We start from the raw sequence: 118,334 nt of genomic DNA, 5'->3' as shown, positions 1-118,334 counted from the left end.
TTCTTGTGGGTTATGGATCTGGCATTGTCACTGCAATGTCTCAGGTCACTGCTGTGGTACCAATTAGATCTCTGGCCTGGGAACTTCTGCATGCCTCAGGAGTAGCCAAAAAAAGCAAAAAACAAAAAAGCAAATACAGGTTTCTGGGTGCCACTCTAGAGTTTCTGTATCTCCAGCTGAGGCCTAAGAAATTGCATGTTAAAGAACTCCTCTGGGGAATGCTAACGTGACTGGTAGAACCTGCTGCATAATTTTTGGGTCCCAGTACAAAATGCAAATCTGGGACCCCACAACGAAAAAATTTCAAGATAGTGATAGCAGAGCATTAAACCAAAAGTGGGGTGTTTCCTGGTGGCTCAGCAGGCTAAGGATCCAGCATTGTCATTGCAGTAGCTCAGGTCACTGCTGTGGCACAAGTTCAATGCCTGTCCCAGGAACTTCACCTGCCCAAGCCGCAGCCAAAAAAACAAAACAATAAACCAAGAGGAGGGTCCTCTGTGGTTCTTTAGATTACACACCCATGAACACAGCCCTGGCTGCTGGTCTAGTGACACATTTTGAGAACCAGTGGTTTAGACTTCCTACTTAACTAACCTAGGACTGCCTCCAGATAGGAATAATAATAATGTTGCCTCCTTTCTTCCAGAACTTACAAGGGATTTCTGTATCTCTAGGCTGGCCCCACAGAAGTCCACAAGGGCTGAGTTTCTCCCCAGGATGTGGATGTTGAAGACAAACGGATGCTTGAGAATTTCAAGGAGACATATGTAGAGCTTCTGGACAAGACACGTTCTCTAAGAAGCAAGAACGTAGCAAATGTTTCAGGTGTTAGACTGTGTGGATAGGGGACCTTTAGTCTATTTACAGGCTTTTTTTTTTCCCCTGACCCGAGGGGCCTTTGCTCCAAAGCTCCTCATTAGCCAAATTGTTCTCTCTTCACTCCAACGCTACAGCAGAAGGAAGGAAACTACTGGCTTGCTAATTCCCAGGGGGGCGGGGTGGGGGTGGGGGGCAGATAAGCATGCAGCCTTTCCTTTCTCCCCCCTCTCCGTTAGATTGCAAAGTCTGGGGGAATCAAGATGCCCAAGAGCAGTGAGAGACAGCCACCCTCCACCAAGTACCACTTGATTTCCCGGGAGGCAATTTCCCCAACATCAGTCAGTCCTGATTGTCTCCGTGATTGTTGCTGATTTGAAAGTGACTCTTCATTGGTTCTTACCGTCGCAGGAAGGGGAATTCCTTCTAGGGCTCTTGTCTAAAACTCGGAAATGGGAGTTCCCATGTGGCTCAGCAGATTAAGAACACCACTAGTAACCAAGAGGATGCAGGTTTGGGATTTTCTGTTGTGGCACAGTGGAAATGAATTGGATTAGTATCCGTGAGGACGCAGGTTCAATCCCTGACCTCACTCAGTGGGTCAAGGAGCTGTGGTGTAGGTCGCAGACACAGCTTGGATCCTGCGTTACTGTGGCTGTGTCATAGGCCGGCAGCTGCAGCTATGATTTAACCCCTAGCCTGGGACCTTCCATATGCTACAGGTGTGGCCCTAAAAAGAAAAAAAAAAATAAAAATTTTTTAATTAAAAAAAAATTCCCCCGTGGCAGAGCAGGTTAAGGAAACAGCATTGTCCTTGCAGCTACTCAAGTTGCTGCTGTGGCCAGGGCTTGATCCCTGGCTCATGAACTTCCAAATAGCAGGAGAGTGCCTCCCCCCTCCCCGCCAAAAGCCACTTCCAACCTTAGTAAGGCATGGCTTTATTAAAAGGGACTTATTACAACAGGAAGAAACAGAGAAGAGTGTTATGCCTCAGGGAAGGAATGGAGGAACAAAGCTTTAATTTGCGGAGACCAGTGGCTGGGAGGGAGGGAGGTAGGAGCTTGTTAAAACTGCTTTGTGGGCGTGGCTAGGGTGACTTTAAGGGGTGCGGGGGTAGAGTGGTGAGGGTGGTGGGTGGGGTGGGGGCGGGAGTAGGGGAGTGTCAGGAAACTTAACAAACTGCGTTTCAATGACAGGGGAGTTGCTACTGTGGCACAGCAGTAAAGAACCCAACTAGTATCCTTGAGGATGAAGGTTCTATCCCTGGCCTCACTCTGGGTTAAGGATCCGCATTGCTGTGGCTTTGGTGTAGCCCAGAAGCTGTAGCTCCAATTCAACCCCTAGCCTGGGAACTTCCTCATACCTGTGGGTTCAGTCCTAAAAAGCAAAAAAAAAAAAAAAAAGACTTCAATAACAGGAAAGTCGAGGCAGGAAATGTTGGTTGGTTGTCAGACACATGGGGGAAGGGTGGGAATCTGAGCCTAAAAGAGTTATGGTGCCAGAATTTCTCATAAATAAAGGATTTCGCTGCCCTAGTCAATCCAGACTACATTAAGCACAAGTTTTATCAGCCTTGTCAAGGTCTCAGCTGGAACATTAGCTCCCCAAAGAGTGCCTGGGCTCAACTGCTACCGGTCATTCATTATCTCATTACCATTTGATTTTTCTTCCAGCATTTACCATCTACAAAACTTTCTTACTTATGTAGTGGCTGTGGCGTAGGCCAGCAGCTACAGCTCCTATTCAACCCCTAGCCTGGGAACCTCCATGTGCCTCGGGTTTTTCTGTGTCTGTGTTGTGTTGTTTCATTTACATTCCTGGTATTTAGTGCATTGTATACAGTAAGTACTCAATAAACATTTGTTCAATGGATGAATGATAATTACCCTGTAAAACTATGCAACAGTTTAGACATCCATAAACAGCAAACCACTCTGAAAACTTCTGTAGACAGTGGACCCTCAGGTGGGTAGATCCGCAAATGTCTGAATCCGCAGATGCGGAACCCGTGGGGAATCCGAATGCTGAATGTACTACACCATTTTACATAAAGGACTTGAACCTCCCAGGTTTTGGTGTGAGGGTCGGGGGTTGGGGGGTGGGGGCTGGGGGAATAGTGTGGTCCTGGAACTAATCTTCTGCAGATACAGGAGGTGACAGAATTTGTATCTTTACAATGAAAATGATATAAGGTGAACAGGGCATATTCTTGGTTATCAATAATCCTGTATAAAGTTCACCTTGCGAATCTAGTCTAGGAGAACTGGGTGTGTCTTTTAATCTTGTCGGGCTTTCAATTGTATCCTAGATAAAAGTCGGTGACCTTGTGCATTTCTTCTGAGGAAGGCTTGCTGCAGCTGAGAAGCGTGTGAACCTCAGTCTGGCCCAAGCGCTTAAGTTGCTGGTCTGTGGATTTCCGCCTCTTTTGGTGAGTAAGGAATAAGAATTTGTGGCAGGGGGCTCCCCCACTGCCCTTAGCTTTGTAATTTTTTCTTTGTTTTTTGGGGGTCGCACCCATGGCATATGGAGGTTCCCAGCCTAGGGGTCAAATCAGAGCTGTAGCTGCCACAGCAACACCAGATCCAAACAGAGTGTGTGACCTACACCGCAGCTCATCACAACACCAGATCGGTAACCCACTGGGCGAGGCCAGGGATTAAAGCCAAGTCCTCGTGGATACTAGTTGGGTTCATTACCACCGAGCCACAACGGGAATTCCTGTAAGATAATTTTTAACTTGCAGAATATTTTCCTTGACTGTGGGCATCTGGAGGCATTTTGAGGGTGAGGTATCTTGTGAACTGAAATTTTTGTTATTTATGTTGGGTAAGTGTCAAAAAATGCACAACGTGAGAGTTTTGAGTTAAGTTTTGGGGGGCCAAATGAGGACTATAGCCCAGGAGACAGGCTCAGATAGTTCTGAGAAACTGCTCCCAAGAGGTGGGGGTGGGGGGGTCAGTATATGTGATTTTATTGCAGTCAAGCATGCATTTTGGCAGAACGTTGCTGGAGGTTGCTAAGTACAAGGACCAGATGTCTCAGATATGAGAAGATGCAAGAAATTGGGCTCATAAAATCTCTTGAAAATATCTAGCTATCCGAAGGCCTGTTCTGCCAGTTTTTCCCAGAGCACAGAGCACTCATTCCTGATCTCCACCCTCATTTCCTTTCAGTGACTAGTGACTTCATTCTTGCAGAGGTAGCCAAGGGAGATAACTGATAATTTTTCATCCATGTAAGTTTTGTTCACAGGGTGTCAGGATGGGCAATTTATTACCTTTTAATCATGAGTTCTAATGTTAATGTCAGCTTTTTCAAGTGAGCTCAGCTAACATGACAACCTCCAACACTTGAAAGTCAAAAGATTCTAAAAAAAGTGATGCAAATTTCATTAAGGTACTACCTAAATTGGGAGTTCCCATCATGGCTCAGTGGAAACAAATCTGACTAGTATCCATGACGACGCAGGTTCAATACCAGGCCCTCGCTCAGTGGGGTAAGGATTCAGTGTTGCCGTGACCTGTGGTGTAGGTAGCAGACACAGCTCGGATCTGGTATTGATGTGGCTGTGGCTGTGGCTGGCAGCTACAGCTCCGCTTCGACCCCTACCTGGGAAACTCCATATGCTGTGGGTGCAGCCCTAAAAAGACAAAAAAAAAGGTACTGCCTAAATTAAGAGTTCAACTGACTCTACATTGCGGAAGTTTTGACCTTATTGTGCTGTGTTAATTAAATATTTATCCTCCCCATAACCAGATACAACCTAAGGAAGGCAAATTAGGTATCAACTTTGGTTTCATTTTTCTTAATTGACTTAATTTTTAATTTTTTTTTAATTAGTTGACTTAACAATGTTGTATTAGTTTCAGGTGTACAGCAAAGTGAATCAGTTATACATACATATCCTTTTTTTCCCATACAGGTTATTATAAACTATTTTTAAAAATTTTTTATAATACTTGATTTAAAGTGATTAGATATATTTCCTTGGGTATTACGGCAGAGTCTCATTGCTTATCCATTGCAAATACAATAGCTGCTTATCCATTTCAAACACTATACTCCAAACTCCCAGTCCCTCCCCCTCCTTCTTGGCAACCACAAGTCTGTTCTCCATGTCCATGAGTTTTTTCTTTTCTGTAGATAGGTTCATTTGTGCCATATATTAGATTCCAGATATATATGATATCATATAGCATTTGTCTTTCTCTTTCTGACTTCACTTAGTATAAGAATCTCCATGTTGCATCAATGTTGCTGCAAATGGCATTATTTTGTTCTTTTTTTATAGCTGAGTAGTAGTATTCCATTATATATATGTACCCCATCTTAATTCATTCATCTGTTGATGGACATTTAGATTGTTTCTATGTCTTGGCTATTGTGAATAGTGCTGCAATGAACATAGGGGTGTATGTATCTTTTGGGTTTTTTTTTTTTTTTTTTTGCTGTTTAGGGTCACACCCTCGGCATGTGGAGGTTCCCAGGCTATCGGTCTAAAAAGAGCCACAGCTGTCAGCCTACACCACAGCCACAGCAACGCCAGATCCAAGCTACATCTGTGACCTACACCACACACAGCTCATGGCAACACCAGATCCTTAACCCACTGATTGAGGCCAGGGATCAAACCTGCAACCTCATGTTTCCTAGTCGGATTCATTTCCCCTGCACCACGACGGGAACTCCACATGTATCTTTTTTGTTTTTTTTTTTTTGTTTTTTTTTTTTTGTCTTTTTGCCATTTCTTGGGCCGCTCCCGCAGCATATGGAGGTTCCCAGGCTAGGGGTCTAATCGGAGCTGTAGCCACCAGCCTATGCCACAGCCACAGCAACGCAGGATCCGAGCCTCGCCTGCAACCTACACCACAGGTCACAGCAACACCGGATCCTTAACCCACTGAGCCAGGCTAGGGATTGAACCCACAACCTCATGGTTCCTAGTCGGATTCGTTAACCACCGAGCCACGATGGGAACTCCCACAAATACTTATTACACGCCTACATGGAGCTTGTTACTGTTTGCTCAGTTCCATGGGTACAATGGCAAACAAAATCTATAAGGGTTAGATCCCCTGGAGTTTACAGTTCACCGATTAAGCCTAGTTGTAAATGACAGCTAATTGAGTTATTTTTTATTTTTTATTACAGTTGATTTATAACGTTCTGTCAATTTCTGCTGTACAGCAAAATGACCCACTCATACATATATAAACATTGCTTTTCTCACATTCTCCTCCATCATGTTCCATCGAAAGTGACTAGAGTTATTTTATTTTATTTATTTTTTGCTTTTTAGGGGCGCTTCTGTGGCATATGGATGGTCCCAGGCTAGGGGTCCAATCGGAGAGAAAAGATTAAGCATTAGTAGTGGGGTTTAGGAATGAGTGATGGTAATCTAGGCTTTTGATAGCTGCAAAGTAAAACAAAAGCATGTCTTGGGGAAGACCTAGAAGGTGGAAACATACTCATTAATTTCTTCACCCAGCTGTACTCTTTACCATGTGGCTAGTAATGTGCTAGTGACAGGTTATTGGGTTTTAATAGGAAAAGGCCACTCCCCACAAAAAGAAAGTTTTTTAAAAAAAGAAAGAGTTCCCATTGTGGGTTAAGGATATGGTGTTGCCATGAGCTGTGGTGTAGGTCACAGACGCAGCTCAGATCCTGCATTGCTGTGGTTGTGGTGTAGGCCAGCGGCTGCAGCTCTGATTGAACCCCTAGCCTGGGAACTTCCACATACTGTGTGTGCAGCCTTAAAAAAAAGAAAAGAAAAGAAAAGAAAAAGGTGATTTCAAGGGAATGGCATTTAAATGGGCAGAAAAATAGCAAAGGAAGAACTATCCACATGTGGAAGGGGATGGAGGGAGAGTTTAGTAGTTGGGATTTTCTCTGGAGAGACCACCATTAAATAAATAAATCATTGGATTTGGGTGGAGAGAAGGATGAGGCTTGGATTAGTCTGAGTATCAATTTCTGTTGTATAGTAGGGTATAGAAGTCTATAACGGAATTTTTTTTTTTTTTTTTAAGGGCCTCACCTGCATCATATGGCATTTCCCAGGCTAGGGGTCGAATCAGAGCTGCAGCTGCCGGCCTCTACCACAGCCACAGCAATGCCAGATCCGAACCATGTCTGCGACCTACACCAAAGCTTGGCAGCAGTCGGATCCTTAATCCTCTGAGCAAGGCCAGGAATCAAACCTTCATCCTCTTGGATACTAGTCGGATTTGTTATCTCAGAGCCACATGGGAACTCCTATTTTGTTCTTTTGTAATGGCTTAGTAGTATTCCACTGTATAAATGTAGCACATCTCAATCCATTCATCTGTGAATGTACATTTAGGTTGTTTTCATGTCCTGGCTATGTGAACAGTGCTGCAATGAACATAGGGGTGCATGTATCTTTTTGAATTATTGTTTTGTTTGGATACATACCCAGGAGTGGGAGTGCTGGATCTAAAAGTAATTCTACTTTTAGTAGAATCATGGCTGTGGTGCAGGCCAGCAGCTGCAGCTCGACCCCTCACCTGGGAACTTCCATATGCTGCAGGTGTAGCCCTAAAAAGAAAAAGAAAAAAAGGGATGCAAAAAAAATAAAAATACATTTTTTTTAAAAAAAAAGGATTTTTCTGAGCATCCAACTAAGTCAAAGACAGAAAAGTATCCAGTGCCTTGCCAGTCTTGGCAGAGCAGTGTCAGTGAAGTGGGGAGAGATGGAAATCAGGTTGGAGTGTATTCAGGGAAGTGAGGAACGGGAGGAATGTGAGGGGAGACTATTTCAAGAAGTTTGATGGTGAAAAGGAAGAGAGATTGATTGAGCAATAACTGGAGGGCTAAGTGGGACCCGAGGCATGAGTTGTTTCAAGAAGGGAGGTAGTTGATTATGTTTCAATGTTAAATGTATGAGCATAGTGGAGTCAAAGTGGATGGTGATGGCAAAGAACAAAGGAATAATTAATAAAGCAAGGTTTCTGAGAGAGTAGGAAGTGATTAAACCAGACCAGCTCTTTTTTTTTTTTTTCCTGGTCTTTTTGCCTTTTCTAGGGCCGCTCCCACGGCATATGGAGGGTTCCTGGGCTAGGGGTCTAATCGGAGCCAACACCAGAGCCACAGGCATGCGGGATCTGAGCCACGTTGCGACCTACACCACAGCTCACAGCAACACCGGATCTTAACACACTGAGCAAGGCCAGGGATCAAACCTGCCACCTCATGGTTCCTAGTCGGATTCGGATTCGGATTCGTTAACCACTTTGCCACGACAGGAACTCCAGACCAGTTGTTCTTAATGGGGGCAATTTTGCCCCCTAGGGGACTTTTGGCAATACTCCTTTCACAACTAGAGAAGATGCTGCTGACATCTAGTGGGTAGAGTCTTAGGATGCTGCTAAGCACCCTGCAATGCAGGTACCCTCACAACAACAAAGTATCCAGCACCAAAAGTCAGCAGTGCCAAAGATAGGAAACCTGGCATAGCAAAATGGGAGATACTGATATTTTTTGTTTCGTTTTGTTTTTTAGGGCTGTACCTGCGGCATATGGAAGCTCCCAGGCTAGGGGTTGAATCGGAGCTGCAGCTGCCGGCTTACATTACAGCCCCAGTAACATAGACTCCAAGCCGCATCTGCGAACTACTCAACAGTTCATGGCAACACTGGATCCTTAACCCACTGAATGAGGCCAGGGATCAAACCTGCATCCTCATGGACATTAGTTGGGTTCATTCCCTCTGAGCCATGACAGGAACTCTGGAGATATTGACTAGATTAGAAAGCCGGCATTTCATTTTCAAAGTGAAAGAATCCATGATGCTGGGGAGCTACTTTTGAATTAGTGGCAAGAAGATGAGAAATCCTTCTCATCTTTTTACAAATTCTCTGCAAAGTGAGATGTAAGATCATTTGTTATTGAAGAGGCAAAGTTAAGACCTTGGAGGAACTGTGAAAAGGTCTTTGGATAACTAAGAGATTAAATTTCCTGTTGGGCTTTTCCTTTAGTGTTGAGGATCCATTTAGAGTATGTGGCCTTGGAGTTCCTCTGTGGTTCACTGGTTAGAGACCTAGTGTTGTCACTGCTGTGGCTCAGGTTTGATCCCTGAACTGGGATCTTCCACATGCCACAGGCTCATCCAAAAAGAGAAACATATAGAGTATGTGGCCTCAAACTTTTAGTGCTTCCTATATAACTGATTAGATAAGAATTACCCAGCAGGATAGACAGTTGATTGGAATTATCCAAGGCAGGCATTATAATAGGACAGAGAGGAATTTGAATTTTGGAAATTATATTATTGGAGTGATAGGACATTTCATGTGCAGTGTCAAGGAAATGAGGATTGTAAATAGCAATACAGGATGGATGAATAGCTTGGACTCTTCTGTGAGGTAGGAGAGAAGTTTCAACATAGGCTAAAAAGTGAGCAAGGTGGAAGCATAGCTACTATTGTTCAGAAAGTTGGGGTGTCTGGCTTTTTGCCTTGGATAGGGCAAGAGTCTCAGGTGATGATATGTTCAAGGTATGTGGTTGGGATGCAGACATCATGGATGTTTGCTAGTTGTACCCAAGAACATGGAATCATCTTCAATCTGAGCAGGGATGGGAGTTAAAATGAAGAATGGGAGTCAGGTATCAGTGACTTTTATGGCTCAGGTCTCTATGCTGGTGCTAATTCAGGTGAGAAGCCAGTGAAGTGCCTCAGGGGAGATGGGGATTTTGATAAGTGGTGAGTCACATGGTTTGATAATGGGGAGCACTTACAATAGAGATGGGGAAGGTCAGGAATACCCACCATATTGTTTTGAGGTTGTACATGACATGCAAAACAAAGACCCAGAGACAGCTTGAATTTTGAAGGAGCACATGCGGCATGCATTAGGATGGATTTGTCCGAAGTACAGAGGAGAAACAGAAGCTTGTGAATTCTCTTATTAATATTTCTTTATTTCAGAGCCCTGCCTGGAGTGGACCACAGAAGCAAGAAGAGCATCTCGGTTCTCCTGATTGCTCTCTGAACGTATCTACTACCTAACGACTTGCAAAATGGCAGCCTCACATCTGTCCACTATTTTGGGTACGTTCCTAGGGTAGATTCACTTCTCCAGAATTATGTGGACTCTGTACCTTAGAGTAGGCATAAAAGAAGGGACCTGAGTATCTACAGAGGACTGTGAAGAAGGGGCTGAAATGAGAGGTGGTGGGTATGGAGCTCTGTGAACTCTCAGAGCCCCTAAATTTGCCCATGTCTGATTCAGTGCCCTTGGGGATCTTGGGGGAAGGGAATATGTGCATGGTGGGGAGAGGGAAGAAAATTTAGGGGTGGGAGTTCCCGTCGTGGCTCTGCGGTTAACAAATCTGACTAGGAACCATGAGGTTTCAGGTTCGATCCCTGGCCTTGCTCAGTGGGTTAAGGATCTGGCATTGCTGTGAGCTGTGGTGTAGGTCACAGACACGGCTCAGATTATACGTTGCTGTGACTGTGGCATAGGCTGGCAGCAACAGCTCCAATTCAACCCCTAGCCTGGGAACCTCCATGTGCCCCAGGTGCAGCCCTAGAAAAGAAAAAAAAAAAATTTAGAGGTGGCATTTCCTTATCCCATCCATTTATTTTATGAAGCTGGGAAAGATAAAACTCAACCTTTGTGAATTTCAGTTTCCTAAGAAAATTGAGACTATAAATCCATTTCTCATGAGTATCAAAGCACCCTATTTTCTTTTTTTTTAATCAAAATATAGTCAATTTGCAATGTTGTATTAGTTTCTGGTGTACAGCAAACTGATTCAGTTATACACATATACATATTCTTTTCCCTTATGGTTTATTACAGGATATTGAATATATTGTTATCTATTTTATATGCATTAGTCTTTATCTGCTAATCTGAAACTCCTAATTTGTCTCTTGCCTACCCCCTTTCCACTTTAATAATCAAAAGTTTATTTTCTATGTGAGTCTGTTTCTGTTTCATAAATAAGTTCGTTTGTCAATTCTATTTTTTTTTTTTATGGCTGCATCTGCAGCATATGGAAATTCCTGTGCCAGAGTTTGTTTTTGGTGGTGGTGGTGGTGGTTTTTTTTTTTTTGGTCTTTTTAGGGCCACGCTCACAGCATGTGGAAGTTCCCATGCTGGGGGTCTAACTGGAGCTGCAGCTACTGGCGTATGCCACAGCAACACAGGATCCAAGCCTCGTCTATAACTACATCACAGCTCGAAGCAACACCAGATCCCTAATCCACTGAGCAGGGCCAGGGATCGAACCCACATCCTCATGGATACTAGCTGGTTTTGCTACTGCTGAGCCACAATGGGAACTCCCACTGGGCCAAGGATTAAATCCAAGTCACAGCAACAACCCACGCCACAGCTGCAACAATGCTGGAGTCTTTAAGGCACTGCTTGCACTGGGCTGGGGATCAAACCTGCACCTCTGCGGCAGCCCAAGCTGCTATGGTCAGATTCTCTATTCACTGTGCCATGGTGGGAACTACATTTGTGTCATATTTTAGGTTCCACATATAAGTAGTACTGGTATTTGTCTTTCTCTAACTTCACTTAGTACAATAATCTCCAGGTCCATCCATGTGCTGCAAATGGCATTATTTCATTCCTTTCTATGGCTGAGTAATAGTCCATTGTATAAAGATACCATATCTTCTTTATCCATTCATCTGTTGATGGACATGTAGGTTGCTTTCATGTCTTGACTGTTGTAAATAGAAAGCACTCTATTTTCCGACTCTGGGTGGAGTGGGTTGCTCTAGCTAATAATGTGTGTGTGTGTGTGTGTGTGTGTGATTCCACATTCAAGGGATGTGGAACAATTTCTAGGCTTGTGAATGTGGCAATAATGTATGTGCCTAGATGCTCATGTCACCCTCTGCTCTAATTCTCCCCATGCTAGACCCTCCTTGTGCTCATGAGGGATTCACAGAGGTGGAAAACTTTCACTTGGGGTTACAGGTAAGTCAAGAATTTCTTTCCTTCTCCTCAAATACATTCTGGTCCCCTGGGGTAAATGCATCTCCTTCTAGTACTATGGAGCCTCATAACTCGACCTGTATTTTGAGGGTCCTGATGATGGTTTAGAAAATTCCAAAAAAATATTCTTCCACCTCACTATTTACAGTTTTTCTCAGGTATACCTTGTGCTTAGTGGTGTTAGTAAAATAAGTAAAAAGTAAAAGAAGGAGGAATTTCCATTGTGGCTCAGCAGGTTAAGAACCTGACTAGTATCCATGAGGATGCACATTTGATCCCTCACCTTGCTCAGTGGGTTAAGGATCCTGGGTTACCATGGCCTGTGTTGTAGGTCACAAATGTGGCTCAGATCCATTGTTGCTGTGGTTGAGGTGTAGGTCAGCAGCTGCCGCTCCAATTCGACCAAGAATGGAGTTCCCATCGTGGTGCCAGGGAAATGATTCCAACTAGGAACCATGAGGTCAGGGGTTTGATCCCTGGCCTTGCTCAGTGGGTTAAGGATCCCGAATTGCCATGAGCTGTGGCTCGGATCTGGTGATGCTGTGGCTGTGGCATAGGCCAGCGGCTGTAGCTCCGATTATACCCCTAGTCTGGGAACCTCCATATGCCATGGGTGCAGCCCTTTAAAAAAAAGACAAAAAGACAATTGGACCAAGAAGGATATATGACTGTCTTAACCTCAAAAAATGTATGGTCACTCTGTGGGAAATGAAACAGTTCTTTCATCTGCAATGCTATTACTCATGACCTTCCCAGGAATACTGGCTGTTGGTTGAGACAGAATGTGTTGTTATTTTAGAACTCAGTAACCTTTGAGGATGTGGCCATAGACTTCACCCAGGAGGAGTGGGCATTGCTGAATTCGTCCCAGAGAAAACTATACAGAAATGTGATGCTGGAGAATTATAGAAACTTGGCTTCACTTGGTAAGGCCATCACATTCCTTTGATTTATTTATTAAGTTTGGGCATGGATTTCTGGGATGAGTAAGACCCTATCACTTCTGATCAGACTATAAGTTTTTGTAGGTTTTTGCTTTTAAGGAAAAGATGAATTGAGATATAATACACATACCATAATTTACCCACTTAAAGTGTACAAAACAATGGGATTTTTTTTTAGTATATTCATAGATTTTTGCAACTATCACCACTGTCTAATTCCAGAGAGCCTACAGAGCATTTCATTCCTCCTGCCTGCAGTAGATTTGCCTATTCTGCACTTCATATTAATGGAATCCTCCCACGTGTGGTCCTTTGTGACTTCTTTCACTTAGCATAATGTTTTCAAGGTCATCTGTGTTGATGGACGTTTGGATTTTTGACACTTTCTATTATGGCATTCATAGTCCAGTTTTTTTGTGTGTGAATATATGTTGCCATTTAGCTTGGGTGTATGCCTAAGAGTGAAATTTCTGGGTCATTTCTTCCTCCTGTATATGTAGGACACTTTCCTATTTCTTTGACTGTTTCATAATTTTTTGTTGAAAAGTGGACATTTAAAAAATTTACCAGCTTTAGTATTGGATCCCTTTATCATCAAGGTTTGTTGTTGCTGTTACTGAACTAAACTCGAGTCTGCTCCTCTGATGCATGGCAAAGCCAATCTATTGACACTGGGTTGTGGTGAAGGAAAGTACAGCATTTATTTCAGGGCACTGAGCAAGGAGTGGGAGAAAAGCCTCAGATCTGCTCCAACTTGGTCTTTGAGCTAGAGGTTTTTTAAAAGAGGAAGAACAAAGAGGCTGGGATTAAAAACAATAGTTTTGTGACATTTACAAATCATAGTCAGGATGTCTCTGGTTTAAGATTCTCTGGCCATGGCCTGAGTTACGGGGTGGGGGGGGCTGTTAGTTCATCTTGCTTTGGAAAAACAACCTGAGTTTGTACATTAATGATGATGTCTATAATAGTAATCTTAGTACATTAATGATGTTATTGACAACAGCAATTTTTGTCATTTGAGTCTGGTTGATTAGTGTTCAGTTAGCACAGACAGTATTGAGGTTAGAGGGGAGGAAAAAGAAAGGGAATAAAGTTTTAGGCAGAGATATTAATCATAAACTTACCAAGGGAACTCAGTTCTAGGGGGATTTGGTTTCATTGCTGGGTTTTCTTTTTTCTTCCTTCCTTCCGTTCTTTCTTAGGGCCACATCTGCAGCATATGGAAGTTCCCAGGCTATGGGTAAAATCGGAGCTGCAGCTGCCAGCCTATGCCATAGCCACAGCAATGCCAGATCTGAGCCGCATCTGCAACCTACACCACAGCTCATGGCAATGCCATATCCTTAACCCACTGAGTGAGGCCAGGGATCAAACCTGCATCCTTGTGGGTACTAGTCAGGTTCTTAATCTGCTGAGCCACAGTTGTACTCTAGCTTTTGTTTTCTTTTTCTTTTGGTCTTTTCTAGGGCCACACTTGCAGCATATGGAGGTTCACAGGCAAGGGGTCTAATTGGGGCTATAGCTGCCAGCCTATACCACAGCCACAGCCACGTGGGATCCGAGCTGCCTCTGAGACCTACACCACAGCTTATGGCAACACCAGATCCTTAACCCACTGAGCGAGGCCAGGGATTGAACCTGCAATCTCATGGTTCCTTGTTGGATTTGTTAATCACTGAGCCACATGGGAACTCCCTAGCTTTTGTTTTCTTATTGGTACTTACTTGTATAGATAAATTCTGGATTCTGTATTTATTCCTTGCAGGTTGCAGCCACGGTTTTCTCCTAGTTTTTTGGTTTTGCTTTGTTCTAAGTACTTATTTAAAAGCCTAAATTCCCAGTAGTCACTATCTGATCATTATAATTTTGTAGTCCACCAATGGTTGGTAAAAAGATTTTCTTAAATGCCTTGGCTGTATCTCTTTCACCCATCTCCCAAGGCAATCCGTGGGAGAAGTCACAGCTTTAAGCTTTAGGCTACTTTCAAGATAGGCTTAGCTTTCACTTCTTGCTTGGACAGGGTCTTAGGGTCAACTGAAGGTGAATGACTTGTGACTTTTTCTTTCCTGGATCTTCCCTGGGTGTGTGCACAGCCTTGCTCATGCACACAAAGTTTAAGATCCCCAGGAACTTGTTGGAGGCTTTCAAAGTTCCATGCAGCTGGAGTTCCCATCATGGTTCAGTGGAAACAAATCTCTGACTACCATCATGAGGAGGCAGGTTCAATCCCTGGCTTCTCTCAGTGGGTTAAGGAACCAGCATGCCATATGCTGTGGTGTAGGTTGCAGATGTGGCTCGGATCCTGTATTGCTGTGGCTGTGGTGTAGGCCAGTGGCTATAGCTCTGATTTGGCCCCCAGCTTGGGAACCTCCATATGCCTCAGGAGCAGCCATACAAAGACAAATAAACTAAACAAAACAAAACCCCACAAAGTTCCATGTGGTTGTCTAGTTCTTTTTTTTTTTTAAATTCCCAGCCAATCTCCTTTTTATCCCAACTGAAATAATAGCCTGCAGATGTTAGCAGCTATTGTTTTGGTAAGCTATTGTTTTGGTAATGCCTTGAGGCTAAGGTTTGTTGTTTTTTTTTTTTCCTGCTAAGCTGAGTTCTGAGCAAAATCAAAATAGTCATAACACCTTGAGGGTAGGGATTTTCTAGGGAGCTTCAAGTTTAGAAAAAAAAATATTGACTGCATTCTGGGGATGATTCTTTTAACAGAGCACCCAAAGACATCAGACCTCTCTGTTGACTGCAAGGCTGCTCCTTTTGGCCACTATCTTGAGGTGGGGGGTGGGGGATAGAAATATCCTTAAATTAAAATGTCACAGATCCTGTTCCCTACAAAGATTCAGTAATTTTTCTTGGATGGACAATTTTCCATTTGTGGCTTTGGTTAATTTTCCATTTGTGGCTTCGAAGTGATTAATGATTAATTCTAGTTTTGTTGGGGGGGTTATTTTCTTTATTTTAAAGTATAGTTGATTTACAGTGTTGTGCCTGATTCTAGTTTTCTCCATCATTGTTGTTTTAGTGGGAAGATGAGTTAACCACAGTTCTCATTCTGTCATTCTGGAAGTTTGATCTCCCAAATGTTTCACTTTTGCTTTCTCTTTTAGAAGTTTGTCACCATTATGCTACCTGTAAAGTCACAATTGCCTATCTTCAAAACCTCTAAGACCAAGTTATTGCCACATTTTGATGACAGTTTTTGTTGTACATAGTTTTTCTATATATCATTGCCTATTATAGGACATCATCTTGGTAAACCTCCTCTTATCACCCAGATGGAGCAGGAGAATGAAATAGGGACAGTAGGGAGGAGAGTTCACCGAGACACATGTTCAGGTGAACAAGAGGCATATACGAATATCTTGCCTATCAGATCTGGTTGGGGTGAGGAAGAAATGACACTATGAAATGTCAATCAAGAAATTTTAAAATATACCTATCTTTTACATTTGAGGAAAAAGGAGAGACCATTAGGTGTGAACTTCCTCATGTAGTTTCAGCTTTTCCTAATCTTTCACTTTTTGCCTACCATTTCATATTTATGCTGTAAAAGGTCTCTCTTGCTCTTTAATATTTACATTTGGAATCATCTGATTCTTCCCATTTTTGCATATGCAGTAATAGCCTGTTAACATAATTTTCAATCATGATATTATCATTCCTTAGTAAATCGCATGAGATACTAAACCATGTAAGTATCATTACTTTCATCATGAATGGATTTTTCTTTCATATTGTCTTCTTAACTCTAAGGTCAATATTTGAAGAGAAATACACATGGGCCTTACTTTTTTTGGTCATCACCATCCACCATTTCATACTCTAGGAATTTGAGGTTATGTTTCCATTTGTTTTAGCTTGGGTTTGGATGTTACCTACTTTTGTTAACATATTATCACCATGTCTTTTCCAAATGTCCCTACTATGTTCAGATGAGATGACTCTCCTTAAAACCAAACAACCACAGCTTAAACAAGGTACTTTGGAGAAATATACACTCAGTGGCAAGAAGGTAAGATTCACATGGGATAAGGTATCTTCACATTAGAAGTTGAGAATTCTATAAGATAGAAAAGGACTAGAGGATAATTTGAGGGATATCATACTCATTTCATAAATAAAAAGCAGGAGATTCTCTATTTATCTATTTATTTATTTATTTTCTTTTTAGGGTCACACCCATGGCATATGGAGATTCCCAGACTAGGGGTTGATTTGGAGCTACAGCTGCTAGCCTATGCCACAGCCACAGCAATGCCAGATCCAAGCAGCATCTGAGACCCACACCACAGATCATGGCAATGCTAGATCCTTAACCCACTGAACAAGGCCAGGGATCGAACCTGCAACCTCATGCTTCCTAGTCGGATTAACTTCTGCTTCACCATGATGGGAACTCTGGAGATTCTCTAAGTATTAATTGGAAGGAAACACATAGCTCTAAAAATGGCTGCAGAGAATCTCCAAAGTAAATATTTTCATAATGGTATTAGATGTTAAATTTTTAAGATATAATCCACTCTAAGGCAAGTTTATGTTAAAACTGTTAGAGAAACTCTAATGCAGCCATCTGGTATAGCAATCAACTTACTCAAACTGATAAACTCAGTCAGAAATTGTACATACTCACTAAGAAAATGTGAAACATTGATATGAATAGTGTTCTAGACATGCCAGAATTTATTTTTTTATCATTAGTTTATTTATTTGTAATTTATATGCCAATGTTGTGATTGCATTATATGTGTTTTACCTCATTTATCACTTATAAAAACCTTGCAAGGCATTATCTATCATTGCCTCTATTTTGTTGATAAGGAAATTGAGACACAGAAAGATAAGTAACTTGCCCAAGTGTTCATGGTTCATTAGAAGCTGAACTCAGTGTCAGTCCCAAGGGTCTGTCCCCCAAGTTAGACCAGCACATGGGCTCTTTCTTTAGGACATCCCAGAATTTATATTGGGGGGAAATTCTTCAACCAATATAATGACCATGATAAATCCTGTGATCAAAACTCATATTTTAATCAATAGGAACAAACTCATGGAGACCATCCTTTTAAATGCAGTGAAGTTGTTGAAGCCTTGAGTGTGAAATATAGAATTTCTCAGAATGAGAACATTTGCCCTGGAAAGAAACCCTATCAATATCGTGACTCTGAAAAAGACCTCGGAGGTTATTTACACCTTCGGTCACATAAGAGAATTCTTCCTGGGGAAAAATCTTATGGATGTAAAAAAGATGAAAATGCCTTCATCAAGAGTTCTTACTTAACTGTTCAGGAGAGACAACATACAAGAGAGAAATCCTATGAATGCAGTGACTGTGGGGAAATCTTAAATTCAATCTCATGCCTGAAGAAGCATGAAAAAACTTACATTGGAGAGAAGTCTTTTAAGTGTGGTCAGTGTGGTAAAGTATTACAGAACCGCTCATCCATTAAGTTGCACATGAGAACCCACACTGGAGAAAAACCATTTAAGTGTTATCAATGTGGGAAAGCCTACAGCTCAAACTCTTACCTTACACGTCACAAGAGAATTCATACTGGGGAGAAGCCCTATGGGTGCCATGACTGCGGAAAAACCTTCAGAGATAGCTCACTTCTCAGACAACATTCGGAGACTCATTCAAGAGAAAAACCCTATAAATGTAATCAATGCAACAAAACCTTCAGTAGAAGCTCTAGGCTTACCATACACCAGACAACACATACTGGAGAGAAACCTTTTACATGTAATGACTGTGGGAAGACCTTCAGTATCCTCCCATATTTTCAAAGACATAAGAGAATTCACACTGGAGAGAAATCCATTAAATGTAGCCACTGTGGAAAAGCACTAAGTAGTCAGGCATCTCTTAAGACACACCTCCGGATTCATACCGGAGAGAAACCTTACAAGTGTGATCAATGTGGGAAAACTTTTAGATTGAGCTGTAACCTTACCACACACAAGAAAATTCATACCGGAGAGAAACCCTGTAAGTGTAATGACTGTGGAAAAGCATTCAGAGATCGCTCATGCCTTAAAGAACATGTGCGAATTCACACTGGAGAAAAACCCTTTACATGTAATCAATGTGGAAGAGCCTTCAGAGTGAAGTCTTTCCTCGTTTTACACAAAAAAGTTCACTTTAAAATGAAACATGAATGTAAGGAATGTGGGAAAGTCTTCCATGGTGTCTTATCTTACAGGAAACATATGAAAAACCATACCAGGGACAAGAAAACTTATAAGTGCAATGAGTGTGGAAGGGCTTTCAGCAGGCGTGTGTCCCTTACTATACACATGAGAACTCACACTGGGGAGAAACCCTATGAGTGTAATGAATGTGGAAAATCCTTCAGTGTAAAGTGTAATCTCACTGTGCACAAAAGAGTACATACTGGAGAAAAACCCTATAAATGCAGTATATGTGGACAAGATTTCAGTAAACCCTTATCCCTTTGGCGTCATGAAAGAATTCATGCCCAGTAAATACCCTTTTAGTGAGATCCATGTAAATCAGCTTTCAGTGAACTCTCAGTCTTTAAGACATACAATGAAATGCTAATGGAAAAGAACTGGTTTTGAGGAATGTGAGAAAGACTCTGAATAATTCACATGTGGACGAGAATCCCAAGTTGTTTAATGACTGTGAGAAAACTTTTATTCAATTATTATCCCTTAGAGAATACATGACAACATTGAAGGGAAAATGTTTTAATCTTTAGTATCTTCAAGAATGATTACTTGAGAAAAATAAACACCTAATGTTTTAAGTCACCATGTTTTCAATGTGGTGTGTGTGTGTGTGAGAGAGAGAGAGAGACCACTAAAGGAAGTCAGTTTTCTTTGCTTTGTTGCTTCTTAGGGCTGCACCTGCAGCATATGGAAGTTCTAGGCTAGGGGCTGAATTAGAGCTACAGATGCTGGCCTAGATCATAGCCACACCAGATCAGAGCTGCATCTATCATCTATACTGCAGCTCACCACAGTATCGAATCCTTAATCCATTGAGCGAGGCCAGGAATGGAACTTGCATCCTCATGGATACTAGTCAGGTTCTTAACCTCCTAAGCCACAACAGGAACTCCATGGATGGTCAGGTTTTAGAAATTTTTATTTTATTATTTATTTATTTTTCTTTTTAATGGCTATACTTGAAGCATATGGGAATTCCAAGGCCAGGGGTCAAATTGGAGCTGCAGCTGCTGCCCACGCTACAGCCATGGCAACACCAGATCCAAGCTGCATCTGAGATCTATGCCATAGCTTGCAGTGTTGGATCCTTAACCCACAGACTGAAGCCAAGGATCTAAACCCGCATCCTCACATACACTACATCAGGTTCTCAGTCCACTGAACCACAATTGCTACTCCATAAATTTTTATATATGGTAACAAAATTTTTTAAATTATTTGGTTCAGGAATGTAGTGTTTGTTTTTGCTTTTTAGAGCCAAACCTGCAGCATATGAAGGCTCCCAGGCTAGGGGTCAAATTGGAGCTGTAGCTGCTGGTCTATGCCACAGCCATAGCAATGCAGGATCCAAGTCGAGTTCATGACAACACTGGATCCCTCATCCACTGAGCAAAGCCAGGGATCGAACCCACATCCTCATGGATTTTAGTTGGTTTCCTTTCCACTGAGCCACAACGGAAACTCCACGGGATGAGTGTTTAACAGATAGGGCTCTTCAGTCATGCTTACAAATCATCTATGTATTTATACACTTCATGTCTTCTAACCTATCATTTCCTGCACAAGGTCTATAAAGAATCTTCCCATGAAGATTGCAGATGGTCAAATCCTTCTTGGAATTCTGAACTTTTTATAACTCATAGTGTTTACATTTAACCCGGACAAGAATGTACAATCCCATGAATTTTTATGAGGTAGAACACCTCTATATTAACTACTGAACACTTTGGTCAACATATAGGATATTATTGTCACCTGAGAATCATTCTTTAATGTTCTTTCCATTACTAATTACCCTGACTCCTGCCATGAGAATGTAAGTACCCTACAGAATCATGTATTTTTAATTCTTTTTTTTATTGAAATATGGTTGATTTACAATGTAATGTTAGTTTCTGGTGTTCAGCAAAGTGATTCAAATATATATATATAGTTATAGTTATATGTATATATGTATATACTTTTCCATGTTCTTTTCTGTTATAGTCTACTATATGACAGTGTAGCTCCTTGTGCTATATAACAGGACCTTGTTTATCTATTTTATATATAGTAGTTTGTATCTGCTAATCCCAAACTCCTACATTATCCTTCCCTGCACCCGCTTTCCCCTGGAGTAATCATAAATTTGTTTTCTATGTCTGTGAGTCTGTTTCTGTTTCCTAAACACATTCATTTATGTCATATTTTATGAAGAAATCTATCTTTAAGACAACTAATTGAGGTATAACCTATATACCATAAAGGTCATCCATTTAAAGTATAAAATTCAGTAGTTTTTAGTATATTTAAGGTTATTTGCACTCTTGTACCTGATATTGTATGTTAGCATTTGTGACTGACTTCTGCTTAACATATTTTTGAGATTCATTTTGCTGTCCCATCCAGTTTATTTCATTGTTGCATAGTTTTCCATATAATGAATATGCACACCTTATCATTCAATTGTTTTGAACATTTTATGTTTTTAGCTGGGCTCTGTTACAAATAGTTCTGCCATGAGCATCTTGTACATGTTTTTTGATTCACAATTGTACAGATTTTCATTGGGTATGTAGTTAGGAGGGCAATTTCTAGGTCATAGGGAATGCATATGGTCCTATTTATTAAAAAGCTACCCAATAATTTTCCAAATGGTTGCACCAATTTACATTCCCACTCTTGCCAATATTGTCATTTTCATTTTGGCCATTTTGATGAGTATGTTGTGCCATATTTTGATTTTTAAAATTTTCAAAACATTTATATTGAACTACATTTATATTTACAGAAAAGTTGAAACAATAGTACAAGGAGTTGCTATATATTCCTCAGGGTTTCCCAATATTAATGCAATCAGTTTATCAGTCGCTTCCTTTATGATTAGTGCTTTTTTTGTGATTTCTTTAAGATTGTTGGTTTATGTCTATTTTTTTTCTTTCTTCATCTTTTTTTTTTTTTTTTTGGCAACACCCACGGCGTGCAGAATTTCCCCGGCCAGGGATTGAACCCAAGCTATGGCAGTGACAATGCCGGATCTTCAACCCATTGAACCCCCAGGGAACCCCCGGTTTATGTCTATTTTTCAGGCAACCACCAAAAGCTTACCCAAGTAAATTTGTTCCCTTGCTACCTCTTTCCTATAATAGTTCTAACTTCATTCCTGTAGGAACTTTAATTAAGAAAGGAGAAAATTTCCATAAGTGACGTGGTGAAAATGATCCCATGTTACGTTCCCTGCATCCCTGAGTCTCTGTCCCTTTGGGAATTTAATATCACTCTGGCTTTCTAGTCCTTTAGTGATAGCCTATGGTTCAGAGCAGCTGGGAATTGTTCTAAGCAATTTGGTTCAGAGCAGGCTTGGAATTTCCTTAGGGTTAGACCCCAGAATCCAAGAATGTGATGCCTTGGAGGTGAGAGGAAAGATGTGGGAAGAAAATGATATATACCTATCTGTCCTCTCAGGGTCAGGAAGTCAGCTATGCAGGAGTTCTCCCTTCCAGGATCTGTGTTCCTTAGGGATTTGAGCTGCTTTTGGGGTAAAAATGACAGTACACATTGGACTAATGAGGAGCTTGGGAAATTGAGCCCCCAGGGCCACTGAGACTGCGAATAGTCTAATGTGACCTCTCTACTCAACAGCCCTACTCAGGTCAGGGAACAGCACACCTGTGACTTCTGATATGCTCCCTCTTACCTAGGAACCAGTTGCTTCACTTGGTCCATCTGCCCTTCCTAGGGGACAGATTTCCCACCTCCATCTTTCAATATCCAGAGGAAAGGTGAATGAGTATGTTGACTGCTCTAAGGTAATATCAAGTGCCCAATAAATGTGATGAGAAATTGAACAGCTAATTTTTCTTAACAGCCCAACTGGAGGACACCCAAGAGTTAAGATAAAATTCAATGGGATAAGTAAAATTACCAGGTTTTTTTTTTCTTTTTAGGGCCACATCCACAGCATATGGAGGTTCCCAGGCTAGGGGTCGATTTGGAGCTAGAGCTGCTGGCCTTCACCACAGCCACAGCAGCATCAGATCCAAGCCGCGTCTGCAACCTACACCACAGCTCACAGCAACACCGGGTCCTTAACCCATTGACCGAGGCCAGGGATAGAACCTGAAACCTCATGGTTCCTAGTCGGATTCGTTTTCCGCTGTGCCGGGAACTCCCAGTTTTTGAACTTCTTGATATCCAATTTGCAATCAGCTTTCATCATTTCTTACTCATACTCTGTCTTCTAAATTCCAGGGACCCCTTCCCCACCTGAGTATGAATTAGCCCTTTCAGAAATCTGGCAGATGTTCTGCAAATACTGTGGTTTCCCTCCTTTCTCTTTCTTTCTTTCTTTCTTTCTTTTCTTTCTTTCTTTCTTTCTTCCTTCCTTCCTTTCTTCCTTTCTTCCTTTCTTCCTTTCTTTCTTTTTTTTTTTTGACAGTGAGTGGGACTGGAGTGGGGTAAATTTGGCTTCTCAACTTTCCCACTCTTAGTTCTAGATTTCATACTTAGAGAAGTCAAGTCTTGTCCTACTCTCTTACTTGTGAGGACTCTGGGAGAGGAGGTTGAAACCCATTAGTCTAGCCTTTTGTCTTTGAAAACCCTCAAATAAAACATAACTATATACATATATAGGCTGCATCCATGGCATATGGAAGTTTCTGGGCCAGGGATGAAATCTGAGCCACAGCTGTGACCCAAGCTGCTACAGCAGATCCTTAACCCACTGTGCCACAGGAGGGACTCCTACAAAATATTTTAAAACATCAGAACAGGAGTTCCCGTCGTGGCACAGCAGAAACGAACCCGACTAGGAACCATGAGGCTGTGGGTTCAACCCCTGGCCTCGCTCAGTGGATTAAGGATCCGGCATTGCCGTGAGCTGTGGTGTAGGTTGCAGATATGGCTCGGATCATACCTTGCTGTGGCTGTGGCATAGGCCAGTGGCTACAGCTCCGATTAGACCCCTAGCCTGGGAATCTCCATGTACCTCAGGTGTGGCCCTAAAAGACAAAATAAATAAATAAATAAATAAATAAATAAATTAAATAAATAAATAAAACATCAGAACAGCACAGTGAACAGTGAAATATTCACATAATCATCTTCCAGCATTAATGCTGACCTTTTGCCATGTTAGCTTCAGACACTTTTAAAAAATAATGAAATGTTACATGAACATATAACATCCTCTTTATTATTCCCTGCCTTCCCTTCCCAGAGACTACTTGGTGGGTATTTGTCATGCTTAGTTTAACGCTATTATATATAGATGTATCTCCATAGGTACTTCTCTACTATAGGGGAAAAAATTGTAACAAACCCAAATGCTCATTGATGTGAGAGCATATAGTAAATTAATGAACCAAGTCTGCTTATGTCAATATTGAGGAGTTCCCATTGTGGCTCAGCAGGTTAAGAACCCAACATATTGTCCATGAGGATGTGGGTTTGATCCCTGGCCTCGTTCATTGGGTTAAGAATCTGGCATTATAGTAAGCTGTAGATGCAGCTCACATCCAGTGTTGCTGTGGCTGTGGTGTAGGCAGCTCCAATTCAACCCATAGAACTTTCATATGCTGCAGGTGTGGCTGTAAAAAGAAAAACATATTGATAGGAGTTCCCATTGTGGCTCAGCAGAAACAAATCTGACTAGGAACGTGAGGTTTCGGGTTGGATCCCTGGCCTTGCTCATTGGGTTAAGGATCCTGTGTTGCTGTGTGCTGTAGTGTAGGTCGCAGATGCAGCTTGGATCTGATGTTGCTATGGCCATAGCTGTAGATCTGATTCAACCCCTAGCCTGAGAACATCCATATGCCCCAAGTTTGGACCTAGAAGAAAGCAAAGAAACCTGATAAATATAGGGATGAGTGCTACACCAAAAACAAAGTTGATGAATAACTGCATTTGTAATATGTATAACAAAGACAAACATGTAATATATTATGTTACATAAGCATAGAATTTTATGAATCCATCATTACTCATATAGAACACTCCAGGGGAGTGATAGATGCAAAGTTCAGTGTCATGGTTACGCCTTGGAAGGAACAGTCAGTATTGAGATTGTGCAAGAATACACTGGGCCTTCAAGGAAATCTTCATTGTTTTATCTATTAAAAATGAGGCAGCATTTCTCTTGTGGCACAGCAAGTTAAGGATCCAGCATTGTCACTGCAGCATCTTGGGTCACTGCTTTGGCGTCTTGAGTTTGATCCCTGGCCTGGGAACTTCCACATGCCACAGGCATAGCTAAAAAGGAAAAAAATGAAGCAAGTGTGAAATGATACTTGAATTTGAATTTGATCATATTTTCTGGTAGGTTTAAGCCCTTTGTGGTCACTCTTTGTACTTTTCAGGATGCTTGAAATATGATATTATAAAACATCATGAAAATAAAACAAAAGTTGATTTTAAGGGGTATTTATATTTACATAAATGTAAATATATAAATGTCTCTGTATAAATTGCTTTTCTCCTTTACTTTTTTCAGTTTAATTATATACATCTAGAATTAATGTAAATGTTTTGATTTTGAATATAAAAATTAATAGGATGAACATTTAAAAAATTAAGTATGATATAATAGTGTTAACATAGTATAAAACAGTATTGCAATAACAGGGAACATCATGGCTATGCCATAAGTTATGTATATATTCCTATATGGTATTTATTTGGGTGATTTCCTCTATTTCATTACACAAAGAGGGCTCCCAGTGGGAATTTGAGCACACCCTTCCTTTCTCAGCCCTGAGATGTTATTCTTGAGTCGTTTTCCCTCCTTCTTCCCTTCTTCCGCTTTAACCCTGTCTCCCTCTCTTAAGTTCCCTTCTAGGCTTCAGGACTTGTCCTTAGTAAAACCAAAAATGGTTGGAAGATCACTGAAGTGCCCATATGTTGAACACTGTAATTGCTTTTCATCTGTCCATTTCTCATCCCTGTAACACCCTTGTCCTGTCCTTTTTTTGTTTGTTTTTTTGTTTTTTGTTTTGTCTTTTTACCTTTTCGAGGGCCGCTTCCCACGGCATATGGAGGTTCCCAGCCTAGGGGTCGAATTGGAGCTATAGTCACCAGCCTACGCCAGAGCCACAGCAACATGGGATCCAAGCCGCATCTGCAACCTACACCACAGGTCACGGCAACGCCAGATCCTTAGCCCACTGAGCAAGGCCAGGGATCGAACCCACAACCTCATGGTTCCTAGTTGGAGTCCTTAACCACTACACCACAATGGGAACTCCATCCTGTCCATTTTTTAAAAAGCAGTTGCCATTAGAGTTCCTGCCATGGTGCAACAGGATTGGCAGCATCTCTGGAGCACTGGGTCACAGGTTCGATCCCTTGATCCCTGGCCCAGCACAGTGGTTAAGGATCCAGCATTGCCACAGTTCATAGTTTGCAGCAGCCATTTGCATGTGATCCCTGGCCTGGGAACTTCATATGCCGAGGGGTGGCCAAAAAAGAAAAAAAAATTAAAACATAAAAGCAGTTACCATGATAAAAATAGGAAAATTGGATCTGCTCGGAGGGGTTCTGTGTCCCTAAGACACAGAGCCGAGTCACAGTTGGGGGATTAGTGATTGAACCAAGGAGTATCTGAGTTCAAGTCATATCCCAAGAGGGTTGACGTTTTTGTGTTTTTTGCTTACATTTCTCCAGGAAAAGTCAACTCCTTGCTCAGGGCCTCAATCTGTGAAGCAAAGAGCTTGGATTACATGGGTTTAATAGGGATGGAGTAGGCATAGGTAGTTTTAGAAGTCCCAGTAGAGTATCATAGATAGAGAGGGAAATCTAGGGGACTTTGAGAGATCACTGTAAGTTAATAAATTGCTCAAAAAAGCCATCAGAACAAGACAGGCTTGCTTGCCTCGCCTCAGGTCATTGGGTGGGGGATGGGAAGAGGCCTGCATTCAGATTCAGATCAAGGGCAGGAGTTTGAGGACCACCCTTCTGCTGATTTGAATACACAGCTTACTGGATACCAAGGAGGAGCTAGTAGTCCCAGAAAGGAAGAGGCAGTCTTTTCCGACCCCTACTCCCCCTGGATGATAAAACTGTAGCCCACCAGATCCTCTGGCCAGAGGCTTCTTACCTGCCCACTTGCAACTCTCAAGTCCTATCCTAATAAATCTATTTCTTGCCTATCACTTTGTCTCTCACTAAATTCCTTCTGCGCAGAGGCATAAAGAACCTAAACCTCCGTAAGTCCAGACATCGGGTGAGTGCTAATTTAAAATGTGGGTTCAAGTCCCACATTTTGGGTTCTGGCTGGGTGCAGGCTGTTAATGCTGTCTGTTTCAGGTTCACTGTACTAAAGGGACACATATTGTGATTCTATGGTAGATTTGGCTGAGACATCATTGTAGAAATTCCTTTACCTCATTGGTTCATAAGAACAGTAGGCAGATGCTTTGACATTACCAGCACATGCCAGTCCTTTATGCCCAGCCTTTTTTGGAGGGGAGGGGAGTTGGGAGAGGGGCCAGGATCAGTTTCTCAGGAATTCAGATAAACTAGAATGGAGGGAGGAGCTGGTTCAGAATTGGTCCCTGTGGGACTCTTCCAGAAATCAAAGATTACCTGAACTAGGTGCTGAGGTAGCCAAATCAGGAATATTAGGGGGCAGGGTACCATTTGTGGCTTACTCTTTCATTTTCTTTCTTAATAAATGAGATATAATTGACATACAACATTGGATTAGTCTTAGGTATACAATAGAATGATTTGATAGATGTACCTACTGCAAGATGATGATTACCAAATAAATTTAGTTAACATCCAACACCTAATATAAAATTATAATTTTTTCCCCCTTAGGATGAGAACATTTAACATAACATTTTTTTAAATGATCTATGTGGTTTTTAGTGTGATCTGTAATATACAGAAAAGCCAGGGTTAAGGCAAATAAAAATAGAGGAAGAAACCTATGCTACTGGATAAAGAGGAATTAATGTACACTTTCACAAACTGCTCTAAGAAAAGAAAAATGATGGGAGAGAAAGACTCCAATGGGATACGTATGAAAGAAGACGAGGGCAAATGGATCTATCTAGACTATTAATCTATGCACGGAGATTAACTGCAACAACTCCCAGTAATATTTGAATATATATATGTTGTTTGTATGTATGTATATTGTATGTAAAAAAGACAATATAGGGCTGCACCTGTGGCATATGGAAGTTCCCAGACTAAGGGTCCAGTCAGAGCTGCAGTTGCCAGCCTACATCACAGCCATAGCAACACCAGATCCAAGCCACCTCTGTGACCTACACCACAGTTCATGGCAATGCCATATACTTAACCCACTAAGCAAGGCCAGGGATCCACATGTTCATGGATACTAGTCTGATTCATTACCACTGAGCCACAAAAGGAGCTCCGTATTGAAATATCCTTTTTTTTCCCTTCCTTCCTTCCTTCTTTCCTTTCTTTTCTTTTCTCTTCTTCTTTCTTTCTTTTTTTCTTTCTTTCTTTCTTTTTCTTTTTCTTTCTTTCTTTCTTTCTTTTCTTCTTCTTTCCTTCCTTCCTTCTTCTTTCTAGTCTTTTTTCTTTTTGTCATTTGGAATTCCCAGGCTAGGGGTCTAATCAGAGCTCCAGCTGCCGGCCTACACCACAGCCACAGCAATGTCAGATCTGAGCGTCATCTGTGACCTACACTCCAGCTCATGGAAATGCCAGATCCTTAACCCACTGAGCGAGGCTAGGGATCAAATCCGCAACCTCATTGTTCCTAGTAGGATTCGTTTCCGCTGCGCCATGACAGAAACTCCCCTTTCTTTCTTTCTCCTTCCTTCCTTCCTCCCTTTCTTTCTCACTCTTTTTTCTTTCTCTATTTCTTTCTTTCCTTCATTCTTTATACCTTCCTTTCTTTCTTCCTTTTAAACTCCATCCATTGTGTTCAAACACCATTAAGCAGAGAAGATCATGTATATTTGTGTTTTAAATTACCAGGAAAGACGTGTAAGGTAAACCTCTAAAACTAAGTGTCTTATATTCTCTCAAACATAAAGATAATTAGATTGAAGGTTCTGAAGTTTTACTATTTGCATGTACTGTCTCAAACATTTTGGGAGTTCCCATCGTGGCTCAGCAGGTCGAAAGCCCAACATAGTATCCATGAGTATGTGGCTTTGATCCCTGGCCTTGCTCAGTAGGTTAATGATCTGGCATTGCCATAAGCTGCAGCCTAGGTCACAGATGTGGCTCAGATCCAGCATTGCCATAGCTGTGGTATAGACCTGGAGCTGGAGCTCCAAAACATTTTGCATTTGTTATTGTAAGTCCCAACATTACCTTGAAAACATAATTATCCAGTTGTATTTACTCCTACTTCTCTTCCTGGAGCTCCCTGGTGGCCTAGTAGGTTATGGATCTGGCATTGTCACTGCTGTGGCTTGGACACCTAGGTGCAACCAAAAAAAATTTTTTTAATTATTTCCCTTCTATCTCTACTGGCCATTCTGGGGACTTAATTGTTCAGTGGCCTGGATGTCAGGGTGAGCTAATTAAGAGATACTTTCTAGGATTCTGAGGATGGTACATCTAAAAATTATTTTTAATTTTATTTTTAGGGCTGTACCCACAGCATATGGTAGTTCCCAGGCTATGGGTCAAATCGGAGATACAGCTGCTTGCCTGCGCCACAGCCACAGCAACGCAGGATCCTACCTGAGTCTGCAACATACACCACATCTCACAGCAATGCTGGATCCTTAACCCACTGAATGAGGCCAGGGATCAAACCTGAATCCTCATGGATATAAGTCAGGTTCATTACCGCTAAGCCATGATGTGAACTCCTGAAGTTTTGTTTTCTTGTCACCATCTTTCTACCAGACTCATCAACAACATGAAACCAGGAAACCTCTCCAATACTGCAGAATTCCTCCTTCTGGGACTGTCAGAGGATCCAGAACTGCAACCCCTTCTATTTTCCCTCTTCCTCTCTGTATACCTAGTCACTGTGGTAGGTAACCTGCTCATCATCTTGGCCATTATCTATGACTCCCACCTCCACACCCCCATGTACTTCTTCCTCTCTAACCTGTCTTTCGATTGATATCTGTTTCACCACCACCACCCTCCCAAAGATGCTGGTGAATATCCAGACACAGAGCAATGCCATCAGTTACCCAGGATGTCTCACCCAAATCTGCTTTGTCCTGACTTTTGTTGGCTTAGAAAATGGAATTCTGGTAACGATGGCCTATGACCGCTTTGTGGCCATCTGTCACCCACTGAGATACAATGTCATCATGAACCCCAAGCTCTGCGGGCTGCTGGTTCTGATGTCCTTCCTTATTAGTGTTCTGGATGCTCTGCTCCACACTTTGATGGCTCTGCGACTGTCCTGCACAGACCTGACGATACCCCACTTTTTCTGTGAACTAGCTCATATTCTCAAGCTCTCCTGTTCTGATATCCACATCAATAATATCCTTGTGTATTTAGTGACCAGCCTGTTGGGTGTCATTCCTCTCTCTGGGATCATTTTCTCTTATACTCGTATTGTCTCCTCTGTCCTGAAAATGCCATCAGCTGGTAGAAAGTATAAGGCATTTTCCATCTGTGGGTCACACTTAGTAGTTGTTTCCTTGTTCTACGGTACAGGTTTTGGGGTGTACCTTAGTTCTGCAGCCACTCCCTCCTCCAGGAAGAATGCAATAGTATCAGTGATGTACACAGTGGTCACCCCTATGATGAACCCTTTTATCTATAGTCTGAGGAACAAGGACATGATGGGGGCTTTGAGGAAACTCATCTCTAGAATATCATCCTTCTACTGATGTGTTAGTTGCTTTGGGCTTATGTGGCTGGAAATAACAGAAATAAATAATGAGAGAGCCAGAAAGCCTGACCAACTTCCTGGAATATTTATGACCAGAAATCAAATGGTTAAGAGTGAGAATTTTGGAATCAGGCCATCTGGGTTTGAATCCTACCTCTGCAAAACAAAAACTGTGACCTTTGACAGTTTATTTCAACTCTCTAAGCTTAGTTTCCTCACCTACAAACTTTGCATAATTATCTTTACAATTTTGGAAGACTTGAGATACTTTAACTCCACCAGTGAGAATGCATGCCTTCAGCAATAATAAGGCAAAACCTCAGCTCCAATAGGACCAAATAATAAAAGCCATATCTTTTCTAACAGTGATTTTAGAGGTCATGTGGGTCTAGGTCCAGAAAAAAAGGGACTGCATTTCACTCTGCTGTGTTGGCTTCTTCTAAGGCTGTTCCCCTTGATGATCATCAATGCCTATAGCAATTCAGGGACACTTCAGACACAATAACCAGATGCAGAAAACTCGCTGCCTCTCCTCTTTGCAATGCAGAAGGACTCTTTCCAAAGAGCAACCAAAGGACGTTTTTATTATCAGCCTGAATTGGAACATGAGTCCTATATTAGTTTCCTATTGTCTTTGTAACGCATTATCACATGCTTCCTTCGTAATTTAAAACAACACAAAGGTATTCTCTTGCAGTCCTGGAAGTCAAAAGTCTGAAATCAGCTACATTGGACTAAAGTCAAAGTGTTGGGTTCCTTCTGAAAGTTCGTCTTTATGAATTTGCTTACTTTAATAACATAAAATATTTGTCCTTTTTTGCTTATTTCACATAAAATAATGTTTTTAAGTTTTACCCATGTTGTAACATGCTGGAATTTCATTCCTTCTTATGTGGCATAAATAATAAATAAATAAATAAAATCTCACACCTACTACTATCACCAGGATTCCTGATATCATTGACTACACAGATATACCATTGGTGAAGGATGGTGTGTCCACATTTGCACTGTAGGTGAAATAGATGTGAGCAGAAACAGGTGGAGCAACGCATGGTGGACACCTGGCTTAATAGCATCAGGGAATCAACCACCCTGAATTCTTCCATCATACCATCCTTTTTGGCCATGGCCACACCATGCACAGGTTCCTAGGCCAGAGATCAAACCCTTACCACAGCAGTGACCCAAGCTACATCAGTAACTACACTGGATCCCTAACCCAGTGAGCCATCGGAGGACTGCTGTACCTTCATGGTCTTTAAGGGTTTGCACTGCCCTGCAAATGATGATAAAATTGTTTGGCTAATGAGGAGCTTTGGATATTGGTCCTCCAGAGGTACAGAGACTACAAATTGTCTCTTGACAGCTCACTCAACAACCCTTCCCCAGTAAAGAAACAGCACACTTATGCCCCTTCCTAGAGGTGATCACTCTTATCCAGTAACCTGCTTCTTTCCTTTATCCCTTTCCTCTGATAGAGCTTCAGTCTCCATTGCTCAACATCTAGGAGAGATCCATCATTGCATCTCTAAGGGAGATTCCATCATTGCACAGTGGTATCATCCAGGTAACCTAATGTCCCTTTGTTAATATTTGGAAATCAGGGCAGGTGTTTTACTACAAGTTTATCCAGGGGACACTGTGAGAAGAGTATATGCATAAAATGATTAGAACCAAGGCATCCATTTGCCTCTCGCCTATCTTCCATCTTCTTGACATGTTCCCTTATATCTTTCCTGCAATCCTTAAAGAGCACCCACTCTGGAAGTCTCCTATTCTCTCTCCACAATGGCAAAGACTTTTCCTCAACTGCAGGAATATGCTCATTTACAAACATGGTGATTGCATTTAACTTCATTTTTATACTGGTTTGGGGGAGGAAGCTTTGGCAATTTCACGATATTTTCCAATTCTGGGTTTTCAACACTACTTTGTATTTTTCCAGGCTGTCAGGTATCTGGGGAAGGAGGTGGCACTCCAGATGAGTGCATCAGGCTGACTATCTGTTTCTCTTAATAAAGTTACTGAATGTTTTAAATAATCAAAACAGCACAGATAGTGTAATTTTTTTAAATGACCATTCTGAACTCTTTCCGGAATTAATGAATATTGACACACTGCATTATTAACCTCAGGTCTTTTTCCAAAATAACAAAATAACATGCACATGGGAGGCATCCCTCCATTCAATTTCTTCCCTTCCTGAGCTGATGTGTGCCTAAGATGATATTCCTATGGATGACCTAGGAACCACATCTTTTCCATCAGATTCATCAACAACATGGACCCCAGAAACCAAACAGATGTTTCAGAGTTTCTTCTCATGAGATTGACAGAGGATCCAGAACTGAAGACCATCTTCTTCAGACTGTTCCTGTCCATGTACCTGGTCACTGTCCTGGGAAATCTGCTCATTGTCCTAGCTGTCATCTCTGACTCCCACCTCCACACTCCCATGTATTTCTTTCTCTCCAATCTGTCCTTCACAGACATCTGTTTGAGCACAACCATGATCCCAAAGATCCTGGTGAACATCCAGACTCAGAATCAGAGAATCTCTTATTCAGGTTGCATCACCCAGATCTGCTTTGTCCTGACTTTTGTTTGTTGGGAAAGTTTTCTCCTTTTGGTAATGGCCTATGATCGCTATGTGGCCATTTGTCACCCACTGAGATATACAGTCATCATGAACCCCCAGCTCTGTGGTCTGCTGACCCTACTCTCCTTGTTCATTAGCATTGCAGATGCCCTACTCCACAGTCTGATGGTGCTGCAACTGTCCTTCTGCACAGACCTGGAAATCCCCCTCTTCTTCTGTGAAGTTGTTCAGGTCATCAAGCTGGCCTGTTCTGATACCCTCATCAATAACATCCTGATCTATCTTGCAGCTGGGGTACTTGCTGGTGTTCCCCTTTCTGGAATCACTTTCTCTTACATTCAAATTGTTTCCTCTATTTTGAGAATGCCATCATCAGGTAGAAAGAACAAAGCTTTTTCCACCTGTGGGTCTCACCTCTCAGTTGTATCCTTGTTCTATGGGACAGCTTTTGGGGTGTATATTAGTTCTGCAGTTACTGACTCTTCCAGGAAGACTGCAGTGGCTTCCTTGATGTACACTGTGGTCACTCCCATAATGAACCCCTTCATCTACAGCCTGAGGAACAGAGACATGAAAGGAGCTTTGAAGAAACTCATTAGTAAGGTACTTAGATTTTTGTGATTGTGTCATTGGATTTGGGATGGGTTCACCAGAACACATCAAAGTAAAAGGAATACTACTGATCTATATAATGCCTGACTCTTTCATTACCAGATTCTTATATGAATGGATAACTATAAATAATAGAAAATAGATGACTAGATAGGTGATGGATAAGTGCATTTTAACTTAGGGTTGAAACTGGACTTACTCCTTTTTTTATCAGCACTGTGATTTTGCAACACACGATTTCCACTCTCTAAGGAGTCCATGTTTCTACAGCTAGAGTCCATGGAAGTGGAATCTGAGGCAGATGCTTTTGATACAGTGATTTTGTGGGGATGGTTCTCAGCACAGGGGAAGTGGGAAAAGGTAGATAGGTCAGGGGATGGATTTAAGCAAGCCTGTGGCTCAAATATATATATACAAATATATATATACAAATATACATATACAAATATATATATTTGTATATAAATATAAATATATACAAATATATATATACAAATATATATATATATATATACAAATATATATATACAAATATAAAAATAAACAATTCTGTGGTCATAGCAGAGACTGGATTCTGCTTCATTCCATGGATAGCAACATAGGAATTTCACCCTAGAGTTAAGCCTACTGTGAGATAAGGTAGTTGATTTTTCTGCCTCAGTTCAGGAATCTCTAAGACTGGTCACTAGGAAACTGCACATGTGTGGGCCAATATTTGTATCCACAATACTCAGCTTCATCATCAGTAAATTTGCCACAATTCAGTTATCTCAGTGATTTGAAATGATTAGGATGTATTTGAACTTGATCAGTGAGGAAAACTTTCTTTCTAATAGGAGAAAGTAATTTGGAGTGTAATATACTCAAACAATATAGACACTCATATTTAATTACAGAGATTTCAGTGGTAGTGTAGGAGAAAATGTCCCAATAAAATGTAGAAAGGAGAGACCCCAGCCATGATGACTAAGCAAAGTCTAGCCAACTGCCGCAACCAGTCCTCCCCCATGCATCTGCTTCCGCATCTACTACCTTGCCTGACATCACTCCAGTCCAACTAGTCAAGCTTGGACCTGGAAGACGTAGCCCATAAAAGCCTTGTGAAACCCTTCTTCCGGGCCCAGACTCTGGAGAGCGATCTCCTCTGAGCCCGCCAGCGTAATAAGCCTGAGTTCTCCAACTCTCTGAGTGCTCGCTTGGTTTCTCGCCGGGTAAAAGAGCTGATCCACTGCAGCCGCAAAGCTGCTGGAGCTGGTATGCTACAGCCACAGGGCTGTTGCCAGAGCTGATACGCTGCAGCGCAGGGCTGCTGGGTATCTGCCGTAACAGTAGAAAACATGCAGGATCAGGAGAGATTCATTCATTCTTCCATGAAGTGGCTTCATGCTAGGGCCGATTCCCCTCAGGGACCCAGGTGGCTGCAACAGATACAGGCATCAACCTAGACATGATTCTCAGAGACAAAACAATTCTGACTGTCCTTCCCTGGGTCTGCTGTTAATTGGGGTCTATTAATAATTGTTATTTCCATGGCATCATTCATTGCTGAGACCAGCTCAGCAGGATGGGGCTGAAGAACTGGTGCTGTGGAACTTAAGGGAAAAAAATTTAACATAAAACAAGGCACAGAGACATTTACCTTAAACAAAGGTGGGAACCAGGGGACTCAATGTCTCAGGGACCAAGAGCTCTGTCTCAAGAAACCACACTGCTTTTATTGTGCTCTTGAGGATTATGTCAAGTGAAAAGGGGGTTGTAGGTACAGGATATAGGGTTTTTTTAATTATTTTAAAAGTCTCTTAGCTGGTAGATTGTTAAACTTTTACTCTAAACTTTAGGCATTTAAGAATCATTAGCATTTGAGTTAGCTATCTATGGACAGCATTTCAGAGACTCCTCACTGTGCTTCTGAAAATGGCATGCCTATTTGTGGCAACCCTGTGTGCCTAGGTTTGCACCTTGGTTCTCTTTTCTAATGCATATTCTGTTAACGACCACTCATAAACCACTTAGTGATGAGGTTCCTCTTTCTCTTATTCTTTAGAGGACATATCATGCTTGTGCAAAATTCGTGCCAATCTGCACAGGTCCGGTGTGCCTAGACCATTGTATTATGTCCTCATTCAGCTGACCCCTTGAATAACCTATGCCTTTAGGTCTTTGTTCTTAAGCTTAAGTCATTTACCATCACCATGACTGTTTCTCAAGCAGGAAGATGGGATAAAGGAAGGACAAGATGGAGTTTTCAGCAAAGAGGCTAAGAAAATATTATAAAAACATGTCTCACAACAATTCATAAGTTATTTTACCTTCAATATCATGCTGAGAATAGGATCACATGCCATCTACACAGTTTAATTCCTGATATAGGGAAATGATTACTAGGAGGGTCTTACACTTACCACATAAGATACGGTGTGATTACTTCTGAAAAGTGAGCCTCCATAAGGTCTACATACACTTAGGACAATGTCAATAAAATTTAACTAGTATCATAGTGTTTTGTATCTTGCCTCTATCCTTACTTCTTATAATCCTATTGGTATCATGTATTTTTATCACATACTTTGTTGCAGAAACCTCAAAAACTGTGGCAACGGAAGGAGACAAACAGCACTCAGAGATATGGAAAAGCAAGGTTTATTCAGCACCAGTGCGGGCTCAGAGGAGTCACCTCCAGAGTCTGAGCACCAGGTCTTTGTTCTCAGTAACTTTTATACACTACAAGGTCTTGATTTTCCCATGTAAGCATCCCGGACCTCCCCCATGCCCAAGCAGACAGTGTTCCTCCCTAAGAAACTGAGCAAGCAAGGTTACAGAAGCAGAACTGATAAGCAATGCTGGGTACCTGATTAGCAGGGCTGCTGGCTTGGACAGAGAGTGCACAGTTGTTACATTATTACAAGAAGGGTGGCATAGTGATGAGCGCAGCTGGAAAGGTTTACAGCTTAGCCAAGGGGGGGGGGGTTGTTCTTTAGTTAAAACTCCATTTCAACTTCACCTATTATATTTGTTTTCTTTTATTGTCATTTTGTCAGCCTTTTTCCCTGGTTTAATACAATAAAATAAATACTTATTAGGCAAGCAGGGCAAAGGCTGTTAATAGTCTTCTGGCATTTTTTTGTTGTTGTTTTGAAATCTTCTCCTTAGCTTGTTTATAAAAATGTGTCTGGGGAGTTCCCATTGTGGCACAGCAGAAATGAATCCAACTGGGAACCATGAGGTTGCCAGTTCAATCCCTGGCCTTGCTCAGTGAGTTGAGGATCTGGCGTTGCTGTGAGCTGTGGTGTAGGTCACAGATGAGGCTCGGATCCTGCGTTGCTGTGGCTGTGGCATAGGCCGGTAGCTGTAGCTCCAATTGGACCCCTAGCCTGGGAGACTCCATATGCCATGGGTGCGGCCCTAAAAAGACTAAAGACAAAAAAAAAAAATCATCGTGTAGTAAAATGCACTTTTTGTGTACTGTTCTTGGTATTTTAACTCATAGCGATTCTCACCACCACCACCACAACTCAGAATACAGATCATATACATCATCTGCCAAGAAACTACTTTGTGTTTCACTGTAGTCGCATACTCCTTTGTCTTTGTGAAGAGTTCTGAACCACTCATCTGTTCTCCAATCCTAGGGTTTGTATTTTTTATAGTGGCCTATGAATAGAATCAGAGGTCACCACAACCTGTGCATAAATACTTATAGTGTCTCTATTCATAATTGCCCCAAACAAAAACAACCTACATGTACTTCCATAGAGAATGTATAGGTAAACCATGGCATGTCATTTTAATAGAAGATGGTAGAAGATGGCAATAAAAACTATGAGGTATTGATACAGGCAACAACTTGTGTAATTCTCAAAGGCATTATGCTGAGTAAAATAAGACTCATGCAAAAAAAAAAAAAGCAAACTTTTAAAAATTTTATTAAAGTGAAATGGAGTTTTAACTAAAGAACAACCCCCCCCCCTTGGCTAAGCTGTAAACCTTTCCAGCTGTGCTCATCACTATGCCACCCTTCTTGTAATAATGTAACAACTGTGCACTCTCTGTCCAAGCCAGCAGCCCTGCTAATCAGGTACCCAGCATTGCTTATCAGTTCTGCTTCTGTAACCTTGCTTGCTCAGTTTCTTAGGGAGGAACACTGTCTGCTTGGGCATGGGGGAGGTCCGGGATGCTTACATGGGAAAATCAAGACCTTGTAGTGTATAAAAGTTACTGAGAACAAAGACCTGGTGCTCAGACTCTGGAGGTGACTCCTCTGAGCCCGCACTGGTGCTGAATAAACCTTGCTTTTCCATATCTCCGAGTGCTGTTTGTCTCCTTCCATGGCTACAGTTTTTGTGGTTTCCGCAACATTTTGGGGCATTGGCTGGGAAGCCAACAACCGAGCTGGCCTCTTGTGCCACCGTTGTCAGGGAACCGGGGGAGGCCACAGTCGCCAGCCCGGTGACAGGTGGATAGCACGCACTGGCCATTTTGCCAGATCCAGACCCTCACTCGGGCCATGCTGGCCTTGGCCCACACCGCTTCCTGAACAGACTCAGAAGGAGAGTGGAAACAGATCCCTGGACAGGACGTCAGACTGGTGAGTGCCCCGGGGACATCTGCCTAAGTCAGGACCCACCATACAGCGGAAGGAGAGACTGATCACCTCTCAGTGACCAAAGGGTCACTCAGGTCAGGGTTTGCTCCCTTGGGATCAGAAGATTTGTCAATTCTGGTGTGTGTGTGTGTGTGAGTGACTGGAGAGAATGAGAGCCCGTGCTCCACCGTCTTTGGACTACGGAGCCAGAGTGAGCCCTAACCTGCAGTTCTGCAGCGACCTCATATGGCTTGTGGTGGCCCTCTTCGGGGGGATCCTGACATTGGGGTTTATACAGTCCCACCTATGCTAAGAGGTGCCTGAAATATCTCCTCCAGGGGAGCGGTCAGGCGGATGAAGCGATTGTTACCTGAGGCCTTATCCTCACTGTTTGTTTTGCGTCACTGGCACAGGGTGGGACTTCACACAATGGGTAAATCAGCTTCCAAGCCCACTGTCTTAAGTGTATGGTTAAGAATTTTAAGAAAGAATTTTCTAGAGATTATGGTGTTAAGCTGAGTCCTGGAAAACTGTGTACCCTCTGTACCCTAGAGTGGCCCTCCTTTGGTGTTGGCTGGCCTCCAGAAGGGACCTTAGATGTGTTCACAGTTACAGCAGTATATAATGTTATAACAGGAGACCCTGGACACCCAGACCAATTTCCATATATTGATCAATGGTTGGAAATTTCCTATTTGAGGCCCCCATGGGTTCAGTTCTGCACCACAGACCAGGGACAGTGTAGGGTGCTAGTAGCCCAGTCCAAGAAGAAAACCTTGTCTCAAAAGAAGGTGCCACCTATTTATCAAGGGGAACCTGAGGACTCACCCCCTATGCCACTACCTTATGTGCTGCCAGCCCCACCTCCAGGAGTCAAAGGTCCCCAGGTGCCAGATAGCCCACTGCCTTCTGTTTCTCCTCCTCCTTCTGCTTCTGAAGTTCCCGAGGCAATATCACCCCCCCAGCCAGATTCTCCAGAACCTATGAGCAGGCATCTCTGTTCAGCTCAGGGAGCAGCCACTCCAGCATTGCAAATGCCCTTACGGGAAACATGGGAACCACAGCAAGTCGCCCCTGATGGGACCATACAAGAGGGGGGACGTTTTTATTATTTCCAGCCCTTTTCCACTGCCGATCTCCTCAACTGGAAACACCATACTCCCTCATATTCTGAAAAGCCTCAGGCGCTGATTGATCTCTTGGAATTCATTTTCCAGACACACTGTCCCACCTGGATAGACTGCCGGCAACTCCTTTTTGTTGTTGTTGTTGCTATTTCTTGGGCCGCTCCCGTGGCATATGGAGGTTCCCGGGCTAGGGGTCGAATCAGAGCTGCAGCCACCGGCCTACGCCAGAGCCACAGCAACGTGGGGTTTGAGCTGCGTCTGCAACCTACACCACAGCTCACGGCAACGCCGGATCCTTAACCCACTGAGCAAGGGCAGGGACTGAACCCGCAACCTCATGGTTCCTAGTCGGATTCGTCAACCACTGCGCCACGACAGGAACTCCGCAACTCCTTTTTACACTATTTGACACTGAAGAGCGCTGGTGAATTGTAACAGAAGCCCAAAAATGGCTTCAGGCCAATGCGGAGGGTTGAGCAGACTTGGCAAACTGGGTGAGGGAAGCCTTCCAAAAAGAAAACCCCCACTGGGACCATGACACTGAAGAAGGGAAATGTAACCTAGAGAGGTACCGGCAGGCCTTCCTACAGGGGGCAAAAGCTGGGGCTAAAAAGCCCACTAATATAGCTAAGATCAGTGAGATACTACGAGAGCTGAATGAAACCCCAGCCAAATTCTATGAGAGACTATGTGAGGCTTTCTGAGTCTACACCCCTTTTGATCCCGAGGCCCCTGAGAACCAACGGATGATAAATGCTGCCTTTGTGGGACAAACCCAATCAGATATCCATAAAAAGCTACAGAAATTAAAAGGATTTGCAGGAGAGAATGCCACTAAACTGTCCTCGATGATGTCGGTTAGGAGGCCATAAAGTAATACATGAATTTCTTTACCTGCCTGACTGCCCAGTTCCCCTGATGGGAAGAGACTTGCTTGCTAAAATGGGGGCACAAATTTCCTTTTCTACTGATGGATCGGCCCAACTTAAATTGACAGAACCCCCCTCTCCTTTAATCATGGCTCTTGCTGTAAAAAGGGAGGAGGAATGGCGCTTGTACTCTTCCCCTTCAGAAATGGGGACCATTCCCCCAGAACTAGAGACTAAATACCCATTGGTTTGGGCTGAAGGAAACCCACCAGGACTGGCAAAGCACCACTCTCCTGTCTTAATTGATCTAAAACCCAGAGCTCAACCGGTAAAGCTAGGGCAATATTCAATTCCCAGAGAAGCTCAACTGGGAATCCAGGTTCACCTGGATAGGCTGCTTCAGCACGGACTGTTAATAAAATGTCAGTCCCCTTTGAATACCCCTTTACTGCCCATGAAAAAACTGGGAACACAGGACTACTGCCCAGTACAGGACTTGAGAGCCATAAGTGAAACAACAGTCACATTACACCCATCCCTCCCTAACCCATATACCCTGCTAGGGCTCATCCCCTCCACTGCTGTGTGGTTTACTTGCCTGGACTTAAAAGATGCTTTTTTCTGCCTCCAGGTGGCACCTGCCAGTCAGACCTTGTTTGCTTTTGAATGGGAGAATCCACATACAGGGACAAAGGAACAGCTCACCTGGACTAGACTCCCACAAGGATTCAAAAACTCTCCCACTCTTTTTAGCAGTGCCTTAGCTGCTGACCTGGCTAAATTTCCTGGACAAAAATTGGGCTGTGTTTTGCTACAGTATGTTGACGACCTCTTACTAGCTGGCACCACGGAGGCTCAGTGCCTAGAGAGAACAAGAGCTCTCCTTTCCCTACTGATGGAGGCAGGGTATCAGATATCAAAGAGAAAGGCACAAATCTGCAAAAAACAAGTCAAGTATCTGGGCTTCAACATCATGCAGGGCCAACGAATGCTGGGGACTGAAAGAAAGCAGGCAGTTTGTGCCATTCCTGTCCCTACCACCTGCCGGAAGGTTCGTGAGTTCCTAGGGGCAGCAGGATTCTGCCAGATATGGATCCCCGGGTTTTCAGACCTGGCCAGACCTCTGTATGAGGCTCTAAAAGGGGAAGAAAAGGCTCCCCTTGAATGGGGACCAAGCCAGGAGACAGCATTTCAGACAATCAAAACCAAACTCACTGAGGCTCCAGCCTTGGGACTTCTGATGTAACCAGAGAATTTAACCTTTTGTTCATGAGAAAAATGGGATGGCTTTGGGAGTCTTCACTCAAGAATTTGGGCCTTTGCAGAGGCCAGTGGCATATCTGTCTAAACAAATTGACTCAGTTGCTGCCGGATGGCCTCCCTGCCTCCGAGCGCTGGCAGCTACCACCTTGTTGGTAAGAGAGGCTGACAAGTTGACCCTGGGACGAAACCTCAATGTTAAAGTCCCACACTCAGTTGTAACCCTAATGGATACCAGGGGCCACCATTGGCTCACACATACACGAATGACTCAATATCAGGGGTTACTATGTGAAAATCCATGGGTAAAATTGGAGGTTGTACAAACTCTGAACCCAGCTACTTTTCTGACAGATGAAGCGGGGCCCCCCAGACCACAACTGCCTGGAGGTGCTAGATGAAGTGTTTTCCAGCAGGCCTGACTTGACTGATAAACTACTCCAAAATCCTGACCTGGTTTTATATACTGATGGCAGCAGCTTTAGGGAGGATGGAAAAAGGATATGCTGTGGTATCTGACTTAAAAGTGATAGAAGCAGTGGTGCTTCCTCAAGGCTGTTCAGCACAGAGAGCAGAATTATGGGCCTTAATCAGAGCACTGGAACTCAGCCAAGACCAGTGAGTTAATATCTATACCGACTCACGATATGCCTTTGCAACTATACATGTCCATGGAGCCTTATATAAAGAAAGAGGGCTCCTCATTGCTGAAGGGAAAGGAATTAAAAACCGGGCTGAAATCTTAAAGCTCCTAGAGGCAGTATGGGAACCTAAAGAAGTTGCAGTTATCTACTGTAAAGGCCACCAAAAGGGGGATGACCCAGTGACAAAAGGAAACCATAGTGCTGATGCAGCTGCCAGACAGGCAGCCCGGTGACAACAGCCAGACAAACCTAAGGTCTTGCTGGCCCCAGAAGTGCCAGCTGTCCCCAAATATTCTCCAGAGGAAGAAAAATGGATAAGGGAGGAAGGAGGAACTAAAACTAAAACGGGATGGTGGGTCACACGGGACCACCGAGTTTACATTCCAGAACAGCTGGCCTACAAACTAGTTTGCCAAGAACATGAGCTAACCCACATGGGCAAAACTGCCTTAGAGACCCTACTGGGCTGGTACTATCTCATTGCTCATCTTCCTGCACTCTGCTCCTCTGTCTCCCAAAGATGCATAACCTGTTTACAGAATAATGCCCGCCAGGGGCCCCACAGACTAGCTGGGGCACAGCACTGCAGACTGTCCCCATTTGAGGATATGGAAGTGGACTTTACTGAGGTCACCCCTAGTAAGGGGTACAAATATTTACTAGTTTTTATCTGTACTTTTTCAGGATGCGTAGAGGCCTTCCCTACCCGAACTGAAAAGGCAAGGGAAGTAACCAAGGCACTCCTGAGAGACATTATTCCCAGATATGGAATGCCTCTGACCATCAGGTCAGATAATGGACTGGCATTTGTGGCCGAAACAGCACAACAAGTGGCAAAAGCTTTACAGATCCGATGGAAGCTACATTCTGCGTATCGCCCTCAAAGTTCAGGGAAAGTAGAATGCATGAACCAAACCCTTAAACAGACCCTGGCAAAGTTATGTCAGGAAATTGGCTTGCCCTGGATAGGCATGTTGCTGGTGGCCCTCTTAAAAGTGAGATGCTCACACCAAGCGGGAATAGGATTCTCACCATTTGAAATCTTATATGGAAGGCCACCTCCACTAATCAGTTTAAAAGGAAACACCAGGGAGTTGGGAGACTTGGAATTACATAAACAATTACAAGGACTGGGGCTCACTATTTCTCGGATACATAGATGGGTCACAGACAGAATACCTGTGTCCTTAGGTATAACAGTATACCCCCACAAGCCAGGGGACCAGGTGTAGATAAAGGACTGGAAAAAGGAACCTTTGAGGCTGGTATGGAAGGGCCCCTATACTGTAATTCTAACCACCCCCACTGCTCTTAAAGTAACAGGAATAGATGCTTGGATCCATCATTCTAGAGTAAAACCGGCTGGCCCAGCTGACGACCATGGAGAGTGGGAGACTGCCCTCGATCCGGAGAGACCTCTTTGCCTGACAATACAGAGGAGAGGGCGATCTCAAAGCCCTGCTCTGACCACATTGGAAGCTGGTCAGTCAATGCATGGCTGAAGCTTGAGGAATCAGCAGCCTGGTAAAATAAACTGCCACAAGAGACTCTCTAACTGTCATATACTGTTATCTTATGACCAACATGAATGTTTGCTGCCTGTTGCTGTTAATCTGGTTCCCTTTGGTTCTGCCAGGATCCATGTCCTTATGTGACCCGTGCAATCGAGTGACCCGATCAGATCAAGGGGTTACATGGACTTTGCTTTACTCCACTCATTTCTCCTGTTCCGGAGAAATTCATGGAAATTGTACTCACAACAGGACCACTTATTCTATCTGTCAACAGGGGGACCAATATACTTGCTTTGATCCACGATACTCACCAACTGAGGAATGGTTAGAAGTCCGGCACTCTCATAAATCAGGGCAGCTAATTAATCAGACCCAAATTACCAACCCCAAGTTGCCAGTATCAATATTTGTTGATGCCTGTGAAGCTATGAATGGGTCATGGACTTCTACTAGACCATGTGGAAGCCCATCATGGGAAAGAAAATATAGGCTCCAGCATAAATATATGTGCTGGGGGACCACCTGGAGTGGTTGCCAGAAATGCACTTACTGGAGCTGCGTGGCCTGGGCAACCTGGAATAAGGGAGACAAAACAGCTGTCCTTCAAAAGGGTACAGCCCCTCCATACTGCCAGACTAAAGCTTGTAACCCAGTTTATTTCACTATTTTCAATTCCAGTGAGCCCAAACGGAAGGAGGGTTTCAAAATAAGCATTCACATTGATGGAAGAGGCCTTGACCCTGGAGCTGTGCTACATTTCCAGAGAATCACGTTTGCACTCCAAGCTGCCTCTCACAGCATCTTCCATTCCTTTTACGAAGAGATAAGAAACACCCCACCTCCCATTCTGGCCACAACTAAGAACTTGTTCTTAGCCCTGGCAGAAACTATTGCACAAACTCTCAAGGTCTCCTCTTGTTATGTATGCGGGGGAACTAACACAGGAGACCACTGGCCTTGGCAAGCCAGAGAACTGGACCCATTAGAGCCTCATAATGAGACTGCATACCCCCAACTCACCAATGAGGTATGGCTCCTCAAAACAGCTATTATAGGGAAAAATTGTCTTGTGAGGCGGGGAGGATGGTCTAATGTTTCAGTTGGAAGCCTAACATGTTTAGGCCTAAGGTATTATAATCTGACTGCCCGAAAGACTCAGTGGTGGTCATCCTCCAATCTCTCAGAGCCCAAACCTAGTCCCTTGTCTAACTTTTCCCTCCTTTGACAAGCATGGAAAGATTTCAGTGCTAATATCCAGTGGCGGGCACCAAAGGGATTATATTGAATTTGTGAAAAAATGGCCTATTCCATACCCCCCCCAGTTGGGCTGGGGCATGTGTACTGGGAACAATCAGACCTTCCTTCTTCCTGCTCCTGCTGTCACTAGGGGAGCAACTGGGGGTTCCTATATATAGGGCACAGGGTGCCCAGAGAGACTGGAAGGCTCTCCAAATTGGAGACTGGAAAGATGATGAATGGCCCCCAGAATGGATAATTCAATATTATGGGCCCGCCACCTGGGCAGAGGATGGCTCTTGGGGATATCGCACCCGTATCTATATGCTGAACCGCATCATCAGACTACAGGCAGTTTTGGAACTTATAACAAATGACACTGCAAGGGCCTTGACTATATTGGCCCAACAACAAACTAAAATGCACAGCGCAATCTACCAAAATCGCTTGGCCTTAGATCATTTACTTGCTTCTGAAGGAGGGGTTTGTGGAAAATTTAACTTAAGTAATTGCTGTCTACAAATAGATGACACCAAAAAGGTGATAAAAGAAATTGCTGACCGCATGACTAAACTAGCCATGTACCTATACAAACTTGGAAAGGATGGGATGCAGACAGTCTCTATGGTAAATGGTTCTCTTGGTTGGGAGAAATTAAGACAATGGTCAGAATAATCATGGTTATACTAGCAGGGTGCCTACTTATTCCCTGCCTTGTACCTTTCCTGATAAATATAAAAGATTTTATAAGAACCATGGTTGAAAGAAAAACAGCCTCACACCTGCTACTTATTAGAGGCTACCAAAGGGTTATGACTGATGATGATGTGTAAAGGGTGCAGATGCACCCTAAACATCAAGAGGGGGGAATGAAATGAAGTTTTAACTAAAGAACAACCCCCCCCCCCTTGGCTAAGCTGTAAACCTTTCCAGCTGCGCTCATCACTATGCCACCCTTCTTGTAATAATGTGACAACTGTAATAATGCACTCTCTGTCCAAGCCAGCAGCCCTGCTAATCAGGTACCCAGCATTGCTTATCAGTTCTGCTTCTGTAACCTGTAACCTTGCTTGCTCAGTTTCTTAGGGAGGAACACTGTCTGCTTGGGCATGGGGGAGGTCCGGGATGCTTACATGGGAAAATCAAGACCTTATAGTGTATAAAATTACTGAGAACAAAGACCTGGTGCTCAGACTCTGGAGGTGACTCCTCTGAGCCCGCACTGGTGCTGAATAAACCTTGCTTTTCCATATCTCCGAGTGCTGTTTGTCTCCTTCCGTTGCCAGTTTTTGCGGTTTCCGCAACAAAAGTATATTTGGTTTACAACATTGTACCAATTTCTACTGTACAACAAAGTGACCCATTCATATTCATATATATACATAAATATGCATACATTCTTTTTCTTATATTATCTTCCACCACGTTCTATCCCAAGAGACTGAATAGAGTTCCCTGTGCTATACAACAGGACCTCATTGCTTATCCATTCTAAATGTAATAGTTTGCATATACCAACCCCAAACTCTCCATTCATCCCACTCCCTATCCCCTCCCTCATGGCAACCATAAGTCTGTTCTCTATGACTGTGAATCTGTCTGTTTTGTGGATAAGTTCATTTGTGCCATATTTTAGATTCCACATATAAGCTATGTCATAATGTATTTGTCTTTCTCTTTCTGACTTCACTTAGTGTGAGAATCTCTAGTTGCATCCATGCTGCAGCAAATGGCATAATTTTGTCCTTTTTATGGCTGAGTAGTGTTCCATTGTATGTATGAATTACATCTTCTTAATCCATTCATCTGTTGATAGACAGGTTGTTTCCATGTCTTGGCTGTTGTGAATAATGTTGCAATGAATATAGGGGTGCATGTATCTTTTCAAATTATAGTTTTGTTCAGATATATGCCCTTATTTTCAAATTCTTTTAGAATCATATTACTCCTGGAGTTCCCACTGTGGCTCAGCAGAAGAAAATCTGACTAGTATCCATGAGGACGCAGGTTCAGTCCCTGGCCTTGCTCAGTGGATTAAAGATCCAGCATTGCCATTAGCTGTGGTGTGGCCCACAGATGCGGCTTGGGACCGGCATTGCTGTGGCTGTGGTGTAGGCCGGCAGCTACATCTCAGATTTGACCCCAGCTTAGGAACCTCCATATGCCACAGGTGTGGCCCTAAACAAACAAACAAACAAAGAGGAATCATATTATTCCTTGGGTATTTACAATGTGAATTGTAGATTCATTTTAATTGTTATATTTCCACCTCTATCTCTTTCCATTTATGTGCTCACACTTTAACATCTAACAGATTAACAGCTGCCCTTACCAATCACTAGTCCTATAGCCTTGAATTCAGACTGGTAACTAATCCCTGCTGCTAAGAGATTTTGAGAATATCAAGAATCCAGCCATCAAACCATTAGGTAGCTTAGTTCAGGTCTGCCTTTTTTTTTTTTTTTTTGGCCACACATATGGCATGTGGAAGTTCCTAGGCCAGTGATCAAACCCCTGCCACAGCAGCAACCCAACCTGTTGCAGTAACAACACAAGATCCGTAACCTGCTGCACCACAAGGGAACTCTCAGGCCTGCCTTTTGACATTTTCTGCTGGCCTAAGTTCATAGTCAGGGTCCCAGGCAGTGTCCACAACTCTTGTGTTCATTCATGTTTCTTTTTTCTTTTTTTTCTTTTTTACAGCTGCACCTGTACAGCTGAACATTCCCAGGCTGGTGTCAAATCAGAGCTTCAGCTGCCAGCCTACACCACAGCCACAGCAACACCAGCTCTGAGCCATGTCTGTGACCTACACCCAGCTCATGGCACCACTGGATCCTTTAACCCACTGAGTGAGGCTAGGGAGAGAACCTCATGGATACGAGTCAGGTTTGCTACTGCTGAGCCACAACAGGAACTCCCTCCTTCATGTTCTTAACAGCAATCTTCCACTTATGTTCTTGCCTTTTAAATTTTGCTTCTCGGATTTCCCATAATGGCTAAGTGGTTAACGAATCTGACTAGGAACCACGAGGTTGTGGGTTTGATCCCTGGCCTCGCTTCAGTGGGTTGGGGATCCAGTGTTGCCATGAGCTGAGGTGTAGGTCGCAGACGAGGCTCAGATCCAGCATTGCTGTGGCCCCGGTATAGGCTGGCAAATTACAGCTCGGATTAGACCCCTAGCCTGGGAACCTCCATATGCCACGGGTGCAGCCCTAGAAAAGACCACAAAAAAATAAATAAATAAATAAATTTTACATCTCTATGCATTTTCTATTATTTTATATGTTTGAAGAAAATGAGAGTAACTAAAACCAATGATGGTTTTAAAATATAAAGAAATTTGTAGTTTAAGTTCATACAGTCATAGTGAACAATGAAGGGAATAAATTGATAGACACATGAAAATATTTTTTTCTTTTTAGGGCCACACCTGAAGTGCATGGAATTTCCTGGACTGGGGGCAAATCAGAGTTGCAGCTGCAGGCCACAGCAATGCCAGATCTGAGCTGCATCTGCAACCTATGCCATAGCTTGCAGCCACACTGGATCCTTAACCCACTGAGTGAGGCCAGGGATGGAGCCCACATCCTCAGAGATAGTGGTCAGGTTCATAGCCTTCTGAGCCACAGTGGGAACTCCCTGAAAGTATTTTAATTAATATGAACATGGAGGACAAGACAACCTATTAGAAATAGGTAAAATCAAACTGAATATACTGAGATTATACTTGCCCACTATTGTTTTGCCCAAACCTTATAACTTCTTGCAGCCCTACAAAAAATTAAGAAATGGACATGAGAAGACACAGATGCAGAAAAGTGGGGGTGTACCCTGGCCCCATAGGATAAAGGACAAAGCCATCCTGAATTCTCCCACCTAGAGTCTCAGTCTTATGGATTTGTGCTGTCTTGGGATCACAGTGACAATAAATTGCTCGGTTAATGAGGAGCTTTGGAAATTGAACCTCTAGGGTTACAGACACTAAAATCTGCTTCTGGCCACCACATTCAAAGATCCTTTTTCTGAAAGAAGCAGCACACCTGAAACTCCTACCATAAATGATCCCTCCTGCCCAGGAGCAAGGACTCATTCAGACCCTCCTCTTCCTAAGGACAGATCTTCCATATGGCGCATCAGCAATGTCAAGCATCATTCCACTGGGACGTCAGCCAGGTAGCCTAATGTCCTTTATTGAATATTTAGAAATGAGGGTAGATATTTTCCTATAGGTTCATCCAGAGGAGGAAGTGAAGAGAGTACATACCATTGATGATTAGAAACAACTCTCCCTGCCTAATTTACATAGTCTTCACATTTTTTTTCTGTATTCTGCACCAATACGTAGGCCCTTCTCATTTACTAATATTGTATTCTCTGCTATGAAGTTAAGTATTTCTCCTGGATAGACATCTGCCTGTTCAAAAACAGGGTGACTTTTTAAGACTTGCCTGGTATTTCTTTGTGTTCCTGTGATGGCAGAGTTGGGAGAGAATTCGCTAAAATTCACCTTAGCCTCTCTGGTTCTTGAAATATATATGTACTATTTCTCTTCCTTGGTCCTGAGGTCACTGGGTTTCCAGGCAGAATCTACAACTTCCTCAATGGACTATCTCTCTTTACAAAAATCACCAATTGTTTTAAATGATCAGAATAACTCCAATAGATAGTGTAAGTAAACTATACAACCAAATCTTAAACTTGTCTGGACCTAATTGTTCATATTCTGCTTCAGAATTTCTTTAAGTAGCAGAAAAGTACATTCCTTTTTTCCCTCTCTGTGAGTCTCCCTCCATCCCCAAATGGTGTTTACCTCACAATAATCCTGTTGTTTCTGTGAATTTCCAAGATGGGAATTTGAAGTGAAGAATTTTCCCCTCAACACATTTGGGAGAGTATCACATTGGGCTAATGCTGCAGGTGAACTATTTCTAGTAGAAATAGTGAACTAGATCAGGGGGTGGCAGACCTTTTCTGTAACAAAATAGTAAGTATTTTGGGCTTAGTGAGTCTTAGTCTTTGTTGCAATTTTGTAGCACAAATGCAACCATAGCTAATAGGTAAATTGTGGCTCTGTTTCAGTAAGACAAAATCCTGCTGTTTGTCTAGGGACTGCACATTTCATTATCTTGTTGCCACATTTCTTTCATCAGATTCATTAACAACATGGAACCCAGAAACCAAATAGAGGTTTCAGAATTTCTTCTCATGAGACTGACAGAGGATCCAGAACTGAAGATCATCCTCTTCTGCCTATTCCTATCCATGTACCTGGTCACCATCCTGGGGAACCTGTTCATTGTCCTGGCTGTCATCTCTGACTCCCACCTCCACACTCCCATGTATCTCTTTCTCTCCAATCTCTCTTTCACTGACATCTGTTTGAGCACCACCACAATCCCAAAGATCCTGGTGAACATCCAGACTCAGAATCAGAGTATCTCTTATGCAGGTTGTATCACCCAGATCAGCTTTGCCCTGACTTCTGCTTGTTGGGAAAATTTTCTCCTTGGAGCAATGGCCTATGACCACTATGTGGCTATATGTCACCCACTTAGATACCCTGTCATCATGAACCCCCACTTCTGTGTTCTGCTGATTCTCCTCTCCTTGTTCATTAGTGCCATAGTTGCCCTGCTCCACAGTCTGATGGTGCTGCAACTGTCCTTCTGCACAGACCTGGAAATCCCCCTCTTCTTCTGTGAAGTTGTTCAGGTCATCAAGCTGGCCTCTTCTGAGGCCCTCATTAATAATATTCTTCTTTATTTTGCAGTTAGCATATTAGGTGTCATCCCCCTTTATGGAATTATTTTCTCTTATACTCAAATAGTCTCCTCTACTTTGAGAAAGTTATCAGTAGGTAAAAGGTATAAAGCTTTTTCTACCTGTGGATCTCACCTCTCAGCTGTTTCCTTATTCTATGGGACAGGTTTTGGAGTGTATATTTGTTCTGCAATTCCTCAGTCTTCCAGGAAGACTGCAGTGGCTTCCTTGATGTACTCTATGGTCACTCCCATGCTGAACCCCTTCATCTACAGCCTGAGGAACAGAGACATGAAAGGAGCTTTGAAAAAACTCATGGGTGGGGTACCTTATTTTCTGTGATGTGGCCTTAGATTTGGGATAGGCACACTAGAATGAATCAAAGTTACAGAATACTAGTGAGCTAGAATGCCTAACTCTTTCCTCACCAGGTTATTTTCATTTGTTTGTTTGGTTGGTTTTTTGGTTTGGTTCATTGATTGAGTTATTTTTTGGCCCATGCTCATGGCATGTGGAAATTCCAAGGTCAGGGATTGAACCCACAGCATAGCAATGACCCAAGCCACTGCATTGACAATGCTGGATCCTTAACCTGTTGCACCACAAGAGAACTCCACCAGGTTCTTTTTTTTTTTTTTTAGGTTCTTAAATGAATAGATAACATGACAGTTAATGCATTTTAAATTAAGGTTTAAACCCAGATTGTTCTTTGTCTAGCTCTCTGATATTTGAAACAAAATATCCATTCTCTAAGATGATGTTTGTGGTTGGGGCCCACAGTAGATGACTCTGAAGCAGAGGTTGGTAATGTAATAAATTTGTGGGGTATGCCTTAGCACAAGGGAAGTGGGAAAAAGTGGAGAGATGAAGGAAAGGATTTAAATAAGGCTGTGGTCATGTAGAGATAGATTATGCCTGATTCCATGGAGAGCACCATGTGAAATGCACTCCAGATTTAAGCATCCTGGTAGACATGGTGGCTGATATTTCATACCCCAGTTCAGGAATCCCTGAGTCTGGCTCCTGGTAAATTGTACATGTGTGAGGTAACATTTGCAACAACCACATTACTCAGGTTCATGACCTGTAAAACTGCCGTGATTAAAATTATCTCAGTAGTATGAAATGATCATGAGGTATCTGAACTTGATTAGTAAGGAAGTTTTTCTTCTAATCATAGAATCCTGGCTCTAATATGCTAATACAATAAATACAGCTGTTTTCCATTACAAGGACTTCAGATGTATAAAAAGTGCATGAGCAGTAGAGATTCATTCATTCTTCAATGAAATGGCTTCATGCCAGAGCCTCTTCCCTTCAGGGACTCAGCTAGCTGCAACAAAGGCAGGCATCATATCTAGACATGATTCCCAGAGACAAATAAGACTGACTCTTTTCCTGGTTCTACTGCTAATTGAAGGTCTGTTTATAATAGAAATTCCCATCAAGCATCACCCATAAGGTATTACCTTCAGTCTTATCACAGAGAATAGGATCGTATGCCACCTAAGTAATCTAATTCCTTATATGGGGAAAATGATTGCAGGGAGAACTTTGCACTTACTATGCGTAGTGTAATTATAGCTGGAAAGTGCATCTCCATAAAGACTACAGACTTAAAACAATCATTGAATGTAATTGATTTATCATTGATGTCATAGAGGACTTGATGTAGTCTTAAGGCTCTCATGCAAAAAAAATTTTTGGGTGCACCCTCAGCACATGGAATTTCCCGGGCCTAGGATAAAATCCAAGCCATAGCTGTGACCTATATCAGAGCTGCTGTAATGCCAGATCCTTAACCCACTGGGCCAGGCCAGGGATTGAACCCATGCTACAGCAAGAACCCAAGCCACTGCAGTGACAATTCAGGATCCTTAACCTGCTGCACCACAAGGGAATTCCTTTCGGTTTCTTTCTAGGCTTTATCTTCTGATTAATACGTCTTTTATTTACCCCTGAGCCAAAATAACTTTTCTTAATTATTGTAGCACACAAGTAAGCTAAAAATACGTTTATCGTGGTAACAAAGAAAGCCCCAGATATGTTGATTATAATCAGAAGGTACATTGCATCATAATTTGGCTGCTTCTCTAATTCACAACTTATGGTTAACATTGTTGATAATCAAGGATTATAGTTTTGGAGTTTCCGTTATGGCTCAGTGGTTAACAAACCAGACTATCTATGAGGATGAGGGTAGATCCCTGGCCTCAATCAGTGGGTTGAGATTCCAGCATTGTCTTGAGCCCTGGTGTAGGTCGCAGATGTGGCTCAGATCCCATGTTGCTGTGGCTGTGGTGTAGGCCAGCATCTGCAGCTCCAATTCAACCCTTAGCCTGAGAATTTCCATATGCCAAGGGTTTGGGCCTAAAAAGAAAAAATGAAGGGATTATAGTTTCAGTGAATAGTCCAATATAATTTGGAAAAAGTATTTAATCTACTATTTTGAAAAAAGCTGGTATCAAAATTCTTTAAAAGGAATATGAAGTGTCTATCTCATGTTCAGTCTATTTAAAAAATTGTGATAAAATGTATAAAAAAACTTGCAATTTTAATGATTTTTAAGTGTGGGATTTTGAGGCATAATCACACTTACAGTGTCATACAGCCATCACCACAATCTGTTTCCATATGTTTTTTGTCACTTCAAACTCTCTTCCTGCCATGGGTCCTGGCAAACTCTAGTCCACTGTCCCTACAAATGTTCCTACATTGGTCTAGATATTTCATGTAAGTGGATTCACACAAATACATATTTTTTCTTTTTCAACTTTTTTTTTTGTTTTGCAAAAACCTTCAGACATACAAAAAAGTTGAAGGAATGGTGTAATGAATACCCACTTACCCACTACCTACATTTAACTGTTAATTTTTTGAAATATTTGTTTTATTCATCTAAGTATACTATTTTTTCTTTTTCATCATGTTAAGATACACATAATGTAAAATTTATCATCTTAACCATTTTTAAATTTGCGACTTAGAAATGTTAAGTATAAGAACTTAATCATCTTGGAGTTCCCGTTGTGGCGCAGCGGAAACGAATCTGACTAGGAACCATGAGGTTGCAGGTTCCAAACCTGGCCTCACTCAGTGGGTTAAGGATCTGACATTGCCTTGAGCTGTGGTATAGGTTGCAGACAAAGCTGGGATCTCACGTGGCTGTGGCTATGGTGTAGGCTAGCAGTTGCAGGTCCGATTTGACCCCTAGCCTGGGAAACTCCATGTGCTACAGGTGCAGCCCTAAAAAGGAAAAAAGAAAAAAAAAGGAACTTAATCATCTTGCAAATCTGAAACTTTATTCCCTTTAAACAACAGCTCTCCTTTTCCCCCTCTTCCCAGTCCCTGGAAACCACTGTTCTCCTTTCTGTTTCTATGAGATTCAGTACCTTAGATACTTCGTATCAGTGACATTTGTGTTTTTCTGACTGACTTGTTTCACTTAGCCTAATGTTCCCAACTTTCATCCATGTGGTAGCATGTGGCAGAATTTCCTTCCTTCCCTGTATACACACATATATACACACATATGTATAATTACATTATTTATGTTCTTTCATCCACTGATGGACACTTGGATTGCTCCCACCTCCTGGTTATTGTAAATCATTCTCTTATGAATAAAGATGTGGATATATCTCATAGAATCTTTATTTAAAATTTTTTAGACTCATTATATTTTATTTATTTATTTATTTATTTATTTATTTTGTCTTTTGTCATTTTAGGGCCGCGCCTCCAGCATATGGAGGTTCCCAGGCTAGGGGTCTACTCAGAGCTGTTGCTGCCAGACTACACTAGAGCCACAGCAGCGCAGAATCCGAGCTGTGTCTGCAACCTACACCACAGTTCACAGCAATGCCAGATCCTTAACCCGCTGAGTGAGGCCAGGGATCGAAACTGAAACCTCATGGTTCCTAGTCAGATTCGTTTCCGCTGCGCCACGATGGGAACTCCGATTCATTATATTTTAAATTCACAGCTTCCTCTCCATCTTTAAGATTGCTCTCTATAGTCCTGTTTTAATCTTTCCAAAATTTATTATTTTTTTGGCCATGCCCACAGCATGCAGTTCTCCAGGCCAGAGATTGAACCTAAACCACAGCAGTGAAAACGCCAGATGCTTAACCTGCTGTGCTACCAGGGAATTCCTCAAAAATATTTCTTTAAATTATTATACAATAAAATGCACTTTTTTGTGTACCACTTTTTGTATTTTAATTCATGTATCAATTCTTATAACTACCACTTCACTAAAAATACAGAGCAGTTACATCATCCACCAATAAACTACATTGTATTGCACTGTGGTCACACACTCCTTTGTCTTAGTGTGTGAAGACAATCCATTGTGAAACAATGATCTGTTCTGCATCCTTATAGTTTTGTATTTTTCATAATGTTATATAATATGAACCATACCTCACCATAACCTGTCCATGAATACTTAGTATCTCTATTCATAGACGCTCAGTACAAGAACAACCCACACGTACTTTGATGGAAAATGCATAAGTAAACTGTAGTACATAGTTATAATGGAAATTGGCAATAAAAAGAATGAGGTATTGACACAGGCAACAACTTGTATGATTCTAAAAGGCATTATGCTGAGTGAAAGAAGCCCATGTAAACAAGCAAAGATTTATTTTAAAATTCTTATTCTGCATTGAAGTGATGATCTGATTCTTGGTTAGGTAGGTTAAGCACTTGGGTTATTTTCTTTTTCTTTCTTTCTTTTTTTTGGGGGGGTGGGTGGCTGCACCCATTGCATATGGAAGTTCCCAGGCTAAGGGTAGAATCAGAGCTGCAGCTGTCAGCCTACACCACAGCCACAGCAACATCAGCTCTGAGCCACATCTGTGACCTACACCACAGCTCATGGCAACACCAGATCCTTAACCCACTGAATGAGGCCAGGGATCAAACCTACATCCTCATGGATACTAGCCAAATTCATTTCTGCTGAGCCACAATGGGAAATCCATGTTTTTAAATTAATTAATATTGTGTGAATTTCTGCTGTACAGCAAAGTGACCCAGTTATTCATACACACACACACACACACACATTCTCTTTCTTATATTATCTTCCATCATGATCTATCTCAAGAGACTGGATATAGTTTCCTGTGCTATACAATAGGACCTCATTGTTTATCCATTTTAAATGTGATAGTTTGCATCTATAAATCCCAAACTCCCTGTCCATCCCACTTCCTCCCCCTCCCTCTTAGCAATCACAAGTCTGTTCTCCATGTCTGTGAGTCTGTTTCTGTTTTGTAGCAAGTTCATTTGCGCCATATTTTAGATTCTACGTGTAAGTGATAGCATATTGCTTTTGTCTTTCTCTTTCTGATTACACCTAGTATGAGAATTTCCATGTTGCATCCATGGAAATGGCATTATTTTGTTCTTTTTATGGCTAAGTAATATTGCACTGTATATATGCACCACATCTTCTTAATCCATTCATCTGTCGATGGACATTTAAGTTGTTTCCATGTTTTTGGCTATTGTGAATAGTGCTGCAATGAACATGGGGTACATGCATCTTTTTGAATTGTAGTTTTGTTCAGGTATATACCCAAGAGTGGGATTGCTGGATTATATGGTAGTTCTACTTTTAGTTTTCTCAGGACCTGCCCTACTTTTTCCATGGTGGTTTTATCAATTTACATTCACCAACAGTGTAGGAGGGTCCTCTTTTCTCCACATCCTCTTCAGAATTTATTTGTAAACATTTTAATGATGGTCATTCTGACCAGATAAGGTGATACTTCACTGTAGTATTGATTTGCATTTCTCTAATAATTAATGATGTTGAACATCTTTTCATGGGTCTGCTGGCCTTCTGTATGTTTTCTTTGAAGAAATGTCTATTTAGGGCTTCTGCCCATTTTTCATTTGGATTGTTTGGTTTTTTTTTGAGTTGTAGGAGTTGTTGTTATATTGTGGAGATTAAGCCCTTGTCAGTTGCAGCTATTTTCTCCCATTCCATAGGTTGTTTTTGTTTTTTGTTTTTTTTTTCATTTTTTTTTTTTTATGGTTTCCTTTGCTGTGTAAAACTTGTAAGTTTGATTAGGTCACATTTGTTTATTTTTGTTTTTATTTCTATTCCCTTGGGAGACTGACCCAATAGAACATTTGTATGGTTTACATTAGAGAATGTTTTGCCTACATTCTCTTCTAGGAGTTTTATGGTATCATGTTTTATATTTAAGTCTTTAAGCCATTTTGAGTTTATTTTTGTGCATGGTGTGAGGGTGTGTTCCAATTTCATTGATTTGGAAGCTATCCAGTTTTCCCAGCACCACTTGCTGAAGAGACTATATTTTTCCCATTTTATATTCTTACCTCCTTTGTTGAAGATTAATTGACAGTAGGTGTCTGGGTTTATTTCTGGGCTCTATTCTGTTCCATTGAACCATATGTCTCTTTTTGTACCAGCATGGCACTGTTTTGATTACTGTAGCTTTGTAATACTGTCTAAAGTCTGGGAGATTTATGCCTCCTGCTTTGCTTTTTTTCCCTCATGTTTGCTTTGGCATTTCTGGGTCTTTTATGGTTCCATATAAATTTTTTGGATTGTTTGTTCTCATTCTGTGAAAAATGTCCTGGGTAATTTGATAAGGATTGCATTAAATCTGTAGATTGTTTTGAGTAGTATGGCTATTTTAACAATATTAATTCTTCCAATCCAGGAACATGGGATATCTTTCCATTTCTTTGAATCCTCTTTAATTTCCTTTATTAATGTTTATAGTTCTTGGTGTACAAGTCTTTCACCTCCTTGGCCAGGTTTATTCATAGGTATTTTATTTATTTATTTATTTATTTATTTATTTATTTATTTAGTGTGATTTTAAAAGGCATTTTTTTACATTCCCTTTCTGATATTTCATTGTTAGTGTACAGAAATGCATACTGATTTCTGAATGTTAATCTTGTATCCTTCTACTTTACTGAATTCATTGATCAGTTCAAGTAGTTTTTGTGTGGAGTCCTTAGGGTTTTCTATATACAATAACATGTCATCTGCATATAGTGACAATTTTACCTCTTCTCTTCCAATTTGAATGCCTTTTATTTCTTTTGTTTGTCTGATTGCTCTGGTTAGCACTTACAATAATACGTTGAATAATAGTGGTGAGAGTGGGCATCCTTGTCTTGTTCTAGATTTTAGCCAGAAGGCTTTCAGCTTTTTTTCCATTGAGTATTACATTGGATGTGGTTTGTAATAAATGGCTTTTATTATGTTGAGATATGGCCCTTGTATACCCACTCTGGTAAGAGTTTTTATCATGAATGGATGTGGAATCTTGTCAAATGTTTTTCTGTATCTACTGAGATGATCCTGTGTTTTTTGACTTTTCTTTTGTTAATGTGGTGTATGACATTGATTGATTTGCATATGTTGAATCCTTCTTGTGAACTTGGGATGAATCCCACTTGGTCATTGTGTTTGATATTTTTTATGTGTTTTTATGTGTTATTTGGGGGGGGGTTGGTTTGCTAAATTTTTTTGAGAATATTTGCATCTATATTCGTCAAAGGTATTGGCCTATAACTTTCTTTTTTCTGTAGTATTTTTGGTTTTGCTATTAGGGTGATGGTGGCTTCCTACAATGTCTTTAGGAATGTTCCTCCTTCAATATTTTGGAAGAATTTGAGAATGATTGATATATGTTCTTCATATGTTTGGTAGAATTCTTCTGTGAAGTCATCTGGTCCTGGACTTTTGTTGTAAGAAATTTTAAAAATTGTGTATTCTATTTAACTTCTAGTGATTGGTCTGTTCAAATTATCTGTTTCTTCTTGATTCAGTTTTTGTGGGCTATATGTTTCTAGAAGGTTATTCATTTATTCTAGGTTGTCAAATTTGTTGGCATATGATAGTTCACAGTATTCTCTTATTGTCTTTTGTAGTTCGCCATTATCAGTTGAGATTTCTCCTTTTTCATTCCTTATTTTGTTTATTTGGGTTATCTCTCTTTTCTTTTTGTTGAGCCTGGCCAGAGGTTTGTCATTTTTGTTTATATTTTTGAAGAACCAGGTCTTGGTTTTATTGATTTTTCCTATTTTTTAATCTCTGTTTTATTGATTTCCTCTATGATCTTTATTGTTTCCTTCCTTCTGCTGACTTCAGGTTTTGTTTGTTCTTCTTTTTCCAGTTCTTTTAGGTGGTAGGTTTCGGTTGTTGATTTGCATTTTTTTTTTTTTGTTTTTTAAAGAAGGCATGTATCACTAGGAACTTCCTTCTAAGAAATGCTTTTGCGGCATCCCATCAATTGTGTTTTCAAGGTTTTTCAAGGTTTTTCTTGGTTTTAAAATTTGAATGTGGGTTCATTTTAGTGGATAGTTTTTTTTCTTTTTTCTCACTGTCTTTCCATTTTTATGCTCATGCTTTATCATCTAACAGATTCACAGTTGTTCTTATCAATCACTGGTTCTCTAGCCTTGAATTCCATCCAATAACTAAGCCCAGGTGCTAAATGATTTTGAGAATATCAACAAAGCAGCCATCAAACTATTAGGTAGCTTGACTCCAATATGCCTTGGAGCCTTTTTATTTTTGAAACTTTCTACTTTTCTAAGTCCACAGTCATGGTCTCAAACAGTGTCCACAGCTCTTGTGTTCACTCATATTTCTCAATAACAAACCTCCATCTGTGCCCTTGAATGCTAAAATTTTATATCTGCATGTCTTTTGCATTTTTTTATTTTATGTATTTGAGGCAAATAAGATTAAATGGTAAGAGGTGACATTACAATACCAACTTGTCTCATGTTGGTTTTAATATACCAAGAAAGTTATAGGCTAATGAAGTTCATATGGTAGCAGTGAATAATAGAATAAAATTGATAGATAAAAGGAACATATTCAATTCCTTAAAGACGAAAAATATTTTAATTAATATTAACATGAACTACCAATGCAACCTATTAGATAATAGGTACATATAACTAAATGTACTGAGATTATACCTGCCCACTATTGCTTTTCCATGATACTTTAACTTCTTACAACTCTATGAAAAATTAAGACATGGGAGTTCCCGTCATGGCTCTGTTGTTAACGAACCCAACTAGTATCCATAAGGACACAGGCTCAGTCCCTGGCCTTGTTCAGTGGGTTAAGGATTTGGCATTGCCATGAGCTGTGGTGTCGGTCACAGATGCAGCTTGGATCCTGCATTGCTGTGGCTGTGGCATAGGCCAGCAACTGTAGCTCTGATTCGACCCCTCGCCTGGGAACCTCCATATGCCACAGATGTGGCCCTAAAAAGATTTTAAAAATTAAGAAATGAACATGAGCAGGCAGAAATGCAGAAAAATAGATGGTGTACACTTGGCCTCATAGGGTCAGAAAAACAGTCATCCTGCTCTCCCATGTAGAGTCTTGATCTTAAGAATTTGCATTATCCTGGGACCACAGTAGCAATAAATTGCTCACTTAATGAGGACCTTTGGAAATTGAATCTCTAGGGTTCAAGACTGCCATCTGCTCATGACCACCTCAATCAAGAGTCCTTTCTCAGAAAAGAAGTAGCATACGCAAGATTTGTACCATATGTGATTCATCTTGTCCAGGAACAGAATGATTCACTGAGATCCTTCTCTTCCTAAGGACAAATCTTTTGTATGGTACATCAGGGATGTCAAGCATCATTCTGTTGTGATGCCATCCAGTTAGCTTAATGCCTCTTAGTGAATGTTTGGAAATGAGAGCAATTTTTTGCAGTTTCATCCAGAGAAATTATGCATCTGATAATTAGAAACAGATCACTACCTTGCCTAGCTTAAGCCATCTTCACATGGTTTGTATTTTTGTATTGTGCACCAATACTTAAGAAGCTCTGATTTACTAATATCATATTCTTTACTATAAACATGACCATTTCTTCCTGATTAGAAATCTGCCTGCTCTAAAACAGGGTGGCTTTTGGGGCAGGGGCACACACCTGCAGCATGTGAAAGTACCCAGGCCAGGGATCGAACTTGTCCCATAGCAGTGACCCCAGCTGCTGAAGTGACAATGCCAGATCCTTAACCCACTGCACTACAAGGGAACTCCAAAAACATGGTGAGTTTTATAGAAATTTCTGACATTTCTTTGTGTTCCTGTGACAGTTGGGATGGTGCAGAAAGATTAGTAAAGTTCACCTTACCTTTCCATTCCTGTTTCTTGGCACATCTAAGTATTATTTCTCTTGCTTGGCCCTAGAGTTGCTTAATACCCAGACAAAGTCTTCACTGCCTCCTTAGGCTATTGGTTTACATTTATAAAAGTATCAAATGTTTTAAATAATCAAAACAGCACAGATAGTTAAGTTAACAAAACAACCACATCTAAACTTTTTCAAAATTAATTGTTCATGCTGACATATCAGCTGCAAGTTTTTTAAGTAATAAAATAATATATACATGGATAAAGCATTTCTTTTTCTTCCCCTTCCCTTAGACTCCTTCCATTCCCAAGATGGTGTTTGCCTCTTGCAAGAATCTTAATGTTTGTCTAGGGACCATACATTTCATTGTCTTATTGCCACATCTTCCTTATCAGATTCATCAACAACATGGACCCCAGAAACCAAACAGATGTTTCAGAGTTTCTTCTCATGAGATTGACAGAGGATCCAGAACTGAAGACCATCTTCTTCAGACTGTTCCTGTCATGTACCTGGTCACTGTCCTGGGAAATCTGCTCATTGTCCTAGCTGTCATCTCTGACTCCCACCTCCACACTCCCATGTATTTCTTTCTCTCCAATCTGTCCTTCACAGACATCTGTTTGAGCACAACCATGATCCCAAAGATCCTGGTGAACATCCAGACTCAGAATCAGAGAATCTCTTATTCAGGTTGCATCACCCAGATCTGCTTTGTCCTGACTTTTGTTTGTTGGGAAAGTTTTCTCCTTTTGGTAATGGCCTATGATCGCTATGTGGCCATTTGTCACCCACTGAGATATACAGTCATCATGAACCCCCAGCTCTGTGGTCTGCTGACCCTACTCTCCTTGTTCATTAGCATTGCAGATGCCCTACTCCACAGTCTGATGGTGCTGCAACTGTCCTTCTGCACAGACCTGGAAATCCCCCTCTTCTTCTGTGAAGTTGTTCAGGTCATCAAGCTGGCCTGTTCTGATACCCTCATCAATAACATCCTGATCTATCTTGCAGCTGGGGTACTTGCTGGTGTTCCCCTTTCTGGAATCATTTTCTCTTACATTCAAATTGTTTCCTCTATTTTGAGAATGCCATCATCATGTAGAAAGAACAAAGCTTTTTCCACCTGTGGGTCTCACCTCTCAGTTGTATCCTTGTTCTATGGGACAGCTTTTGGGGTGTATATTAGTTCTGCAGTTACTGACTCTTCCAGGAAGACTGCAGTGGCTTCCTTGATGTACACTGTGGTCACTCCCATAATGAACCCCTTCATCTACAGCCTGAGGAACAGAGACATGAAAGGAGCTTTGAAGAAACTCATTAGTAAGGTACTTAGATTTTTGTGATTGTGTCATTGGATTTGGGATGGGTTCACTAGAATGAATTAAAGTAACTAGAATATTGGAGTTCTCTTCTGGCACAGTGAGTTAAGGATCCAACATTAATGCTGAAGCGGCTTGGGTTGCTGCTGTGGTGCAGGTTTAATCCCTGGCCCCACAACCTCCAGATTGTGGGTCAGCCAAGAAGAAAAAAAAAAAGAATATTAGTGAGCTAGAATGTCTGACTCTTTCATCACCACGTTCTTAAATGAATAGATAACATGATGGCTAAGTGCATTTAAACTTACTATTTATTTTTGTTTGTTTGTTTTGGCCTCACCCTCAGCATGCGGAAGTTCTTAGACCAGGGATCAAACCCGTGCCACCATAGTGACAATGCCAGGCCTTTAATCACTAGGCCACCAGCAAACTCTCACACCACAGTTTATGGCAACGCCGGATCCTTGACCCACTGAGTGAGGCCAGGGATAGAACCTGAATCCTCATGCTTCCTAGTTGGGTTCATTAACCACTGAACCATGATGGGAACTCTACATATATACATTCTTTTTCTCACATTATCCTCCATCATGCTCCATCATAAGTGACTAGATATAGTTCCCAGTGCTATACAGCAGGATCTAATTGCTTATCCATTCCAAAGGCAATAGTTTTTATCTATTATAGAACCATTATTTTTAAATATGGTTTGTTCTTTTTTGTGATTTTTAAATTTTTTCTGCTGTAGTTGATTTATAGTGTTCTGTCAATTTCTACTGTACAGCAAAGTGACCCAATCATCCTTATACATATATATTCTTTTTCTCACATTATCCTCCATCATGTTCCATCAGAAGTGACTAGATATAGTTCCTTGTGCTATATCTTCTATCTTTGTCTTTTTTTTTTTTTTTTTTTTGCTATTTCTTGGGCCGCTCCCACGGCATATGGAGGTTCCCAGGCTAGGGGTCGAATCGGAGCTGCAGCCACCGGCCTACGCCAGAGCCACAGCAACGCTGGATCCGAGCCGCGTCTGCAACCTACACCACAGCTCACGGCAACGCCGGATCGTTAACCCACTGAGCAAGGGCAGGGATCGAACCAGCAACCTCATGGTTCCTAGTCGGATTCGTTAACCACTGCGCCACGACAGGAACTCCTCATCCCAGTTTCTTAATAGCAAACCTCAACCTGGGCCCTTGGCTTTTAGAATTATATATCTCTATGTCTTTTATATTTTTGTATTATTTTACGTCTGAAGCAAATGAAGCTAAGATGATAAGGGGGGACATTGCAATGCCATCTTGTCTCCTGTTGGTTTTACTACATCAAGAAAATTGTAGATTAACATAGGTCATACAGCAAAGGAGTAAATTGATAGACAAATGAAAATTTAAAGATGAAAAAATCTTTTAATTAAAATGAACATAGAGTACTATCTCCACCTATTAGATAATGCGTCAAATCTAACTAGCTTCACTGAGATTATACTTGCACCCAGTGCTTTGCCCTGGCTTTATAGCCTCTTAACAATTCTATGAAAAACTAAGAAATGGATATGAGATACAGAAAAGTGAATTGGCCTCATAGTGTAGGGGAGGCAGCCATCTGGATTTCTCCCATGTAGAATCTTTTTTTTTTTTTTGTCTTTTTGCCTTTTCTAGGGCTGCTTCTGCGGCATATGGAAGTTCCCAGGCTAGGGATCTAATTAGAGCTAAAGCTGCCGGCCTACACCGCAGCCACAGCAACGCCTGATCCGAGCCGCAGCTGCAACCTACACACAGCTCATGGCAACACCGGATCCTCAACCCACTGAGAAAGGCCAGGGATTGAACCGCAACCTCATGGTTCCTAGTCGGATTTGTTAACCACTGAGACAGGAACACCCTCCCATGTAGAATCTTGATCTTAAGAATTTGCATTGTCCTGGGATCACGGTGACAATAAATTACTCAGCTAATGAGGAGCTTTGGAAATTGAATCTCTAAGGATACAGAAACTACGGTACGCTTCTGGCCACCTCATTCAACAATCCTATTTCTAAAAAGAAGCAGCACTCCTACCATAAATAATCCCTTTTGCCCAGTAGCCAATGACTCATTCAGAGCCTCTTCTTCCTAAGGAGAGATCTTCTGTATGGTGGATGTCAAGCACCATTCCACTGGGATGCCACCCAGGTAACCTAAGTTCCCTTTGTGAATGTTTGAAAATGATGGCAGGTCTTTTGCAGCAGGTTCATCCAGGGGAAGCTGTGAAGAGAGCATATACGTTAGATGATGAAAACCAAGTCACCCATGGATCTCCTGCCTAACTATCACTTTCTTCACATATTTCCTTGTACTTTGCGCCAATTCTCAAACATCTCTCATTTACTAATATTATAATCCCTCTCTGCTATGACTAGGACCATTTCTTGGTGAGTAGAAATCTCTGTTCTAAATCAGGGTGACTTTTTAAGAATTGCCTGATTTTTTTGTATTCCTTGATTGTGGGGAGTTAGGTAAAAGGTTGATAAATTTCATCTTATCTTCCCATTCCTAGTTGTTAACACACCTAGGAATTGTCTGTGCTGTTTGACCTGAGGTCACTGGGGATCCAGACAAAACCTTCAGCTGCCTCCCTAATCTGTTTCTCTTATAAAGTTACCATTTTAAATATAATAGTTTGAACATGGATGGAACTAGAGACTCTCATACTGAGTAAGGTAAGTCAGAAAGAGAAAGACAAACACCACATGATATCCCTTATATCTGGAATCTAATACACAGCACAAATGAATCTTTCCACAGAAAAGAAAACCATGGACTTGGAGAAGAACAGACTTGTGGTTGCCTGGGGGAAGGGGAGGGAGTGGGATGGATTGGGAGCTTGGTGTTAATGGATGCAAACTATTGCTTTTGGAATGGATTAGCAATGAGACCCTGCTGTGTAGCACTGAGAACTATGTCTAGTCACTTATGATGGAGCATGATAATGGGAGAAAAAATAATGAATACATGTATGTATAAGCGGGTCACCATGCTGTATGGTAGAAAAAAAAATTGTATTGGAGAAATAACAATAAAAATTTTTTTAATGTATATACTTTTCATTCAATTTAAATATATATATATAATAGTTTGTATCTACCAACCCCAAACTCCACGTGAGGCCCTACTGTACTGCACAGGGAACTAAATTCAGTCTCTTAGGACAGAACATGATGGAAGATAGTGTGAGAAAAAGAATGTATGTATAATGTATGACTGGGTCCCTATGCTGTACATAAGTAATCGACACAACACTGTAAATCAACTATAATTTAAAAATTTTAATTACCAAAAGTTTTAAAAAATCAGAACAGCATAGATAGATAAAGTGAAAAAAATAACCACCTCAACCATTTCCAGGTTTAATTTTAATTATCGACTGTTGTATTAGCTTTAGATTTTGTTGCTTTTTTTTTACAGTTACAAAAAATATGCATACAAATGACTTTCTCTTTTCTTTCCTCTCTGTTAGTCCCATTTCCCAAGATGTCATTTGCCTTTTGTGATATTTCTATTGCTTGTTTAGGGATCACATATGTCATTCTCTTGTTATGACATCTTTTCATTAGGTTTATCAACAATATGGAACCCAGAAACAACACAAGCATTTCAGAATTTCTTCTCATGGAAGTGACAAAGAATCCAGAACTGCAGACCCTGATCTTCAGCCTATTCCTGTCCATGTACCTGGTCACTGTCCTGGGGAACCTGCTCATCATCCTGGCTGTCAGCTGTGACTCCCACCTCCACACCCCTATGTATTTCTTCCTCACCAACCTGTCCTTTACTGACATCTGTTTAAGCACAACCACAATCCCAAAGATCCTGGTAAACATCCACACACAGAATCAAAGCATCACATACACAGGCTGCCTTACACAGGTCTGCTTTGTCCTGGTGTTTGCAAGTCTGGATAGTTGTATTCTTTCAGCAATGGCCTATGATCGCTATGTGGCCATTTGTCACCCACTGAAGTACACAGTCATCATGAATTCTGGTCTCTGTTTCTTGTTGCTTCTTCTTTCCCTGTTTATTAGCATTGTGGATGCCCTGCTCCACAGTCTGATGCTGTTGCATCTATCCTTCTGCACAGATCTGGAAATTCCCCTCTTCTTCTGTGAAGTTGTTCAGGTCATCAAGCTGGCCTGTTCTGATACCCTCATCAATAATATCCTGATATATTTTGCATCTAGCATATTTGGGGGTATTCCTGTGTGTGGAATCATTTTCTCTTATGCTCAAATAGTGTCCTCTGTTTTGAGAATGCCATCAGCAGGCAGAAAGTATAAAGCTTTCTCCACTTGTGGGTCTCACCTCTCAATTGTATCTTTATTTTATGGGACAGCTTTTGGGGTGTACATTAGTTCTGCTGTTAGTAACTCTTCGAAAAATTCTGCAGTGGTTTCCATGATATATACTGTTGTCCCTCAAATGATGAACCCCTTCGTCTATAGTCTGAGGAACAGGGACATGAAAGGAGCCTTGAGAAAGCTCATCAGTATCTAGGACATCTTTTAGTCTGTGACATTTCATTGCTTTGTACTGGGATTTGTAGAATGAGTTGAAGAGACATAAATACTGGTGAATCCAATGCCTGATTTTGTATCAAGTACTTTGAAAATGACTGTGTAACATAATGAATTAGTTCATTTTAGCTTAGCGTTGAAACTTCATTAGCTCTTTGTATATAGGTTCTGAATGTAAAAAATAAATGCACACCACACCCTTTGCAAGTCTCCCCAGAGGTTTAAAGTCAGTAGTTCTTGCTGGAGGTCAGAGACATCTTACTACAAACAAGACCCTCAGGTGATCTCTCTCTGCATCTGTTCTGTGGACATCAACAGAGGAAGCTCTGCTTGAGTGCCAGGCAGGAAACTCTTCCCCTTTGAGACGTCCATTGTTTCACCTCCATACTCACACAGATAATTCTATCTCATGGCTCTGCTTTTTTGTGCTTATGGGAAAAGTGATGCCCCTAAACTTGCCAACTTCCTTTTACCCCTCTGCTATCTTACACTCAACATCTCCTTGTCAAGAGAGAGTAGTTTGCCATAGAATAAATGTCCTCATTAAAGCCACGTATAAAAGTTTTGCATTACCACCTGAAGGGTCACCCACTCACATCATCTGCTCCTCTTCCAGTGCAAATACTATCCTGAATTCCGTACTTATTTTCTTTGAGGTTCTTCTTTTGGATTGGATCCTATGAAATTACCAATATTTGATCATATTTGCCCTGTGAAACTGGCAATAGGATTAAATGTCATTGTGTTATCTCCCTAATACATATTCCTGCCCAATTTATGAATTTACCTCTTTCAAACTTAAAATTTTAATATAATATGTGAATCTTTTAATCTTGATTGCTTCCCTCATTATTGCACCTTGAGATTTAATCAACTTGTTGGTCATATCAGGAACTTATTTCTAATCCTTTGTGTTTTCACATTATGTATGGTTACTTTTCAAAGTAGGTATGCTGTTCAATACGGATGAAAATTTTGCGTGTAACTAGTTTTCTGCTATTAAAAATACACCTATTTGAATATTTTTGTATATTTTTTGGTGGAAGTAGAAAACAGTTTTATATTTGTAATGAAAATATTGAGTAAAAGTGAGTATGAATTCTCTCTCTTTCCCTTTTCTTTTTTTTTTTTCTTTTTCTTTAGGGCTGCCCTTGTGGCACATGGAAGTTCCCAGGCTAGGGGTCGAATCAGAGCTACACCTTCCAGGTTACACCACAACCACAGCAACATTGGATCTGAGCTGCATCTGTGACCTGCACCACAGCTCATGGCAATGCTGGATCCCTGACTCACTGAGTGAGGCCAGGGATCTAATGAGTATCCTCATGGATACTGGTTGGATTCGTTTCCATTGCACCACAACAGGAACTCCTGAATTCTCCTTTTGTACCAAAAATTTCTCCTAAGTGGCCAAACCAAATACAGTTCAGAAGGTCTTGGTGATCTGATACACTTTCAAGTAAACTGATAATCTAGTGGGTGTAAAAAGCATTTCATTAATAGCTGTATCTCATCATTATGTGATTGAGGGTTTTTTTCACATATTAATTTCCCTTTCTTTTCTTTTGGTTATTTATTGATTTGTTTTGGATGCAACCACAGCATGTGGAAGTTCCTGGACCAGGGATGGAAACCACACCACTGTTGCAGCCTGTGCCATAGCTGCAGCAACGCTGGATCATTAACACCAAGCTAAACTCCCTAATTTCCTTTAAGTATATAATTGTGGCATTTCAACTGAGTGGTTTATCTTTTTCTTATTAATTCATATGAGTCCTTTACATAATTTCAATCCATGGCACCCTAAGGCAAAAAAAGTGTGCACTGAAACTATTGTGAAAAAATTAGAAAAAGGTAATTATGAAAAATCCTTAAAAAGTAACCAATTTTTCTGTATTGACCAGAGACAAAATTGTCACAGAATAAATTATTATCTGCTATCTAAATATACACAATGAAGATTGTGTTAGGAAACATTTGTGACAATTAGAGAGAAAAATGCCTGAGAGTTCCAATTTTATAATAACATATTTTAAAATATTCTATTTAAATCCACATATATAAACTATATCTTCACATCTATAATTGGTATCAGAATTGGTGATGTCAATTAGATAGATATTTCTTCACTCATCCCCCCAGAGGAGACCAGAATCCAATGAGAGAAGGATAACCTGTCCATATCTGCAAAGAATTTGAAATGGAAGTGAGCAGATCTAAGTGGAGAAGAGTACAAGTTGTACACCTGGTCTCATGGGATCAGGAAAGCATCCATCCTGATTCCTCCCTTCTAGAGCCTGATCTTTATGGATTTGTACTGTCTTGGGATTGCAGTGGCAATAACATTGTTTGGATAATGAGGAGATTTGGAAATTGAGCCTCTAGGGTTACAGAGATGGCATTCTGCCTATGATCGCCTCATCAACAATCCTTCCCATGAAAATTTATAGCACACCTAAGCCTGCTGCCAGAGATGACCTCTCTTCCTGGGAACCCCAGTCTCAGTCCTTCTGCCCTTCCTGAGGACAGATCTCCTATATGGCACATTCAGAGAAGATGCCAAGTACCCTTCTGCCATGATGCCAGCCAAGTAACCTAACATCCCACAATTAATGTTTGGAAATGACAGCAGGCATTTTGCAATAGTTTCATCCAGGGGAGCTGTATGAGAGTTCATACATCAGACAGAACTGAGTCACCCATAGTCCTCTTGCCTGTCAGTCATCTTCACATATTTCCGTGTACTTTGCACCTATATTCAAACACTTCTCATTTATTAACATTGTACTCATTCTACTTGGGTAGACCATTTCTTCCTGGGTAGAAATCTGCCTCTTTTATTCTTTTTCTTTTCTTTTTCTTTTTAGGGCCCCACCTGTGGCATGTGGAAGTTCCAAGACTAGGAGTCAAATTGGAGTTACAGCTGCCAGCCTATGCCACAGCCACAGGAACACCAGGTCCAAGACACATCTGTGACCTACACCACAGCTTGGGGGCAACACCAGATCCTTAACCTCACTGAATGAGGCCAGGGATCTAACCTGTAGCCTCATGGATACTAGTCGGGTAGTTAACCCGCTGAGCCACCATGGGAAATCCATGCTTCTTTTATTTATTTATTTTTTCTTTTTAGGGATGCACCTGTGGCATTTGGAAGTTCCAGGGCTAGGGGACAAATCAGAGCTGCAGCTGCCAGACTACGCCTCAGCCACAGCAATACCAGATCCGAGCTGCATCTGCAACCTACACTGCAGCTCGTGGCAATGCCAGATCATTAACCCACTGAGCAAGGCCAGAGATCAAAACCACATCCTCACAGACACTATGTCAGTTCTTAACCCGCTAAGCCCCAAAGGGAATTCTGAAAAGTGCCTCTTTAAAACATATTTAAAGCTATAATATTCTCTGACATTAGTTGCCATCTTGTGGTGGGAGGGCAGAGAATCTGGTAAAGTTCACCCTATCATCCTATCCTGGTTCTTAACATACCTATGTATTATCTCAGCTGCCTGCCTCTGAGGTCTCAGGGGCCCCAGACAGAATCTTCAAGCAGCCTCCCAAGGCTACCTATTTCTCTATATAAAATTACCAAAGGTTTTTAAATAATCAGAACCAGTGTAGGCAGTGTAATTTTTTTTAAATGTCCACTTGTTAACCCTTTCCAAATTTAACAATTGTTGACACTGCTATATCAGCTTCAAGTTTGTTAATGAAAATTTTTTTAAAGAAACAGAATTATGTACATAATATCTAAGACACACATTTTAAATTGCCCTTTCTCAGTGTCCTCCCATTCCCAAGATGATTTTTGCCTCTGCTCATGCTTCTCCTTGTGGTCTAGAAAACACATGTTTGATTGTCTCATCGCTCCATCTTTTCCATCAGATTCCTCAACAATATGGAATGGAGAAATGAAACACATGTTTCAGATTTTCTTCTCATGAAAGTGACAGAGGATCCAGAACTGCGGTCCCTCCTTTTCAGCCTGTTCCTGCTCATGTACCTGGTCACTGTCCTGGGAAATCTGCTTATCATTCTGGCTGTTAGCTCTGACTCCCACCTCCACACGCCCATGTACTTCTTTCTTTCCAATCTGTCTATTAATGACATCTGTTTAAGCACAACCACCATCCCAAAGATGCTTGTGAACATCCACACACAGAATCAGAGCATCCCTTATGCAGGCTGCCTTACACAGATCTACTTTGTCCTGATGTTCGCTAGTTTGGAGAGTTGTCTTCTTGCAGCAATGGCCTATGATCGCTATGTGGCCATTTGTCATCCCTTAAGGTACACGGTCATCATGAACTCCCATCTGTGTGGTCTGCTGATTCTACTTCCTTTGTTAATTATTATTGTGGATGCCCTGCTCCACAGTCTGATGGTGCTGCAGCTGACCTTCTGCACAGACCTGCAAATCCCCCTTTTCTTCTGCGAAGTTGTTCAGGTCATCAAGCTGGCCTGTTCGGATGCCCTCATCAATAACATCCTGATATATGTAGCAACTAGCGTATTTGGTGGTATTCCTGTGTGTGGAATCATCTTCTCTTATGTTCAAATAGTCTCCTCTGTTTTGAGAATGCCATCCGTGGGTGGAAAGTACAAAGCTTTTTCCACCTGTGGGTCTCACCTCTCAGTTGTGTCCTTATTCTATGGGACAGGCTTGGGGGTGTACATTAGTTCTGCTCTGACTAACTCTTCCAGGAAGACTGCAGTAGTTTCCATGATGTACACAGTTGCCCCTCAAATGATGAATCCCTTCATCTATAGTCTGAGGAACAGGGACATGAAAGGAGCCTTGGGAAAACTCTCCAGTAAGATACCACTGTTTTTTTAGAAGTGTGTTATTTAATTTCCATATATTTGTTTATTTTCTGGTTGTTATTCTTTTATTATTTCTAGTTTCACACCACTGTGGTCAGAAAGACACTGTATGATTTCAATATTTTAAAATCGATTGATGCTTGCTTTGTGGCCTAATAGGTGAACTATCTAGAGAGTGTCTGTGCACACTGGAGAAAAATGTGTCTTCTGCTTTTGTTGGTTGGAATGTCTATGTATGTCTCTTAGATTTTGTTAGTTTATGCTGTTTTTTAAGCCCTCTGTGTCTTTTTTGTTTATCCAGGGTTACTATCTATTGTTGAAAATTGGCATTAAAATCTGTATCATTGTAGAAATCTGTATTTCTCACTTCACTTCCATCAGATTTGCTTCACACATTTTGAAGCCTTATTGGTTGGTGTATATATGCTTACAATTGTTATATCATCTCAATTATTGACCATTGTATCCCTATATCTATCTATCTACCTAGTTGCTATCTATCCTTCTTTGTCTATTTTAACAGTTTTGACAGTTGACTGCCTATTTTTTTTTTCTGATATTAACTCTCTTTTGGTAATGATTTGCCTAGAGTTTTTCCATTCTTTCATTTACAATCTATATGTGTTTGTGGATCTATAGTAAGTCTCTTATAAACAGCATATATTCACATCATGTTTATTTTTCTTCCAGTCTCTGTCATTTTGATCTGACAACTTAATACATTTATTTAAAGTACCCACTAGTAAGGAGATACTTAATTCTCCCCTGTAAAAATTTATTTTCTGCATATCTAATGCCTTATTTTGTTCTTCATTTTGTCCGTTACTGCCTTATTTTTTTGTCTAGTTGATATTTCATAGTGAAAAATTTGGATTTTGTTCTCATCACCTATTTGGAATATTGTCCAGATAACTTTTTTTGTGGTTACCATGGACATTGCACCTAATATGCTAAGTTTATAACAATCTAATTTGAATTCATACCTAATTTTAATTCAACCTAATTTTAGCTCAGTAGCATGCAAAACCCCTACTCTTATGTGGTTCTTTCCTTTCTTCTTTATGTTAGTGTCACAAATTAAATGTTTGTATATTATTGCCAGTAGCACAGATTTAACTTTTTGTGTGTGTGTGTTATTTAAATCCAATAGGAAGACAAAAAATACACTGAAAAAAATTCCCAGGCATTTGTCTTTACCAGAAATCTTTTTTTCATACAGAATTGAATTGTTGTCTAGTGCCTTTTCATTTCAACCTGAAGCAAACCCTTAGATATTTTTCATAAAGCAGTCTTCATGGTAATGTAATCCTTCAGCTTTGTTTATCTGGTAGTGTTTTATTTCTCCATTTTTGGAAGGAAAATTTTGTCAGCTATAACATTACTGGTTGACAGGGCGGCACTTTATTTTTATTTTTTTTTTTTTTGGCTTTTTGCTATTTCTTGGGCCACTCCCGCGGCATATGGAGGTTCCCAGGCTAGGGGTCTAATCAGAGCCGTAGCCACCGCCAGAGCCACAGCAACGCAGGATCTGAGCCACGTCTGCAACCTACACCACAGCTCACGGCAACACCAGATTGTTAACCCACTGAGCAAGGGCAGGGACCGAACCTGCAACCTCATGGTTCCTAGTCAGATTCGTTAACTACTGCGCCACGACGGGAACTCCATGGGCAGCACTTTAAATACATCATCCCACTGCTCTCTGGCCTTCATGGTCTGATGAGAAATTGGTTGTTAATCTTGTTGAGGCTCTCCTGTATGTAATGAGTGATGTTCTCTTAATGTCTTGTATGTGAGGAGCTCCTTTCAAGATTGTTTTTCCCTTTGGCTTTGTCAGTTTGATGATAAGGTGTCTTAGTATTAATAGCTTTAAGTTACCCTTCCTGGAGTTCATTGAGCTTCTTAGATTTGTAGGTTTATCTCTTTCACCATATTTAGGATGTTTATGACCATTATTTCTTCAAATATTTTTTCCATCCCTTTCTCTTTCTTTTCTCCTTTTCGGACTTCCATAATGCATTTTTTTTTCACCGATGGTGTCCTGTAGGTCCCTTAGAGTCAGCTCACTTTTCTTCACTCTTTCTTTCTTTCCACTCCTGAGGTTCAATATTATAATGTAATAGCTCTGGATATTAGAATATCCCCCAGAGTTTGCTTTTTTGGGGTAATCATTGAAGGCAGTAGTAGTTTATTTGTTTAGTTACTTTCCCGAAACACGTTTGCAGAGACTGCAATTCTTAATGCATATGGTCATTGAAATCTGTTTCCTATGTTTGCTCACCTTGTGCTTTGAAAGATCTCCTTGGATGCCAGGAGTGATACAAACAAAGAAATAATACATCTCTTTCAGTCTTTATATCTCGTATCTGTGATTCAGTACTCTTTCAACATGTATACAGGTTTGCACTACACCTAGAAATCAATGAGAAAATTGAGGATCTTTTATGGTGTTTTCTGACTGTATATCTTGCTATGGTCCTGCATGTGGCTTTCTAAATTCTCCCGTATACTTGGGTGCTTTTAAGTGTCCTAATTTCCAAAAATGTTCCCTGTTTTTGCTCTGGGGCTAACCTGTTCTATTTTAAGTTGTGATTTTAATCTTTTGCCATAGGCGCACATGGACCGTTAATTTGGTTTGCAGTGATTTTGCAAAAATGCCCACTGCTTTTTCAAAGCCTGAGTTCTAAGTTAGGCAAAACAGAGATGAGGGCTCATGTCAGTCCTTAAGATATTTCCCAGCTGAGTTAGGACAGACATATGGAATGCTTTGAGAAAAGGTATAATTTGCTTCTTCTGAGTACATAGACCAGGGCCTCAGCTGAGAACACAGGCTGTGACCATTTTAAGACTAATCTACTGCCATGCTGGGGTATGGGAGTGGGATGGAGCCAGAGCAATTAAAAATTCCACTGGAGTTCCCGTCGTGGCACAGTGGTTAATGAATCCGACTAAGAACCATGAGGTTGTGGGTTCGATCCCTGCCTTTGCTCAGTGGCTTAACAATCCGGCCTGGCCGTGAGCTGTGGTGTGGGTTGCAGACGCGGCTCAGATCCCACATTGCTGTGGCTCTGGCGTAGGCTGGTGGCTACAGCTCCGATTTGACCCCTAGCCTGGGAACCTCCATATGCTGGGGGAGCGGCCCAAGAAATGGCAAAAAGACAAAATAAATAAATAAATAAAAAATTCCACAAAACTTACCTACCAGTTTAAATTGCTTTTGTTGGATTCATCATTCACTGGGTTGCCATAAATTTTTACTGTTTTCAGGAGTCCTGACAAAGTTAGTTCTGACAGTGTCTGTTGTTTTTCACTGTTTCATTAAGAAGACAGGGTTTTGAGCTGCTAATCTGCCATTTTTCTCTTTTGCTGAGGTTATTCTTCCATGAACTGTCCATTCTGATTACAGGAGATACATTAGAAATTGCTGAAGATAAAAATGTAGAAACAGGGAGTTCCCATTGTGACTCAGCCTGTTACAAACCTGACTAGTATCCATGAGGATGCATGTTCCATTCCTGGCCTCACTCAGTGGGTTGAGGATCTGGACTTGCCATGAGCTGTGGTATAGGCCACAGATGTGGCTCAGATCCCAAGTTGCTGTGGCTGTGGTGCAGACTGGCAGCTGTAGCTCCAATTTGGCCCCTAGCCTGGGAACTTCCATATGCCACAGGTGCAGCCTCCACCCCAAAAAAATGTAGAAACAGAATGCAATGGGCCATACATAGAACTGGTCTTTAGAATTTGCTTCTTAGAGAGGTCCTTTTGTGGCACAGCAGAAACAAATCCGAGTAGTAACTATGAGGTTGCAGATTTGATCCCTGGCCTAATTCAGTGGGTTAAGGATCCAGCGTTACTGTGAGCTGTGGTGCAGGTCGCAGTCGAGGCTTGGCTCTGGTGTTGCTATGGCTGTGGCATAGGCCAGCAGCTGTAGCTGTGATTAGACCCCTAGCCTGGGAACCTCTGTATGCCATGGGCATGGACCTAAAAAGCATAAATAAATAAATAAATAAATAAATATATATATATAAATAAAATTTTAAAAAGAATTTGCTTCTTAGAGTGTATTTGCTATATTATCACTTGCATTTTATAGATTATATATGTTATTCTAAAATATAGTGTAAATATTCATATAATACACTATTATTTCCGAGCCTAAATATCCTGTATGTTTTCCTTAGATTGTTGCTCTAAAGGATGTCTTTGAATGTGCTTTAGGAAAGAAAACTAGAATCCAATTACAGATGGGAACTACATCCATATATGAAAGCTCTTGAAATGGGTATGAAAAGAAAGAGGTGGATGGAAGAGAACTGCATACTTTTGGCCTCTCAGAATGAGGGATTTAGCTGGATTTAAGATCTTTTTTCTCAGAGCCTTATTTCTTAAGGATTTTCATGGACTTGGAATGAGAATGTTAGCAGAAGAATTTGACTAGCGGACAACCTTGGTTATTGAATCCCCAAGGGCCACAGAGATTGTTAATTGTCTGCCTATAACCACCTTACTCAGGTACTTAGTCACCTTGCTCAGGTCATGAGGCAGCACATCCCAGCACATTCCCAGGGACCATCATTTTACACAACAGCCCAGTTCTTCACTCTAGGTTTTCATGCTCCCTGAGAAGAGGGCTTCCACTTAGCAGCTTTGATATCAAAGGGAGAACCAGTCCTTCTGTGTTCCTGTGCTCCCAGAGAACAAGGCCTCTATTTATTTCCTTCACATCCAAGGGAGAATTGAATGTCATTTCTTTTCCTTTTTTTTAGGGCCGCACCTGTGGCATATTGAAGTTCCCAGGCTAGGGGTCAAATCCGAGCTACAGCTGCTGGCCTACACCATAGCCACAGCAATGCGGGATCCAAGCCATATCTGCGACCTACACCACAGTCCCCAGCAACACCGGATCCTTGACCCACTGAGCAAGGCCAGAGATCAAACTAGCATCCTCATGGATACTAGCTGGGTTTGTTTCCACTGTGCCACAACAGGAACTCCCTGTGTCTCTTCATTAAACTAATAAATATTTAAAATAAAAGCAGTAGAAATAGTGTCATTTAAAGAAAAAAAAACCCACCATATGCTCATGCCTGACTTCATTCCAGAATTAATGAATGTTGACATTCTGTGAATATTTTTATAAAAAAATAAATAAATATTATGTATACAGAAGTCGTCCCTGTTGTATTCTCCTCTCTTCCTCTCCTTTTTCTAGACGCACACCATATTGAATGTAATGGTATCTCCCTATGCATGACTTTTAATTGTATTTCTATTCATAAACATATGTAAGATAAAAGGCAATAACTGTAGTACCTGTCAATTTGGAAATAAGAAATAAATTGTAATCTAACAATAAGTTGCAATGTAACAATATAATGGGATACTCTTTGGTTTTTATTTTTTTATTTGTCTTTATTTTTACTTTTTGGCCGCACTTGCAGCATGAGGATTTCTCAGGTCAGGGATGGAACCCACACTACAGCAGTGACTACGCCAGATCTTTAATCACTAGGCCACCAGAGAACTCTTCTCTGATTTTTAAATTCATGAAGCTGGACTAAATATCAGCATTAATTAAAAATAAATTAAATTTCTCTAATAATTAGCGATGTGGAACATTTTCACATGTGCCTGCTGGCTGTCTGTATGTCTTCTTTGGAGAAAGGTCTATTTAGGTCTTCCACCCATTTTTTGATTGGGTTGTTTATTTTTTTGTTGTTGAGTTGTATGAGCTGTTTATATATTTTGGAGATTAGGCCCTTGTCAATTGCATCATTTGCAAAGATTTTCTCCCATTCTGTGGGTGAAGATACTATAAGAAAAAGAATATACATGTTATATTCACTATGCTGTATAGCAGAAATTTACACAACACTGTAAATCAACTATAATAAAAATGGAAAAATCTATTCACAACAAAAAATAAAAAACAAATAAATTACATAAGAGTAAATGTTATATGCAGTATGGTTATGCTTACACAAAGCTTTTAAAATGCAAAACAATGCAATTGTTTGTGGTTTCATAATATTAAATACAGTAAAAAGTGCAAGAGAATCATGTATGTCAATTAGCAATCAATTAAGGAATAGGAAACCATCAATGGATCTAAAAATGAAATACCCCTAATTGTTTGAATTTTACAATATCTTAAATGTGTTTCTAAATATATTGTTATAGCCAATACATAAAATGTATTTAAAATTTTAAATTAAAAATTGAAATTGAAATCAGCCTTTCCGATATTACTAATTACACAGAGATACCTTTGTTTGAAACTTTAATAAAAGCCTGGAATTACATAGAAAAATAATGCTTATATCCTAAATGAATAGGTGGCTAAAATATAGGGTGTACATCTGGCAGAAGAGGGTCAGGGATTAGCCATCATGAAATTCCCTCTTCTACCACTTTGGTCTTTAAGGCACAGCCTAAGCACTAGCATGACACGAAAAATATGTGTGTAATGAAGCGTTTTGGATATTGATTCCCCAGGGGTACACTTACTGTGAGCAGTCAGCCTGTGGCAACGTCATTTGACTGCCCGTGCCTACTTAGGAAAGGCACGCTTGAACCTCCTCCCAGAGAGGATCTTTCTTCAACAGGATTCCATTGTCTCTCTTTGTCTCCCTGCCCTTTTCGAGCACAGATCTTTTGTCTCCAATATCCAGGTGTCATCTCAAGCATCATTCTAGACTGATGCCATTCAGGTAACTTAGACTCTTAGTTGTTAATATTTTAGTAATGAGAATGGGTCCTTTACTATAGATTCAATTGTGAGAAGCAGTGAGCAGGACACATGCATGAGATATCGGAACCAATTTTTCCTGCAGGACTCCAGACAAACTGTCTTCTTGTTGACAAGTTCTCATGTTCATATTGGAATAATATTCACCCAGTTCTCAATCTGCTAAAATGAAAAGAAATTATCCTCCTGAGAAGAAATCTGCCCTGTGTCAAACGTGAAGACTCTTATAAAACAGAAACAGACTCATAGACATGAAGAAGAGACTCATAGTCGCCAAGGGAGATGGCGAAGGAATAGTATGGATTGGGAGTTTGGGGCTAGTAGATGCTAACAAAACATTTACAATGGGTAAGCAATGAGATCCTGCTGTACAGCACAGGGAACTATATACAGTTTCTTGGGACATACTGTGATGGAAGACAGTATGAGGAAAGAATGTATATATATGCATGACTGGGTCACTTTGCTGTACAGCAGGAATTGGCTGTAAATCAACTATATTAAAATTTATTTATTATTTTATTATTTATTTATTTATTGGTTTTTTAGGGTCGCACCCACAGCATATGGAGGTTCCCAGGCTAGGGGTAGAATCGGAGCTTCAGCTGCTGGCCTAGGCCACAGCCACAGCAACGCAGGATCCAAGCTGCATCTGGGACCTACACCACAGCTCACGGCAACACTGGATCCTTAACCCACTGAGGAAGACCAGGGATCGAACCCACATCCTCATGTTTTCTAGTCGGGCTCGTTAACCACTTAGTCGCAAAGAAACTCCTGTACTTAAATTTTAAAAGTGTAAAGTAAAAAATAAAAGCATCACTATATCACCTAAAAAGATTTACTTAAGTTCTCGTGGTGGCTGTGGGGAGCAGGTTTGGCCAGCTTTTCCATTATTTTCATTACTACTTCTTCAAACACCACTGCACAGAAGTGTGTTTGTATTATCACTGTACCTGGGCTGTGAAGACACAGGGGAGAAAGCGGAGACAGAGAAATTTAGCTCATTGTCCCCCCCACAAATTTGTTTCTCTTTATAAACTTACCAAGTGTCAGAAGCTCCTGCTGTAGCACAAGGTAGTATGTATGGAGCACGGGGAGTGGGTTTAGGATTTGGTGTTGCTGCAGCTGCAACTTAGGTCAAGACTGAGGCTCAGCTCTGATTCCCGGCCCAGGAGCTCCATATGCCACAGGGCAGCCAAATAAAATAAAATAATTTTTAAAATACCATGTATTTAATATAAGAACAGCAGAGATGTATAATAATGTTTTGTTTTATTTTGTTTATTAAAGTATAGCTGATTTACAATGTTGTGTCTATTTCTGCTGTACAGCCTAGTGAGCCAGTCACATATACACATATATATATACATATGTATATATAAATATGTTATATATTCTTTTTTCTCATACTATCTTCCATCATGGTCTATCCCAAGAGATTGGATAAAATATGGCCCTTCTTCAACTTGTTCAAAAATTTAAATATTGACATCCTGCTGTATGAACTTCAGGTCTTTTATATAAAGTAATAAAATAATACACATGCAAAAGTCATCTTTTCTGTTTTCCCCTTGGTTCTTGTTCTCTCCATCCTAGAGACAGCATGATCTTGAATGTGATGGTACTTCCCATACATTGCTTTATATTATATGTGTGACATAAACATATATAAGATAAAGATATTAACTATAAAATCTCTCCATAGTGTAATGGAAGACTCTGTGGAAATTGAACCTCAAGAGGCGTTAAAAACATCAACAATAAAGAAAAGATAAATTACACAAGAACACTAATTGCAAACGACTTGTATGGTCCTGATTATACAAAGCTTTCAAAATGCAGTACAGTGCAATTATCTATGCAATAATAACACTAATTATAGTAAAAATTGCTGAAGAGTAACATATCTGAATTTCATGTAGTGGTTTTCTTGGGAAAGGAAAATAATCAAGATTTATCAACATGTGATAAGGGATTCTCTTATACATCTGTATTATTTACTGCAATAAGAACACCTAGAGTGACGAGTTCCTGTTGTGGCTCAGTGGTTAATGAATCCGACTGGGAACCATGAGGTTGCGGATTCGACCCCTGGCCTTGCTCAGTGGGTTAAGGATCCAGTGTTGTCATGACCTGTGGTGTAGTTTGCAGATGCGACTCAGATCTGGTGTTGCTGTGGCTCTGTCGTAGGCTGGCGGCTACAGCTCCAATTTGACCCCTAGCCTGGGAACCTCCATATGCCGCAGAAGCAGCCCTAGAAAAGGCAAAAAGACAAAAAAAAAAAGGAAGTTCCCAGGTCAGAGATCAAACCTACAATACAGCAGTGACCCAAGCTGCTGCTCCTTAACCCGCTGTGCCACAAGGGAACTCCTATTTAAAATTTTCTAATTCTGTAGACTTTAGGTCTTGCAAAAGTTTTTCTTATAGGTTTTCACTATTTGTATTGATTTGCATATAATTCACTTTATCATTTAACACATTTAATTGCTATATATTTCCTCATGTGTTCCTGGCAAATGAATACTTATATTTGGATGTTTCCTTCATTGCTTAGCTGCATGATAAAGGTTTCCATCTGGAGTATCAGCTTGTAAACATTTCCCTGAAATTTGCAGTTGTTGTGCAAAGAATAGTCTCTCTTTCTTTGTCTTTCTTCCACCTGCTCCATCCCACTGCTTCTTTCTGAGGAGTAAAACCTATCAGGTACAGCTCATGGTGGAAGGGGTGGGAAACATAATAGGAAAAGCCAGTTCAAGAGGCCTATATGCTGAGTATTATGCTGAATGCTCTTTCTCTACTCAGTTCTCACCATTGCCACACCTTCATAATGCTTTTTTGAAAATTTTTTTAAAATTTCATTAGAGTATATTTGATTTACTGTTGTGTCAATTTCTGCTGTACAGCACAGTGACCCAGTCACACACATATATATATTCTTTTTCACATACTATCTTCCATCATGATCTCACCCAAGAGATTGGATATAGTTCCCTATGCTGTACAATTGGACCTCACTGCTTATCCATTCTAAATGTTGTAGTTTGCATCCACCAACCCCAAACTCCCTGTCCATCCCTTGATGTACAGTTGATTTACTATGTGTTAATTTCTGTGGTACAGCAAAATAATTCAGTTATACATATATATTCTTTTTCATATTCTTTTCCATTATGGTTTATTACAGGATATTCATAGTGTTTTATAATAGCTCCTATTATATAAATGAGGACACTAAATCTTCTCATACAGTTGAACAGTTTTCCACATTATCAGAGAAAAGTGCTGGTCTTGGATTAAATCCAGAATGTTTGAGTCTAAATAATACACCAAATAATAAAAGCTGTCATTGCTACTCCTATCTGCTCCATGCTAGGGGGGACCACTGCTTTACAGAGATAGTCCTGGAGGATGACTGATTATTTTTTAAGTATCGAATGCCTGTCTTATCTTATATTTCTGTCTTCCAAGGACCAAAAATTATTGCTGTTTTTTAGAAGCCTGTGCATTTAATTCTCTCTTCCATTTAGATGTTTTTCTTTTTCTTCTTTTCTTTAAACGATATAACACCAATCACCCTACGGAAAGAAATCCCATTAGGATGAGACAGAAAATGTCATTGACATTCGCCCAGCTTCTCTTAAAAATAAATGCTAATGGGGCTTCCCTAGTGGCCTAGCAGTTAATAATTCAACATTGTCACTGCCTGTGACTCAGGTTCGATCCCTGGCCCAGGAACTCTGCATGCTGTGGGTGTGGCCAAAAAATAAATAAAAATAAAATTGGATATATTGTCCCTAGATAGATAGCAGGTAAAGATTAACTGTTTAAAATATTTCTGGTAGGAGTTCCCGTCGTGGCTCAGTGGTTAACGAATCCAACTAGGAACCATGAGGTTGTGGGTTTGATCCCTGCCCTCGCTCAGTGAGTTAAGGATCCAGCGATGCCGTGAGCTGTGGTGTAGGTTGCAGACGCGGCTCTGATCCCGCGTTGCTGCTTCTCTGGAGTAGGCCGGTGGCTACAGCTCTGATTAGACCCCTAGCCTGGGAATCTCCATATGCCCCGGGAGCGGCCCTAGAAAAGGCAAAAAGACAAAAATAATAATAATAATAAAATAAAATACTTCTGGTAATAACGAATCATATATTCAGTCACATATTACTTGTTTTATTATCAAATTGATAGAAATCAATTGTTTTGGTTCACAAGCATTATTTTCTCAAATAAAAGGGTGACATTACCTGAGAAAAAAAGCATTAAAAATGCTAATGCAGATGAGTTGCATTTCATGAGGGAGCCTAATGAGCTTCAGTTTACAGGCAACGTTTTCCAATCTTTGCTCAGAGGCAGAGCATACACTTGGATGGATGCCATGACCTGCTACATAATACTTCCTGGGGAGTGTTGGACATACATTGTAGGCAAAAGAAACTTTGGAGCATTTTTCAAGATGAAAATTTTAGAAATTTAAAGGGAAATTAGAAAATCTGAGTTTGATTGGAAATGCCAATTCTGTAGCATCCAAAGGCATTCGCAGTGATTAGTCGAGAGATTCAACTCAGTGGTGAGGTCATCTGAGTTCAGGCTTAATCTTTTCTACACACTGTGTACGTAGTTTCCATGATATAACCTCATCTCCCCTAAGTGTCCCCATGGATGAATGAAGTTGTGGTATAATCTGACTCTCTGTAATTTGATATGCCCTTCACATAATTTGAGGCATGCCACGTTTCAGGCATCATACTCTACAAGATAGATTAGATAAATTTATTCTCATCCTTCTGCTCGTTTGGGCTAAGAAATAATTCTGAAGCAAATGCTATGTCTTATTCTTTTTAAATTTATCTTTATTAGGGTATAGTTGATTTACAGTGTTGAGTCAATTTCTGCTATACAGCATAGTGACCCAGTAGTACCATATATATATATATATACACACGGATACACATATTCTTTTTTTCATGTTATCTTCCATCATGGTCTATCTCAAGAGACTGAATATAGTTCCCCCTGCTATACAGTAGGACCTTATTGTTTATCCTTTCTAAATATAAGATTTTGCTTCTACTAACCCCAAACTTCTGTATTTCAGTCTTAGCACTTGGCACAAAGTTTGAAATAGAGTTGGTGACCAATAAAAAAAGAGCTAATAAAGGGAATGGAAGGAAGAAAGTAAGAGAGCTCATGAGGGAAGGGAAAATTAGCCAAGGGAAAGAATTAAACGTTCTCTTGGTTTCACACTATACATCCATGTTTATAAAATTTTAGCATATGTCAAATTCATCTGGAGTGTTCATTAAAACTTGGTTTGCTGGCTGTTACCCCCAGAGTCTATCAGCAGTAACTCTGCAGTTGTCATGAGACATGTTTCTACAATATTTTCTTAGCCTCTTTGTTGAAAACTCCATCTTGTCCTGCTTTACATCACCCCATATTCCTGCTTGAAAAACAGTCGCAGTGCTGGTAAATGACTTAAGCTTAAGAACAAAGATCTAAAGTCATAAGTTATTCATATGGTCAGCTGAGTGAGGACATAATACATTGGTCTAGGCACCCTGGACCTGTGCAGATTGGCACGCCATTTGCACAGTGTGATATGTCCTCTTAAGAATAAGAGGAAGAGGAACCTCATGGCCCCAAGTGGTTTATGAGGGGTCGTTAGCAGAATATGCATTAGCAAAGAGAACCAATGTGCAAAACTAGGCACCTGGGTTGCAGCAGATAGGCATGCTGTTTGCAGAAGCACAATGGTGATTCTCTGGAATGCTATGCATAGATAGCTGATGCAAATCTTCCTCAATGCTAATGATTGTTAAATGCCTAAAGGTCAGAATAAAAGCTTAATCAGTTACTGGCCATGTGACTTTTAAAATAATTTTTAAAAACCTGTATCCTGCACCTACAACCCTCTCCTCACTTGAGGTAATCCTAAAGAGCACAATAAAAGTAGTGTGGTTTCTTGAGGCAGGGCTCTTGATCCCTGAGACCTTGAGTCCCCCGGTTCCCACCTTTAATTAAGATAAATGTCTCTGTGTCTTATTTTATTTTAACTTTTTCCTTAAGTTTCATAGCACCAGTTCTTCAGCCCTAACCTGCAGTGATATGAAGAATTTGCATTTTGAACAAGTTCCCAATTGAGGTTGCTGCTGCTTATCTGAGGACCATGTATTATATTTTATTCTCTTTCCATTTTTTTCCCATCAGATTCATTGGCAGCATGGAAACTAGAAATCAAACAGATGTTTCTGAATTCCTTCTTCTGGGATTGACAGATGATCCAGAACTACAACCCTTCATCTTCCTCCTGTTCCTGTCCATGTACCTGGTCACTGTCCTGGGAAACCTGCTCATCATCCTGGCTGTCAGCTCTGACTCCCACCTCCACACCCCCATGTACTTCTTCCTCTCCAACCTGTCCTTCACTGACATCTGTATAAGCACAACTACAATGCCCAAAATGCTGGTAAACATCCAAGCACACAATCAGAGCATCACTTACAGAGGTTGCCTTATCCAGATATGTTTTGCCCTAGTTTTTGCCAGTTTGGAAAATTTCCTCCTTGCTGTCATGGCCTATGACCGCTATGTGGCCATCTGTTACCCCTTAAGGTACACAGTCATCATGAACCCCCAGCTCTGTGTTCTGCTGATTCTCCCCTCACTATTCATTAGTGCTGTGATTGGCCTGATCCATAGTCTGATGGCATTGCGGCTGTCCTTCTGCAAGAACCTGGAAATCCCTCACTTCTTCTGTGAACTCCCTCAGGTCATCAAGCTGGCTTGTTCTGATACCCTCATCAACAACATCCTGATATATTCTGTGGCTGGTCTATTTGGTGGTGTTCCTCTCTCTGGAATCATTTTCTCTTATATTCAAATTGTCTCCTCTGTTTTGAGAATGCCATCATCAGGGGCAAAGCTTAAAGCCTTTTCCACTTGTGGGTCTCACCTCTTAGTTGTATCTTTATTCTATATGACAGGTTTTGGGGTTTACATTAGTTTTATTGTTAATGACTCATCCAAGAAGTCTGCAGTGGCTTCAGTTATGTACCTTGTGGTTCCACAAATGATGAACCCTTTTATCTACAGCCTGAGAAACAGGGACATGAAGGGAGCCTTGAGAAAACTCACCAGTGGGTTATATTCTTTCCTGTGTTTGTATGATGAGGCAAAATGATAGAAATTCTGGGGCAGCTATAATTCTTCAACACCAAATTCTTCTTCAGTAGCTGGATAACAGAATTGTCAAGTTAATTTTAACTTGAAACGGAAATCTGGCTTTGATTTTTATCTAGCTCTAAGATGTGTGACACGTGATTTCAATTCTTCAAACTTAACTTCTCTGCTCAAAATCCATACATACAGAGCCTGAGGCAAGGGTTCTGGTTTTAGCTGTTTTTCTTTTATCACTCTCTGGAGAAGGAATATTGCAGAAAGAATGGAGGTCAGGTAAAATATTGAAGTAAGGCTGTGGTCATCTCAGAGACTAGCTCTCACATGATCCATAGCAGGGCCATGTCAGTTGCACCCCAGAGTTAGGCCAATAGTAAGAGCTATGATCTTTCACTCTCCTATTTAGTAATGAATTAGATTGGTCACTGGTAAACCATATCCTTCTGAAGAACAGTAGTACTACCATACTCGGTTTCATTATCTATGAAATTTGTATAATTAGACTATACTGGTGGTTTGAGATGACTGTGATATATTTCACAGTCTATTCTTTGGAATTAGAATCTTTGTAGAAGGATGTTTATCACAGATTATCTGGGTAATCCTAAATATTATCACATGCATCTGTATAAGTCAGAAATGGAAATGACACAGAGAAAAAGAGAGGGTAATGTAATCATGGTGACAGAAATGGGATTTATGCAGCCAGAATTTGATTTCCAATATTTGATCATTTTTCTCCAGGTTTTTTGAGGGATAATGGACATATAAATTTGTATGAGATTAAGGTAAAGAGTGTGTTTATTTGATACATTGATATAGGATTAGCTAAATCCTTCATCTCTCTCTCTCTCTCTCTCTCTCTCTCTTTTTTTTTTTTTTTTTAAGGGCTGCAAGTATGGCATATGTAGGTTCCCAGGCTAGGTGTTCAATCAGGACCTGTAGCCGCCAGCCTACACCACAGCCACAGCAACACCAGATCTAAGCCGTGTCTGTGATCTACACAACAGCTGACAGCAACACCAGGTTCTTTAACCCGCTGAGCAAGGCCAGGGATTGAACCTGCATCCTAATGGATGCCAGTCAGATTCATTTCTGCTGAGCCATGACATAAACTCTTAAATCCTTCATCTTGTCACAGAGTTAACATTTCTTTTTTGTGGTGAAAATATTTAAAGTTCACTCCCTTGGCAATATTAAAGTATATAATACAATATTGTTAGCTATAATCATCATGCTGTATCTCAGCTCCTCAGAACATATAACGAGAAGTGTGTACACTGATCAGCATCTCCCCATTTTCCCCAACCCTTTGATAACCACCATTCTACATTCTGCTTCTATGATTTTTGACTTTTTGGTGGATGGTATTTTTGCTTTTGTTGCTTGTGCTTTTGGTGTCACATCCAATGCCAAAACCAATGTCAGAAAGTTTTTCCCTATGTTTTCTTTGAAGAGTTTTTATGGTTTCAGGTCTTATGTTTCAGGCTTGAATCCATGGTGAGATCATTTTTGCGAGTAGTATCACACAGCAGTTCAATTTAATTTTGCTGCATGGTGTTCCCCAAACTATCTATTCCCCACAGAGTTTTCCTGGTGCTTTTGTCAAATATGAGTTGACCATATACACATGGGTTTCTTTCATGGCTCTTTGTTCTGTTCCATTGGTCCATATCTCTGTTTTTATGCCAGCACATGCTGTTATGATTACTGTAACTCGGCCATAAAAAAGAACACAATAATGCCATTTGCAGTAACATGGATGGAACTAGAGACTCTCATACTAAGCGAAGTAAGTCAGAAAGAGAAAGACAAATACCATGTGATATCACTTATATCTGGAATCTAATATATGAACCTATCCACAGAAAAGAAACAAACTCATGGACATGGAGAACAGACCTGTAGTTGCCAAGAGGGAGGGGGAGGGAGTGGGGTGGACTGAGAGTTTGGGCTTAGTAGATGCAAACTATTGCATTTGGAGTGGGTAAGCAATGAGATCCTGCTGTATAGCACAGGAAACTGTATCTGGTCACTTGTGATGGAACATGATGGAGGATAATGTGAGAAAAAGAATGTATGTATATGTATGATTGGGTCACTTTACTGTATGGCAGAAATTGACAGAACATTATAAATCAACTATAATTTTTAAAAATCTTAAAAATAAATAAATAAACATTTAAAAATAGCCTTGTAACATAGTTTGAAATCAGGAAGTGTGATGCTTCGAGCATTGTTCTTTCCCAGGAATGCTTCAGAAAGTCAAGGTCCTTGACCATTTTAATCACTTGTTTTTCTTTTTTGGCTGCCCCACAGCTCATGGAGTTCCTGGGCCAGGGATCAGATCCAAGCTATAGTTGCAACCTATGCAGCAGCTTCAGGAACCCCAGATCCTTTAACCCTCTGTGCTGTGCCAGGGATTGAACTTGTGTCCTGGCACTGCAGAGACGCCACCGATTCCTGTGTGCCACAAGGGGAACACCTTAATCATTTTTAAGTTCACAGTTTAGTGGCATTAAGTACACTCACATTGTTGTGTTACCTCACCACCATCCATCCATAGAACTCTTCATCTCACAGAACTGAAATATATACCTATTAGCAAAAACTCCCTATTCTCTCTTGCACCCAGATCCCGCAACCGCATTATAGTTTGTATGACTGTGAATTTGACTATTCTAGTAACCTCATGTTAGTAGAATTATACATTATTTGTCCTTTTGTGAATGGCTTATTTCTTTAGCATAATTCTCCAAGGTTCATCTGTGTTGTAGCATGTATCAAAATTTTCTTTCATTCATTCTTTCTTTTGTGTGTGTGTGTGTGTGTGTGTGTGTGTCTTTTGTCTTTTTAGGGCTGCACCCGCGGCATATGAGGTTCCCAGGCTAAGGATCTGATCGGAGCTATAGCTGCTGACCTACACCACAGCCATAGCAACGCCAGATCCAAGCTGCGTCTTCGACCTACACCACAGCTCACAGAAACGCTGGATCCTTAACCCACTGAGCAAGGCCAGGGATTGAACCCGCAACCTCATGGTTCCTAGTTGGATTCATTTCCACTGCACCACGACGGGAACTCCCCAAATTTCCTTTCTTTTTAAGGCTGAATTGTCCATCCATTCATGTATATTCATGTTGCTTCCACCTTTTGGCTATTATGAATAATGCTGTTTGCCCATAGGTGTACAAATAACTGCTCAGTTCCCTTCACTCATATCTTTTGGGTTATATACAGAAGTGAAATTATTACATCATATGGTAATTCTACTTTTAAGTTTTTGAGAAAATGCCATATTGTTTTCTATAGTGGCTGCACTATTTCACATTCACACCAACAGTGCACAGGGGTTCCAGTTTCTCTATAACACTCTATTCCCAACACTTAATGCCTTTCTTTTCTCCTTTTTATAGTAACCGTCCTCGTGCCTGTTAGGTGGGGCTTCACTGTGGTTTTGATTTGCATTTTCTTAGTGGTCAGTGATGTTAAGCATATTTTCACGTACTTGTGGCCACTTGCATATCTTCTCTGATGAAAATCTATACAAGTACTTTACCTAAGTTTTTTTTCTTTTCCTTTTTGCTGCACCCATGGCATGTGGAAATTCTTGGGCCAGGAGTCTAAGTCACACCAGGTTGTGATTTAGAGCACAGCTGCGGCAATGCTGCATCCTTAACCCACCGTGCCACTATGGAATATCCTTTAATAAATTTTTTTTAAATTCATGCTGTGGATGAATCTGGTAGAAAATAAGGGGTAAAAATAAAATAAAATAAAATAAATAAAAATGAATGGTCCAAGGACTAGTAGTACCACTAACTGGGAACTTATTAGAAATGCAAGTCTAGGAGTTCCTGTCATGGCTCAGTGGAAACGAATCCGACTAGGAACCATGAGGTTCTGAGTTCGATCCCTGGCCTCACTCATTGGTTAAGGATCCAGCATTGCCGTGAGCTGTTGCGTACTTTGCAGATGCGGCTCGGATCTGGCATTGCTGTGGCTGTGATGTAGACTGGCAGCTACAGCTCCGACCCCTAGCCTGGGACCCTCCATATGCTGTGGGTGCAGCCCTCAAAAAACAAAAGACCAAAAAGAAAAAAAGAAAAAGGAAATGCAAATCTGGGTATCCCTCTGTATTTAAGCTAAGCCCTGGGTGAGGACCAACAACCTATGTTTTAACCAGCCCCCCAGAAGAATAGGAAATATGCTTAAGTTTGAGAATTAGTGCTTAAAAAGAAAAGAAAACTATATTGTAGATATCCAAAATCTTTCCCTCTGCCAATTTTTTCTTTTGTCATCGTCTCTCACTCTCCCTCTTTCCTCCACTCAAATTTTTGTCCCAAATTTTAATTGATCACCAATTTTTTTCATACTTGTACCAACTGCTGAGGCTGAAACAAAGGATAAGATATGGCATTCACTTCAGAAATATTTCTAGCCTCAAACAAACAGAAAGATGAGAATGGAGTTATCCACTCTCTTGTGGAGTATGGTGCCCAAACTTTGACAGGTCTCAGAATCACCTGAAAGGCTTGTCTTATTTCAGATGAGTTAGGTCATAATATCACTCATTCACCTGTGGGAACATTTAGGTAAGGGAAGATTACAATACAGTGTATGGTTTAAGATTGGTTCTGAGTTTGCATTGCTTTTTTTTTTTTTTTTTTTTAGGGCTGCACATATGGAAGTTCCCAAGCTAGGGGTCAAGTCAGAGCTGCATCTGCGACCTACACCACAGCTCACGGAAACACTGGATTCTTCACCCACTGAGAGATCAAACCCTCATCCTCATGGTTACTAGTGGGGTTCATTATCACTGAGCCACACAGGAACCCCTACATTCCCTTTCTTATATCATCTTCCATTATGTTCTATTCCAAGAGATTGGATATAGTTCCCTGTGCTACATAATAGGATCTCATTGCTTATCCATTCTAAATGTAATATGCATCTACTCACCACATATTCTTTATTTTTTAATTAATGTTGATATTTAGTCCCACTTCATTAATTTTTTAATTAATTTTTATTAAGGTATTGTTGATTTATAGTGTTGAGTCCATTTTTGCAGCACAGCATAGTGACCCAGTCATATATATTCTAAATAATGTTACATTCCAACTTATTTCTCCACTCCCTAGCCGATAAATAGTGCCTTTTATCCTATATATGTTTACTAATACACATACAACCCAGAGCCATGCATCGGGATACCATCACATTCAATATGTTTTTATATCTGGGAACGAAAGAAGAGGAACAGAGGAAGATATAAAAGGAATGTCTCCTGTTATTTTGTGGCCATAGAAAAAGATCGAAGCTGATTTAGCAGAATATTGATATTTGTTCTCTTTGCTGAGAACAAATTATAAAATTTGTAATCTTTATAAAGAGAATTAGGTGTACTAGGAAGACAGCCAACCGATCTTTTTCTGAACCTTCTCTTCACTGTCCTCAAGCAAAGATACAGGGACAATACGAAATCATTTCTGTACCATGGTGTGTAAAAAATCATAAGGGGAATAAGTACTTTTTTTATTAGAGACCCATGTTGGAGGCATGAATATGCGACGTAACAAAGAATGGAAAGAAAAGACTGGCGCCATAAAGTGGCTGTAGAGGTCATGACCATCAGCTCTGACAGTCTCAGGACTGCAGCCTTGGGGGATTTGTGGGAGAGGCCATAGATGGCTTGAAGCAAACAACAAATTACGGCCTGGGAGGGCTAAAACATTTATGATTACTTTATGTGCTTAGGAATCACTGTCCTAGTATATCTTGCTTCCACTAAGTTTGAAGTAAAATACCGATGTATCCCCTGCATGTACAAGGAAGTAGAAAATAGTAAATAAAAACCATGAGTTGGCTCAGAGGGTTGCTCTTGCCTCTTGAAGGCTGTAGCCCCCTGATCCCCACTCTTTCTTTGTCTCTTTCTTCTTATTTTGCGGCACTGCTGACTTCGGGACGTGGTTGACATGCAGGCCTCGTGGATTCCATGTATTAGTGATCTCATATGATATTTGCCTTTCTCTGTCTGACTAATATCACTTAGTATGATAATCTCTAGGTCCATCCATGTTGCTGCAAATGGCATGATTTCATTCTTTTTAATGGCAAGTGATAAAACTTATGGTTACCAAAGGGGAAATGTCGAGGTGGGAGGATGGATGAGGAGGTTGGGATTGGCATAGACACACTACTATACACAGAACTGATTGGTAACAAGGACCTGTTATATGGCTCAGGGAAATCTACTCAGTGCTACTCAGGACTCCTCTGTGATGGCCTATAGGGGGAAATAATCTGATAAAGAATGGATATATAGGTCTATGTATGGCTGATTCACTTTGCAGCACACCTGACACTAACCTAACATTGTAAATCACCTACACTCCAATAAATTTATTTTTTAAAACTCTGATTCTATCATTAAAAGTTTTTAAAGTCCTGAAATTGGATTGTTGTAAAGATTGAGCAACTCTGTGAATATAATAAAAGCCACTGAATTATACACTTAAAAAAAAAAGCCACAGGGAGTTCCCATCGTGGCTCAGTGGTTAACAAACCCGACTAGGAACAATGAGGTTGCGGGTTCAATCCCTGGCCTTGCTCAGTGGGTTAAGGATCCGGCGTTGCCGTGAGCTGTGGTGTAGGTTGCAGACGCAGCTCGAATCCCGAGTTGCTGTGGCTCTGGTGTAGACCAGCGGCTACAGCTCCGATTCGACCCCTAGCCCGGGAACCTCCATACACCTCAGGAGTGGCCCTAGAAAAGGTAAAAAAACAAACAAACAAACAAAAACCACGAAGGGGGAGTTCCGGTTGTGGCTCAGCAGTAACGGACGGATTAGTATCCATGAGGATGCAGGTGAGATCCCTGGCCCTGCTTGGTGGGTTAAGGATCTGGCGTTGCAGTGAGCAGTGGTGTAGGTTGCAGATGTAGTTGGTATTTGGCGTGTCTGTGGTTATGGCCATGGCTCTGGCATAGGCCAGCAGATGCACCTTTGATTCCACCCCTTGCCCAGGAACTTCCATATGCCACAAGTGTGGCCCTGAAAAAAAAACACAAAGGGAAATCAAAGATCAAGCTGACCAGACCTCTTTGCTATAACCACAGAAAGAAATGAAGCAAATGTCAGAAAATTTTGTAACAGTCATTGTGTTTGATAAGGGACAAAATGTGTTCTGACGTTTTTTTAAGGAAATCGGGAGACTAGCAGATTGAGAACTGGGTGAGTATGGGCATAACACATACATAAAAATTTTTCAACAAGAAAACAATTTGGCTGGAGTCCAGTGGGATGTTTGATTCTGATCTATCCACGCATGTACTCCTCTCATGGATTCCCTATATGAATTTGTAGCAAAACACATACTCTCATTACAAAAAAACATCAACTAAGCCACAATGGGAACTTCCTGTTGACTCATTCTTGAAGCTCAAGCACTAGGTAGATGGCCATCAGATAAGTTTTCTCAAAGCTCTCTTTATGTCTCCGTTCCTCAGGCTGTAGATAAAGGGGTTCAACATTGGAGGGACCACAGTGTACATCAATGAGGCTACTGCGGTCTTCTTGGAAGAGGGTGTAACTGCAGAACTAATGTACACCCCAAAAGCTGTCCCATAGAACAAGAATACAACTGAGAGGTGAGACCCACAGGTGGAAAAAGCTTTATATCTCCCCCCAGCTGATGGCATGCTCAGAACGGAGGAGACAATTTTAGTGTAAGAGAAAATAATCCCGAGGAGAGGAACACCACCCAATATGCTGGTCACTAAATATACCAGGATGTTATTGACGAGGGTATCAGAACAGGCCAGCTTGATGACCTGAGCAAGTTCACAGAAGAAGTGGGGGATTTCCAGGTTCTTGCAGAAGGACAGCCGCAGCACCATCAGACTGTGGAGCAGAGCATCCACCATGCTAGTGACCAGGGAGAGTAGAATCAGCAGGACACAGAGACAGGAGTTCATGATGACCCTGTACCTCAGCGGATGGCAGATGGCCACATAACGGTCATAAGCCATTGCTGCCAGGAGAAAGTTTTCCAAGCCAGCAAAAAACAGGACGAAACTAACCTGGATGAGGCAGCCCATGTAACTGATGGATTTGCTCTGTCTTTGGAGGTTTGCAAGCATCTTGAGGACTGTGGTGGTGCTGAAACAGATGTCAGTGAAGGAAAGGTGGGAGAGGAAGAAGTACATGGGGGTGTGGAGGTGGGAGTCAGAGCTGATGGCCAGGATGATGAGAAGATTCCCAAGAACAGTAACCAGGTACATCGTCAGGAATAGACCAAAGATGAGGAGCTGTAATTCTGTGTCCTCTGAGAGACCCAGGAGGAGAAATTCTGCTATGTCTGTTTGGTTTTCTGGTTCCATGTTGTAGATGCATCTGATGGGGGTAATACATGCTATAGGGCACATAACAGACATAGAAGAATCACTTATTCTAGAAAACTGTGATATCTATATTATAAGTTGAAGTGAATTTCCCCATGTTTCTTTGCCTTCTGCCTCTCTCTCAGTCTCTCTCACTTCCTCAACTTCCTTTCTTTCTGTCCTCTCTCTTACACTCAAAACTAACTTATTCTTTCCCACACCGTGCCAGCTAATAGGAGTCTAATAGGGAATGAGGAGTTCCTGTCGTGGCTCAGTTGTTAACGAATCCGACTAGGAACCACAAGGTTTTGGGTTCAATCCCTGGCCTCACTCAGTGGGTTAAGGATCCTGCATTGCTGTCAGCTGTGCGGTAGGTTGCAGACGCGGCTCGGATCCCCCATTGCTATGGCTCTGGTGTAAACCGGCGGCTACAGCTCGGATTAGACCCCTAGCCTGGGAACCTCCATATGCCGTGGGTGCAGCCCTAGAAAAGACAAAAAAAGGGGGGGGGATGACGTATGGTTTATCCCTTGAAAATTCTCCAGAACTTCAAACAAGAAAGCAGGAAAACCAAAACCAAGCATATTAAATCTGGGTTCTAGAGCAGAGTTTCCCAAACTGTTCCTTGCATAAAAATCAACTGGAGGGGGAGCTCAGCAGGCTAAGGATCCAGCATTGTCACTGCTGTGGCTCTGGTTACAGCTGTGGCGTGGGTTCAATCCCTGTCCTGGGAATTTTCGCATGCTGTGGATGCAGCCAAAAAGAACAACAAAAAATCACCTGGAGGGTTTCTCAAAACCCATATTGCTGGCCCCACACTCAGAATATGAGATTCAGAAGATTAGACATGGGACTTAAATTTTCCCTAACACAATTCCAAATGTTGCTCTTGCTGGTTTGGGTTTTACTTTGAAGACCACTTTTCTTTATATGGAGTTTCCCAGGCTAGGGGTCAAATCAGAGCTGCAACTGCCAGCCTATACCACGGCCACAGCAATGCAGGATCCGAGCCACATGTGTGACCTACACCACAGCTCATGGCAACACCAGATCCTTAACTCACTGAGCGAGGCCAAGGATTGAACCTTCGTCTTCATGGATGCTAGTCAGATTTGTTAACCGCTGAGCCACAATGGGAACCCCTGAAGACCACTTTTATAGAGCACATATCTTTGTAGGCAGAGGATATCAACTTATTCAGAAGCTGGAGCAGACCAGGAAAATTAAGTGGGAAAATGAAGGCCTGACTCGCAGTGCTCTGCTCAAGGACCTCAAGTCCATGACTCAATTCAAACTCTTCATTTTCAATAGTTTGTCAGATTCTCTTCTTTTATTTTCCCCTTTCCATTTATGCCTCTTTCTTGGATTCTTATCACATAACTTGTGCTTATAGTCATTGTAGGTAACAATGGTATTAGCAGTCATCATTGAAACAAATGTGATAATTATTATTAGCTGTCCACACTGCCACTAACACAGGGCTCTGCCGTCAGGCATAGTGTTTAGCACTTGTTTCATCCTAATTTTATTTTCTATTGATCTATGGGTCAGGTGCTTCTAACATCCTCCTCTTTCTCCACAGCCTTATGTAAAGATAAAGGTCAATTGAGATAAAGGTATGGATGCAAAATATGTGACACTATAGTAAGAGGTGGTTGAATGATTTGAACTCAGGTTTCCAGACCTTAGATTTGAACTTATACCACCAGGTGATGCAAACTTTAGGGAGTACAGATTTATGTATCCTGGAAGGTTGATTGAACTCCATCACTTGCCTTTGAAAACTTTCATCTAATAAAGGTCAAAGTTCTTTCCCTGATTTTGAAGGCCTTTTTTTTCTTTTTTTGGCTTTTTAGAGCCACACCCACAGGCACATGGAAGTTCCCAGGCTAGGGGTCGAGTCAGAGCTGCAGCTGCCAGCCTATGTCACAGCCACAGCAACTGGGGACCCGAGAGTGGTCTTTGACCTACACCCAGCTCACGGTAATGCAGGATCCTTAACCCACTAAGCAAGGCCAGAGATCGAACCCAAATCCTCACAGATATTAGTCAAATTCAGTTCTGCTGCACTGCAATGGGAAATCCCTGAAGGTCTTTTAATATCTGGCCACAAAGGTAGTATCTAGAGGTTTCAGCAGGCCCATGCTCAGAACCTGCGATTAAGATTAGAATACGTTACTTGAAACCTCAGACTCCTATTATTATTATGTCAATGAGATTCCCTTTCCTCCCAATATTTGTGTATTTATTTAAATATTCTCGTAACATTATATATATATACCACACCTATACCACAGCCATTCACATATATATATGAATTTGAGGAAATAGGACATGAATGTTATCTTGGATGAAAAATTAAATAATTAAAAATAAATTTTAAAGAAACAGTTTGTTAGTGTGTTTTCAGGAGCATCATGGGATGAAAAAGATAAAATCTATCAACACAAATTTCCAGTCTGCTTAACAGGAGTGTTGCTGAAATAGTTGGAAAAGAAAAAACTATTGCCAAATTATCCTTAAAAATAAAAATCAGGAGTTTCCGTCATGGCTCAGTGGTTAACGAATCTGACTAGGAAACATGAGGTTGCAGGTTCGATCCCTGGCCTCTCTCAGTGGGTTAAGGATCCGGTGTTGCCATGAGCTGTGGTGTAGGTCGCAGACGAGGCTCTGATCTCACATTGCTGTGGCTCCATCGTAGTCTGGCAGCTACAGCTTCAATTCGACCCCTAGCCTAGGAACCTCCATATGCCGCAGGTACAGTCTTAAAAAAGATTAAAAAAAAAGACAAAAAAAATAATAAAAAAATAAGAAAGCAAATATACCTGGAATATCTTGACAGTTGTGGAACTTAAAAATTTGATCAGTAAAACTGGCTTAGCAGAGGAGTTCCATCGGTAGTGCAGTGGGAACAGTGGTGTTTTGGGAGAAGTTCCATCCCCCTGTCCAGCACAGTGGGTTAAGGATACAGTGTTGCTGCAGCCACAGCATAGGTCCCTGCTGCATCTTGGATCTGATCCCTGGCCCAGGAACCCCATATGCTGCGGGGTAGCCAAAAAAAGAAAAAAGAAAAAAAAGATGGCTTAGCAGAAAACCTGGCAAATGTAAAGTCATTATTTAGGATGCTCATGACAACTGGATGAGAAAACCAGACCTTATTTAATTGCATTTATTTATTTATTTTGCTTTTTAGGGCCACACCCACAGCATATGGAAGTTCCCAGGCTAGGGGTTGAATCAGAGCTTCGGCTACTGGCCTACGTCACAACCACAGCAATACAGGATTCAAGCCCCATCTGCTACCTACACCAGAGCTCAAGATAACAATGCCAGGAGTTCCCGTCATGGCGCAGTGGTTAACGAATCCGACTAGGAACCATGAGGTTGCGCGTCGATCCCTGCCCTTGCTCAGTGGGTTAACGATCCGGCGTTGCCCTGAGCTGTGGTGTAGGTTGCAGACGCGGCTGGGATCCCCCATTGCTGTGGCTCTGGCGTAGGCTGGTGGCTACAGCTCCGATTCGACCCCTAGCCTGGGAACCTCCATATGCCGCGAGAGCGGCCCAAGAAATAGCAGAAATAAATAAATAAATAAATAACAAAAAATAAAAAAATAAGATAACAATGCCAGATCCCGGACCCACTGGACAAGGTCAGGAATCGAACTCAAATCCTCATGGATACTAGTCATATTTGTTTCGGCAGCACCACAACGGGAACTCCCCAGACCTTATTTTTAGAAATTACTTGATTTCTCCAACACACACACATAATAGTATATGAAATAAACACATGCACACTCTTTTCTGTTTAACTGTCAGCCAGGTTTTTAAATGCTAAGCAATAGGAAAAAAGGCGATATACATTTTCAAATTTTAAACTAATATGAGTCATAATTACCTCCATTAATAGATAATTACTTCTAAATCTTTTTCCTTCCCCCCCCTCCCTTCCAATACAGCCCAGTGAGACTGGTCCCTTCTTTCATCCCCTTCTTTTTATGGAAGTCTATGGAAGTAATTAATCCCTTGCTACTCATCAATGTGATCGATTCTATATCGCCTCTTGGGAGGCACGTCTGTCTCTGTTGTATAAAAACTGACAATGTTAGAGAAACAAATGTAGAAAATCGGCATGGAACTTCAGATCATCTTCCTTCTCTGACTTTTAGTCCCCAACACAGTCTAGGTCAGGCAGCCTTGGCCACTTGCTCCCAAAGGAATCCTTAGTTAATGTCTCAGAATTAACTCAAGGACATGCCAATCTCCTGGGTTATAATGAGATTCTGAGAGTATACTAATTGGTTTACCCAAAACAGGCAAGAGATAGTTGGCTATGTCCTGGGTGCATTTAATGGCTCTGCCAAATATACCTATGAGACAATGTTTTAGAAAAAGTCCAGGAGTTCCCATTGTGGCTCAGCGGAAACGAATCTGACTAGCATCCTGAGGATGCAGCTTCAATCCCTGGCCTCGCTTAGTAGGTTAAGGATCTGGCGTTGCTGTGAGCTGTGATGTAGGCTACAAACACAGCTCGGATCCCGAGTTACTGTGGCTGTGGCATAGGCCGGCAGCTGTAGCTCCAATTCGACCCCTAGCCTGGGAAATTCCATATGCCTTGGGTGCGGCCCTCAAAAGACAAAAAAAAAAAAAAAAAAAGAGAGAGAGCGAGAGAGAGAGAAAGTCTATAAAGTTATCTCTTACATGAATTAGGATTAGGATACTAATATTTAGAACTGAATGGCCCTCAATAAACTCTGCTTCAACAATGACAAAAGGTGGGCCCTTAGTGTGGACTCAGGAAAGCAAGCAACCGTAACAGCATCCATTAAGAGTATGACTCAGTCACACCTGAGTTTAATTATGGCTCCAATATTTGCTTTGTAAACAGGAAAATTTTTTCAACTATGGGAGAAGCCTCAATCCCATTTGGACAATGGGAGCCATGATGAAAACTTAGAGCAAAGTTAATTAAGGATTAGACCAAATCAGAAACATAGGGTTTGATATATGAGATAGTCTTAATATTTCCTATTGTGATTTGTTTCGGCCGTGGACACAAGTGGCACCACCTGGCTTGGTTCATCATAGAAGGAAAGGGACAGAAGGAGCAAGGTGAAGGAAGAGGGGAGAGAAAGGAAGAATATTTTTAGCACGACGACTGTAATTTTCAGGGAAGAATGAATGTGCTGCAACTGCTGTTGGGAATATTGCTTATGTAGAGAAACAGGAGGAGTGAACAATTTGAATATTAATGATTAATATCCATTTCTTATAAACACATGGTAAAATGTGTAGCAATTACAGTGACTAAATTAGACCTAGATGTGTCAATACAAATAATTGAAAAACTCCAAAGAGAAAGACATTTGCCTAACAAAACATCTATATCATGATGCAATTTAAATGTTTTAAAATAAAAGATGTTAAAATTTTAGTTCTTATTATAAAATATTTCAAGCATAAAAAAGTACAGAGAACAAAATTCATGGACATCCATTGCCAAGGATCACTAAATTAAAATATATTAACATATTTTCAATTCATATTTTAAATTTACTATGCATTTGTTTTTTTCATATCCTCGATCACCTTTTCTTCCTTTGGGAACCACCATACTGAACTTGGTATTCATTATTCTCTGGCAATTTTAATACATTGAATAAATATCCAAAATGTTCTTGTTTTGCATTAAATTTTACAGACTATACATGGAACTTTGCATTTTGTTTTTTAAAATACTACATTTATTGTCTTGGTACATTTTTCTCTGGCTAATTGACTTTATCTTACTTAGTTGCAATGTCTTATTACATTACAATTTTTTTTCCTATTAGGAGGCATTTTCATTATTGTCTTTAACACACAAATACACATAATGTGTATTAAAATTTTAAATAATATCTGAAGAACAATCAAATTCAAGATTGTGGTTGCCACTGGGAATGGAAGGGGATATAAAAGTCATGTTCTATTTAATCATATAATTTTGTTACTTTAAGAAAAGGACTCTGATGAGAAAATGCAATGTTTTACTAATTCTAGAAGAATGGACCTATGCTTCTTTGTTCTATGGTGCCCTTCCCTTTAAGATATTTCATGGATTACTAAAGACAAAAAGATAGCCTTGGGTGTAGTTTGGGGATCTGACTTATTCTTCACCTCTTCTTTCTCAGAGTACCCAAAATCATGAAACAATGTCAAAACCAATTTTTCTTCTATGAAGTGGTATCATGAGCCAGAAATAGAAAGGAAAGCAGAAGCTGGATGCACAACTCTGCCCTTTGACAAAATAACTTAAGAACATGTAGAAGAAGGCTAGAACATTCTTCAAATTGAGCAACAAAATTACTCCTGAGAATGGAAAAAGTCTATGGACTTTAGAATCAGGGTGGGAGATTAGCAGAATGAGAGATGGTCAAGCATGAGTGCAAAGGTACAGGAAGCAGACCAAAGGGAAGATGATGATGGACCTTTAGCAGCACCTCCCAGGTAGAAAACTAGCTGCCCAAAGCTCCAGATCTGCTTATCTTCTGCAGGCACTCACCTCACAGCTGCCCCCAGATCAACTGCTGAACAAAGACCTGTCCCTCTCTGCAAAACATGAAATAGAGGACTTCAGAACACAGGGTGCTAACACTAAGAGATGACATTCAGTTCTTCCCTGGATGTGAAGGAGAAAAAATGGAAGCCTATATATCCATTCAGGGATCAAAGAAAGACCATGAAGCCTTGAGCTTCTGTGCAGAAATGATGGCCCCTGGGATTAGTCTCAGGTGTGCTGCTTATGACCTGGGATGACTTTTAAGTGGGGTGGTCAAAGGCAGACTATTTATAGTCTCTCTGTCTCTTAGGGGTTCAAATCCAAAACTTCTCATTAGTCAAACTCCTTTACTCTCAAGAGATCACATGGCCGCTCAAATCCTTGGGGAGGAAAGCTCAGAGATAAAGAATTTTGTTGTGACTGATTCTTTCACCCTGAAAGCTCAAATGTATGACATCTCCCTGCAGCTTTGTTGACTCATATCAATCGTAGGTCCCCTACACATTTCAACAAATCTTCCTATTGTTATTGCATTATAGTTCTTTTTTAAAAATCTACGTATATGTATTTCTTTGATCTTTTGTCTTTTTAGGGCCGCACCCACAGCATGTGGAGGTTCCCAGGCTAGGGGACTAATCAGAGCTACAGCTGCCGGCCTAAGCCAGAGCCACAGCAATGCCAGATCCGAGCCACATCTGTGACCTACACCACAGCTCACGGCAACACCAGATCCTTAAGCCACTGAGCAAGGCCAGGGATCAAACCTGCAACCTCATGGTTCCTAGTCAGATACGTTTCTGCTGTGCCACAACAGGAACTCCACAAAAATCTTTATTTAAAGGCAGCCCTCTTCTAACCAATATTAGAAAAACTGATACTACATTTAAGCTATAAAACTGTATTTTGTAATATAGTTTCCATGTATGGGTAGATATATATTACCTGTATAAATATGTGTGATAAAATAGTAAATCCAGACACTAAGGACTAATTTTATGTATCATTTATTGAATATTGATTCTGTTTGTGTATATAATATTTAACACTTCTAATATATTCTGTGTGTTCAAATGTAACAGGCATTTTATCTCTTTATAATTTCAGTACCAACTTTTCCCAATTTAATATATTTTTCAATATATTGCTTGAATATATTTTTTCACATTATGGACCATGAGTTAAAATTATGCTTCTTGATTATCCATCCCATTGCAGTAAATTTAGAATTATTAGAGTTGTAGTCAATCTGTGATACCAGGCACCCATGAGGGTATAAACATAAGGTTTGGGACTTGTCTGTCATAGCATAAAAACTTTTTATCTGACTGATATGACAATGATTAAGACAGGGATAGAAGCAATAGACATTGATCAGAAGGAAGATTCAGAGTAAAACCAAGATATCAGTGGAAAGTTTACTGCAGAAGTGGGATTACAATGAACAGATGAACAAATTAATAGTGCAGGGATATAAAATGAATTTATCTTACTATCTCACATCAAAGTCAAAATTAAATTCCAGATGGGATCACCAAATGTGCAAGCCAAAACTATAAATCCCTTTTTTGAGGAAATTATGGCTTTCAGAATCAGGATCTATTGAGAATGAACCATGAGTATTAATTCAATCAATAAACTAAATGTTTATGTTCATCAAAAAACATTACAAATGATTTTACAAGAAAACACACAAACCTACTGAAAACAATTTCAAGGTCCATAATTAGCAGAAGATTACTTTTATTTCATTTCATTTACTTTAATTTCTTTTTTTTTTTCTTAGGGCTGCACCTCTGGGCATATAGAGGTTCCTAGGATGGGGTCTAATCAGAGCTACAGGTGCCGGCCTACACCACAGCCACAGCAACACGGAATCTGAGCTGCGACTGTAATCTACACCACAGCTCACGGCAATGCCAGATGCTTAACCCACTGCATGAGGCCAAGGACCAAACCTGCATCCTCATTGATACCATTCAGATTCGTTTCTGCTGAGCCACGACAGGAACTCCCCAATTGCTCTAATTTCAATTAAATAAAGAACTGCTATGAACTATTAAGGAACAATTCGGTAGATCAATAGAAATACCATAAAAGGATATCTCACCAAAGAGGAAAAATAAATGACCCGTAATATGTGACAATTCCCTAAATCTCATATGAAAAGTCAACATTATTTAGATAATATTTTATAATCACTAGGTTGTCAGAGGAATGAAAATGTGTTAGAGATGTTGTAGATCTCAAGACACTTCTTGTGGAAATGAACATTGGTTCAACCACTTAGGAAAATGGTTTGGAACTACGCAAAGAGACTAGGCACTCCCACATACTCAGTTTCTCCTCTCCTAATAGAATATAAAACATTCCTCCATTTCTACCAGGATCAACGTATGAGATTATTCAAACATTGGCATTCATAACAGCAGAAAACTAGCTACCCAAACTCCATCTACATCGGAAAGAATAACTATTTTTTGACATCACCATACACAGTGTAAGATGATATGGCATAGAAAGTGAATGAATTAGTGCTATACGAACAACAGGTTTGAAACCCAATGGCAAAATGATGGAAAAAAATAACCATGACACAGAATTCAAACCCTGAGATTATACTGTCAATTATCTCAAAAAGAGGCAAACTTATTTTTAAAATATCCTTAATGAATTGTATAGGAAGATATACATGGGGTGATACAGAAATAGAGTTGAATCTCATGAAAATGCCAGTGTATAGAGCAAATGTGATTAAATACTGTCGATTTTCATCAAATTCAGCCAAGTAGAACACCAAACAAATGATAAGAGAAGAATTCAACAGAATGGTTACCGCTGGGATGGGAAAGCTGATGTAAGTTGGAAAGTCTTCAAGCATATTCTGAGCTTTATTCTTTTTTTTTTTTTTTTTGTCTTTTTGCCTTTTCTAGGGCCACTCCTGTGGCATATGGAGGTTCCCAGGCCAGGGGTCTAATCAGAGCCGTAGCCACTGGCCTATGCCAGGGCCACAGCTATGCCAGATCCGAGCCGTGCCTTCAACCTACACCACAGCTCACGACAACACCGGATCCTCAAGCCACTGAACAAGGCTAGGGATCGAACACGCAACCTCATGGTTCCTAGCTGGATTCATTAACCACTGAGCCATGACGGGAACTCCTGTGCTTTATTCTTAATCTAGTAATAAGTATGTGTTTCCATCAAATTACTACTATATATATGGAACATAAGCTTTTAAAAAGTTTTGTTTTATTTCTTTAAGGCCACACCCACTGCATGTGGAGGTTCCCAGGCTTGGGGTCAAGTTGGAGCTGTAGCTGCTGGCCTATGAAACAGCCACAGCAACATGGGGTCCAAGGTACATCTGCGACCTACACTGCAACTCACTGCAACCCCAGATCCTTAACCCACTGAGTGGGGCCAGGGATCAAACCTCCATCGTCATGGATGTTAATTGGGTTCGTTACTGCTGACCTACAATGGGAACTCTCTAAAAAGTGTTTTAGTCAGTAGAAGTCACTTGTCAAGTATTATAGAGTTAGGAGTTCCCTTGTGGCTCAGCACGTTAAGGATCAGACATTGTCATTGCAGCAGCTCGGGCTGCTGCTCTGGTGCGGCTTCAATCCCTGGCCCAGGTACTTCCACATTCCACAGGTTAAGCCCAAACCAAAACGAAACAAGGAAACAAAACAAAATAAATATGACAGAGTCTGACAAAGAGCAAAATCAGACTTCCAGCCTCAGCTGAAATGCACTTACCCATCATTCTACCTGATCATTTTAGAAGAGGAGTTCCCATCATGGCTCAGGGGTTAACGAACCTGACAAGTATCCATGAGGACATGGGTTCGATCCCTGGTCTTGCTCAGTGGATTAAGGATCCGCCATTGCTGTGAGCTCTGGTATAAGTCGCAGATGAGGCCCAGAGCCCACGTTGCTATGGCTGTGGTGTAAGCCAGCAGCTACAGCTCTGATTTGACCCCTAACCTGGGAACCTCCATATGCCGTGGGTGCGGCCCTTAAAAGACAAAAGACAAAAAAAAAAAAAAAGACAACATGGCTTTATTCCTTCAGGATTATTCCACACTTTCAACAATCAGAAATATAGGAATAAAATAAAAATCTGTTCCATCTTTAAGGATGTCTTTCTCTAAGGCAATAAATGAAATATGATAAAAGCAAGCAAACAAATAGGCTGAAGGCAAGAAAGAGTGACATGCATAGAATTTAAAAAGACAGATAAAAATAACAATTTTTGGTCCTCAAAAGAGAGGCAAGTAAGTTAACACTAGCATCAGGGGTCCTAACAGGCATTTACCTGTGAAGTAATGATTCTCTCTTTCCTGAGGGACACAGAAGTGCCCATTAGAGAATCAATCATTTGAGAAAATACTTAGACATTCTGGCTACAGCATTTGATTTATGAGAAGCCCTGTGTATAATAGGATGTATAAGAAATTTTTATGGGGTTGTTGTAATAATGAGATGAATTGATGTAAAGCAGCCAGCAAAGGGGTCAGAATATGGGACTTTCACAGTGACATTTCCTTTCATGATTTTTTTTTCTTGCCATGAACAGTAGTACTTGTCTGGTTTCACTCCTCTGGGGGAACTGGTCAAATGGGGCAAATTGATGGAAGAAGAAAGAGGGAACATTTCTGGCATGATAATTGCAAATTTAGGGATCGGTTTACATGCTGAAACTCCTTTTGGGTATCATACCCATATACAAGGAAAAGGAAGGAAATATCAATTGTATTGATACTCATTTGGCATGGACATAAAGCAAATAAAATTAATCGACTCACCAAATAAATGAGATGTATGAATCAATACAAGCAATGAAAACCTATGAGATAAAATTGTGTGTTATAAGTCTACAGCATATGAAATTTTAAAGCAAATTTTAGCCTACATGCATGTGTTTATTTTTATTATGGTTTATTCAAGCATAAAAATATATATACAGAGTAGTAATGAAGGGCTGGGTTCCTACTGGTCAACATTATCAAATTCACACACTTCACCATTGCAATAAAAAAAAATACATAGATTTGCCTCCCCTCACATCAGGTTTTTGCAGTTTTATTTTCCTTCCCTAAGGAAACCACTACACTTACTTGATATGCAGTATACGCTTCAACTTTTTATTATGTTTGGTATTATTCTTCCACTAACAAAGGTTCATTGGGTTTTTTTCTCATTTTAAAAAGATATGCATACCACTCCTGGGCATCTATCCAGAGAAAAACGCTGACTCTAAAAGATACGTGTACTCCAGTGTTCATTGCAGTGCTATATGCAATAGCCAAGACATGGAAGCAACCTATCTGTCCATCAACAGAGGAGTGGATAAAGAAGATATGGCCATTTTTCAGCAACAAGGATGGACTTAGAAATTATCATGCTAAGTGAAGTTAGTCAAACAGTGTGACACAAATGTCATATGCTATCACTTATGTATGGAATCTAAAAAGAAAAGGATACAATGAACTTTTTTGTAGAACAGATACTGAGTCACAGACTTTCCAAGAGGATGAGCCAAGGGATTTGTATGAAAACGCCATAAAATTGGGTTGTGATGATCATTGTACAATTATAAATACAATAAAATTCATTGAGTTAAAAAATAAAAAATACCCTGTTATATAGCAGAGGGAACTATATCTAGTCACTTGTGATGGAACACGATGGAGGATAATATGAGAAAAAGAATATGTATATTCTTTATATATACATGTCTATATATATATGTAAGACTGGGTCACTTTGCTATATAGCAGAAATTGACAGAACAGTGTAAATCAACTATAATAGAAAAATAAAAACCTAAAAAAATTAAAAATTAAAAATAAAAGATAAAAAGATAATGCATAGGCAGTATCATATTGTGTCACTTATAATTGGTTTTTGAACTTAATACATTTTATTAGTGTTAATATATTCAGTTTAGCATCACTTACTTTAAGTACCAGAGTTTTCCACTGTATTGTTACATCATCATTTATTTCTTCTTTTCCTGATATATCTTATGATGTATAACATTTATCACATATTATATGTAGAAATATACATATAAATGTATACATGTATAATATATATGTTAACACATATGTAAATATATATATATACATTTACAAGGATGGAACAGTTGGTGTTGCATCTTTGAAGGGAACAAAGAGAAATAAGGGGAATATAAAAAGGGTACTTTTTGTAAGTGTATTATTTTGTTATTTCTCTTTTTTTTTTCAGGGCCGCACCCACGGCATATGGAGGTTCCCAGCCTAGGGGTTGAATCAGAGCTACAGCTGCCAGCCTACACCACATGTGCAGCAATGCCAGATCCGAGCCGAGTCTATGACCTACACCACAGCTCAAGGTAACACCAGATCCTTAACCCACTAAGCGAGGCCAGGGATTGAACCTGCATCCTCATGGATGCCAGTTAGATTCATTTCCGCTGAGCCACGGCAGGAACTCCTGTTATTTCATTTTTTTTAAATGGCATGAAGCTGAACTAGAATGCCAATGTTAATTCTGGAAAGGGCTAGACTGTGGTATTTTTATGTTGTTATTACAATTGTATGCTGTTCTGATAATGTAAAACATTCAGTAATTTTTTTAAAGAGGAAATAGTAAACAAAGAAAGCAATCAGCTCTGTCTAGTTCTACACTTCCTTCTCCAGAGCCTTCAAAGCCAGGTGACAAAGAGAGCACCAGAGTCCTTCTGTATGAAAGTGTATGAGAAGAGAATGGGAAGCTAAGGTAAAACTAACACTTCTCCCCTCCACCACCTCAAGGCTGCAAGGATGTCCATCATCTCAGAAGACTTGAGAAGAGTCATCACGTTTGAGAAGGGGAAAATTTAAGCTCAAGAGCAAAATAGTCTTGCCTCTGTACAGACAAGAGTAGAAGGCTTGCAGAATGAGAGCTCTTGAGTTTTATTATGAAGGCACAAAGGAACATGTAAAATTATGATGATTAGTCAGGAATACCATGTGGACTAAGTATTGATTATCTTAGAAATGGACTCTCAGTTGTGCAGAAATTCAAATAAACACCTGCCCTCAGGTCCAAAGCACTAAGAGGCTTCTAGTTACCCATCTGGCATCATTGTGGAATGATACAGGACATCTTCCCTGGATATCGAATGATGGAGAAAAAGGTCTATCTCTGAGAAAGGCAGAGGGACTGAGTGAGGACCTAGGCTTCCAGGCAAGAGGGATTGTCTCTAAGAGGGTGTTCAGGTGTTGTTTCCTGACCAGGCAGAGCCATGGAGTGAGGTGGTCACAGACAATTTGCAGTCTCTGTATCCCTGGTGGCTCAATATCCAAAGCTCTTCATCAGCTGAACGCTCTTATTGTTATCTAGATCCCAGGACAGTGTAAATCCTTAAAGACCAAGACTGCAGAAGAGAGGATTTAGGATGGCTGATTCCCTGATTCCCTGTGAGGCCAGGTGTATGCCATCCAGTTCTCTCTACCTGACTCTGCTCACCTCTATGTTATTACTTTGCACACATGGATACTCAGCCCTTCTTTAATTGAACTCCATTCTTCATGTGGGGGGGGGTGTATTGAAGGAAAGGCATATTTAATTAATAATATCAGGAAACTGGATACTAACTTTAAGTGTGAAAATATAGTTTATATATTGGGGCATAAAATATATTTATAAGGAAACAATTATAACTCTCTCTCTCTCTCTTTTTTTTTTTTTTTTGGTCTTTTTAGGGCTGCACCTGCAGCATATGGAGGTTCCCAGGCTAGGGGTTGAATTGGAACTGTAGTCGCCTGCCACAGCCACAGCCACAGCAACATAGTACCTAAGCCCCGTCTGTGACCTACACCACAGCTCACAGCAATGCCAGATCCCCAGCACATGGAGCGAGGCCAGGGATCGAACCTGCATCCTCATAGATACTAGATTCATTTCTGCTGAGCCCCGATGGGAACTCCCAGGATTCTAAGTTTAAGTGTGAAAACATGGTTTATCTATTGGGGCATAAAATATACTTATAAGTATAGCTAAACTATTGTAAAAATGAAAACACTCAGAGATTGTCTTTTTTTTAAAAGATACTTGCAAAATATATTTCTGACAAAAGACTGGTATCCAGGATGTATAAGGAATTCTTTGAGTCAATTTTAAGAAGACAACTTAACAAAAAATCAACAAACAATTTGAATAGAAACTTCACAAATGAATAGATATTCAGTTAGTACCAGACATGACACTTAACATCAGTAGCCCTCAGGGTAGCCAAATTAAAGTAATGAAGAAACAATGCAGCACGTATATGAAGAACATAGAAATAAATGGTAAAATAAAAATGAATGCTAGGTTTCCCAATAACTAGAGCTGGACTAAAGGGTGGAGGACCGTTGTTTGATACTCAGCACTGCAAATGTGTCTTTCTGAGGATCACTAAATGTTTTCAGAACCTGAATATTTATCCTGTGTATTTAATGCTGCAGATTCTAATCTATAATCTGTAACCAATTCACCCTGTGATCAATATAGACTTAATTTTTTTCTCTCTCTCTTTCTTTTTTTTTTTTCCCAGCATGTGGAAGTTCCCAGGCTAAGGGTACAATCAGAGCTTCAGCTGCTGGCCTACACTGCAGCCACAGCAACATGGGATCCAAGACGCATCTATGACCTATACCACAGCTCATAGCAACGCCACTGAGCAAGACCAGGGATCAAACCTGCATCCTCATGGATACTAGTCTGATTCGTTTCTACTACACCACAACAGGAAATCCAATAGACATCTTGATATAATATTTGAAACCAAAATTAGGCAGGATGCATTTGAATAGCACCCTTTCACTTCATTTTATTAAATAACTGGGAAAATATAAAAAGTCCTAGCTGGCCCCATAAAACATGACCGAGTTTTCATGTATCACAAAATGAACTCAAATACAAAGGGAGGAGCTCGTAGATCACATTGTGGCTCAGAGGAAATGAATCTAACTAGCATCCACAAGGACACAGGTTTGATCCCTGGCCTCGATCAGTAGGTTAAGGATCCAGCGTTACCATGAGCTGTGGTGTAGGTCACAGACATGGTTAGGATCTGGCATTGCTGCGGCTGTGGCGTAGGCCAGTGGCTACAGCTCTGATTGAATCCCTAGCTTGGGAACCTCCATATGCTGTGGGTGTGGCCTTAAAAAGAAAAAAGAAAGGAGGGGCTCAATAATTAACCTCCAAGAAGATGAAATTTACACTTTCCAGGTAAATGAGTCATGGAAGCCAAGCACCTTAGGAAAGATTAGATGCTTGAAGTCAAAGGCAAAATGGAACTTCAATATTTGAGAAATGCAGGTGAACATAAGTATTATCGACAGTGTCTGGGTCCATGAATGTGTTCGTAGAATAGCATAAAATTTCAGAAAAGCCTTAAAGAGGAACTGAAAAAGTGGCCTGCTGAGGTGGTAACTGGATTTTTTACATTCACTGTTCATTCAATCAGCAGGAGTCAGTGAACTGAATTTAGAACTAGAGAACTGATTGGTGATGGGTGAAGGCAACTCTAAAGTTGCTAAATGGTAAAGAGTGAGCCCATAGGTGGAAAGAGAGAGTCTTCAAACAGAGTCTGCAAGTCAAAATTTAAATAATTCTAACCTGATGGTGGTTTTGATGATGGTGGAGATGAGGAGATATGGTTGGATATTGAATATATTTTGTTGGTATAGACAACAGCATTTTCTGAATGACTGGGCACCAAGTATAAAAAGAGAAGAACCAGTATGTCACTCATGAGAGAAAACTCACTTCTTGAAAGAACGGAGTTGCCATCAATTGTGATTAAAAAAAGAAAAAAGAAAATTGGGCAAAGCATGTTGGGGGGATAATATTGGATTGTAGTTTTCATATGTTGACTTTGGTGTGCGAGTTAGGCATCCACATTGGCATGTCAAGTGGACAGCTGGACTTGGAAGTCTGGAATTCAAGGAAGAGCTTCTCTCTGGAGGAGTGGATGGTCACTAAAGCCATGTTCTGGATGCTTTTGCAAAGGAGTAAAGGAAGCTAGAACAGAGAACAGGACTGAGGGCTGAGTCTGGAAGCCCTCCAGTGTTTGGACTGGGGACTCAACAGGGGAGAGGAAGAAGCATCAAAGGAGACTGAGAAACAGCAGCCAGTGAAGTAGAGTAAAATCAAAATAATATATGATGATGATGAAGACAAGTGAAGAAAGTGGTTCAGTAAGTATTAACCTAACTCAATGTTGCTGACAAATTAAGAAAGTGAAGGATGGGATATTAAGCCCTGGACTTAATGAGATAGAGAAATTTGATGACTCTTCAAGAGCAATTTCTGGGTATTCTGGGGTAAATTCCTGATTGATGTAAGAAAATATGGATTAGAAAAAAATGAGAAGTGAGTTAAGAATCTGTTTTCTGGGGATTTTAATATAAAAAATGAGCAGAATAATGAGGTTGCAGCTAGAGCAGAATACAGAGTCCAGAGAGGTTTGATTTATTTAAGATTAGAAGAATGCAAATATATTGAGTGCTACTGAAGATAAATTAAGCAACAGGGACATTGATGATAAAGGAAATAAATAAAATTACTAGAGCTTTGTTCTAAAGTAGGCAAGAGTGTTTCAGTTTTTTTGTTTTTTTTGTTTGTTTTATTGTCTTTTCTAGGGCCACTCCTGAGGCATATGGAGGTTCCCAGGCTAGGGGTCTAATCGGAGCTACAGCTGCCGGCCTACACCACAGCCACAGCAACTAGGGATCCGAGCTGCAACTGCAACCTACACACAGCTCACGGCAAAGCCAGATCCTTAACCCACTGAGTGAGGCCAGGGATAGAACCCGCAACCTCATGGTTCCTAGTCAGATTTGTTTCCACTGCACCACAATGGGAACTCCTGTTTCAGTTTTAACACAAGTAGAATTGTTGATCTTGATTAGGTGCAAATACAACTGAACTTATTTCTCTTAATAAGAAATAGAAAACAATTACTGGGAAATGATACGCAAATTAAATCATGAGATAGCACAATTTGCCAGGAATACAACCTAAAGTAAGTAGACTCACAGACAAGTTCTTCTAGGCATTCAGGAAAGAGGTAATCTCAAGACTACCAATATTGTAGGTCAACTATACGCCAATAAAATTTTTTAAAAGATAAGATTTTAGAAAATATAAGGAAAGGAAGATCCTCTATCTCATTTTATAAGGCCAGAACCACCTGGGTGTCTAAAGCATAAAGTTTAGCAGAAGAAAGCAAAATCACAAACATTCTTACTCTTGCAAAATTCTGAACAAAATTTCACAAAATTAAATCTAAGCAAGAAAAAAAAAATGGATAATGCAGTCTGCCAAATTCAGTTTTTGCTCCATAAATGCAAGGTTGATTTTTGCTGCCCATAGCCACAATTTTTAAACTCACACCTCATTCAGCCTTCATTAAAAAAAAAAAAAAAAAAATTCCATGAGATTCCTTGCCCTCCTTTATAAAATTGCAGCCTCTTATTCTTACCCTCTTTAACAATGTATATTCTCCACAGCACCTATCACCAACTATCAGTCGATACACTTTTTTTTCTTTTTGGCTGTAACCACAGCATGCAGAAGTACTCAAGCCAGGAGCTGAGTCTGCGCTTTAGCAGCAGCCTGAGCCAGAGCAGTGACAATGCTGGATCCTTAAGCTGCCACACCTCTAGGGAACGGCTCCGTATTTTTTATGACATCAGATTAGGCCACTGGGAGATAGACAGGAACACAGAGATTAGCATGAAGAATTTAGCGTGGAATGCTCCTAGCATCAGCCCTTGTGGGATAGAAGGGAAGAATGTAAGATTGGAGAGAGAAAACGAAATGCAGTGAAATCTCCAAGTCTATCTCCCCACGCCCTGCAGGGAGTTTATAGCTAGAATGTCCCTTCAGAGCTATTCCAAGCTGGGAGAAGAGAGCAAGGCCTTTAAACACCTATACTGATCAGGCATTAGATGCAACCCTGGGAAAAGGGAGGGAATTTGGGTGCAGTTAGCTCTCTTCTGGGAGGTTGCCCCAAAGGGATGTTGACAGTGATGGGCTGTCTGCCAGCAGCACTCTCTGCAGCTGGAGTAATGATTGCTTCCTTCCAGAAAGAATAAGATTGACACATCACAGTGTCCTCCATTCCATCTTGTATGTCACCTCTTTCTCCTGTTGACCTTCAAAATAAAGCCAGTTACTTTACCAGTAAAAATGGGTTTGTTAGCGTGCCAGGGAAAGAAAGACAGTTGACCGGAGCGATGAGATCTCAAACAAGATTTATTAACCAGCAGGTTGGTCAGGAGCACTGAGCAAGGGAACTCAGAGCCTCCTGCTGTTGGGAGAGAATCAGGTTTTATAGGCAGGGGGTCTGTAGCTTCAGGATGGCGATTGAGATCATGGTATAAAAAAATTTAACTTTCTCCTTGGGGCTATCTTTGTTCTTGGGAAGTTAGCCACTTCATGGGCTTGGTCGTTCTGCCTGTGGCAGTCCGATAAAGTGGAGACTGCAGTTCTGGGTCTGGGTGGGTCAATGAGTCATGCGGACTTATTCTTTTTCAGGCCTTCGTTTTAGCTTCCACCTAAGATTCCCTCCTGTTTTTAAAAGGAAAATGGGCAAAAGGCTCTTCTTCTGTAGCTTCCTCCTGATGAACAGGGGTGTCGATTAAGGGGGTGGGGGAGGTGAAGGAATCTGGTGGTATCTGTAGGTCTGTAAGGCCAGAATGGAGTTGACCTGTTTGTGATTGATTCAGTGGTTTTCTGCAAAAAAGGAAGAGAAAAGAAAACATACAAGACAGAGGCAGTCTGGCAATTAGGAGAAGAAAAATAAAGATGAGAGGCGTGAGGACGGGAGCTAGGCATGGGATTAGGGAAGAGGAAGAAGGCCAGAAGATTTGAGGTCCTTGTTGTCGGAACCAGGTTGCTTGTTCTCTTAAACATTTTATGCCATCTCTGACCAGTCCTGACTTGTTATAAAAGCAGCAACTGTCTTCTAACGCTGCACAAATTCCCCCTTCCTTCCCTGTAAGAAGATCTAGTCCTTGTCTATTTTATAGTACTACTCCAGCCAGAGAATCAGTTTGATTCTGGAGGTAGGTCAATTTGTCAGTTATTTTTCGTCTTTTTGTCTTTTCTAGGGCCTCGCCCACGGCATATGGAAGTTCCCGGGCCACGGTCTAATCGGAGTTGCAGCCTACATCAGAGCCACAGCAATGCAGGATCTGAGCCATGTCTGAGACCTCACAGCTCACGGCAATGCTGGATCCTTAACCCACTGAGCAAAGCCAGGGATCAAACCCAAAAACTCATGGTTCCCAGTCAGATTCGTTAACCACAGAGCCACGACAGGACCTCCTGGTCAGTTATTTCTTTAAGGGCCTTAGATATTTGTTGAGATAGTAATGAGTGACTGTGAGTGGCAATTCCCAGTCCAGCTGAACCTGTTCCAAGTGCAGCAGTCATTCCTATTCCCACCAGTTGGGGTAGTAGTTGTATTTTAGTCTTAATAGGGTAGAGACCGGTATTGTGATGGAGTCCATCTCTAATGAATATTGGATAGAAGGAGCAAGAAATGCCAAAATACAGGATCCAGTCCAGTTAGTTGGTAAATAGGCATAAGTGATGTTACCACATAGGAAAAATATTCCTTGTCTGAAATCTAGACAGCCTGTAAGACGATAAGTTATTACATGTTTCCATTGTCCTGATCCTCCACAATTTCTTCCCCAACCGAGGAACACCAAAATTGGAAGATAGGAATTGACATTGCCATATGGACAGCTCCCTAGTGTTGGAGTAAAATGGATTTGTTTTCTTCATCAGGGATAGGGTTTTCAATATCTATTCTATGTTGTGCTATATCTAAGAATGCCCTGTAAGGTGGAGGAAAGTTTAGCAGCCTGCAATGATCAAGGATGAATATGCCGGCTGGGTGGTTTATTTTGTTTGTGTTTTTTGTTTTTTTGTTTTTTGTTTGTTTGGTTGGTTGCTTGGTTTTGCTTTTTAGCGTTGCACTCCTGGCATATGGAGGTTCCCAGGGTAGGGGGTTGAATCGGAGCTGCAGCTGCTAGGGTATACCACAGCTACAGCAACAAGGGATCTGAGTCACGTCTGTGAACTGCACCACAGCTCATGGCAATGTTGGATGCTTAACCCACTGAGCAAGGCCAGGGATCGAACCCACATCCTCATGGATCCCAGTTGGGTTCGTTAACCACTGAGCCACAAAGGGAACTCCTGGCTTGATGTTTAAACATTATATTGAATCAAGAATTCCCCGTCCTGGAGTTCCCTTCATGGCTTAGTGGTTAACGAACCCAACTAAGATCCATGAGGATTCAGGTTCGATCCCTGGCCTCACTCAGCGGGTTAAGGATCCAGCATTGCTGTGAGCTATGGTGTAGGTCACAGAGGTGGCTCAGATCTGGTGTTGCTGTGGCTGTGGCTTAGGCTGGCAGGTGTAGCTCTGATTCAACCCATAGCCTGGGAACTTCCATATGCCTCAGGTGTGGCCCTAAAAAGCAAAAAAAAAAAAAAAAAAAAATCCCGTCCTTGGCAAAAAGATGAGCTAGTGGAAGACACCCAGTTTCCCCATAATGCTGTGGGATTTGGTGATCATCTTAGGGCTCCAGCCTCTACATACTCCTGATAAGTTGGGGGCCATAAATCTATAGTGAAGTTACAGTATCCAGGGTCCATAATTCCAAGGGGCCCTCCTCCAACAATTCCATCCCATGGTTTTCTTTTGATGCCAGCAGTTTTGCATCTTTGCTCCTAGTTTTGTGTAGTAGTCATGTTCCCGTTGGGTATAGTGAGGTCTAATGAGGTTTTGAAAGGCCAGTCGAGTGAAAATCCCCCTCGTCTGGACTCGGAAGAGGCGACACCCCAAATCACTCACGAGAAGCGGTCTTGATGCAAACAGCAAGAGGATTTTTATTCCGAGCGCGCTGGGGCCCACAGTCGTACGCCACGCAGGGGTAGAGGACTGCGGCCCTGAGTGTGGAGTTGGGACAGCTTTTATGGGGTTCACAACAAAGCCCGCGCTTTTACAAACTAATCACTTTAAAATATCACAAACCAGTCAATTTAAAACTTCGAGAGCCCGCGCTTTGTGGACCAATTAATTTTAAGTTGTCCTGGAGTTACCTGTTTATGCCTGTCCCTGGGTAGGGGAGACATATTGTCACCAAGATATATTTATCAGGATTTTCAACATTTTGTGGCACACCCGAGCTTACTGGGGTCGGTTAGACGATTAACTTCTCCTCTTTTTATCTTATGCAAGCAGCCTTACAGAAGCCAAACAAGCGGTTAGGAACCCTTTTCCCTGTTATCTCAAGCAGTTTCAAGAAGTTTCATGCATAGAGGCACATACTCAGGGGCCTGTTTTTCCCTTTCCACATAGTTTTGTACAGAACAGAAAGCAAGCCCTAAAACAGCAAAAAGTATGATCTTTTACTTATAGGGAACAGGGTCCGGAACTCGAGGGCACCCAGGGAGTTAATAAGAAGCTCTAAATGCCCTCGAATTCCAGGCCCAGCCCCCATCAGCTTCCTAAGTTCTGAGGGGGTTGGGCTGTTAGGCTTTCATCCTTTCAGTTTGACTGTAATGGAAGGATCTGGTGAGGCTGGAGGCTTAAGGTACATCTCTTTGCTTTCTTATCTGCTGGGGTATTTCCTCTAGTAAAAGGTGAGGTGCAGGGTTGGTGTCCTTTTATGCGAATGACTGCTTCCTTCCTTGGAAGTTGTGCTTCTTGTCATAGTCTGTGTATAAGGTGTCTGTTAATTATTGGAGTGCCCTGGGTGGTCAAGAAACCTCATTCTTGCCATATGGCAGCATGTGAGTGAAGAATGTGATAGGCATATTTAGAGTCTGTATATATAGTTATGTTTCTGTCCTTTGCTAGTGCTAAGGCCCAAGTCAGGGCAACTAATGAAGCTTGTTGGGAGGTGGACCAAAGGGAAGCACAGATGATTCCATAACTCCTGTGTCTGATACAACGGCATGGCTTGCTTTACGTGGAAAGGTGTTAGTTGTGCTACCATCTATATACCAGTCAGGAGTTTCTGGTATGGGCTTGCTAGGTAAGTGTGGAAAAGGGGTCAATAGTCAACTACTTCCATACAGAAGTGAGAGGGGCTGTTAGACTGAAGAGGCTGGGGAAGCAGTGTAGCTGGGTTAAGAGTTGAGCACCTTTTAAATGAGCTAAATAGGTCCTTTATGAGAAGGGTGTGAATCCGTTGGAGTTGAGAAGGGTGTGAGTTAGTGTTCAGATGGTTAGCTCAGGGAGATTATGTGAGGTGAAGACAATAGGAGGTTGTCTGAGATTTAGTTCTTTAGCCTCAGGGATCATTAGGGTGTATGCACGAGTATTTTTAAACCTGCAGGCTGGTCCTAATTGTTTAGATAGTAGGCAACGGGGCAAAGTTCATCCCCATACTTTTGTGCCCTGAATCCCACTGCAAATCTTTCTCTAGCATGTCTGTGGAGAGGAAACTCTCTAGATGGATTAGGAAGCCCCAAGGCTGAGCAGTAATAAGGGGTTGTTTTAATTTTTGGAAAGGAGCCTTAATGGGTATAGATGGTTCTAAGTGCTCCTCAGTGGGTCCATGAGTGGCCTCGTAGAGGGGCTTTGTTAAGACACAGAAATTGGATATCCTTAACCTGATATACCCTACTGATGCCGGAATCTGGGCTCAAGGTTTAAAAATACTGAAGAATGAACTTCACGGACACACAGGCAGCAAGCAAGCAAAGTCTTTATTACAGGAAAGCAAACAGCTCCCAGCACTGCTGGGAGGGGGGAGAAGAGCCCCCTTCTCTACTGTCTTTTAGGGGTTTTTATCCCTTAAAGATGGGGGTACCAATATGGGGTCCAGAAAGAGGTGGTTTTCTCTACCATTGGCCTTGCCCAATTACCTCGATCTGTCTTTGTCCAATGGGGTTTTAGGGATGGAAATGTCCCATAAATCTCATGGTTTCTTTGCCCTTCTCTTCCCATAAACTGAGTCACAGGGGGTTAGAGATTAATGTCCATCTGGGTATAGGTACACTCCCTACAGTAAATAAGGCCTGTGGGAATGTTACTCCCTGGAGCCCTTAAGCCACAATGTTAATCAACAGCCATACCAAAGAATGCATCAAAGTCCATGCTCCTATACTGACTACCTGAGTTATTATTCTGCCTCCCTACTAGGCCCCAAAATGTAAAAACTTCTTCTTCTTCTTCTTTTTTTTTTTTTTTGATGAAACTGGCATCTTTTCAATGAGAGCTTTTTTGTCTGTCATAAAGGATCTATGCATGGGAGTTAAGAGAAGTCCAAGATAAATTACAGACTGTTGACTTAGTTGAGCCCTGGATGGAGAGACCTGATAGCCCTTGTTTGCCAGGAAATTTAGGAGGAGTGAAGTGTGTTGTTTTGAGAGATTGAAGGACTGCAGAAAAGGAGGTCATCTACATATTATAAGATGGTGCTAGGCTTTATATTTAGATGGTTAATAACTGTGGCTAGGTCTTGGCCAAAGAAAGGTGGGCTGTCTCTAAAACCCTGAATAAGGACTGTCCAGGTTACCTGAGAGGCCGAAAGAGTGTCAGGGTCAGTCCATGTGAAAGCAAATAAGTCCTGGCATGCAAGGTCTAGAGGGATTGTAAAAAAGATGTCTTTAAGGCAAGAACTGAGAAATGAGGCATTCCCATTGTGGTGCAGAGGAA

General features: G+C 41.0%; 8 protein-coding genes and 1 pseudogene across 8 annotated transcripts; 8 read left to right on the top strand and 1 right to left on the bottom strand.

Annotated features, from left to right (window-relative positions):
• Window positions 1–15,438: 15,438 nt before the first annotated feature.
• On the top strand, window positions 15,439–19,225 carry LOC125124652 (zinc finger protein OZF-like). Its single transcript, XM_047774696.1, has 3 exons — window positions 15,439–15,519; window positions 17,780–18,859; window positions 18,995–19,225. Exons 1-3 carry the CDS (start codon window positions 15,439–15,441, stop codon window positions 19,223–19,225), a joined length of 1,392 nt encoding a protein of 463 aa, XP_047630652.1.
• Window positions 19,226–29,765: 10,540 nt separating this feature from the next.
• LOC125124267 (olfactory receptor 7G3-like) lies at window positions 29,766–30,702 on the top strand. Its single transcript, XM_047774413.1, is given in 2 exon segments — window positions 29,766–29,969; window positions 29,971–30,702. Coding segments are annotated over 2 exon segments (936 nt in total).
• Window positions 30,703–32,988: 2,286 nt separating this feature from the next.
• LOC125124266 (olfactory receptor 7G1-like) lies at window positions 32,989–33,927 on the top strand. The gene has a single exon (XM_047774412.1). It carries the CDS (start codon window positions 32,989–32,991, stop codon window positions 33,925–33,927), a length of 939 nt encoding a protein of 312 aa, XP_047630368.1.
• A 16,389-nt stretch (window positions 33,928–50,316) lies between these two features.
• LOC125124265 (olfactory receptor 7G1-like) lies at window positions 50,317–51,255 on the top strand. The gene has a single exon (XM_047774410.1). It carries the CDS (start codon window positions 50,317–50,319, stop codon window positions 51,253–51,255), a length of 939 nt encoding a protein of 312 aa, XP_047630366.1.
• Window positions 51,256–61,496: 10,241 nt separating this feature from the next.
• LOC125124264 (olfactory receptor 7G1-like) lies at window positions 61,497–62,434 on the top strand (annotated as a pseudogene).
• Window positions 62,435–66,018: 3,584 nt separating this feature from the next.
• Window positions 66,019–68,677, top strand: LOC125124651 (olfactory receptor 7G1-like). Its single transcript, XM_047774695.1, has 2 exons — window positions 66,019–66,934; window positions 68,655–68,677. Exons 1-2 carry the CDS (start codon window positions 66,019–66,021, stop codon window positions 68,675–68,677), a joined length of 939 nt encoding a protein of 312 aa, XP_047630651.1.
• A 2,183-nt stretch (window positions 68,678–70,860) lies between these two features.
• LOC125124263 (olfactory receptor 7G2-like) lies at window positions 70,861–71,799 on the top strand. Its single transcript, XM_047774409.1, has one exon. It carries the CDS (start codon window positions 70,861–70,863, stop codon window positions 71,797–71,799), a length of 939 nt encoding a protein of 312 aa, XP_047630365.1.
• A 12,952-nt stretch (window positions 71,800–84,751) lies between these two features.
• LOC125124650 (olfactory receptor 7G2-like) lies at window positions 84,752–85,711 on the top strand. Its single transcript, XM_047774694.1, has one exon. It carries the CDS (start codon window positions 84,752–84,754, stop codon window positions 85,709–85,711), a length of 960 nt encoding a protein of 319 aa, XP_047630650.1.
• A 7,458-nt stretch (window positions 85,712–93,169) lies between these two features.
• On the bottom strand, window positions 93,170–94,087 carry LOC125124262 (olfactory receptor 7G2-like). Its single transcript, XM_047774408.1, has one exon. The coding sequence runs from the start codon at window positions 94,085–94,087 to the stop codon at window positions 93,170–93,172; it is 918 nt and encodes a 305-aa protein (XP_047630364.1).
• Window positions 94,088–118,334: the final 24,247 nt, after the last annotated feature.

This window comes from Phacochoerus africanus, chromosome 4 (assembly GCF_016906955.1).
Source record: "Phacochoerus africanus isolate WHEZ1 chromosome 4, ROS_Pafr_v1, whole genome shotgun sequence".
NCBI classification, from domain to species: Eukaryota; Metazoa; Chordata; class Mammalia; order Artiodactyla; family Suidae; genus Phacochoerus; species Phacochoerus africanus.
Note: the sequence above shows the minus strand (reverse complement) of the source record. Positions and strands in the feature narration are given on the sequence as shown.

Excerpts from the sequence above, each read along its gene's own strand:
- LOC125124650 (XM_047774694.1), top strand. The coding sequence starts at position 84,752 with ATGGAAACTAGAAATCAAACAGATGTTTCTGAATTCCTTCTTCTGGGA.
- LOC125124651 (XM_047774695.1), top strand. The coding sequence starts at position 66,019 with ATGGAACCCAGAAACAACACAAGCATTTCAGAATTTCTTCTCATGGAA. Across the intron at positions 66,935-68,654 it reads AGCCTTGAGAAAGCTCATCA|CTAAACTCCCTAATTTCCTT; the intron begins GTATCTAGGACA and ends ATTAACACCAAG.
- LOC125124265 (XM_047774410.1), top strand. The coding sequence starts at position 50,317 with ATGGAACCCAGAAACCAAATAGAGGTTTCAGAATTTCTTCTCATGAGA.
- LOC125124266 (XM_047774412.1), top strand. The coding sequence starts at position 32,989 with ATGGACCCCAGAAACCAAACAGATGTTTCAGAGTTTCTTCTCATGAGA.
- LOC125124263 (XM_047774409.1), top strand. The coding sequence starts at position 70,861 with ATGGAATGGAGAAATGAAACACATGTTTCAGATTTTCTTCTCATGAAA.
- LOC125124262 (XM_047774408.1), bottom strand. The coding sequence starts at position 94,087 with ATGGAACCAGAAAACCAAACAGACATAGCAGAATTTCTCCTCCTGGGT.
- LOC125124652 (XM_047774696.1), top strand. The coding sequence starts at position 15,439 with ATGATTCTTTTAACAGAGCACCCAAAGACATCAGACCTCTCTGTTGAC. Across the intron at positions 15,520-17,779 it reads CTTTTGGCCACTATCTTGAG|GAACAAACTCATGGAGACCA; the intron begins GTGGGGGGTGGG and ends TTTAATCAATAG. Across the intron at positions 18,860-18,994 it reads TCAGAGTGAAGTCTTTCCTC|TGTGGAAGGGCTTTCAGCAG; the intron begins GTTTTACACAAA and ends AAGTGCAATGAG.